Below are 131,008 nucleotides of genomic sequence, written 5' to 3'. Positions count from 1 at the left end.
GTTTGCAGTATGACCACTGGTGAGTATAGAGTATACCCAGCGATGAACAGACTGTAGTCACTTCTCATTTATATGCATGATATATGGTTGCATTAATGGGATCACACAAATTTCAACTTTCTGTTGTCCAAGAGTAAACTATGAGCTACTAATACATCAATCCATTGTATTGGTTATGAGTCTTACATTAACTGTAAGTTCACTCGTGAAAAAAATCCATTGAGATTGAAAGTTACAATTGAAATTATGTATTATTTATTTTTGAAAGTGGATGTTGTAATGTCATGTTGTGATGTTTGTCAAGAATAAACACACATTTTGATTCATGTGTCATTGTTTGTTTATTGTTAATACAGTCCGCTCTTCTGTTCCAGGAGCCTGGGTGCCAGTCTGTTTTAACCAATATGTTGTATTGTTTTACAGGACAATGATGAGTGCATTGTTGACTGCAGAAAAGGACACGCTAGCTGCACAGTGCATGTGGCAATAGTGAGTTTGGAAACTTCTAGCATCTTTCACTGGTCTTAGCATGCAAGTATTTGAATATGATGCCAACGAGGGATCATATGCAAGTCTTTCTCCACTAGAATCACAGGGTTTCAATGTGATATGTTTGGATCATAGTCAGTAAAAGTGTAACATTTCTTACAGACTATTCATATACACAGATACATTAGCTATTTAGAGGCGAGGCGGTGTGACACATCTTGATCTATTTTTGAATGGAAATCTTGCTGTTTGCCTGAGTAATCACTGGTTGCAAAGAATCCCAAGTGGACTTCAAGAAAAGATCCAAGATGATCCTGCATATATGTTTAAAAATGTTTACGTTTATCTCAACATAATAATGTTCACAACAGCTGACCTAATCCGTCTTTGAGAATTCCACAGAGAACAATCTATTATCTTAGCTACATGTGAAGACAAGGAGTGCCATCTGTGTCGCACGTCAAGTGTCAGGATTCCCTATCTATCTACCATATAAACCCTGTGTGTCATTTAATCCCTATGTGTGGGAGTAGAGCCTTAGATCTGTCATGTGGTCTCCAGAGTAGCCTATACAGTAAATAGCCTGTTTGGAACCAATGGTGTGGGACAGAGGATTCTAAAAGAGGAGAGGGGGAGACAAGGTGGAATCCAAAAACAGATTGTTTAGAACAATGAGCCACATCAAAGGCACTATGCAGTTAAATCAAGTCCATTTCTCCTGTGTTTTATATCCTTTTTGTACATTAGCTAATTAAACTAATACTAAAAGTGTGAAAGTGTGATCATTGTTGTAATTCCACAATAGTTGCTGGCTGGAAATACAATCTATACAGGACTTTATTTTCAGCAGGTTCTACATAGGTGGACTTTTTGTTTTATAACTGGTGATTATCTGATAACCAGCTGATACAGTGTGTAAAATCACGGAGAAACAACCATAATGACCAGAACATTTCAGAACCAGAAACAATCGCACCATTTCAGATTCATATTCAGATTGTTTAATAGTCACATGTACAGGGTTGCAGGGTTGCAGGCGTGATTGCAGGGTACAGTGAAAATGTTAGGCTTCGAGCTCCAACATGCAGGACTAGTGAAATAAAATAATGAAAATGGTAATAAAAACAATATAAATATAGCACTATATACATAATAACAACTTTGACAGTGAGGAATTAATAAATGCCAATTGGGGTGGAGGCAGACTGTTGAGGGGGTGGGGGGGGTCATAAGGGGAGAAGCAGCATGGTCATTTAGTGAAATAAAAACAAGAAAATAATACTAGACATATTAACAACTTCTACAGTGATGAATGTTGTTGTGGTGGGGGTGTGGGGGTGGGGGTGGAATACACATAGAGGCAGTAAAGGGGGGGCAGCAGGAGAAAGAATGTCCATAGGGGGAGTAGAAGGGAGCGGGGGGGGGGGGGGCAGCAGGAGAAAGAATGTCCACAGGGGGAGTAGAAGGGGGGAGCAGCAGGAGAAAGAATGTCCATAGGGGGAGTAGAAGGGGGGAGCAGCAGGAGAAAGAATGTCCATAGGCGGAGTAGAAGGGGGGAGCAGCAGGAGAAAGAATGTCCATAGGCGGAGTAGAAGGGGGGAGCAGCAGGAGAAAGAATGTCCATAGGGGGAGTAGAAGGGGGGAGCAGCAGGAGAAAGAATGTCCATAGGCGGAGTAGAAGGGGGGAGCAGCAGAAGAAAGAATGTCCATAGGCGGAGTAGAAGGGGGGAGCAGCAGGAGAAAGAATGTCCATAGGGGGAGTAGCAGGTAAGGTAAGTGAGTTGAGGTTGGGGGGGAGCAGGTAGCTGACTAGTGGTGGCTATTCAGCAGCCTGATGGTCTGAAGGTAGAAACTATTCTCGAGTCCTGTACTTCCTGCGTCTGAGTGAGCGTTCGGCTGCACACATCACCCTCTGATGAGCTGCGGTGAAGTTGCCGAAACCAGGCTGTGATGCAGCCCAGCAGTATGCTCTCGATGACGCTCCTGTAGAACACTGTGAGGGCCCTCGGGGACAGGCCAACTTTCTTCAGCATCCTGTGGTTGAAGAGTCACTGTCGTGCCTTCTTCACTACGGTGTCCGTGTGGTTAGACCATTTTGGCTTCTCTGAGATATGAAGTTATTAGCCATCTCCACAGTGGCCCCGTTGATGAGGATGGGGGCGTGTCCAGCCTGTTTGCTCCTGAAGTCCACAATCAGCTCCTTTGTTTTGCTAATGTTGAGGGAGAGGTTGTTGACCTGGCACCACACCGTCAGAGTGCCTATCTCCTCCCTGTAGGCTGTCTCGTCGTTGTTGGTGATCAGGCCTAGTACTGTCATGCAGTCAGCAAACTTGATGATGGAGTTAGAACTGTGTGAGGCCACGCAGTCGTGGGTATACAGAGAATACAGGAGGGGACTGAGGACGCACCCTTGTGGGGGGCCCCATATTGAGGATCAGTGTCAAGGAGGCAATGTTGCATACTATCACCACCTGGGGGCGGCCCGTCAGGAAGTCCAGGACCTAGTTGCATACGGAGGAGTTCAGACCCAGCGCTGTGAGCTTTATAATGAGCTTATAGGGCACTATGGTATTGAAGGCCGAGCTGTTGTCGATGAACAGCATCCTCACATATGCATTCCTCTTGTCCAGGTGGGTGAGGGCAGTGTGCAGTGGAATGGAGATTGTGTCGTCCATGGATCTGTCAGGGCGGTAGGCGAATTGGAGAGAATTGAATGTGTTGGGGAGGGAGGAGGTGATGTGGTCTTTGACTAGCCTCTTGAAGCACTTCATGATGACGGAAGTGAGTGCTACTGGTCAGTATTCATTCAGTTCAGTTACTTTCTTGAGCACAGGGATGATAGTGGACATCTTGAAGCAGGTGGGTATAGAGGCCTGAGCTAGGGAGCGATTGAAAATGTCAGAGAACACAACAGTCAGCTGGTCTGCACGTGCTCTAAGGGCACGGCGATAGACGCCATCTGGGCTGGCAGGCTTGCGAGGGTTAACACGTTTGACTGACTTCCATACGTCCTCAGTAGAGACTGTGAGTGTGTAGCCCACGCTGTCATCTGGGGCTCTCCTCGGCAGCTCAGCTCGTCTGGTGACCCTGATGTGGCTGGCTTTCTTTTTGTAATCCGTGATCGTTAGATTGTTAGATGCCACATACTGTCACGACTTCCGCCGAAGTTGGTCCCTCTCCTTGTTCGGGCGGCGTTCGGCGGTCGAAGTCACCGACCTTCTAGCCATCGCTGATCCTCTTTTCATTTTCCTTTGGTTTTGTCTTGTCTTCCATCACACCTGGTTCCAATCCCATCAATTACATGTTGTGTATTTAACCCTCTGTTCCCCCTCATGCCCTTGTCGGTGATTGTTTATTTGTAAGTGCTTGTGCACGTCTGTCCTGGTGTGCGTCGGGTTATGTACCCATTATTTGATTGTTCTGTTTTCCAGCACCCCTTACACATACGCCTTGTGTCAGACCCGCTGAATTGGTCCTCCACTTTGTCTCTATACTTGTGTTTTGCCATCTTGATCAATCTGCATAAGTCATATTTGAACTGTTTAACGAAACTATTTTCCCCGGTCACGTTGCCCTGTTCATAAGCAGCATCTCTCTATTTCAATTTCCTCCATTTCACATAGACAACAGTGCACGGCAGACAGGAATTGTCACCTAACATTACAATAGTGGTCATGTAAGGGGTTGGGAATTCCTATAACAAGAACAGTACAGGATAGATGCTTACAGTATGCCAGTGATGGATGAAGCTGACATTTTCTGGAATTTAGCACCTAGAAATACCTGTCATCAAACACACAAAGCAGCCGACATTGGCATCTTAGATTACAGTTCAGCTCTGCACTTGAGAATGATCTTCCTCTGAAAAGTTTCTCCACAAATAACTTATAAGAGCTTAAAGCTGGAATCCGTACTTGATGAAACTGCCACGTCCATTTGCTATATTACAAGAACAAAGAAGTTACTTCAAATAACGAATAACGGACATATAACAGCATAGTATGTACTGCAATGATTTTCTTACCACGATACTGGGTGCTACTCTCCTCCGTTTCATCAACAAAACAAAAACAATAACAATGCGCTGCGGCAACGAGTGGCGCTTTTTCACCTAATGCGAATTTCAGCTTTAAGATAAAATGAAACTATAAATGTTTTCATCCTTTACCTAGTTGTTCCTTGTGGAAATATCAGGTGCACACATAAACCTGGTCTGGGGTTCAAGAAAATCTATTTGAAATGCTAAATTGTTCTTTAAGAAATAAAATGAACTACTTGATGAAATACATGACCTGCTGGTGTGGAATTCAATATATTTTTCTTGAACGAGTTCCCATTTTTACGAATTTCTGAATGGCTGTAGTGTAACAGCGGAACAGTCTAGAGACTGAAGCTCAAGGAGGTAGGTGGATCTGGAGCACCATGCAGTGGTTGATTTGTGGACTTACAATACAATACATGCTGCATATTATCAAAACAAGTTTTCTGTGGACATACAAATCAATTTCAAACACCTTTCAAGGGGCGATCTGCAGTTCAAACAATAACAAAGCGGCCACCCCACCACCTTTTTGTGTAAACAGTTATGGCTGTGTTTACACAGGCAGCCCAATTCTGATCTTTTTTCAACCAGGTCAACACTTTTGGCCAATCAGGTTCAACCCATTTGCCAATGATTAACCATGTTTTGACGCTATGCAGTGTTTGTTTACAATTACATTGTTAGACAGTTGACCTAAGCTCATGAGGCATTAATAAGTTGAATTCTTCAAGAATCAATGAATCAATGAATTTAAAAGTAAAAAAATGTATGTAGCAAAGTGCAACATTAATAAGCAAGTATCTGGATGGAAAGCAACTATGTAAGGTAAATTAGCCATAAAATGCCACAACTTCAATCATCCACTAACAGGGAAACCATTCAAAATTAAGGGGATATCACCAGCTCTTCGAAATGTTCATGCGGACTGGCCTGTCGGCAAGACTCACCGTGCGCTCGAGACAGTCAGGGAATGGGATCGACTCCTTTTGCCATTTGAATTGGGGCACATCTCTTCATCTGCCTGACCTAATCAACATCAAATAGTTGTAAGGAAGCAGTTGCACAATAAAAGTATTGTTACAGTGGAGGAGACTAGACAGATATCTTGACCTGAAGGAGGTAGGTAGAGATGGAGCATTATGTACAGGTTGATTTGTTTGTAAGTATCTATAAATGAAGTCACCCCTGGACTCAGTCATATATACAGTTGAAGTCGGAAGTTTACATACACTTAGGTTGGAGTCATTAAAGCTCGTTTTTCAACCACTCCACAAATTTCTTGTTAACAAACTATAGTTTTGGCAAGTCTGTTAGGACATCTACTATGTGCATGACACAAGTAATTTTTCCAACAATCGTTTACAGACAGATTATTTCACTTATAATTCACTGTATCACAATTCCAGTGGGTCAGAAGTGTACATACACTAAGTTGACTGTGCCTTTAAACAGCTTGGAAAATTCCAGAAAATGATGCCATGGCTTTAGAAGCTTCTGATAGGCTAATTGACATCATTCGAGTCAATTGGAGGTGTACCTGTGGATGTATTTCAAGGCCTACCTTCAAACTCAGTGCCTCTTTGCTTGACATCGTGGGAAAATCTAAAGAAATCAGCCAAGACCTCAGAAAACAAATTGTAAACCTCCACAAGTCTAGTTCATCCTTGGGAGCAATTTCCAAACGCCTGAAGGCACCACATTCATCTGTACAAACAATAGTACGCAAGTATAAACACCATGGGACCACGCAGCCATCATACCGCTCAGGAAGGAGACGCGTTCTGTCTCTTAGAGATGAATGTACTTTTTTTAAACAACAGCAAAGGACCTTGTGAAGATGCTGGAGGAAACAGGTACAAAAGTATCTATATCCACGGTAAAACGAGTTCAATATCGACATAACCTGAAAGGCCGCTCAGCAAGGAAGAAGCCACTGCTCCAAAACCGCCATAAAAAAGCCAGACTACGGTTTGCAACTGCACATGGGGACAAAGATTGTACTTTTTGGAGAAATGTCCTCTGGTCTGATGAAACAAAATAGAACTGTTTGGCCATAATGACCAACGTTATGTTTGGAGGAAAAAGGTGGAGGCTTGCAAGCCGAAGGACACCATCCCACAGGGGTGGCAGCATCATATTGTGGGGGTGCTTTGCTGCAGGAGGGACTGGTGCACTTCACAAAATAGATGGCATCATCAGGAAGGAAAATTATGTGGATATACTGAAGCAACATCTCAAGACATCAGTCAGGAAGTTTAAGCTTGGTTGCAAATGGGTCTTCCAAATGGACAATGACCCCAAGCATACTTCCAAAGTTGTGGCAAAATGGCTTAAGGACAACAAAGTCAAGGTATCGGAGTGGCCATCACAAAGCCCCGACCTCAATCCTGTAGAAAATTTGTTGGCAGAACTGAAAACGGGTGTGCGAGCAAGAAGGCCTACAAACCTGACTCAGTTACACCAGCTCTGTCAGGATGAATGGGCCAAAATTCACCCAACTTATTGTGGGAAGCTTGTAGAAGGCTACCCGAAACATTTGACCCAAGTTAAACAATTTAAAGGTAATGCTACCAAATACTAATTGAGTGTATGTAAACTTCTGACCCACTGGAAATGTGATGAAAGAAATAAAAGCTGAAATATATCATTCCCTCTACTATTATTCTGACATTTCACATTCTTAAAATAAAGTGGTGATCCTAACTGACCTAAGACAGGGACATTTTTACGAGGATTAAATGTCAGGAATTGTGAAAAACTGAGTTTAAATGTATTTGGCTAAGGTGTATGTAAACTTCCGACTTCAACTGTATTTCAAACTTTCAAATTGTGCATTATAATAAGCAGGTATAATAAGCTCCTTCAAATCAATAACACATTCATTAACAAAACCCTAAATAACTTAACAAAATGCTATTGTTGTTACTTACTTGACACTGTTGTCTGCTGCCCTTAGCACAGTTGCTGCTGCTTGGCAAACAAGGAAGCTCAAGTGGTTGAATTTGACAGTAGCACGTCAAGGTCCCTGAAAACACAATAAGCCTTCTAAACATGTGAAACATTTGGCAGAACACAGCCATATGAAATATGTCCTAATAAAAAATTAGTGTTTCAAAGGAGATATCAAGTATCACATTTTTACTTGAATACAGGAGACCATTATATCCTGTGGGTAACCACTTGAGAATGTCTTAACCCTCCTATCCACTGTTCAGATCAGATCACCTTTCCAATGGAAAAAAAAGTATCCTTCTGGCAGCCTTCTCTTGGTTTTAAATCGTGCCGTATTAGATCCCTTGGCGACTGCATGGCACATTCTTGGCAAAACTGTGGGAGGAAGGTCACCCTGTTTCTTTCTTAAACAACTGTCATTCTCTACAGTGCATCTTCAGATTGAGATCTCATTTTAGCTTAATGTTCTGAGCTGTGTGTTAGCATAATAATGGTACTCCACGGTGTTTACAGCATGGGAAAAAAATAAAACCCATTCTAATAGTTTAACATTTATTGTAATGTCTATTGTCAAGACACAGGATACATTTTCAAGAGTACAATATTAGTGTCTACTACAACCCACTGGGTACAGACGTCAATTCCATGTTGGTTCAACGTAATTTCATTTAAATGACGTAGAAACAACGTTGATTCAACCAGTGTGTGCCCGTATGGAAAAACAACTGGCCCCGTCTTAAAGTAACACTCTTTGGTAGAAGATTTAGCACCTACAAAAATAAAACAAACACGTAATGCGCAATGTGACTTTACTTGCAAAGGGAAAACCTTTAAATCTCAAGGGAGAAGAAACGCAACGAGATTAAACACTCAATGACTTAAGATGGGTTCGTATTGGGAGGTTGTCTCATCTTCCTTCATGTGATGAGCTGGTATGACCACAGCTGTTGGCCCTGTTGTGTGGAACAATAATCTCTTGGAACCCTCCACCCTACTTTACTTCAAGCTCATTGGCATCACCCATTTTATTTCTTTATAACAATTTAGGACTTGCAAGGCTACTGCAACAGTATACCAATGACATTTCAAGATGTCACGGCTAAATGAGGATATTCTGTTGTGCCAGTGAACGTTAAAAAAGAAGAGTAAGAACCATAGATTGACCTAACCTTGAATCAAATATTTTCTGTGCACTACTTGAAACAAAGCTTGAGTGTTAAAAAATGCTTGACAAAAACCTCTCACACCTCATTTGAGATTTTGTAGAGATTTCATCATAGGTTGAGTCAATGTTTTCACTGCACACCACAAAACACATATTTACATATCTTGTAAAACACTTAAAATAAGATCTATATATATATATATATATATATATATATATACAACAAAATATTGAAATCATTCAAAACAATGACGCCACTGATGCCCATGATTATATGTGAGATAAATCATGGAATATTTCATGATGCAGTCACCCGTCAGCTAGCAGTCTAGAGGTTACTGCCAAACAAAGCCAAAAGACATGACCAATGAGATCAAGTAGTAATCTCCTGAGAGCACTCGTCCCTCTATATAAGAAGCGACACCACTCCTATCAGGACAGACAGGGACCCAGCTAAGGTAAGTCATGCTCCAGCACAGATGGTACATCAGTTTAGTCTTGCTTTGCTCATAGATAACAAGCACATTGAAATGATCAAACGTTCTGATTATTTCTTTGATTATAATCTTAATCGCTATATCTTAATTATTAGAGTCACTCTATATTGCATTATCTGATTTAACATTATACATTTAAAAATGTAGAGGAAGCTGTAAAATACTAAATTAATGTTTTGTCTTTTTAGGTATTCTGTTCAAAGGCTGCCAGAGACCTACCTGCACTGTTGGTGTCCAACAAGGTAAAACACTTTACTTTGCAAACATTACATGTAGTTATAAAATGTTACATTTTTGTGTTATCACATATACAGTACCAAGAATGTTAATTATTAGTTACTAATTTGGCTAAGGTCTTGTCATTACAATTTAATAATTGTTTTGTGTACCTTCAGTTACCTTCAGTTTGTGTATCTGCAGTTCAAATCAAATCAAATCTCAAATCAAATCACATTTTATTGGTCACATACACGTGTTTAGCAGATGTTATTGCGGGTGTTGCGAAATGCTTGTGCTTCTAGTTCCGGCAGCGCAGCAATATCTAACAAGTAATATCTAACAATTCCACAACATATACCCAATACACACAAATTTAAGTAAAGGAATGGAATTAAGAATATATAAATATTTGGACGAGCAATGTCAGAGCGGCATAGACTAAGATACTGTAGAATAGTTTAGAATACAGTAAATACATATGAGATGAGTAATGCAAGATATGTAAACATTATTAAAGTTACATTATTAAAGTGACTAGTGTTCCATTTATTAAAGTGGCAAATGATTTCAAGTCCGTGCATATAGGCAGCAGCCTCTCTGTGCTAGTGATTATGGCTATTTAACAGTCTGATGGCCTTGACCTTGAGATAGTTACCATAGTAGTCATGAAGTGACAACATACCATAAGGTTAACTTAGTGTATAGTGTTGTATGCTGTCAATGTGTCCAACCACCGCTCAAGTACCTTTCAATGATTCCCTTTAGTCCGAGTGAAGTCAATACATTACAGTGGGGTTATCTTCTCTTTTTAAGACGTTAATAATGAGAAGGATTCCAACTCTTAAAGGCATCATCTGTAACATCTTGTTCAATGATCATTTCAACTAATGTACCCACCACAGTAGGCTGCTGAAGGGAGGACAGCTCATAATAATGACCGGAACGGAGCGAATAGAATGGCATCAAACACATGGAAACCAGCTTTTTGATGTATTTGATACCATTCCACAATTCCTCTCCAGTCATTACCACAAGCCCATCCTCCCCAATTAAGGTGCCACCAACATTTGTTACCCAGTGATTCTCGGTGAATAGCCTATAACTTATGCCGCATGGGCTTAGTACAACTGACTTAACCTATCATAAGTCAAAATCTAAAGTCGCATTTCTCCATTGTTTATATTTTGTTGGTATCTGAGTCTTTGTTAACAACACTGCACTACATTCTAACAGTAAAGAGCCACCATGGGGGACTCAGAGATGCAGTGCTTTGGCGCGGCGGCCATCTACCTCCGCAAGCCGGAAAGGGAGAGGATTACGGCCCAGGCCGCTCCCTTTGATGCCAAATCAGCTTTCTTTGTGGTTGAGCCCAAAGAGATGTACCTCAAAGGGGTTCTCCAGAGTAGAGAGGGTGGCAAAGCCACTGTCAAAACGCTATGTGGGCAAGTAAGTGACATAATGTATCTCTATCTCAGCACTCTAATAAAAATGGATTAGTACATACAAGGTAAGTAACATTTTAGATTAATAATTCATCTCTTTTATGTGTATTTTTTTGCCACAGACCATCACTGTAAAAGAGGATGATATCCACCCCATGAACCCTCCAAAGTACGACAAAATTGAGGACATGGCCATGATGACCCACCTCAATGAGGCCACAGTGTTGTATAACCTCAAAGAGCGTTACGCAGCATGGATGATCTACGTGAGTTTAAATGAAAGATAATCTAGCGGTCAAGACATGAATCAATGGAGAGTTGAAATGTTAACCAACATTATTCCCCTCTATTACAGACCTACTCTGGGCTGTTCTGCGTCACTGTGAACCCCTACAAGTGGCTCCCAGTGTACGACCAGTCGGTTGTGAATGCTTACAGAGGCAAAAAGAGAATTGAGGCCCCACCCCACATCTTCTCCATCTCTGATAATGCCTATCAGCACATGCTCACTGGTATGCTCACTTATTGGTGCAATTTAAATTAACTGAAAAAGGGAAGGCCACTTTATTTTCTCCTCAACATAGGCTAATCTTTGATATTTTTCCCTCTTGCAGATCGTGAAAACCAGTCAATCCTCATTACGTAAGCAACTGTGTCTGTGTAGCCTAATGAATGTATCAACTTCATTAAGTCTTTAGTCTTCAATCATTTTGAACAGAAAACAACTGTGTAAAGTGTTTATTTTGAGTGTTTCCTCCCCGCAGCGGAGAATCCGGTGCAGGAAAGACTGTGAACACCAAACGTGTCATCCAGTACTTCGCGACAATCGCAGTGGCTGGAGGCAAGAAGGAACAAGCAGCAGCTGCTGCTTCTGGGAAAATAAAGGTGAGACACATTATTGTATATACCGTGCAAATACAGTATGTCGAGATTAAAGTATGTTGATTTTAGGCAGAGGCATCATGCTATTGTTATTTAAATTCATTATTCAGAAAATAAATAATATTGTTTAGGCCTATATCTTTTTTTCAGTACAAATGCATAAAACTGAAAGTAGTGCGCTTCCTTATTCATTTAAAAATATATTTTAAGGGTATTTTGACACTTTATTTAGACAGTTATGAAACGAAAGAGGGATACAGGCAGGTAGGAGATGTAGTGGGAAGGGTGGATGCAGGGATTAAACCCCTGGCTCCAGTGTGGAGCTTTGTACACTTGAGCTTTGTACACTTGATACGGCTCTCCACAATGCCCATCAGTTTCAATGGCCATGGCCCAATCCCAAATGGATCACGAAACCCTACGCATTTTGACAGGAGCAATCCATATGGTAATAGCGTCATTTTGCTCTCTAATAGGCCAGGTGAAAGTTTCACCATGTCGCTTATAGCATCTCAGATCTACACAATTGCATTGTAGGGTCTAGGGCACAGGAGGTTGGTGGCACCTTAATTGGGGAGGACGGGTTCGTGGTAGTGGCTGGAGCAGAATGAGTAGAATGATATCAAATACATCAAACACGTGGTTTCCATGTGTTTGATGCCATTCCATTTGCTCCGTTCCGGCCATTATTATGAGCTGTCCTTCAGCCTCCAGTGGTCTAAGGGTACATTTCAGATGGGGCCTATGACACCCCAGTTAAGGAAGTCCATGGAAGTAGATATGAAGAGTTTATTTCCAAAACTTCACAGAATCAGTCAGCTTACATTTGTGTTTTTTCATCAGAAATTTTAGATGTGTATGAAAATGTAATTTTTTTTACAAAATGCTATATATCCATTCTTTAGCTGGAATGGAATGTTTGTATCCTGTATATTTGATTGTGATATGTGGTTGGCTTACCAAGCTACAGTATCTTAAGATGAATGCACTTACTGTAAGCTGCTCTGGATAAGATAATCTGCTAAATGACTAAAATACCAAATGTACATGTTTTACATACAGATCGTATATTACTGTATTTTAAAAAGAAATGATGTCATGATTTTTTTTATAACATTTTTTAAAGTCTAGTTATTTGTTACATTTGACTGTGTAAAACCTAGCAGTACTACTTATTTCTCTAAGAGTGAGGCGGATTTAGAGCATTTAGCAAAAAAACGTATTTGTCTCTATGAAATGAAACCATCAAGTCATAGATTTTTATTTATTATTTTATTGTATTTTACCCCCCTTTTTCTCCCCAATTTCATGATATCCAATTGCGACCCAATTACGATCTTGTCTCATCGGCTTGGCTTGCCACAAATTGTTGCTAGAGCGCGATGAGCCAAGTAAAACCCCCCTGGCCAAACCCTCCCCTAACCCGGACGAAGCTGGACCAATTGTGGGCTGCCCTACAGTACTCCCGGTCATGGCCGGTTGTGACACAGCCTGGGATCGAACCCGGGTCTGTAGTGACGCGTTGGCGTGGGGTTTTTAAAATGACCGACATGACCGCTGCGCCACTCGGGAGGCCCAAGTGATAGATTTTAAACAAATACATGTCTGTCATTGAACAACCCCGTGCCATGATTAGATAGTGAAAAAACACACCAATCTCTTTAATAATTTCTTTAAACAATAAAAGCGAATTTACCAATGTTTCTGAAAATGTATATATTGTTTAGCATTTTGGAATTAAACTCTTAATTTATAAAGTTTGCTATATCATGTCATCTCTAGGGGTCGCTGGAGGATCAAATCATTGCAGCTAACCCTCTGCTGGAGGCTTATGGTAATGCCAAGACTGTGAGGAATGACAACTCCTCCCGTTTTGTAAGTAATGTTAAAATGCAACTTCACATTACTTGCTGCCTGTTAAAATCTTGAAGAGATACTTACAATGTCTCGACTGTTCAGGGTAAATTCATTAGAATCCATTTTGGAACTACCGGAAAGCTGGCTTCAGCCGATATTGAAACTTGTAAGTATCTTCTTTTTTTTCATACTTTTTATTTACATCGAAAAATGTTATGTTATACAACACACTCTTAACCATGCAATACTTGAACTACAGATCTGCTGGAGAAGTCTAGAGTGACATTCCAGCTGTCTGCTGAGAGAAGCTACCACATCTTCTATCAGCTCATGACTGGACACCAGCCACAATTGCTGGGTGAGAGACAAATACAGAAATATGACATGGAATGCGTAAGGCCAACAGGGCTACATAAAAGCCTGTTAAACTCTGAGAAGTTGTTCTGGGCCCTGTACTGGGTCTGGTGAGTTACATTTACATTACATTACATTTAAGTCATTTAGCAGACGCTCTTATCCAGAGCGACTTACAAAATGGTGCATTCACCTTATGATATCCAGTGGAACAACCACTTTACAATAGTGCATCTAAATCTTTTAAGGGGGGGGGGGGGAGTTTGGGGGTTATCCCCAAATAGGGTACACCCTGATGGTCATTGCAAAGCAATACATTTCCTTCTCCATCCACATTACCTTGTATGCATCCTCCACATGCACCATTGACAGTAGTGTAAAGTACTTAAGTAAAAATACTTTAAAGTACTACTTAAGTAGTTATTGGGGGTATCTGTACTTTACTTTACTGTTTATATTTTTGACAACTTTTACTCTTACTTCACTACATTCCTGAAGAAAATTATGTACATTTTACTCCATACATTTTTCATGACACCCAAAAATACTCGTTACATTTATTATGCTTAGCAGGACAGGAAAACTGTGCAATTCACGCACTAATCAAGAGAACATCCCTGGTAATCTCTATTGCCACTGATCTGGCGGACTAACGGACTCACAAAACACAAATTCTTTGCTTGTAAATTATGTCTGAGTGTTCGAGTGTGCCCCTGGCTATCCATAAAGTGAAAGTATTTGCTTAATATAAGGAATTTGAGATGATTTATAGTTTTACTTTTGATACGTAAGTATAATTAAAACCAAATACTTTTAGACTTTTACTCAAGTAGTATTTTACTGGGTGACTTTCACTTTTACTTGAGTCATTTTCTATTACTATACTCAAGTATGACAATTGGGTACTTGTTCCACCACTGATCGTTGATCTAGTTCACTCATTTATAATTGGAAAAGTAATTAGTTAAATAAGTTTGAAGTTTCTTCACCTGTCTGTGTCTTGTTTTTTTTAAAGTATCACTTGAAAGGCCTGATTTCTAGGGTCATTGTAAGATGTCAGGCTTGAAAATCTGTTCAGCCATTTTGGCACTGTGACTCACTACCGAAACCAGACAGTGGCCAAGATACGTCATGTGATTTCTTGCTGCCATCTAGTGGACGAACTGGGAATCAGACGGGGTATATTTACACACTGGATAGGTAGAGACTTCAGTTTTCTCCTCATAAATGACGTATGTCCTCCCTCTAAGACAAAAAAAGGATTCCTGTGAGACGAAAGATTACTTTGCCCTGCGTTTTTAAAATGTCTGTGTTCCGATGGAAATTGAGCATGTTTGAGTGACAACATTAGGTAAAAGATCTGACTTTTTAATAAAAATAAAATATAAAATATATATTTATCCTTTTGGAACAGTAATTGGTGACATATTTTATGTCAAACCTAGACTTTCAAATATTTTATTCCCCAACATTTGACAAGAAATATCTTGGGCTCTGTAATAGTCACATTGTTTCTGACACCTTTATCAGAATCTCACAGTTCTTAAGACTTATAGTTTTGTAACCAAAATGTATTGTATGAGGGTAGTATACAATATTATGTGTCATTTAGAAAATGCCACCAGAGAGTGTCAGAGTTGAACTGGTTAATAATGTCACTGCTAAACATGTGTCCATATTCCAGATGCTCTTCTGATCACCACCAACCCTTACGACTATCCCATGCTCAGTCAGGGTGAAATCACGGTCAAGAGTATCTGTGATGTGGACGAGTTCATTGCCACTGACGTAAGTCAAATTGATATGTTATTTCATGCCATAATTGTTTGTTCTTAGCATGATGAATCATATTTTGATAATATTTTTGATTGATGTTGCACGGAATCGTGTCTTTCTTTCTTACTTGAAAGAAGTGATGTGTAGTGTTCTTCCAGGATAGGAGGGAAATCAACTTGCTTTTCAAAGGAAGTCCATTTTGTGTAATCATAGCCCACCTCTACTTTAAATCACAGGAGGCCATTGACATTTTGGGCTTCACTGCTGATGAGAAGATTGGCATCTTCAAGCTGACTGGTTCTGTGATGCATCATGGGGCAATGAAGTTCAAGCAGAAGCAGCGTGAGGAGCAGGCTGAGCCTGATGGCACTGAAGGTAAATTGAAAAATGATGAAGACACTGCAACCAGGAATCTCTGGCGTTGTCAAACTGGTGTACATTACATGCATGAAATCAAATCAAGAAGTACATATTTACTCAACATGGTGATTGAAATATCTGATCTTTGTAAAAAGTATGATCTTTGTAAGAGTACCATTTTACCTTCCATCTTAGTGGCTGATAAAATCTCCTACCTCATGGGCTTGAACTCCGCTGACTTGCTCAAAGCTCTGTGCTACCCCAGAGTGAAGGTCGGGAATGAGATGGTGACCAAGGGCCAGACTGTACCACAGGTTGGCAACTCGGTTATGGCCCTCTGTAAATCAGTCTATGAGAAAATGTTCTTATGGATGGTCGTCCGTATTAACGAGATGTTAGACACAAAGCAGGCCAGACAATTCTTCATTGGTGTGCTGGACATCGCTGGATTTGAGATCTTTGATGTGAGTGGTAAACAAATTACTCTTCCTTCCAATTTACACTAACTACCTGACTTAATGCACTACCCTAAACATTTCATTTTCTTCAGTACAACAGCTTGGAGCAGCTTTGCATCAACTTCACCAATGAGAAACTGCAACAGTTTTTCAACCACCACATGTTTGTACTGGAACAAGAAGAGTACAAGAAAGAGGGAATTGAATGGGCGTTCATTGACTTTGGTATGGACTTGGCTGCCTGCATTGAGCTTATTGAGAAGGTACGCATAATAACAATTTCTTAAATCAATATTTTACTGTAAAAAAGCCTGGTCTCTATTAAAATCATTCTGTCCTCAACAGCCAATGGGCATCTTCTCCATCCTTGAAGAGGAGTGCATGTTCCCCAAAGCTTCTGACACTACCTTCAAGACAAAGCTGAATGAACAGCATCTTGGCAAAACTGCCGCCTTCCAAAAGCCAAAGCCTACCAAAGGAAAGGAGGCAGGGAAGGAGGCCCACTTTGCCCTTGTGCACTATGCTGGCATTGTAGAATACAGTATCACAGGCTGGCTGGACAAGAACAAGGACCCCCTGAACGACTCTGTTGTGCAACTCTACCAGAAGTCTACAGTCAAACTGCTGGCTTATCTCTATGTAACTCCTGCAGCTGATGGTAGTGTTCACTGTTTACACAGATTTTTCGAAAATATTTACATAAAGTCTAGTTATGGCATTAGCGCATTCTGTAAATACTAACACATTTTGCATCCCTGTAATGCTGGAATTTATCTTTTGAATATACAAATAGAGGCTGCAAGCAAGAAGGGTGGCGCCAAGAAGAAGGGTGGCTCCTTCCAGACAGTGTCTGCTCTATTCAGGGTATGTGTTCATCAAAAATGGAGAGAATGTTCCATTATGATGGGAGAGGGGAAATATTAGAATTTTATTCATATCATAATATGTTTAAGGTGTGCGTGGATCTGAAATAGCTTTTGTTCAAAATGTTTGAGATTCAACAATTGAGTTTGGAGTTTGCAAGGCAAATGTTTATTGTTGATTTAAGTATGCTTAAACTTTCAGGAAAACCTGGGCAAGCTGATGACCAACTTGAGGAGCACTCATCCGCACTTTGTGCGATGTTTGATTCCCAATGAATCAAAGACACCAGGTAAGTGCTAAAAAGCTGGAAATTGTTTTTAACCCTGTGAAGAAGAACTTGTTTTAAGTTTTATGAAAATGAATGAGTAAAACATTACGTTTGTTTACAAGGTCTGATGGAAAACTTCCTGGTCATCCACCAGCTGAGGTGTAATGGTGTGCTGGAAGGTATAAGAATCTGCAGAAAGGGATTCCCCAGCAGAATCCAATATGGTGACTTCAAGCAGAGGTAAATACACAGTACGCTTGAAAAGTCAGCCATCGTCAGTAGTTGCAGATGTTGTGACATCCAACACAGCTGTGTGGATACTGCGTGGTATTGATTGATGAAGTTGAACTATCTTTTCTTTCAGATACAAAGTATTGAATGCCAAAGTCATCCCTGAGGGACAGTTCATGGACAACAAGAAGGCTTCAGAGAAGCTCTTGGGGTCCATTGATGTGGACCACACTCAGTACAAGTTTGGGCACACCAAGGTAAAACATTATTCCTCTTACTAATCTCTTGTGGACAGACTACATAACATAAATGGTATTGTAATGTTAACGTCTGTCAAAAGACTGTGGGATCCAACGACTAACGAGCAACGGTAGTTCCGGTACTTTAGTTTTCCATCACTGGTTATTTGGATGTGTCAGGATTGGGTGAAGGTGGTGCTTAAAGTGGGGGCAGAGATTTGAAGCAATAATTTGAAGCAATGATTTCAAGTGGAACATTTTCTTAATGGGGGGAGGGGGGGCTTTGGCTGAGAGTTTCCATTTAGGGAGGTGGAGACTGTTACTCTCATTAGTATCTTTTCTCATATACATCTTCCCCCAGAACCTAATCGAGTATGTGACACAGTTACACAATATTTTAGTTCTGGGTTTCCGAGATTACTCCTTTAAAGGTGTTAAAATGCTCTTTGAACCTCTGAGTTTAGAATATTTTTCTAATAAACACTAAATTCCAGGTGTTCTTCAAAGCTGGTCTGTTGGGTACTCTGGAGGAGATGCGAGATGAGAAACTGGCTTCTCTGGTGACCATGACTCAGGCCCTGTGCAGAGGTTTTCTCATGAGGAGGGAGTATATGAAGATGATCGAGAGGAGGTAAAGGCTTTGCTGGAAAGAAATGTCTATCCATCCTCATTGGTTTACACAGTTGTTGCGTTTATAATTGACTTGATCCAACTATTGTTTTATTTGTTTGGATTTTGACAGAGAGTCTACTTTCGCCATCCAATACAACATCCGCTCCTTCATGAACGTCAAAACCTGGCCATGGATGAAGCTGTACTTCAAGATCAAGCCTCTTCTAAAGAGTGCTGAAACTGAGAAGGAGATGGCCCAAATGAAGGAGACCTTTGAAAAAACGAAGGAGGATCTGACAAAGGCATTGTCCAAGAAGAAAGAGCTTGAAGAGAAGATGGTTGCTATACTGAATGAAAGAAATGCCTTGGCGTTACAAGTAGCATCTGTAAGTAGCATCTGTAACTGAAGGAGTGGATTAGTAAAATGTGCATCAACCCTTGTTTATATTTGAGAGTATAATTGTGAAACAATTAATAAAATATCATATAATCATAACTCTAGGAAGGTGAGAGCCTCAATGATGCCGAGGAAAGGTGTGAGGGACTCATTAAGAGTAAGATCCAGCTTGAAGCCAAACTCAAAGAGACAACTGAAAGGCTGGAGGATGAGGAGGAGCTCAATGCTGAGGTGACTGCCAAGAAAAGGAAACTGGAGGATGAGTGCTCTGAGCTGAAGAAAGACATTGATGACTTGGAGCTCACCTTGGCCAAAGTAGAGAAGGAGAAACATGCCACCGAAAACAAGGTTATCTATTTTTCAATACAACCTTTGTGCATCTCTATAGATACAGGCAACCATGTTAATGAAACATTATATGATTCTACTTAGGTTAAAAACCTAGTGGAGGAAATGGCCTCCCAAGATGAAACCATTGCCAAGTTGACCAAGGAGAAGAAAGCCCTCCAAGAGGCTCATCAGCAAGTCCTTGATGATCTCCAGGCAGAGGAAGACAAAGTCAACACTCTGACCAAAGCCAAGACCAAGCTTGAACAGCAAGTGGATGATGTGAGCAAAAAACAAACTGAATTGAGGGAGTAAAAAGAGGTTATAACTAGTAGTACATTATCCATATACACATTTAGGTGGAACCACAGTACAATAATGCCTGCTCTCTGTTAAAACAGCTGGAAGGATCTCTGGAGCAAGAGAAGAAAGTCCGCATGGACCTTGAGAGAGCCAAAAGGAAGCTTGAAGGAGATCTGAAACTGTCCCAGGAATCCATAATGGATCTGGAAAATGACAGGCAGCAGTCAGAGGAGAAGATTAAGAAGTAAGTTGCTGGCCAATAATAAAGCAAGCTAGTATATTTTACCGAAAGTACTTCAACTTCATCTCCATTCCCTGTTCTTGTATTCAACTGTACATAGGAAGGACTTTGAGTTAAGCCAGTTTCTTAACAAGGTTGAGGATGAACAGACACTTGGTCTTCAGCTCCAGAAGAAGATCAAGGAGCTCCAGGTTGATTCAAGACGTAGCACTTAACTAAAGTGATTCAAATCTATACGAAAAAATATTTCCAAGTTGGCTTTGCAAGGGCTGAATATATACGACCATGTATTTCAGGCTCGGGTTGAGGAGCTGGATGAGGAGATTGAGGCTGAACGTGCTGCTCGGGCCAAGGTTGAGAAGCAGAGGTCTGATCTCTCCAGGGAACTTGAGGAGATCAGTGAGAGGCTTGAAGAGGCTGGAGGTGCAACATCTGTCCAGATTGAGATGAGCAAGAAGCGTGAGGCTGAGTTCCAGAAGCTGCGTCGTGATCTTGAAGAGTCCACCCTGCAGCATGAGGCCACCGCTGCTGCACTCCGTAGGAAACAGGCCGACACTGTGGCAGAACTGGGAGAACAAATAGACAACCTCCAGCGTGTCAAGCAGAAGCTGGAGAAGGAGAAGAGTGAATTCAAAATGGAGATTGATGACCTCTCCAGCAACCTGGAGTCTGTTTCCAAATCAAAGGTAAAAACAACAGATTTATATTGAAGTCAAAAAACAAGTCATGATCAAATAACTCTAAAACTGTACTTGTTTCAGGGAAACTATGAGAAAATGTGCCGCTCTCTTGAGGATCAAATGAGTGAGCTCAAATCCAAGAACGATGAACATGTGCGCCAATTGAATGACATCGGTGTGCTAAGGGCAAGACTGCTGACAGAGAATGGTTAGTGTGCAAAGAAACACTACTTACCCAAACAAACATCATCAATATATCTGCTAGAAACATATTACCTACATTGTATCTTCAATCAGGTGAATACGGGCGTCAGCTGGAGGAAAAAGAAGCTCTGGTTTCCCAGTTGACCAGGGGCAAGCAAGCTTTCACACAGCAGGTTGAGGAACTCAAGAGGCACATCGAGGAAGAAGTGAAAGTAGGATAAATCACATAATAGGTTTGCAAAGAAATACATAAAATGTGTACAAATCGTTTTGAACAAATTCTAAAGAAAGGTTTCTTTCTCTACAAATCAACCGAAAGTCCAAGAATGCCTTGGCCCATTCTGTTCAATCAGCCCGCCATGACTGTGACCTGCTCCGGGAGCAGTTTGAGGAGGAGCAGGAGGCCAAGGCTGAGCTGCAGCGTGGAATGTCCAAAGCCAACGGCGAGGTGGCTCAGTGGAGAACCAAATATGAGACTGATGCCATTCAGCGCACTGAGGAGCTTGAGGATGCCAAGTAATTAAAGACATTGAACATGTTCATAATGACCAAAATACCTACAATGGCAAACATCAGAGAAAAAACATGTTTCTATACCTTTTCAGGAAAAAGCTTGCACAGCGTCTGCAAGACGCACAAGAGACAATTGAGGCAACAAACTCCAAGTGTGCTTCTCTGGAGAAGACCAAGCAGAGACTGCTGGGTGAAGTGGAGGATCTCATGATTGATGTGGAGAGAGCTAATGCTTCAGCTGCCCAACTTGACAAGAAGCAGAGGAACTTTGACAAGGTACCATGAAAGACAAGATGGCAAGGAAAAATTTATGAAATCCACCTATTCAGTCACTAATTTATTCATGAACTTCTTAATGACACTTCCAGGTTCTGACAGAGTGGAAACAGAAGTACGAGGAGGGCCAGGCAGAGCTGGAGGGGTCTCTGAAAGAGGCTCGCTCTCTCAGCACTGAGCTGTTCAAGATGAAGAACTCCTATGAAGAATGTTTGGACCACCTGGAGACACTTAAGAGGGAGAACAAGAACCTGCAACGTATGTTCCAAACATTCTGAAACAAACTTAAAGTAACTGTCCAGTGAACATCTCATAAGCTGGCCAGTCAACTCACATTCATATTTTTAATGACCGGTATATGCCCACACCATTCTGTTATTGGGGTACGCCCACATCATTCTAACACAGAAAAGCTGTCATTAACATACTTAATTTTAAAAAATTGAAAGGAAAACTATTTCACTCATATTGTAATTAATTATAGGTCAAATTACATAGAGATCTGGAAACACTAGACAGTTACTTTAATGTCTACATGCAATAAAACAATACATGCAGTTTAACATTTTCTTTAAATATTCTTATTAGAGTAAATACTCTTTAAGCAATCTAATTGACCATCTTGTGTGATAACCACTATTTCCATGTTTCTCAAAGAGGAAATCGCTGACCTGACTGAACATATTGGTGAATCTGGAAAGACCATCCATGAGCTGGAGAAAGGAAAGAAGACAGTGGAGATTGAGAAGTCAGAATTTCAGACTGCCCTGGAGGAAGCAGAGGTAAAAGAGAATACAGATAAAATGCCCATTTTTAAAAGTGGAAGGAGAAGTAGGTACAATATATTCTGTTGTCTATTACTCATCTATAACTTAATTGCAATTGTGATACATTTTAAGGCTACGCTGGAGCATGAGGAATCCAAGATTCTCCATGTTCAGCTAGAGCTAACCCAGGTTAAAAGTGAAGTTGACAGGAAGCTGGCAGAGAAGGATGAGGAGATAGAGCAGATCAAGAGGAACAGCCAGAGAATGATGGACTCCATGCAGAGCACTCTGGACACTGAGATCAGGAGCAGGAATGATGCCCTGAGAATCAAAAAGAAGATGGAGGGAGACCTCAATGAGATGGAGATTCAGCTGAGCCATGCCAACCGCCAGGCTGCTGAAAGCCAGAAACAGCTGAGGAACGTCCAGGGAGCACTCAAGGTATGGATTTTATACATCGACTTGACTCGGGAAGGCTGTGAAACAAATATGATATCATTGAGTTTTCTTCCTTTGACCTCAGGATGCCCAATTGCACCTTGATGATGCTGTCCGCGCCTCAGATGATATGAAGGAGCAAGTAGCCATAGTGGAGCGTAGGAATAACTTGATGCTGGCTGAGATTGAAGAACTGAGGGTTGCCCTGGAGCAGACAGAGAGAGGGCGCAAAGTGGCCGAACAGGAGCTGGTTGATGCCAGTGAGCGTGTTGGACTGCTGCATTCTCAGAATACTAGCCTTATGAACACCAAGAAGAAGCTGGAGGTTGACCTTACTCAGATCCAATGTGAAATGGAAGACACTGTCCAGGAAGCAAGAAATGCTGAGGAGAAGGCCAAGAAGGCTATTACTGATGTGAGTCCTTATAGCATATAATATAAATCTAAACTCTTACAGCAAAATGTACTTGCCGATTAGTAACATCCCTATCCTTTTCTACATGAAATGCCATGGTGGCAGGCTGCCATGATGGCAGAGGAGTTGAAGAAGGAGCAGGACACCAGCTCTCACCTGGAGAGGATGAAGAAGAACCTGGAGGTCACAGTGAAGGACCTGCAGCACCGACTGGATGAGGCTGAGAACCTGGCCATGAAGGGCGGAAAGAAACAACTCCAGAAACTGGAGTCTAGGGTAAACTCTAACTACATCATCTTAATGAAAACTATCACACTGACTACTAATGACTCCACCAATGACAAAGGAAATACACTGTAATAACTTGGTTATAATCAAATTATTTCATTCAAGGTCCGTGAATTGGAGAGTGAAGTTGATACTGAACAGAGACGTTCAGCTGATGCTATTAAAGGTGTTCGCAAATATGAGAGGCGAGTCAAGGAGCTCAGCTACCAGGTACTTTCAACATCTGATGAGAAGAACTCTGTAAAGAGTAATCTTGACCCCTAAGCCATAATCGTCCTTTCATTTATACAGACTGAGGAGGATAAGAAGAATGTGAATAGGCTCCAGGATCTGGTGGACAAGCTGCAGCTGAAAGTGAAAGCCTACAAGAGACAGTCTGAGGAGGCTGTAAGTAAATTGAATTCTTATTATCGTAGAAATACCATAAAACTGCATAGTTTCAACTATGCATTCTAGATTTACTTTGGTAACATTTACTTCACTTTACCTATGGCCTGCAGATATAACACTCCATAACTTAACTTATAAGCAGGTTTGAGCCTTTATAATGTCTTATAATAAGGCTTACAGTATATATGTTACATTTGACCAGTTGGTTTGTCTTACAGGAGGAGCAGTCAAACACTCACCTGTCCAGGTACAGGAAGGTGCAGCATGAGCTGGAGGAAGCTCAAGAGCGTGCCGACATTGCTGAGTCCCAGGTCAGCAAGATGAGAGCCAAGAGCCGTGAAATTGGCAGCAAGGTATGATCAACCCTTTATTAATAGGTAATTTTGGTGCCATTCAACAAATATGGCTGAGATTAGAAATTAGATTAATGTGATTAATGAATAATTATTGTTCCCTAAATGTTTCTTTTAGTCCAAGGATACAATGGAGTGATCAGCTTTGGAGGAATGGAGGAAACGAGACATTCACAAGCAACCATACAATATGAATTTCTTGTGAAATGTTTACATACAGTAACTAGTAGGCCTACCCTATGTGTGAACAATGGCACATTGGGTGTGAACACTGCAGGCAGCAGTCAATAAAAATAGCTTGTTATCATCCCTCCTGTGTGTTTCGTTCTCAGTTACAAGTCATACAGTGCATTCGGAAAGTATTCAGATCCCTTGACTTTTTCCACATTTTGTTATGTTACAGTCTTATTCTAAAATTGATTAAATAAAACATTTTCCTCATCAATCTACACACAATACCCCATAATGACAAAGTGAAAACAGGTTTATAGACATTTTTGCAAATGTATTAAAAATAGAAAACAGAAATACCTTATTTACATAATATTCAGACCCTTTGCTATGAGACTCGAAATTGAGCTCAGGTGCATCTCGTTTCCATTGATCATCCTTGAGATGTTTCTACAACTTGATTGGAGTCCAGCTGTGATAAATTCAATTGATTGGACATGATTTGGAACGGCACAAACATGTCTATATAAGGTCCCTCAGTTGACAATGCATATCAAAACCAAGCCATGAGGTCGAAGGAATTGTCCGTAGAGCTCTGAGACAGGATTGTGTCGAGGTCTGGGGAAGGGTACCAAAAAATGTTTGCAGCATTGAAGGTTCCCAAAAACACAGTGGCCTCCATCTTTCTTAAATGGAAGAAGTTTGGAACCACCAAGACTCTTCCTAGAGCTGGCCGCCTGGCCAAACTGAGATATCGGGGGAGAAGGGCCTTGGTCAGGGAGATGACCAAGAACCCGATGGTCACTGACAGAGCTCCAGAGTTCCTCTGTGGAGATGGGAGAACCTTCTAGAAGGTGTAAGAGAAGAATTACGTATTTACCTGATTTATTTTATATTAATAGTTAACAATTAATATTTAACTAATAGTAAGACATTTCTGTCCTACTAGTGTCTGTGTTTTTATGGACTCCACTCAAGTTCCCTGCAGCTAATCTGGGCATATGGTCACTAGAGATGGCTTGAGCTGACAAATTAGTTAAAGATTGCATTACATAGACAAGAATATGTTTTACTAGAGATAGTTTAGGAGTAGAACAATCGGTCATTGTCTCAAAATCATCCTTGCAATTGGGAAACTAAGCCAGGGTGGGGTTAAGACAACAACCCCGTGCAGATAACGATAGGATGAACTCAGAGTGGCTTATTATGCTCCTTGGTCTGCATGGGAGGGGTTGAACCAACCATGACTAAGCATTGTTAGTGTCAGCTATATACAGTTGAAGTCGGAAGTTTACATACACTTCGGTTGGAGTCATTAAAACTTGCTTTTCAACCACTCCAAAAATGTACTGTTAACAAACTATAGTTTTGGCATGTCGGTTAGGACATCTACTTTGTGCATGACACAAGTAACTTTTCCAACAATTGTTTACAGACAGATTATTTCACTTATAATTCACTGTATCACAATTCCAGTGGGACAGAAGTTTACATACACTAAGTTGACTGTGCTTTTAAACAGCTTGGAACATTCAAGAAAAAGATGTCATGGCTTTAGAAGCTTCTGATAGGCTAATTGACATCATTTGAGTCAATTGGAGGTGTACCTGTGGATGTATTTAAAGGCCTACCTTCAAACCCAGTGCCTCTTTGCTTGACATCACAGGAAAATCAAAAGAAATCAGCCAAGACCTCAGAAAACAATGGTAGACCTCCACAAGTCTGGTTCATCCTTGGGAGCAATTTCCAAACACCTGAAGGTACCACGTTCATCTGCACAAACAATAGTACGCAAGTATAAACACCATGGGACCACGCAGCCATCATACCCCTCAAGAAGAAGACGCGTTTCGTCTCTTAGAGATGAACGTACTTTGGTGCGAAAAGTGCAACTCAGTCCCAGAACAACAGCAAAGGACCTTGTGAAGATGCTGGAGGAAACAGGTACAAAAGTATCAATATCCACAGTAAAACGAGTCCTATATCGACATAACCTGAAAGGCTGCTCAGCAAGGAAGAAGCCACTGCTCCAAAACCGCAATAAAAAAGCCAGACTACGGTTTGCAACTGTACATGGGGACAAATATCGTACTTTTTTGATAAATGTCCTCTGGTCTGATGAAACAAAAATAGAACTGTTGGGCCATAATGACCATCATTATGTTTGGAGGAAAAAGGGGGAGGCCTGCAAGCCGAGGAACACCATCCCAACCGTGAAGCACGGGAGTGGCAGCATCATGTTTTTGGGGTGCTTTGCTGCAGGAGGGACTGGTGCACTTCACAAAATAGATGGCATCATGAGGAAGGAAAATTATGTGGATATATTAAAGCAACATCTCAAGACATCAGTCAGAAAGTTAAAGCTTGGTTGCAAATGGGTCTTCCAAATGAACGATGACCCCAAGCATACTTCCAAAGTTGTGGCGAAATGGCTTAAGGACAACAAAGTCAATGTATTGGAGTGGCCATCACAAAGCCCTGACCTCAATCCTATAGAAAATGTGTTGGCAGAACCGAAAAAGTGTGTGCGAGCAAGGAGGCCTATAAACCAGACTCAGTTACACCAGCTCTGTCAGGAGTTATGGGCCAAAATTCACCCAACTTATTGTGGGAAGCTTGTGGAAGGCTACCCAAAACGTTTCAACCAAGATAAACAATTTAAAGGCAATGCTACCAAATACTAATTGAGTGTATGTAAACTTCTGACGCACTGGGAATGTGATGGAAAAAATAAAAGCTAAAATAAATCATTCTCTACTATTATTCTGACATTTCACAGTCTTAAAATAAAGTGGTGATCCTAACTGACTTAAGACAGGGAATTTTGACAAGGATTAAATGTCAGGAATTGTGAAAAACTGAGTTTAAATGTTTTTGGCTGAGGTGTATGTAAACTTCCGACTTCAACTGTATTGTACTCTGCATTTAAGTAAAGGTTAGGTTACTCGGCCCAACACTCAAGGGTGTGGGGTCGACCAGCCTCATTATTGCAATAATTAATCGACATTGAATAAAGGTGATTGTTTGAAGAAATGACAAAGTCTCTCTTACTTGATTAGATAATTCCACGACAAAGGACAACCATCTCTACAGCACTCCACCAATCAGGCCTTTATGGTAGAGTGGCCACTCCTAAGTAAAAGGCACATGACAGCCCGCTTGGTTTGCCAAAAGGCACCTAAAGGACCCTCAGACCATGTGAAACAAGATTCTCTGGTCTGAGGAAACCAAGATTGAACTCTTTGGCCTGAATGCCAAGCGTCACATCTGGAGGAAACCTGGCATCATCCCTACGCTGAAGCTTGGTGGTGGCAGCATCATGCTGTGGGGATGTTTTTCAGTGGCAGGGACTAGGAAAGTAGTCTGGATCGAGGCAAAGATGAACAGGGCAATGTACAGAGAGATCCTTGATGAAAACCTGCTCCAGAGCACTCAGGACCTCAGACTGAGGTGAAGTTTCACCTTCCAACAAGACAATGACGCCAAGCACACTGCCAAGACAACACAGAATTGTCCTTGAGTGGCCCAGCCAGAGCCCGGAATCAAATCAAAATCTATTTCAGATTTGAGATTCTTCAAAGTAGCCAGCCTTTGACTTCATGACAGCTTTGCACACTCTTGGCATTCTCTCAACCAGCTTCATGAGGTATTCACCTGGAATGTATTTCAATGAACAGGTGTGTCTTGTTAAAAGTACATTTGTGTAATTTCTTTCCATTTTATTGCCTTAGAGCCAATCAGTTGTGTTGTGACAAGGTAGGGGTGGTATACAGAAGATAGCCCTATTTGGTAAAATACCAAGTCCATATTATGGCAAGAACATCTCAAATAAGCAAAGAGAAACAACAGTACATCATTACTCTCTGCATGTGTGGTTCCCACCATGAAGCGTAGAGGAGGAGGTGTGATGGTGTGGGGATGCTTTGCTGGTGACACTGTCAGTGATTTATTTAGAATTCAAGGCACACTTAACCAGGATGGCTACCACAGCATTCTGCAGCGATACAGTACGGCATCCCATCTGGTTTGTGCTTAGCGGGACTATCATTTGTTTTTCAACAGGACAATGAACCAACACACCTCCAGGCTGTGTAAGGGCTATTTGACCAAGAAGGAGAGTGATGGAGTGCTGCTTCAGATGACCTGGCCTCCACAATCACCCAACTTCAACCCAATTGAGATGGTTAGGGAAGAGTTGGACCGCAGAATGAAGGAAAAGCAGTCAACTGTCTGTAAAGCATTCCAGGTGAAGCTGGTTGAGAGAATGCCAAGAGTGATCAAAGCTGTCATCAAGGCAAAGGGTGGCTACTTTTAAGAATCTACAACAAAAAATATATTTTGATTTGTTTAAGACTTTTTTGGTTACTACATGATTCCATATGTGTTATTTCATAGTTGTAATTTCTTCACTATTATTCTACAATGTAAAAAATAGTAAAACATAAAGAAAAACCCTGCAATGAGTAGGTGTGTCCAAACTTTTCACTGGTACTGTATATGTATGTGTATTTAAATAAATTATGTTAAATATGAAAACATTTGAATGAACACGTTTATAGTGTCAAATGTGTTAAATTATAGCCATGGTATAAAAGTCATATTCAACTCGAGGCTCGATGCATTCTCTGGAAAATAATGCAACTCCTCCGAAGGTCAGTACCACTCCGCTAGCGCGTTGTGGAACACAACGCTCATTATTTTCCATTCATTAATTATCCGTTACATACTGTATATTTTGAATGAGTTAACCACCTTGCAATGTTTTGAAATGCGGGCTTTTATTTTTAAGGTTTTGTATTACCATAGAGAGGTGACATTATCGTTAGTGCTGCTAGCAACATAGTAGTGTACAGTAGTTGTCAGGGGAATGGCGTGTTGTCCGTCTCAAAACAAACGCCACGAAGATATTTGTGGCAGAAATGAGAGGTCGGACGCATATTATTATTTTTTTCAATGTTAATAGATGATCACTGCACCAAAAACCTTCGAATGTATAAATCGCACACCTTTTGATATGGCTCTTTTCCCTCTATTTTTGGAGGTACGCAGCACGGACTGCTGAAACCGCAACATAAACAAGAACCGTTGGATGCAGTCCTCCTGTAAGTGTGATGTCTGTAGCTACCTAACGTTACTGTGAATTCAACCAAAGTACCACCAAGCTTCACGTTTCGTCGCTTATTGATTTATTTTACAGAAAATAATAACATTAACTAGCTAGTTGACAGGTACTGTAACGGAGAATGTGGGTTGTATGACTATGCAATGATGATGATTGAGTCTGGACAGTATGGATTGTGCACTCATGCGGTAACTTTTATGACTTAACGTAGCCTGCCAGAGAGAACTGACTGCATTATTTAACACGTCAATTGACGTCTTTCTCGGTACCAGGGTCAAAAAGGTACTCAGAACAACAAACCAGTGATAAGCTTATGGTCCATCATCATATCAGGTCAAAAATGATTGAACCACAGGACTGCGACGACAGTGATGAACATGATGAAGCCGTTCCATTACCAACCCTACCCCCTATGCCACGAGAGCGGGTCCCGTTGCAGAAGAGCAACGTGTGCTCCCGCTCTTACTTCATGGTGGTGATGGTCTTTTTCCATGTATACATCATCAATGTCATTGCGCTACTCCTCTACGTGCACTACAACAACAGCCCTGGAGACGTACTGGCCAGCCCGAACAGGGACGAGGCAAGCGGTGGAAGCAATCATCACAAGCCCCCCGAGTTCAATCAGCAACAGACAGATTCTGGCTTTCAGCAGGACATGTACCTTCCACGCCTAGAGGGCATAAGGGTGAGTTAATGCCTTGATCACACCGACAAGGTTTTACATTTTGGTACACCAGAAGTACATTCAAGTACAGTTGAAGTCCGAAGTTTATATACATGTAGGTTGGAGTCATTAAAACTCGTTTTTTAACCACTCCACAAATTTCTTGTTAGCAAACTATCCTTTTGGCAAGTCGGTTAGGACATCTACTTTGTCCATGACACAAGTAACTGTTCCAACAATTGTTTACAGACAGATTATTTCACTTATAATTCACTGTATCACAATTCCAGTGGGTCAGAAGTTTACATACACTAAGTTGACTGTGCTTTTAAACAGCTTGGAACATTCAAGAAAAAGATGTCATGGCTTTAGAAGCTTCTGATAGGCTAATTGACATAATTTGAGTCAATTGGAGGTGTACCTGTGGATGTATTTCAAGGCCTACCTTCAAACTCAGCGCCTCTTTGCTTGACATCATGGGAAAATAAAAGAAATCAGCCAAGACCTCAGAAAAAAAATGGTAGACCTCCACAAGTCTGGTTCATCCTTGGGAGCAATTTCCAAACGCCTGAAAGTACCACGTTCATTTGTACGAACAATAGTACGCAAGAAAAACATCATGGGACCACGCAGCCATCATACCGCTCAGGAAGGAGACGCCTTTCGTCTCCTAGAGATGAACGTACATTGGTGCGAAAAGTGCATCTCAGTCCCAGAACAACAGCAAAGGACCTTGTGAAGTTGCTGGAGGAAACAGGTACAAAAGTATCTATATCCACAGTAAAACGAATTCTATATCGACATAACCTGAAAGGCTGCTCAGCAAGGCGGAAAAAAGACAGACTACGGTTTGCAACTGCACATGGGGACAAATATCATACTTTTTGGAGAAATGTCCTCTGGTCTGATGAAGCAAAATAGAACTGTTTGGCCAAAATGACCATCGTTATGTTTGTAGGAAAAAGGGGGAGGCTTGTAAGCCGAAGAACACCATCCCACCCGTGAAGCACGGGGGTGGCAGCATCATGTTGTTGGGGTGCTTTGCTGCAGGAGGGACTGGTGCACTTCACAAAATAGATGGCATCATGTGGCAGGAAAATTATGTGGATATATTGAAGCAACATCTCAAGACATCAGTCAGGAAGTTAAAGCTTGGTCGCAAATGGGTCTTCCAAGTGGACAATGACCCCGAAGCATACTTCCAAAGTTGTGGCAAAATGGCTTAAGGACAACAAAGTCAAGGTATTGGAGTGGCCATCACAAAGCCCTGACCTCAATCCCATAGAAAATTGGTGGGCAGAACTGATTAAGCGTGTGTGTGCAAGGAGGCCTACAAACCTGACCCAGTTACACCAGCTCTGTCAGGAGGAATGGGCCAAGATTCACCCAACTTATTGTGGGAAGCTTGTGGAAGTTTACCCGAAATGTTTAATCCAAGTTAAACAATTTAAAGGCAATGCTACCAAATACTAATTGAGTGTATGTAAACTTCTGACCCACTGGAAATGAGATGAACGAAATAAAAGCTGAAATAAATCATTCTCTTTACTATTATTCTGACATTTCACATTCTTAAAATAAAGTGGTGATCCTAACTGACTTAAGACAGGGAATTTTGACAAGGATTAAATGTCAGGAATTGTGAAATACATTTTAAACTCGTGTTTTTGGCTAAGGTGTATGAAAACTTCCGACTTCAACAGAATTGCATTGCAGAGGCAGCTGAGGTGCGTTCTGTGTGGTGCAGACGTTGGATTTATTGAACGTATGCGTCAAACTGTAGAAGAATACGGCTTGACAGAAATGGTAGCAGAAGGTGAATGTTGAACTTTTCTTGCACACAGATCCAGATGATGGTGTGTAATATTTTGCGAAATGACGCTATCGGTGTGATCAAGGCATAAGGATGCCTGTGAAGTTCTGTCTCTGTTTAGCCCAGAGCTTAACCTTACAGACAGTAGTAGTCTATACGGTTCAGCGGTGGGCTAGTGTCTGTTGTGCTTTGCTTCTATATGAATGGTGTGTTCCGTGCCATCTTGATGGTGTGAAGTTATAGTCAGTGTTATTTTTTCACAGGTGGGCCATGTCCAGAAGTTGTCACTGGTGCCAGGCAATGTGCATGAGATGCGGACCCTGAGTCTGAAGCCCCTGCTCTTTGGTGAGAGCACTCTCTACTAAACTTCTGCTCTGCATTGCACCCCTCTGCACCATGTTAGTGGCTGATGCTGTCATTGCTCTCCAAGGTTCTGTGTTTACATTGTGTATGAAGTCTAATGTGTGTGTGTGTGTGTGTGTGTGTGAGCGCGCGAGTGTGCATTCATACGTGTGTCTGTGTTTGTGTAAGTGTGTGCGTGCGTGCACTCATACGTGTGTTTGGGTGCGTGCATGCGTTCAAACGGGTGTTTATGGTGTGTCTCTCTCTCCAGAGATCCCAGGGTTCCTGTCTGAAGAGGAGTGTCGTGTGGTGGTGCAGCTGGCCGAGCTGAAGGGCCTGATGGAGAGCCAGGTGATGGTGCCTGAGGGACAGGAGGAGCTGACGGAGCAGCTCAACCTCAGCCCTGAGGAGATCTTCAACCTGCTAGACCTCAACCAGGACGGACAGCTACAACTCCAGGAGGTGTGTGGGTGGGCAAACGAGGATGTGTGTCTGTGAGCAGCATGAAGTAAGTAAGTAGTCAGTCTTGCATACGTGCGAGCCTGAACGGCTCATAGGAGCAGGAGCCTATATCCTGTTTCTGTAGCGTGAGGTTGTTTGATGTAGTACACCCCCTGGACAGGACGCTAGTCTATCGTAGGGCCTCAACCCCAATTTATCTCTTTAACACTAGAACCACTAAAGCAGTCATTTTGACTGCTCATGAATAAAAATATATATTACTCTGTCATTTTTAAAGTCATTCCCCCCTTCGTCTTTGACTTTTCCTAAATAAGTCTATATAACACACTGCCATTGTTAAAATCTTAAAATCACAAATGGAACTGGAGTTATAACCAGTTTTAGGAGTGCATGTCATTTAAAAAAATAATATTTTCCCCCGTTGCCTCCTTCTCCTGACAGTATATCCTGCTCTGCTCCATCTCCCGACAGTGGAAGGTGCCGTGCCCAGTTGATAATCACCTCGATAATTGCCTCGGAACAGCAAAGCAGTTCGACAACATACAAAAACACAGAGTTACACATGGAGTAAAACAACATACAATCAATGATGCAGTAGAATAATTTTTTTTTTTAAATAAGACTATATACAATGTGAGCAAATGATGTGAGATAAGGGAGGTAAAGGCAAAAAAATGCCATGGTGGCAAAGTAAATAAAGTATAGCAAGAAAAACACTGGAATGGTAGATTTGTAGTTTGAAGAAAGTTCAGAGATAAAATATAAATAATATGGTGCAAAGGAGCAAAATAAATAAAATAAATAAATACAGTAGGGGAAGAGGTAGTAGTTTGGGCTAAATTATAGATGGGCTATGTACAGGTGCAGTGATCTGTGAGCTGCTCTGACAGCTGGTGCTTAAAGCTAGTGAGGGAGATAAGTGTTTCCAGTTTCAGAGATTTTTGTAGTTCGTTCCAGTCATTGGCAGCAGAGAACTGGAAGGAGAGACGACCAAAGGAGGAGTTGGCTTTAGGGGTGACCAGAGAGATATACCTGCTGGAGCGCGTGCTACAGGTGGGTGCTGCTATGGTGACCAGTGAGCGGAGATAAGGGGGGACTTTACCTAGCAGGGTCTTGTAGATGACCTGGAGCCAATGTGTTTGGCGACGATTATGAAGCGAAGGCCAGCCAACGAGAGCGTACAGGTCGCAGTGGTGGGTAGTATATGGGGCTTTGGTGACAAAACGGATGGCACTGTGATAGACTGCATCCAGCTTGTTGAGTAGGGTATTGGAAGCTATTTTGTAAATGACATCGCCGAAGTCGAGGATTGGTAGGATGGTCAGTTTTACGAGGGTATGTTTGGCAGCATGAGTGAAGGATGCTTTGTTGCGAAATAGGAAGCCAATTCGAGATTTCACTTTGGATTGGAGATGATTGATGTGAGTCTGGAAGGAGAGTTTACAGTCTAACCAGACACCTAGGTATTTGTAGTTGTCCACAAATTCTAAGTTAGAACCGTCCAGAGAAGTGATGCTAGACAGGCGGGCAGGTGCAGGCAGCGATCGGTTGAAGAGCATGCATTTAGTTTTACTTGTGTTTAGGAGCAGTTGGAGACCACGGAAGGAGAGTTGAATGGCATTGAAGCTCGTCTGGAGGGTTGTTAACACAGTGTCCAAAGAAGGGCCAGAAGTGTACAGAATGGTGTCGTCTACGTAGAGGTGGATCAGAGATTCACCAGCAGCAAGAGCGACATCATTTATGTATACAGAGAAAAGAGTTGGCCCAAGAATTGAACCCTGTGGTACCCCCATAGAGACTGCCAGAGGTCCAGACAGTAGGCCCTCCGATTTGACACACTGAACTCTGTTAGAGAAGTAGTTGGTGAACCAGGCGACGCAATCGTTTGAGAAACCAAGGCTACTGAGTCTGCCGATGAGGATGTGGTGATTAACAGAGTCAAAAGCTTTGGCCAGGTCAATGAATACGGCAGCACAGTATTGTTTCTTATCGATGGCGGTAACGATGTCGTTTAGGACCTTGAGCGTGGCTGAGGTGCACCCATGACCAGCTCTGAAACCAGATTGCATAGCGGAGAGGGTGCGGTGGGATTCGAAATGGTCGGTAATCTGTTTGTTGACTTGGCTTTCGAAGACCTTAGAAAGGCAGGGTAGGATGGATATAGGTCCGTAGCAATTTGGGTCAAGAGTGTCACCTCCTTTGAAGAGGGGGATGACAGCAGCTGCTTTCCAATCTATGGGAATCTCAGACGACACGAAAGAGAGGTTGAACAGGCTAGTAATAGGGGTTGCAATAATTTCGGCAGATAATTTTAGAAAGAAAGGGTCCAGATTGTCAAGCCCAGCTGATTTGTAGGGGTCCAGATTTTGCAGCTCTTTCAGAACATCAGCTGAATGGATTTGGGAGAAGGAGAAATGGGGGAGGCTTGGGCGAGTAGCTGTGGGGGGGTGCAGTGCTGTTGAATGCAGTAGGGGTAGTTAGGTGGAAAGCATGGCCAGCCGTAGAAAAATGCTTATTGAAATTCTCAATTATAGTGGGCTTATCGGTGGTGACAGAGTTTCCTATCCTCAGTGCAGTGGGCAGTTGGGAGGAGGTGTTCTTATTCTCCATGGACTTTACAATGTCCCAGAACTTTTTAGAGTTGGAGTTGCACGAAGCGAATTTCTGTTTGAAAAAGTTAGCCTTGGCGTTTCTAACTGCCTGTGTGTATTGGTTTCTAACTTCCCTAAAAAGTTGCATATCGCGGGGGCAGTTCGATGCTAATGCAGAACGCCACAGGATATTTTTGTGTTGGTTAAGGGCAGTCAGGTCTGGGGAGAACCAAGGGCTATATCTGTTCCTGGTTCTAAATTTCTTGAAAGGGGCATGCTTATTTAAGATGGAGAGGAAGGCATTTAAAAAAAATAACCAGGCATCCTCTACTGACGGGATGAGGTCAATATCCTTCCAGGATACCAGGGCCAGGTCGATTAGAAAGGCTTGCTCGTTGAAATGTTTCAGGGAGCGTTTGACAGTGATGAGTGGAGGTCGTTTGACCGCTGACCCATTACGGGTGCAGGCAATGAGGCAGTGATCGCTGAGATCTTGGTTGAAAACAGCAGAGGTGTATTTAGAGGGCACGTTGGTTAGGATGATATCTATGAGGGTGCCAGTGTTTGCGGCTTTGGGGTTGTACCTGGTGGTCTTTTGGTCTTTGTTAGGAAGAAACACAGTTCGCAACAAGCCAGGTGGCCCAAAATGTTGCATATACCCTGACTCTGCTTGCACTGAACGCAAGAGAAGTGACATAATTTCCCTAATTAATATTGCCTGCTAACATGCATTTATTTTAACTAAATATGCAGGTTTAAAAAAATATACTTACATTTACATTTACATTTAAGTAATTTAGCAGACGCTCTTATCCAGAGCGACGTACAAAATGGTGCATTCACCTTATGATATCCAGTGGAACAACCACTTTACAATAGTGCATCTAAATCTTTTAAGGGGGGGGGGGGGGTTAGAAGGATTACTTTATCCTATCCTAGGTATTCCTTAAAGAGGTGGGGTTTCAGGTGTCTCCGGAAGGTGGTGATTGACTCCGCTGTCCTGGCGTCGTGAGGGAGCTTGTTCCACCATTGGGGTGCCAGAGCAGCGAACAGTTTTGACTGGGCTGAGCGGGAACAGTGCTTCCTCAGAGGTAGGGGGGCCAGCAGGCCAGTGGTGGATGAACGCAGTGCCCTTGTTTGGGTGTAGGGCCTGATCAGAGCCTGAAGGTATGGAGGTGCCGTTCCCTTCACAGCTCCGTAGGCAATCACCATGGTCTTGTAGCGGATGCGAGCTTCAACTGGAAGCCAGTGGAGAGAGCGGAGGAGCGGGGTGACGTGAGAGAACTTGGGAAGGTTGAACACCAGACGGGCTGCAGCGTTCTGGATGAGTTGTAGGGGTTTAATGGCACAGGCAGGGAGCCCAGCCAACAGCGAGTTGCAGTAATCCAGACGGGAGATGACAAGTGCCTGGATTAGGACCTGCGCCGCTTCCTGTGTGAGGCAGGGTCGTACTCTGCGAATGTTGTAGAGCATGGACCTACAGGATCGGGTCACCGCCTTGATGTTAGTGGAGAACGACAGGGTGTTGTCCAGGATCACGCCAAGGTTCTTAGCACTCTGGGAGGAGGACACAAGGGAGTTGTCAACCGTGATGGCGAGATCATGGAACGGGCAGTCCTTCCCCGGGAGGAAGAGCAGCTCCGTCTTGCCGAGGTTCAGCTTGAGCTGGTGATCCGTCATCCACACTGATATGTCTGACAGACATGCAGAGATGCGATTCGCCGCCTGGTTATCAGAAGGGGGAAAGGAGAAGATTAATTGTGTGTCGTCTGCATAGCAATGATAGGAGAGACCATGTGAGGATATGACAGAGCCAAGTGACTTGGTGTATAGCGAGAATAGGAGAGGGCCTAGAACAGAGCCCTGGGGGACACCAGTGGTGAGAGCGCATGGTGCGGAGACAGATTCTCGCCACGCCACCTGGTAGGAGCGACCTGTCAGGTAGGACGCAATCCAAGCGTGGGCCGCGCCGGAGATGCCCAACTCGGAGAGGGTGGAGAGGAGGATCTGATGGTTCACAGTATCAAAGGCAGCAGATAGGTCTAGAAGGATGAGAGCAGAGGAGAGAGAGTTAGCTTTAGCAGTGCGGAGAGCCTCCGTGACACAGAGAAGAGCAGTCTCAGTTGAATGCCCAGTCTTGAAACCTGACTGATTAGGATCAAGAAGGTCATTCTGAGAGAGATAGCAGGAGAGCTGGCCAAGGACGGCACGTTCAAGAGTTTTGGAGAGAAAAGAAAGAAGGGATACTGGTCTGTAGTTGTTGACATCGGAGGGATCGAGTGTAGGTTTTTTCAGAAGGGGTGCAATTCTCGCTCTCTTGAAGACGGAAGGGACGTAGCCAGCGGTCAAGGATGAGTTGATGAGCGAGGTGAGGAAGGGGAGAAGGTCTCCGGAAATGGTCTGGAGAAGAGAGGAGGGGATAGGGTCAAGTGGGCAGGTTGTTGGGCGGCCGGCCGTCACAAGATGCGAGATTTCATCTGGAGAGAGAGGGGAGAAAGAGGTCAAAGCACAGGGTAGGGCAGTGTGAGCAGGACCAGCGGTGTCGTTTGACTTAGCAAACGAGGATCGGATATCGTCAACCTTCTTTTCAAAATGGTTGACGAAGTCATCCGCAGAGAGGGAGGAGGGGGGGGGGAGGGGGAGGAGGATTCAGGAGGGAGGAGAAGGTAGCAAAGAGCTTCCTAGGGTTAGAGGCAGATGCTTGGAATTTAGAGTGGTAGAAAGTGGCTTTAGCAGCAGAGACAGAAGAGGAGAATGTAGAGAGGAGTGAGTGAAAGGATGCCAGGTCCGCAGGGAGGCGAGTTTTCCTCCATTTCCGCTCGGCTGCCCGGAGCCTTGTTCTGTGAGCTCGTAGTGAGTCGTCGAGCCACGGAGCAGGAGGGGAGGACCGAGCCGGCCTGGAGGATAGGGGACAGAGAAAATCAAAGGATGCAGAAAGGGAGGAGAGGAGGGTTGAGGAGGCAGAATCAGGAGATAGGTTGGAGAAGGTTTGAGCAGAGGGAAGAGATGATAGGATGGAAGAGGAGAGAGTAGCGGGAGAGAGAGAGCGAAGATTGGGACTTCTGTGTATTGATTTTAAGAAAGGCATTGATGTTTATGGTTAGGTACATTTGTGCAACGGATGTGCTTTTTTTCACGAATGCGCTTTTGTTAATCATCACCCGTTTGGGTAGGCTGAAGTAGGCTGTGATTCGATGATAAATTAACAGGCACCGCATTGATTATATGCAACGCAGGACAAGCTAGTTAACCTAGTAATATCATCAGCCATGTGTAGTTAACTACTGATTATGTGAAGATTGATTGTTTTTTATAAGATAAGTTTAATGCTAGCTAGCAACTTACCTTGGCTCATTGCAGCCACAAGGTCCTTCTGACGCTGCACTCGCGTAACAGGTGGTCAGCCTGCCACACAGTTTCCTCGTGGATTGCAATGTAATCGGCCATAATTGGCATCCAAAAAGGCAGATTACCGATTGTTATGAAAACTTGAAATCGGCCTTAATTAATTGTCCATGCCGATTAATCGGTCGACCAGTACTTTCTTTGGAGAAACCATGTCACGGGATCGGTTTAGCGTTACCTCCGTTTTTTTTATGACAAAAAAACAAGAACGCAACACCTGGAAAACAGACATTCGCCATGGTATCCAACGTTTCGGAACTAGTTTGTACAGAACCGCATTACATGTTACAAACCAGGAGACGACATCGCTGTTGATTAACAATTGTCTGCACAACTCCCGGGGAGGAGACAGTGCCAGGTGGCCAGATGCACTAAGACCAGAATCCAAGACACCTGTGTTGCCTGCAAGCGACGTGTTTGTGCTAAGTGTGTCAAGCAAGTGAAAGTGGCGAAGATTTGTGTTGACTGTTAGGAAAAGCGATAACAACTGATGCCATTGCGAGAAGATGCACACCATGTGAGCAAGAGCTGACAATCATTTATTCTTTTTTTACTGCTGTCATATCCACACTTCTATTCATTATAATGCCATTTTTGCTGTTGTGCTGATTTTCACTATTTATCACGCACACTTGGCACTTATAATGCTGTTTAGGCTACTGATGTTTTCATCATTTGACCGCGCCTCTTGCTGATCGCGCTTCTTGGTGGTTGAGGTATTTTGATTTTGTCTTTATTGAAAGAAGCTGTTACTGTGTTCCAACACATGCTTTCCCTTTCATTGTTGTAACAAAGGCACTCCACAAATAAAATTGAGCACTGAAATGTTTTTGTTTTTACATTAAAAGTAACACCTTACAGTAACATAAACTAATGAAAATGCTATTGTGTTAGAAAAAAAAGTATTATAATGTTACCTTATTTTTGCAATAGCGTATATGACATTTATTAATTATACTGTTAGTGTTGGAGTCAGAATGACTCCTCATTAGCTTGAAGGGGGGGTCCCTCGAGGCCCAGTTGTTCTCGTGTTAATGCTGAGTGCTAAGCAGAGACTCATCGGGTCCCATTTTTTAACAGTCTTTGGTGTGACTCAGCCAGGGAACGAAAACCAGAACCTTCCGCTCTCAGGGCGGACACTCTAACCACAAGGCCACTGAGTGGAGTGAACACACATCATTAATCATAGTGTGGTGGTACTGGGGCAGCAAATGTATCAGTTTATTTTGTTCCTTTATAATGGATCAATAAACATGTATTGTATTATCTTCTTTATGTGTGATTTATGCATGTTCCTGGGCCTTCTACAGATATTGACACATTCACGAGTGAGGGATGGGATCTGGCTGACACCAGAGAATCTGAAAGAGATCTATGCTGGACTGAAGGCTGACCCTGACGGTAACGGTAAGAGACTGTCATTCTCGGCACGGGCCTCTTTGATAGTTAGGCCCCTCTGTCTCTATGCATACAGAGCTAATCTTTTCAGGCTGCTCCTATTGGATATCTGTGTTTGTATGTGACCCACGTTGTGCCTGTAAGTGACATCTTTGTGTCTGTGTTAGGCTTGCTGAGCCTGGAGGAGTTCAGGCGTCTGGGCAGTGATGCGTTCCAGCGTTTCTTGCAGCAGCGCGGGGTGAAGAGCAGCCAGCTGGTCAGGAACAGCAGACACACCTGGCTGTACCAGGGACAGGGGGCACACCAGGTTCTCCGAGACCTCAAGAAGAGGTGAGGAGAACATCATTGTCAACTGTTGCCCTGGCCTCTTCACTGGCCCCTCTCTCTCTCTCTCTCTCCTGGCCCCCCTCTCTCTCTCTCCTGGCCCCCCTCTCTCTGTCTCTCTCTCCTGGCCCCTCTCTCTCTCTCTCTCTCTCTCTCTCTCTCTCTCTCTCTCTCTCTCTCTCCTGGCCCCTCTCTCTCTCTCTCTCTCTCTCTCTCTCCTGGCCCCTCTCTCTCTCTCCTGGCCCCTCTCTCTCTCTCCTGGCCCCTCTCTCTCCTGGCCCCCCTCTCTCTCCTGGCCCCCCTCCCTCTCTCTCTCTCCACTGGCCTCTCTCTCTCTCCACTGGTCTCTCTCTCTCCACTGGCCCCTCTCTCTCGCTCTCCACTGGCCTCTCTCTCTCCACTGGCCCCACTCTCAATACATACACACAAAATATCTAGCTCAAATAGGGGAGAAGCGTTGTGCCATGAGGTGTTGCTTTATCTGATAAAAACAGTGGCATAGAGGAATCCTTTCTCCAAATGTGGACAAAGCCAAGTATGTTCAAACACATTAATAAACGGTTGGAGTCAAACACCATGGCCAAGGTTATCAGAATCTGATGTTAAGGATTTTTGTCCCTCTTTCTCCCCCTCCCTTTGTCCTCCGTAGGGTGGCCCGTCTGACCCGGCTGCCCTCTGCGTTGGTGGACCTGAGTGAGCCCCTCCAGGTGGTACGTTATGAGCAGGGGGGCCACTACCACGCCCACCACGACAGCGGCCCTGTCTACCCTGAGACCGCCTGCACACACACGCGCCTCGCTGCCAACACCTCCACACCCTTCGAGACCTCCTGCAGGTGAGAGAGAGCTGTGTTGAGTCAGCCAGCGCCTTGTCCTTGGCCTTGTTTTGACAATGCTGTATCGGGGAGAGTCTGTATAGACACCCTTCAGATTAAAACGGTTAGATTGAGTGATAATGTAGTGTAACGTCTGTGTACTTTAGGTGGATGTGATAGACTGTGGTGGATGGCTTTGTAACTTAGCACATATCAATATATCAGGTAGTTTGTGACTAAGACTTACATTTCCATGGTGCGGATGTGTGTTCCAGTATGTGTCCGTATTAAATGTGTGTGTTGCACACCCAGGTACATCACTGTTCTCTTCTACCTGAACTCTGTTGAGGGGGGCGGGGAGACCGCGTTCCCTGTGGCAGACAACAGGACCTATGAGGAAGTGGTGCGTTATGGTCTCTGTGTGTGTGTGTGTTCTTATGTGTTTATATTAGGGCTGGGAATTGCCAGGGTCCTCACAATACGATATTATCACGATACTTACGTGCCGATACGATATGTATTGCAATTCTATTTGGATTGCGATCCGATACTTTGATTTTATTGCGATTCAACGTTCCAAACATATTGTTAACCATATGTCTGCTGCAGAGGGATGAGAGAGCATGAGAAAACACGTTTTGATCAGTCATGGAAATAAAAGTGCTGAAAATAAATTGGCTCCCTATTTAAAAAAGAAGATGGAGGACAAGCTATGAAGGAAAAATCCTGGAGTTTTAGTTCAGGTATAGCCAACTAGCGCAAAGATAATATTGCGATATTGTCAAAACAATACGATATATCGTTAACAAAATCTATATGTAATTGTAGAGATGTATCTATATTAAACATTTGTTTGTTTGTCGGTGTATAGGTATGTGTACCGATATGTTTTTCTCAACGGTATTAATGAGTGATTGTGTTTTCAGTCTCTGATCCAGAACAATGTGGATCTAATGGACACGAGGAAGAACTGTGATAGGAGCAACCTGAGGGTAAAGCCTACTAAAGGGACAGCCGTGTTCTGGTACAACTACCTTTCTGACGGACAAGGTACAGACTGTACACAGTACTCCCTCACACATACCACGCCCCTTCTATACTGAACAAAAAATATAAACGCAACATGTAAAGTGTTGGTCCTATGTTTCATGAGCTGAACTAAAAGATCCTAAAAATGTTCCATACGCACAAAAAGCTTCTTTCTCTCAGATTTTGTTCACAAATTTGTGTCCATCTCTGTTAGTGAACATTTCTCATTTGCCAAGATAATCCATACACCTGACAGGTGTGGCATATCAGGAAGCTGATTAAACAGCATGATCATTACACAGGTGCACCTTGTGCTGGGGACAATAAAAGGCATCTCTAAAATCTGCAGTTTTGTCACAGCACAAAGCCACAGATGTCTCAAGTTTTGAGGGGGCGCGCAATTGGCATGCTGACTGCAGGAATGTCCACCAGAGCTGTTGCCAAATAATATATAATGTTCATTTCTCTACCAAAAGCCACCTCCAACGTCGTTTTAGAGATTTTGGCAGTACATCCAACCGGCCTCACAACCGCAGACCACGTGTAACCATGCCAGGCCAGGACCTCCACATCCGGCTTCTTTACCTGCGGGATTGTCTGACACCAGGCACCCGGATAGCTTATAAAACTGAGGAGTATTTCTGTTTGTAATAAAGCTATTTTGTGGGGAAAAACTCACTCTGAATTCGCCCCTGCCCAGTCATGTGAAATCCATAGATTAAGGCTTAATGAATTTATTTAAATTGACTGATTTCCTTTTGACTGTAACTCAGTAAAATCATTGAAATTGTTGCATTCATATTTTAGTTCAGTATATAAACACACTAATACAGCTTAATTACTGCCCCTCAGACAGGCTACTCAACTTATTGTGCACACATAGCAATTGACCCCATTTCATTCATTCACTGATGTTCAAGTCCTTATTTAAAAACTGAAGTCTATTTAGTTTTGATGAAGGTTAGGCCCACTGTTGTAGAAACACATTCAAAGAGATTCCACCTACTAGTCCACATGGTAGTTATCAGTTCTGCTGTTATCAGAGCTGCTGTTGAATACACATACTGTACTTACTGCTCTCTGTTACACACAGGCTGGGTGGGGGAGCAGGATGAGTACTCTCTGCACGGCGGCTGTGTGGTCACCCGTGGCACTAAGTGGGTGGCCAATAACTGGATCAACATCGACCCAGACTACCAGCGCCAGGCTCGCTACCAGCAGCTGGTGTCACAGCAGGGGGAAGAGGACGAGGAAGAGGACGAGGAAGAGGGGGAGCAGCCTCAGTCTCAGCCCAGCCCTGAACAACTGCAAACTGCTGACTCCCATCAGGAACTGTAGCTGTACTGCTGTAGCCTAGAAACCGAAAAACAATGACCTCACCTTAGGTCCACTAATTACACTAGTTCCAATCTCAGAAGAGTTATGGGTGGTCCAGACAATGTAGTTAGTGGGCCTAGACCTCCCCTACCCCTCTTCTTCAGCCTAAAGCTACCACAAAGATACCCCACTACCCACCTCCCCAACCTAACCTAACTTGACTCTGCCATGCTGTGCACAACCTCCCATGACGACACCTCTGCGGCCAGTACATAGAGAGATATTTGATATTCAGGGACTGTGGTCACTTTGGATTTATGCAACTGAGAAGGGGTCTAATGTTGTTGTTCAGATGTCCTTGTTTGTTCACTATTAGTTGTGTTTCCTCAGCTGAATTTATGCATACTTCCAAACTTTGTTTACATTATATACTTATGCACAATTTTACCTTCTGTGTGTCACAAAATATTCGTGTTACATTTTTTTGTGAGACTGACGCTCTGATACACACATTGCGGAGGGGTGGGGGTCGACCATGCTACTACTTGCATGTACATACCTTCGTATGAGCTGTTAGGTTAGACTTTGTACAGGTTTTTAGTGTGTCATGATAAAGATGGCCATCGACGACTTTATAGACTGTCAGCTGTGATCCACGTTTTTCTTTAGCTTGGCGATGTCTGTCATCACCCAAAGACCCCCCCATCCATGTGATGAAGCATGTTAAATGTTATTTAAGTGTTGCGTAAATTTACTTCATTTATTTATTTGTTAGTTTGTTTATTTATTCTACATTCTTTATGTATATACAGTACCAGTCAAAAGTTTGGACACAGATACTCATTCAAGGGTTTTTCTTTATTTTGACTATTTTCTACATTGTAGAATAATAGTGAATACATCAAAACTATGAAATAACACATGGAATCATGTAGTAACCAAAAAAGTGTTAAACAAATCAAAATATATTTTAAATTCTTCAAAGTAGCCACCCTTTGCCTTGATGACAGCTTTGCACACTCTTGGCATTCTCTCAACCAGCTTCATGAGGTAGTCACCTGGAATGCATTTCAATTAGTTGTGTTCCGACAAGGTAGGGGTGGTATATAGAAGATAGCCCTATTTGGTAAAAGACCAAGTCCATATTATGGCAAGAACAGCTCAAAGAAGCAAAGAGAAACAACAATCTATCATTACTTTAAGACATGAAGGACATTATTTATTACTTATTTATTCCATATTTTTCACTTTCCACGTTGTGTTGTTCACCTTGTTTGGTATTTGTTTCAAAATGCACTGAATCCCTTTCCTCTGCTCTAAATAAAGTTTACTTTAGATTTTGAATTATAGAGAGTTATTTCTCTCATTTCATTGGAGTCACAGAGGAGCGAGTGAGGCCAATTGCCAAAGCTGTTCGTGACAACACTGTCACACCCATAAAAACTTTCAGGATTTTATTGAAATTTCATTAAATGTAAAGTATATAAATTAAGACTTTCCAACTGTTTAAAAATCCTAAATATATTAAATGATTAAGCTGTAAAACATTATCCTAAATATAACCCATAAACTAAGTGAATACCGTTGGTGTATAATATGAGGGTTTCAGCATATAATATCCTTACATTTTTTCCCACTTTTACTTATTTTACTCTGTCAATATGTGTTTTGGAGCCAAACTTGGTAGTTGTGAAAAAAGTCAAAAGTTGGAAGAGTTGCAGAGTTAATTGGAAATGAGGTCATTGTTGATTAGATGCTTTTTTTCATTAATTGGGCTGTTTTCTCTTGAATCATATGGTCTATCCACTAGAAACCTGTAGACAATATGAACACACAAAGATATTTAAAAAAAATACATTACATATATATGCATTTTAGAAAAGTTATGTAAATGTGAATTACCAGAGATTACCTGTTAAATACCAAAATTACCGAACATTTCGGAAACTTTGATAAATTATCAGTAGTTTTATAACCCTATGTTGGGGTTTAGTGTACCTTTCATTTTTTGTAGGGATTTATTTAATCATTAAGCATTTTATTGAAATGTTGATACATTGTAAGATTTCATACTGAACTTGCTGTAGGGAAAAATACATGATTTCATTATAATTACCATATATATATATATATATATATATATATATTATATATATATATATATATATATATACACACAGTATATACCTGTATACTATATTCCCAATTGAAAGTCACTTTTCAAAAGGATAGGGGCCCGCCCCATAAAATAAAATATACAGAGACGTCAGACTTCAGTAAGGGTCCTCAGAGTTTGGTGCTGCACTGCATCTCCTGCAATGACATATTTACAGACATGGTTCATTTGTTCAAAGCAATATACAGTCTTCCATATTGTATCTTCTATTGAACTGTAGATGTGCACATCTCTCACCAGAGAATACTCATAGCTGGGCGTTGATGTTCCCTGGTGGCCAAGGCAGTGCAGCACAGCATCATGGACAGTAGCAAACAGACGTCCTTTAGTGATCGACTCCGAGAAGAACCCTCCCAGCTCTAACTGCTCTACCACAGACACTGGATTGAACAAGTAAGAGTTATTTACACGTCCTATTCAAACTAATGAGCTGTTCGTGTATTAGCTAAAGATAGTGGGGTTACTTACTCTGGCACCCAGCCATGTAGACAGTAACATCAATCTCACCAAAGTCGTGGAATATCTGTCAAAACGGGACAGGAGGATAAGCACTTCTGTACTTTTCCGCTTTTAACATCCTAAACTTTTTATCTCGACCTACCAAACCGTTGTCATCCTAATATTTTTATTTCATTGAGGGCGCCTACATTCCTGATTTTCTTCTCGCAATACAAGGCCATCTCTCGTATGTCATCATTTCCATGCCGTCATCATCACCCACTCACATTTCTCATGGTCTTGATGGCCACGGTGTCGATGAAGTTAGCCGTGGAGAGGTCTAGGATGATGGAGTGGATGTCCCAGGTCCACTTGCCCAGCGATCCCATGGAGACCTTATCCAGTTCCCGGCTCAGGGTATCCTCACTACTGGACCCCAGAGTGGTGGTGTCCCCGTCTTGCAGTTCCGACACTGCCCCCAGGGTGGCACAGTCTGGGTCTTTACTGCCCTTCAGGTACTCCCAGCTGCATTGGTCATCGGGCGTGCGGGGCGTTGTTGGCATGACGAACACGGTGCCGTTCTCGCGGCCGCACCAACCTCGTTGGCCGTCTCCCAGTGACTCCTCCCTGTCTCCATCTCCGCCCCCCGGTTCCTTCCATTGCCCCGCCGCCTCCTCTACGGAGAAAACCCCTGTCTTCTGCTCTGCGGCTCTCAGAGCATGCTTCTGCACAGTCCACACACAGACAACACGTTAGTTTACAACACATTTGTAAAACCCACCTTATGAAGACATAGAGAAAGAGCAGCACCAAGGCTGTCTGTCAACTAAATAATGCATAGATTAGTTGAGATATGACGTAGATTTCTACTGTAGAAGTTCGTGCATGTCCAGAAGGATTCCTGAGTAGTTTGGAATTTGTCATTCAAATGTATATGAATGGTGGTTCGACAGTGTCTCACCTGTCTCTTGGCCTCCCTCCTAGCTCTCCTCTCAGCTCTCTTGTCTCTGCGTCTTTGCTTGGCCTCCTGTCTTCTCTTGTAAATGATCATCTTGCTGATATCAAGCCCACTCTAAGACACAGACACTCCATCTGTTATCGTCACGTCCAACACATGCTCCAAATATAGGCCTGCAGTCACGAAACACAAGGCCTGCGTCTCAAATGGCACCCTATTCCCTATACACTGAGTATACAAAACATGAAGAACACCTGCTCTTTCCATGTCATAGACTGACCAGGTGAATCCAGGTAAAAGCTATGATCCGTTATTGATGGCACTTGTTAAATCCACTTCAGTAAGTGCAGATGAAGGGGAGGAGACAGGTTAAAGAAGGATTTGTAAGCCTTGAGACATGCAGGGAAGCAACTTTCACTGGGGACATGTCCCCCCATATTCTGAAATTGCATTTTTGTCCCCCTCAGTTTTATCATTGGAATGTGTTACGAAACGTGGCAACAGTGTGCTTTAGGCGCATGCGGACTCCTCTGAGAGGTCGGGTAGGCTGTTTGGAGTGTTTATCCGACTGGATTAAAAAATATATATATTCTAAAATATATATCCACTTCTAAAACCAAAGTTGTGCCCCTGGAAACTGGATTGTGTATGTGTGCCTTTGAATGGGGAACGCTTTCGACATCCTGTAGAGCATGAGGTGCAAATGAGTATCACATGAAGTGCAAATGAGTGTCACTGTCAGAGTTGTATGGAAAAGGGCACCTTTCCTTTTAGAGCCTCCAGGTAGAGGTCAGCATTGGCGAAGTACACGGTGGCAGAGGAGTGGAAGATAGTGATGCCAGGGACCTCTCTCACCTGCCACACACACAAACAAACAAACAAATGACAAGGTTATGGTTACCCACTGACTGGGCCACCCCTACCTCTCTTCCTGCTGCCTCCCAAGGTCTACTGTCTCACCCATAGAAATAGAATGATTCTATTCTCTGGTCTCTCACCTCTCTGTGGGTCTCCATGTCCAAGTAGAGCTCTGTCCCTGGAACGTGTCCCAGAACTGAGTACTTCGGGCTGGAAGAGAGGACAGCAGGGTTGGCTCACCACCAGAGCACTCCAGTTCTCAGTCAGAGCTACTGTATAACTATTAAATGGATGCCGTTTTTGTTGTTCTGAATTCTTTATCAAATGTTGGTTTTTGGCTTCCACTTTTTTAATCAATCACTGACTTTGGCCTGAAAGATCTGTTTAAAAGTGCCAAGAATGAATTGCCACCTGGCACCTGTTGATGCTGAGCTTTTTGATTTGTTTGTAAAACACAGCCACATGAAAACTATGCAGTGTTGAAGAAGTGGAAGAGCAGTCTTACAGCTGGGTCCTGAAGATAACAGTGAGCACAGCGAAGGTGATGGAGGCACCAAGGCCCATGTCCAGGTTGAACAGCAGTGTGGATACCCAGGTCACCAGCCACACCACCTGGGAACAGGGCCATTCTTATGTACTACTTATGAATGGGTTATGTATGGGTTATGAACGTGTGATGACGCCCTTATGTAGATATCCTGCAAACAAAGCGTCACTGTGTTTTTCAATTATATTCAACTATATCGAATATTCGCAACAAGAGAAGACGCGTGTAATGTGTATCAGGAAGTTCATTTCTCCTCTCACCAGGTCAACTTTGCTGCTCCTCCACAGAGTGATGATGTCATAGTACTGCTTGAACATGCCCTTCAGGTTCACAAAGACGATGGCTGCAAGCACTGCCTGAAACGCCAACAAACGTAAGAGTGGCTACAACCAGTATAGAACGCACATGCACTTTCAAAACCTCATACTTCACCCGCAAAAACACTTGAATAGACTAACTCATATAAACGATGTAGAAAGAATACATACAAACAGCATTCTGTCTCCTATCACACTCTCCCACATACACATACAGTACATAGCTGAAGTAGAGCCGTACCTTTGGCAGCTCCTGGAACAGAGGCCCGAGCTTCAGCACAGTCACCAACACAATCACAGCAGAGGCCATTCCAGCCATCTGGAGTAAAGACATTGGATATCACGCAATCAATGCATCTTTCATCGGTCACAAAACATACATTCATGCTGCTTTTACATGACCTTCGCACATTTGTTGTGTGTATGCATTTACATGCACGACTATAGCATTAATATAGCAAACACTATTCAGAATGGTGCACAGTAGGAGTCCCGCAGTGTTCCTCTCACCTGTGTCTTGCCTCCGGTACTCTCCTGGATCAGACTACGGGACATGGAGGAGCAGACAGCGTAGCACTGGAAGAATCCCCCCACAGCATTACTGAGGCCCAGCGCCACCAGCTCCTACAGCGGGGAAAGGGATGGAGAGGAGAAAGACAGGTGAAAAGGGGATAGGAGAGGATGGACGAGGTGAGTGTGTGTATAGTGAGTGTAACAGACAGAGGTTTGTTTGGACTGTATTGCAGAGCCGGTTCAGTTACGATGGCCTATGAGGCGCGACAAGATCAAATGAATTCATGGGAAGATGGTACAGCTTGTGTAGATTGTGAGGGATTCAGTTGCTTTGATGGTGTTGGAACAATGTACGATAAGGGGGACTGTCTCACCTGGTTGCTGTCCACCTTGTAGCCATGTTTTAGTGCAAACGTCTTCCCAAGAGAGATGGAGATGGCATAGCCCACAATAGCCAAGGCAAACGCATCCCCCATCACCTCTTCAAACAGGCTAGCATCAGGTAACCTGGGGGCAGCCAGGCTGAATAAAGCAGAGGATATTTAGGTCAGGGTAGTACCAGAGGTGTCAACCATGAACCAGCAGGGGTCGGTAATAAGAATTAACAACATATCAGCAAGAGAAGCGGTCAACAAGAAGAGGTCAAGATAAAGTCACGAGGATTACAACTTGACAGACAAACAAGGTATTAATAATTATTACATGTTTCTCTGTCTCTCACACCCGCACAAACACATATCCATCCCCCCCCCCCCCCACACACACACACACACACACACACAGTTGAGTAAAAATAAAACACTTTAAATACTCACCCGCTGGGAATTTCCCCCACTACTGAGATTGTGTAGTTGTCGTTTAGGTGGGTGTAGGACGATATCACCGTTGCTGCCACAATCTTTATCAAAATAGAAACACATTCTTTTCAATTCAACTTAGTCACAATCTTTCTCCAAATAGAAACACATTCTTTCCAATTCAACTTAGTCACAATCTTTATCCAAATAGAAACACATTCTTTCCAATTAAACTTAGTCAGAATCTTCCCAATACAACTGGACAAATAATGGGAATGTTGCCAGGAAAACATCACGTCAATGATTTAGTGAACATACTGTAGGCTAGGTGAATCAGAAGCCAGAAGTGTGCCTAATCATTAGTTATGAATCCCCTGTTTCTGCTGTGTATGACACTAATACAGTACATTGGAATGGTCCCATATAGTTGACTCAGCTCTTGTGTTTCAGACTAGGGCCATTGTTCTACATTTCTGATTTTCTATGCAGGAGCCAAAACTTGTCAACACAAACTAGACTCGACAGAAGAAAGAAATCTCTGACATACCCAAAACGAATATAACCAATGTCAAATATTTGAAGTTCAAATGTATCTTTGACCAACCAAATAGAAAAAGAAAAAATACATTTTTGTAGAGAAACATAAGGAAGAGACTGACAGCGACAGGGGATGTAGATCAACAAGACGGTGAGACAGTGGACAGAGTATCTTAGTAACTGACCATGATGAGCTCCACTGGGATGGGCACGGGCAGTTTGGCGCTGATGAAAGAGTTGATTTCCTTGGCTGCGATGAGAAACACCATGGATACACCACTGACCACCAGTGTGGGGAGATGGGTCTGAGGTAGCTTGGAGCACACCTCCACCAGCGTCTGTGGACAAGAGTTACACCAATAGTATATGAGTTCAGGGTTTTGTGCTGGGGTTGAGTTAAAGTGTCAGTTGAGTTAAAGTGTCAGCTGAGTTATAGTGTCAGCTGAGTTATAGTGTCAGCTGAGTTATAGTGTCAGTTGTGTTAAAGTGTCAGTTGAGTTAGTTATAGTGTCAGTTGAGTTAAAGTGTCAGTTGAGTTAGTTATAGTGTCAGTTGAGTTAGTTATAGTGTCAGTTGAGTTAGTTAAAGTGTCAGTTGAGTTAAAGTGTCAGCTGAGTTATAGTGTCAGTTGTGTTAAAGTGTCAGTTGAGTTAGTTAAAGTGTCAGTTGAGTTAGTTATAGTGTCAGTTGAGTTAGTTATGGTGTCAGTTGAGTTAGTTATAGTGTCAGTTGAGTTAGTTAAAGTGTCAGTTGAGTTAGTTAAAGTGTCAGTTGAGTTATAGTGTCAGTTGAGTTATAGTGTCAGTTGAGTTATAGTGTAAGTTGAGTTACAGTGTCAGTTGAGTTACAGTGTCAGTTGAGTTATAGTGTCAGTTGAGTTATAGTGTCACACACACACACATGGTACTCACATACACTAGTGATAGGGGCCCACTAAAGCGTGTGGTGGACAGCCCAAAGAGCTGTGCGATCACAGCAACCACAGCGTGAGCAGAAGCTGCTGTTGTGTAGGCTCGCACCAGTGGCTCCGACAGGTAGGTACCCACAAACCCAAACTTCACAAGTCCCAGCACCACCTACAAGTGGAAGCATGACCATTCGAACACAACATATTCCTACTGTCAGTCAAAGCAAGGATAAATTAGCTACGAATGCCTGATTTGTGCTATGTGTCATAGGTCTTGAATTGTATTGACTGGACTGAAGTGTAGTGTAGCATATTGTATTATCTTGTGTTATGTTGTATTGGATTGCATTGGATTAAAGCGTGGTCTAGCATATTGTGTTGTCTTGTGTTATGTTGTATTGTATTGTATCATTTTTTTCCAGTAGCAGCTAACTGTTCTATTCTTTTAATGACCTGGATGAGTCCTCCTAGGACGGTGGTAGCAGCAGCGACCTGCACCCTGTAGGAGTCCCTGGCAGTGATGTTCACCTCAGTCAGGTTAGTCCCATTCAGCATGACCAGGAAGTTCCTGTCTGGAGCCAACCTCTCTGTCACACTTCCAACCATGATACTGAGCACTGCAAACGTACCTGCACACAAACACAACATAACGACATCTGTGTATGTACATTTGTATGCACAAAAACAATTGGACTGACTGGGAGTGTTGTTAACCCTATTCCTTATCAACCACTGGTAATACGGTCACCGTAACAGCCCTAGTGTTAACCCTATTCCTTATCAACCAATCACATATTACATATTTCTGTCCACTTACCTATGGAAATATGTCTGGACGTCCCAAAGAAGAAGTAGACCAATGCAGGGTAGAGGGATGTGTATAGCCCAAACACTGGGGGCAAGGAGGCCAGCAATGCATATGCCATACCTGCAGAGAGTATCGAGAATTCTAGTTAAAACAGCCTCACTAGCCAATAAATCATTCAACTATTATTTTCCACTGGGTCTGTACATGTTCTGTACATGAAGTGTAGGTTGTTCACATTACGATCATTGAAATGCATGTTGTTTTTGAGGATAATAGTGTTTTTGTGATAAACCCATGGGTTTGTGGTCTTACTGTACCTTGTGGCAAGTGCATGATGCCCACACTGATACCAGAGATGAGGTCTGGCATGCCATAGTCCCAGATAGAGTAGCGGGGCAGCCAGTAGAGTACAGGCAGACAGCCCACCACACTACGCTTCAGCCTGGGTACAGTACATCTGGGAAAGGGGGGCAGGGGGTGACAGACAAAAGAGGGATAGGGTCAGGGTTGAGGCTAGGGTTAAACCGGGATGTGGACGTTAAATTAGGGTTGGGGTTAAGGTTAGGGTTGGGGTTAAGGTTAGGGTTGGGGTTAGGGTTGGGGTTAGGGTTGGGGTTAAGGTTAGGGTTGGGGTTAAGGTTAGGGTTGGGGTTAGGGTTGGGGTTAAGGTTAGGGTTGGGGTTAAGGTTAGGGTTGGGGTTGGGGTTAAGGTTAGGGTTAAGGTTAGGGTTGGGGTTAAGGTTAGGGTTGGGGTTAGGGTTAAGGTTGAACCGGGGGGGTAGTGGAGCGGGTTGAGCGCTTCAAGTTCCTCGGTGGCCATATGACTAAGGACCTATCATGGTCCAAACACACCAACACAGTCGTGAAGAGGGCACGACAATGCCTCTTCCCCCTCATGAGGCTGAAATGATTTGGCATGAGCCCTCAGATCCTCAAAAAGTTATATAGCTGCACCATTGAGAGCATTTTGATCGGCTGCGTCACCGCTTGGAATGGCAACTGCTTGGCATCTGACCATAAAGCGCTACAGAGGGTAGTGCGTACGGCCCTGTACATCACTGGGGCTGAGCACCCTGCCTCTATACCAGGCGATGTCAGAGGAAGGCCCTAAAAATTGTCAAAGGCTCCAGCCACCCAAGTCATAGACTGTTCTCTCTGCTACCGTATGGCAAGCGGTGCCGGAGCGCCAAGACTGGGACCAAAAGCCTCCTGAACAGCTTCTACCCCCAAGCAATAAGACTGCTGAACAGTTAATCAAATGACCACCCTGACTATTTGCATTGACCCATTTTTTATTTGCACCAACTCTCTTGCACCGGCTCTATGTACACTCACTACCCACACATACTACACTGACACTCCAACACACACATACACACACTACATACGCTCACACACATGTATATTGACACACACACTCACACATACACACTTTCACACACGCTGATGCTACTCTGTTTATTATCTATCCTGATTGCCTAGTCACTTTTACCCATACCTACATGTACATATTACCTCATCTGCCTCATAGCGTTGCACATTGACTCTGTACAGGCACTACTTGTATATAGTCTCGTTATTGTTATTTTATTCTGTTACTATTTCCTTTATTTTTTGCAAATGCATTTTTAACTGCATTGTTGGGAAAGGGCTCGTAAGTAAACATTTCACAGTAAAGTCTACACCTGTTGTGTTCGGCGCATGTGACAAATATTAGATTTTATTTTAATACGAACCTGGAGTTAGGTTCACGTGGGTCTAAGCCTACTGCTTAAATCCTTCCATAAAATATTTACCACATCTATTTGCAATAAATCAGAAACTCTCACACACACACACACCATCTGTGCCTTACCTGAAGGACTCTTTTAGCTGCTTGGTCAGGGAAGGGTGAATGTCAGAGTAGTCCATTCTCTGAGCCAGCTCCTCCAGTCTCTGCTCATCCAGTACATCCCTCTCCACTCTGTACCCCCTAGCCTTCCGGCCCATACCCATACCACCTCGTCCAATATGTCCTTAACTGTATATAAGAAGCAGGTTGGGCTATTTCGTCCTCCCTGTGTAAGCTGCATGAAGTGCCTGTCAGTCCCCCTTTTGTACAATATGACAGGTGAAAGGGAAGTTTTTTCCAAACACCGAATAAAACAGGTTAACTAAAAAGTTAACTTTTTCACCCAAAGCACGTTGGGCGTTACCATTGACTGAGGTTCTATCACTATCAGAGATAAGGGTACATTCAATAAATCATCCTTTATATGTGTGTGTCTGTGTGGAGGGGGGTCAGGGGTTGATTGTGTGTAGGGCATAGCCTATAATGGCTAACTAGGAGACATTTTTCCACCTCATATTTGGTCATTCAAGGTCATCAAGAGCCCCATTTCAGAATGTCCGGATTGCACTCTGGTCATAGGAAGGAGGTGTTTCCACCAGATTCCTTACACTGCAAAAGTGATGCTAATGAACCATGACAACACCAGGCAGCCTGTAGCTGATGGCATACTAGTCCTGTCATCTATTACAGCCAGATTTGGTACAGTGGGAAGATAGACAAACACAGGATATGGAAAAAGCAACATCAGGGAAATTATTATTGACTTAAGGTGGAAGACAACATACTGTACATACTGTGCCTTCAGAAGGTATTCACAACCCTTGACTTTCTCCACATTTTGTTGTTACAGACTGAATTTAAAATTGATTAAATTTAGATTTTGTGTCACTGAGATACACACAATACCCCATAATGTCAAATGGGAATTGTCTTTTTAGAAATGTTTACAAATTAATTAAAAAAAATGAAAAGCTAAAATGTCTCAAGTCAATAAGTATTCAAACATTTTGTACTGGCAAAACTAAATAAGCTCAGGAGTAAAAATATGCTTAACAAGTCAAAAAAGTTGTGTGGACATACTGTGTGCAATGATAGTGTTTAATATGATTTTTAAATGACTACCCCATCTCTGTACCCCACACATACAATTATCTGTAAGGTTCCTTAGTCTAGCAGTGAATTTCAAGTACAGATTCAACCACAAAGACCAGGGAAGTTTTCCAATGGTTCGCAAAGAAGGGCGCCTATTGGTAGACAAACATTTAAAAAGCAGACGTTGAATATCCCTTTGAGCATGGTGCAGTTATTAATTACACATTAATTACACATTAATTACCCAAACAAAAGAGCGAGGGTAAACCTCGTAGAACAACACAAAACACGCAGCACAGGCTGAGACACCGCATAGGTACTCACACAACCAACGGATATGGGAACAATAATCGACAGCCCAATGGGGAAACAAAGGGCACATTTATACAAACACAATAAGTGAGGAATTGGAACCAGGTGTGTGTAATAACACAGTTCAGTCAGTCGAGAAGGCTGGTGACGTCGACCTCCGGAACTGGTGAAAAGAATGAGCAGCAGTACCGGGGGGATCTGTGACACAACCTTCCTAACTCAGTTGCTGGAGAGGAAGGAAACCGCTCAGGGATTTCACCATGAGGCCAATGGTGATTTTAAAACAGTTAGTTCAATGGCTGTGATAAGAGATAACTGAGGTTGGATCAACAACATTTTAGTTACTCCACAATACTAACCAAAATGACAGAGTGAAAAGAAGGAAGCCTGTACAGAATAAAATATATTCAAAAAAATTCATCCTATTTGCAATAAGGCACTAAAGTAAAACTGCAAAAATTGAAAAAATGTGGTAAAGAAATGTACTTTATGTCCTGAATACCAAATGTTATGTTTGGGACAAATCCAACACAGCACATCACTGAGTGCCACTCTTCATATTTTCAAGCATGGTGGTGGCTGCATCATGTTATAGAGCTATGCAACTACAAAATCCTAGAGCAAAACTTGGTTCAGTCTGCTTTCCACCAGACACTGGGAGACAAATTCACCTTTCAGCAGGACAATTACCTAAAGCACAAGGCCAAATATACACTGAGTTGCTTACCAAGACGACATTTAATGTTCGTGAGTGCCCGAGTCACAGTTTTTACTTAAATTGGCTTGAAAATCTATGGTAAGACTGGAAAATGGTCATCTAGCAATGATCAACAACCAACTTGACAGAGCTTGAAGAATTATTTAAAGAATAATGAGCAAATATTTTACAATCCAGGTGTGCAAAGCTCTTAGAGACTTACCCAGCAAGATTCACAGCTGTAATTGCTGCCAAAGGTGATTCTAATGTGTTGAATTATAGAGTTGAATGTTAGAATTTTTCATTCACTTTGACATTACAGAGTATTTTGTGTAGATTGTTGACAAAACAATTACAAAAAAAAACATTTTAATCCCACTTTGTAACACAACAAAATGTGGATAAAGTTAAGGCGTGTGAATACTTTCTGAAGGCACCCCAAAAGTATTTGGACAGTGACCAATGTTTTGTTGTTTGGTACTCCAGCACTTTTGAAATGACACACTGACTATAAGGTTACAGTGCAGACTGTCAGCTTTAATTGGAGGGATTTTTGGACTTTTTTTTGTACCTGTTTCCTCCAGCATCTTCACAGCATCTTCCTTTGCTGTTGTTCTGGGATTCATTTGCACTTTTCTCACCAAAGTACGTTCATCTCTAGGAGACAGAACGTGTCTCCTTCCTGAGCGGTATGACGGCTGCGTGGTCCCATGGTGTTTATACTTGCGTGCTATGGACAGTGACAAATGTTTTGTTGTTCTGTACTCCAGCACTTTTGAAATGACACACTGACTATAAGGTTACAGTGCAGATTGTCAGCTTTAATTTGAGGGTATTTTCATCCACATCAGGTGAACCATTTAGAAATTACAGCACTTTTTGTACATAGTCCTCACATTTTAGGGGACCAAAAGTATTGGGACAAATTCACTTACATGTGTAATAAAATTGTCCAAAGTTTTGTATATGGTCCCATATTCCTAACGGGCAAAGACTACATCTCTACAAACTTGTTGGATGCATATTTGTTTGTTTTGCTTGTGTTTGACTTATTCCACATTTTGTTATGTTACATCCTGAATTCAAAATGGATTAAATATATTTTTTAAATCTCACCCATCTACACACAATACAAGATAATGACAAAGTTAAAACATGTTTTTAGACATTTTGGCAAATGTATTGAAAATTAAATATCAGAAATATCTCATTTACATAAGTATTCACACCCCTGAGTCAAAACTTTATAGAAGCACCTTTGCCAGCAATTACAGCTCTAAGTCTTTATGGGTAAGTCTCTCTCTATGTTTTCAGAATTTTCCGTCAATTCGCAAGTGGTTGAATCTCATCGGAGAAATCATCAGAGCGAGGGAAACAGCGCCCCTCTGTCTCAGTATGTGTAGCCCATGTATCTGATGCTTTCTGGAGTATGAAATATTGCGGCCGTAGCATTTGATTGATTGATACCAGTAGGCATTTGGACTCCCTTGATAAAAAATATATGTATTTAGCTAATCAACGTTGAGCTGAGCTCAACTGTGGGTTGTCCTGGTGCAGCAAAACTTCCCTCAAGGGAGGACAGTTTGGATTTGTCTTTTTGTTGTCATGGACTTATTGTATAGCAGGATGCAATATAAACAAATGGGTTGCAGAGCAAACAACACAATTATCACAACAGGTTGTAATATGGATTTTTTACTGGCTTGGCTTCCTCAGTGATTTTACCCATGCACCGCTACTGATCTTTGTAATGACTGGGTGTTTTGATACACCATCCAAAGTGTAATTAATAACTTGCTCAAAGGGATATTCAATGCCTGTTTTTTGTTTTTTTAACCATCTACCAATATTTGTGAGGCATTGGAAAAGCACCCTGGTCTTTGTGGTTGAATCTGTTTGAAATTCACTGCTTGACTGAGGGACCTTACAGATAATTGTATGTGTGGTGTACAAAGATGAGGTAGTCATGAAAAAATTATGTTAAACACTGTTATTGCACACGGAGTGAGTCCATGCAACTTATTATGTGACTTATTAAGCAAGTTTTTACTCCTGAACTTATTTAAGCTTGCCATGCAAAGGGGTTGAATACTTATTGACTCAAGACATTTCAGCTTTTCATTTTTAATTAATTTGTAAAAATATAAAAAAACGTAATTCAGCTTTGACATTATGGGGTATTGTGTGTAGGCCAGTGACCAAAAAAACTACATTTGATCAATTTTTTATTCAAGTTATGATACAACAAAATGTGTAAAAACTCAAGGACTGTGAATACTTTTTGAAGGCACTGTACATACAGTACATATAGCATTTTCTGATTTAAAGGCTAAACAGGATATCACAGAGAAATGCCCTCACTAAAACGGTTTTAGTTTTGAAATAGCTGTTGTGGTCATAAGGGATGTTTACACTATAGAGGTCCTATTCAATTACTTATTCTATGGTTTACACCACCTCAGGTTAATATTTTAACATCAATCTTTTTGATTGGTATGAACAAAGTATCAGCTGCATCATTGTTTATTATTGTGATTATTATGAATAGTGTGATTATTATCATTTAAAATGTCTGTAGAGAGTGATGGCATGAAATTCGAATCCAAGCCACATGCTGGTCCCATGTGCCATTCCACAGATACATAAGCCTACACGTGATCGAGACACCCCCAAAATATAGCAATAGAAAATAATAGCAATTATAATTGTGAAATTCGACATGAGCATTGCTCAACATTACACAACATTATCATGTGTGAGTCTCCTGACATTATTCCTGGTAAAACCAAAATGTTCCTCTCGCCCTTACATGCATGCCGTTCCATTGGCCATATCACAGTCTATTTTAAGGTTTGTGCTCAGCTCAGAGGGCCAGGGCATTCAGGCAGGCAGGGAGGGAAGGGGAGGGTAAACAGCACTGTGTTTCAGAGGGGATAGCTAGGCCGCCTGTCTATCTCTGACCCTAATTCCAGATGCATTCAGCCACATTAACAAGAACTCCTGCAGCCTGACTGGCTGAGGAACATGACGGTCTACTGGAATTGGAGGATTCCCACTGAATGGTAGGACAGGAAGACATAGGCGTGGCTACTGTGTGATCAAAGCGCAAAACAGTAATGGGGGCAAAAGAGTTTAGTAACGATGCATGGTGGGAGATGATTTTGATGACATATCCCTGTTTAACATGGATTCCTGGTTTCACTGCGGCAGGCGAGGATTGGCCATGCTTTTGTTGCTGTACTGTTATATTGTCGTCTAAGTGTCAATGTGGGTAATGGGAATTCCAGTAAGAATGACTCTTCATACTTACAGATTTATGTTAACAATGTCAGAACTGCAAAGTTGAAGATAGTGACTGTGACTTAGATTACAACAAAACTCTACTCGGCATGAACGTAAACAATCTACTGGGCTTGATCAGATCAACATTGAACTTGTGTTTCTTTCTTTCTCTCCTTTTCAGATAAAGATCTTCCTTGTTTACACTGCCACTTAGGGATATTTATTTATATTTTATGTATTTCTATTCTATTTTTATTCATTTTTTTCTGAGTTGTTACTACTCCTGAATAGACATTCGATCCAAATGGATCTGAGAGCTAAACACAGTCTGGGTCTTCTGGACCAGCTGAGGAAGATGAGGGAGACAGAGAAGCTGACAGATGTGGTGCTAGTGGCTGAGGGCATCAGCTTCCCCTGCCACCGGGTGGTCCTCTCAGCTTTTAGCCCTTACTTCCGGGTTATGTTCACCTGCGGCCTGAGGGAGTGTAGTACTAGGGAAGTGTTTTTGCGTGACACCCCAGCCGATAGCCTGGGTCTATTGTTAAACTACATGTATTGTTCTGAGCTCCCGCTCAACAACGCCAATGTACAGGGGGTCTCGGTCGCTGCCTTCCTCCTGCAGATGGACGAGGTGTTCAACCACTGCCAGAGCCACATGAGGGAGAACATGGACGCCTCTAACTGCCTCGGGGTGTACTACTTTTCCCGCGACCTGGGAGCCGAGGAGCTGGCCGACCATGCCCAGAGATACCTGCGGACGCACTTCGTTCAGGTGTGTATGAGCGAGGAGATTCTGGAACTAGAGGCCCACCAACTGGGGGCGCTGCTGAGCTCCGACGACCTCAACGTGTCGCGGGAGGAGACCATCCTGGACGTGGTGCTGCGCTGGGTCAAACAGGACACTCCGGGGGATGGGGTGGAGGACAGGCGGAGTAGACACCTGGTTGAGCTCCTGAGGAAGGTGCGTCTAGCCTTGGTGGTCCCTGGCTACCTAAGGGAGGCTATGAAGAGGAATATGTCTCTGTTGGCGGATGCAGAGTGTCTGGAGATGATGGAGGAGGCACTGGAGGCCACAGGGATGCACCCGGCCTCCTCACCCCGTAAACTGAAGCTTCGCTATGGGATGGAGACCACGGATCTGCTGCTCTGCATCGGAAACGAGGGTGGAGGGATCCGATCACGGTATGGAAATTATTCGGAACGCAGCTTCTGCTACGCCCCCTCGACGGGCCACACCCACTACATCACATCCCCACGCTATGGAGACGTTCTGGGATTCGTGTGTGCAGGGGTCGTCACCGAAGGCAACGAGATTGTGGTGGCCGGGGAGGCAGGGGTGAGGAAAATGGCCAGGCAGACGAACAGGAATGTGGAGTTATTCAGGTAGGAATCTGGAAGAATGGTATCATGAGCTCTGTGTGTGAATGAGATCATCAACAATGGTCACTGATGAGAGTGACAGTCAATGGCATACTGTTTATGTGCTGTGGCCAGGTTGAGTGTGTGGCCAGGTAGAGTGTGTGGCCAGGTAGAGTGTGTGGCCAGGTGGAGTGTGTGGCCAGGTGGAGTGCGTGGCCAGGTGGAGTGCATGGCCAGGTAGAGTGCGTAGCGAGGAGGAGTGTGCGTAGCGAGGTGGAGTTCGTGGCCAGGTGAGGTGCGTGACCAGGTGGAGTGCGTAGCGAGGTGGAGTTCGTGGCCAGGTGGAGTGCGTGACCAGGTGGAGTGCGTAGCGAGGTGGAGTTCGTGGCCAGGTGGAGTGCGTGACCAGGTTCGGTGTGTAGCGAGGTGGAGTTCGTGGCCAGGTGGAGTGCGTGACCAGGTGGAGTGCGTAGCGAGGTGGAGTTCGTGGCCAGGTGGAGTTCGTGGCCAGGTGGAGTGCGTAGCCAGGTGGAGTGCGTAGCGAGGTGGAGTTCGTGGCCAGGAGGGGTTCGTGGCCAGGTGGGGTGCGTGGCCAGGTGGAGTGCGTGGTCAGGTGGAGTGTGTGGCCAGGTGGCGTTTGTGGCCAGGTAGGGTGTGTGGCCAGGTGGGGTGTGTGGCCAGGTGGAGTATGTGGCCAGGTGGACTGCGTGGCCAGGTGGGGTGTGTGGCCAGGTGGCGTTTGTGGCCAGGTGGGGTGTGTGGCCAGGTGGGGTGTGTGGCCAGGTGGAGTGTGTGGCCAGGTGGGGTGTGTGGCCAGGTGGGGTGTGTGGCCAGGTGGACAGTGTGGCCAGGTGGAGTGCGTGGCCAGGTGGCGTTTGTGGCCAGGTGGAGTGTGTGGCCAGGTAGAGTATGTGGCCGGGTGGCCTGCGTGGCCAGGTGGAGTGCATGGCCAGGTGGACTGCGTGGCCAGGTGGAGTGCATAGCCAGGTGGAGTGCGTGGCCAGGTGGAGTGACAGTATGAGAATGATTGTCAGTAACTCCAGACCAGAGGCCTGCCTAATGGGCTTTTATAGCATTCCTGTCTTTATTTTAGCATGGTGGAGTCTCACTACAATAGGATGAATCTCCTAACCCCTGCCCCTGACTTTGGTTTTGTTGTCCTCCTCAGGTACAGGGTGGAGGCCCAGGGAACCTGGGAGCACCTGAGCTCAGCAGAGTACCGTGACTCGTACGCTCTGGGGGCGCTGGGTGATACTATTTACCTGCTGGGAGGCCAGATGAAGCTGAAGAACCAGTACCTCATCACCAACTCTGTGGAGCGCTGGTCCCTGCAGGGTGGGCCCTGGCATAGCGCCGCCCCGCTACCCATACCGCTGGCCTATCACAGCGTGGTCCGACTGAAGGACCGCCTCTACGTGCTCGGGGGTCGAACTCCACAGGTAATGGACTAAAGAGAAGGGGTTTGATATACAGTGCCAGTCAAAAGTTTGGACACAACTTCTCATTCAAGGGTTTTTCATTATTTTTTACTATTTTCTACATTGTAGAATAATAGTGAGGACGTCTATGAAATAACACATATGGAATCATATAGTAACCAAAAAAGTGATCAAAATATATTTGAGATTTTAGATTCTTCAAAGTAGCCACCCTTTGCCTTGATGACAGCTTCATGAGGTAGTCATCTGAAATGCTTTTCCAAAAGTCTTGTAGGAGTTCCCACATATGCTGAGCACTTGTTGTCTGCTTTTCCTTCACTCTGCGTTCCAAGTCATCCCAAACCATCTCAACTGGGTTGAGGTCAGGTGATTATGGAGGCCAGGTCATCTGATGCAGCACTCCATCACTCTCCTTCTTGGTCAAATAGCCCTTACACAGCCTGGAGGTGTGTTTTAGGTCATTGTCCTGTTGAAAAACGAATTATATTCCCATTAAGCGCAAACCAGATGGGATGGCGTATTGCTGCAGAATACTGTGGTAGCCATGCTGGTTAAGTGTGCCTTGAATTCTAAATAAATCACCTACAGTGTCACCAGCAAAGCACCCCCACACCATCAAACTTCCTCCTCCATGCGGGAACCACACATGCGGAGATCGTCCGTTCACCTACTCTGCGTCTCACAAATACACAGCGGTTGGAACCAGAAATCTCAAATTTGGACTCATCAGACAAAAGGACAGATTTCCACCAGTCTAAAGTCCATTGCTCGTGTTTCTTGGCCCAAGAAAGTCTCTTCTTCTTATTGGTGTCCTTCTTAGTAGTGGTTTCTTTGCAGCAATTCAACCATGAAGGCCTGATTCACGCAGTCTCTTCTGAACAGTTGATGTTGAGATGTGTCTGTTACTTGAACTCTGTGAGGGGCAATCTGAGGTGCAGTTGCTTTCCGATTTCTGAGGCTGGGAAACTCTAATGAACTTATCCTCTGCAGCAGTTAACTCTAGGTCTTCCTTTCCTGTGGCGGTCCTCATGAGAGCCAGTCTCATCATAGCGCTTGATGATTTTTGTGACTGCACTTGAAGAAACGTTCAAAGTTCTTGAAATGTTCCGTGTAGACTGACCTGCATGTCTTAAAGAAATGATGCTGTTGTTTCTCTTTGCTTATATGAGCTGTTATTGCCATAATATAGACTTGGTCTTTTACCAAATAGGGCTATATTCTGTATACCACCCCTACCTTGTGACAACACAACTGATTGGCTCAAACGCATTAAGAAGGAAAGAAATTCCACAAATGTACTTTTAACAAGGCACACCTGTTAATTGAAATATATTCCAGGTGACTACCTCATGAAGCTGGTTGAGATAATGCCAAGAGTGTGCAAAGCTGTCATCAAGGCAAAGGTTGGCTACTTACAATGAGGGAAAAAAGTATTTGATCCCCTGCTGATTTTGTACATTTGCCCACTGACAAAGAAATTATCAGTCTATAATTTTAATGGTAGGTTTATTTGAACAGTGAGAGACAGAATAACAACAAAAAAATCCAGAAAAACGCATGTCAAAAATGTTATAAATTGATTTGCATTTTAATGAGGGAAATAAGTATTTGACCCCCTCTCAATCAGAAAGATTTCTGGTTCCCAGGTGTCTTTTATACAGGTAACGAGCTGAGATTAGGAGCACACTCTTAAAGGGAGTGTTCCTAATCTCAGTTTGTTACCTGTATAAAAGACACCTGTCCACAGAAGCCATCAATCAATCAGATTCCAAACTCTCCACCATGGCCAAGACCAAAGAGCTCTCCAAGGATGTCAGGGATAAGATTGTAGACCTACACAAGGCTGGAATGGGCTACAAGACCATCGCCAAGCAGCTTGTTGAGAAGGTGACAACAGTTGGTGCGATTATTCGCAAATGGAAGAAAAACAAAAGAACTGTCAATCTCCCTCGGCCTGGGGCTCCATGCAAGATCTCACCTCGTGGAGTTGCAATGATCATGAGAACGGTGAGGAATCAGCCCAGAACTACACGGGAGGACCTTGTCAATGATCTCAAGGCAGCTGGGACCATAGTCACCAAGAAAACAAATGGTAACACAATACGCCGTGAAGAACTGAAATCCTGCAGCGCCCGCAAGGTCCCCCTGCTCAAGAAAGCACATATACATGCCCGTCTGAAGTTTGCCAATGAACATCTGAATGATTCAGAGGACAACTGGGTGAAAGTGTTGTGGTCAGATGAGACCAAAATGGAGCTCTTTGGCATCAACTGAACTCGCCGTGTTTGGAGGAGGAGGAATGCTGCCTATGACCCCAAGAACACCATCCCCACCGTCAAACATGGAGATGGAAACATTATGCTTTGGGGGTGTTTTTCTGCTAAGGGGACAGGACAACTTCACCACATCAAAGGGACGATGGACGGGGCCATGTACCATCAAATCTTGGGTGAGAACCTCCTTCCCTCAGCCAGGGCATTGAAAATGGGTCGTGGATGGGTATTCCAGTATGACAATGACCCAAAACACACGGCCAAGGCAACAAAGGAGTGGCTCAAGAAGAAGCACATTAAGGTCCTGGAGTGGCCTAGCCAGTCTCCAGACCTTAATCCCATAGAAAATCTGTGGAGGGAGCTGAAGGTTCGAGTTGCCAAACGTCAGCTTCGAAACCTTAATGACTTGGAGAAGATCTGCAAAGAGGAGTGGGACAAAATCCCTCCTGAGATGTGTGCAAACCTGATGGCCAACTTCAAGAAACGTCTGACCTCAGTGATTGCCAAAAAGGGTTTTGCCACCAAGTACTAAGTCATGTTTTGCAGAGGGGTCAAATACATATTTCACTCATTAAAATGCAAATCATTTTATAACATTTTTGACATGCATTTTGGTGTTATTCTGTCTCTCACTGTTCAAATAAACCTACCATTAAAATTATAAACTGATCATTTCATTGTCAATGGGCAAACGTACAAAATCAGCAGGGGATCAAATACTTTTTTCCCTCACTGTAGAAGAATATAAAATATATTTTATATACACATTCTTTGGTTACTACATGATTCAATATGTGTTATTTAATAGTTTTGATGTCTTCACTATTATTCTACAATGTAGAAAATATTAAAAATAAAGAAAAACCCTGGAATGAGTAGGTGCATCCAAGCTTTTGACTGGTACTGTAGATGAATAGCCTGTGAATGTTAGACTCTATTTGGTGTGTGTGTGTGTGTGTGTGTGTGCGTGCGTGCGTGCGTGTACACACACAATGTGCGGGCAGGAAGGCCAAGGGGGGATTTCACATTTGTTTAATTCAATCTAACAACACCTATGTATTTTTGGAGTCCCTCACTCTCACTTATGTACACACTGTGCTTGAGGCTGCAAAGCTTTGACAGCAGAGAGAAACACTATCTGTGTCAGTGTGCTACTCTTAGCCCGTTCTCTATCCCCTCTTCCTTCTCTAAACTCTGCACCTGTCCTGTCACTTCCCCTGGCAGTCCTGGCGGATGGACGACGAGCCAGACCGCTTGAGCAACCGTCTGCTGGAGTACGACCCTGAGACAAACAAGTGGACAGAGCTTGGTCCCATGAAGTACTCCAAGTATCGCTGTGGTGCTGTGGCGCTCAATGGAGAAATCTATGTGATGGGTGAGATTTAAGTAAATAAATATCACAATTGGCCATTTGTTCTCATTAGTTTCCTGATGGTCATGACGATGATGGTCACTTTGTATCAGCAACCAGTGATTATTCCTCATAATTTGATCTTTAGTATCTGTTTTTTCCTAGACCAGTGTTTCTAATCCTGGTCCTGAGGACCCAAAGGGTTGCACAATTTAGTTTTTGCTTTAGCACTACTGTACACACATGATTTAAATCATCAAAGCTTGATGATGAGTTGAGCCACTGTGTAGTGTTAGGGACAAAACCAAAATGTCCACACTTTTGGGTCCCCGGGACCAGGATTAAGTAACACTGTCCTAGTGAAACCCCCAACCTTCAACATAAACAGTATGTTTGGACAAAACCCGATTTTAAGAGTTATTTTTAAAGTGGCACTTTACAACACAAAGTAATGAATGTTCCAGTACCAACCCAGTTGTGTTCTAACAGGAGGTATCGGCTGTGAGGGGGTTGATCATGGACAGTCCCGTCGTTGCCTTGATGCTGTGGAAATCTACAACCCTGATGGAAACTTCTGGAGGGATGGGCCTACTATGCCCTCTCCACAGCTATCCCTACGCAGCAATGCCTCCAACGCCGCGGTGGTGGGGGGCAAGCTTTATGTCTGTGGATTCTACAAGGGGGCGGGTAACTAAACCACAGATGATCCATTATATTGACCAGATACTCAAGTGGCCGCTCTAACGATGAAAATAAATGTTTTCAAAAACGGAAGGCAGTTGGGAGGAGGCAAGATCAGGTGGGACCATTCTAGCCAATGAGAGGGCAGACGCGTGTGAACAGGCACAACTCCGATATAAAACGTTTTTTTTTTTCTCAAATGTCACGTCTTACTTATATCAGTACTCGTAACACCCTATGCATTATGAAACTTCTATTCGATCAAATAAGCCACATGTAGCAAATAAGGAATACATTTTTGCAATCCTAATTGGACACTCTCATTGACCTCCAAACAAAAAGTCCTCGCTTGGTGAGCAGAAAAAAATAAGGATAAAAACCGCCACCTACTGGAGAAGACAGATTTTGGGCCCAGTTATCCCTCTCGCTTGCCTCTTCCTCTCTGACTAAACCTACTTTCCTTTCCACTGTTTACAAAACTGTGACATCACGTGGCACAGGTTTGAGTAAAAGATGACCTGTCCCTTTAAGGAGTAGACAAATTGACTGTGTAGATGAATGCTGTTTCATTTGATTGCCACACCACTTTAAAATGCCACTATTCTACGCCATGTGGTAGCAAACTTGCCACAAGTTATTCTGAAAAAAAATGATATTGTCAGTAAAGTGATTCCAATAGTGACAACAATTATATTCCTGGCCTATCCTAATCCCTGTCTCCCTCAGATCGTCATGAAGACATAATCAAGGACATCCTGGAACTAGACCCGTGGGAGAACCGCTGGACCGTTGTGGCCCGCCGCGTTCTGATGCATGATGCCTACGACGTCTGCTTGGTGGCAAGCCTCAATCCACGGGAGCTCATGTCTCCCCCGGCAGACCTAGTAACTCAGTGACCTTAACCTGCCCTGAGGTCTAATGACCCCTTCTTAGCTAAGAGTACCTTGGGCTATAATTATGTGTTCTGAAAGCTGCTAATATTGAGCAACAAGACCTTTCTTTCTGCTGCTGTGAGCCAGGAGTCAAAATGCAGCAATGCAGTAGTGCTGGCTGATCCTGGTGGTGCTTGTTGACAGACATTGCACAGTTGCTGTTTAAAAGCCATGACCTGAGTGGGGCACTGCACAAAATAACACTCTGCCCTGGTCTTGAACTGTATATGACCTACCGAGTTGCACATTTATAAGTAAACATTGTATCTGAATATCATACCTTAGTGGGTTTTGTGACACTGAAATATAGCTTGTAAATATAATTATTTTGCGATTTTGTTTTGTATGTTGCTGTAAAATGCCTCTGCCTCATCTTTAGAATACTGGAAAGAAAACCAGACAGGTCCTTCACAATCAAGTTATTTTATATCAATTTTCCATTTTGCTTTTGCTCTTTACACCTTTGTTCAAGATTATATTTTTGTCATGCAAATAAGGCTTACATTAAATTGAGTCTTTGCTCAGGCGTAAGCATGTGTTTGTGGAGCTTGTGTACGATACTAGAATTGCAAAAAGAGGTGATGAGAGAGGATTCTACACGTGGCACTGGCACGTGTTGGCCTAGTTATGAGTTTCCCTTCTCCTGTATGCCAACAGAAGAGATGTCCCTTAATTAAACGCTATAAAAACCTCCAAAACCCCCAATTATACCGTCATGTAGAAAGTTGTATTGGTAATATAGCAGAAAGTGTAATAATGCCTGGCACCCTCGTGGTTGACTTTTAACACCATCAGACTTTTACTTATAAATCTGGTCTGACAATTACTTTCCTCTTTTCATCCCGTATTCTTTTGTGGGCATGATTTCTGTATATGTTATCTCACAATTTGCCCCAAAATTTACTCAGAAACAGTAGCTCATTCATTTGTAGTTTAATCTTAATGGGAAAGTCTGATGTAACATTAACAGTGTAAAGGGTTTTGAAAACACTAAAACACAAACATAGGGAATCGATGAAAAAGTACATTTTTTCATGGTGAATTTTGTTGTCAAAACCAATTACATTGAGGTCAAGCAAACACAACAACAGCTTGTCAAACAACTCCCTCCTCAATACCTCCCTACACTGACATCCTGATTCCCCTTCAGACATCAGTCAGAATCATCGTTCATGTCAAACAGCTGCCATAAGCCTCTGTTTCTCTCTGAGACAGCCTGGGGCTCAGGTGGCGATGGTGTCTTTTCCCAGGCGGGCCTGGCATTGTTCCCTGTGGACCCGTACACAGAGCTGTTACTTTCCTGGGACCACAAGCTGAAAGGGTTGCGGGAGCCTCCAGTGGCTTTGTTAGACTTCTTCTCTTTGTCCTGATGTCGTTTCTGAGCTTCTGGTATGAGTGTGTCCATTTCCATCCTGTTGGGATCATGCTGCTCCTTGCCAGTCGATCCAGCTCCCTGCTTCCTTTGGTTTTGGAGGGGCTGTCGGTTCTCATCTCCACCCCTGCCCACTAATCGACCGTTACTCCTGGTCTGTGGTGGCATTAGTGCCCTCCTCCTGCTTCTGAAGGGCTGTTTCCTCTGTCCCTGGCCTCTCTGGGTGAACCTACGTCCAGCCATGGTGCTCCTGCCCCTGGGGCTCTCTGATGGGACCGCTGCAGGCTCACTGTGGTCAGGCTGGCTGCTCTGCTCCGGGTCGCAGTGGGGGTTCATGATTGTGCGGGTGCTCCTAATGGTCAAATCTTGTAGAAGCGCGTAGGCCCTGCTGGAGTCCTGAAAACCCTGCATGGGGAACTGTAGAGCTGGAGCGCCCCCCGATGTGCTGGGGTCTTGTAGGCCCTGCATAGGATAGTGTAGGGCTGCGGCACCTCTTCCTGGTCCATGAGTCACAGCGGTAGAGCGTGTGGGGTGTGGGTACACCCCCTGCCAGGAAGTCTTAGCCGGCTCATCCAGTACCATCTGGCTACACCGCTCCAACTGATCCTCCTCCACCTCCCCCATCATCGCAGGAGGGTACAGAGCTCTGGGGGCTGCGGCCTGGCCCTGGTCACATGTCTCTGAGGGTCCTCCTCTGGTTCCTCTATCTGCAGGGTGCAGCCGCCCTGCTGCCTCTCCTCCAGTCTCCCCTACACCACATGATGCCACTGCTTTACGAGGCGCAGTGACCGCTGTCGCAGCGCAGAGACGTACACCTTCAAAGTACCTCTTCTCCTCACTCACCAGGCAGAACCTCTCTACCAGTCCTGGGGATGTCTGGACCGTGCTTTCTGTCACCCTGACAGGTGTGTGGAGGGGTTCGGACCCGTGCTGAGAAATCAAGGTGCTTAGAAGGGACAGGGCTTCTCCTAACATGCTTTGATCTCGGCTCTGCTCATGTCTCAGGACCTCCAGATTCTCCTGCAGGCCCTGCATGTGGGAGCTGAGTGCTGTAGTCGCCACACCCGTCTAGGACAGAATAGAAGACAACAATATATGACTAATAGCAAAGACATCAAAATCAAATATAGATATGTAACAATAAATTATCAACATTAAGTATGTCAAATAGTATTCTCAGCACCCAGAATCAAATATTTTGTGTGCCGGCCAACTAATGTTTTGTTTGTCACGAGAGGCTAGTCATATGTTGGTATCACACTCTCACCCCACACACCCCATTAAGTATAAATTCAACATCAGGACGGAGGCTTGACAATACAGAGTTATAAATGCCACCTGTCCTCACCTTGGCTACTCTGTCCTCCATCTCTTTCAGCATCTGATTCTGTGAGCTCACTTTATTCAGCAAGGCCTCAAACTGCTGTGCAAAGCCATCCTGCAGACTGGCTATGTTTTGCTGCACTGTAAAATATGTTAAAAGGTAACCCCAATGAATACACAATCCATTCCATAGCAATCAAGACCTATCTAAAAAGATAGCCACGATCTACACACTGCCCATTATAGCCAAAGAGACCGGCTCGTTCATCATAATTTCAAAATCGAGGTATTAGATCAAATATTTCTATAATAAAATATATGCGTGAGATCATAATTTCACTACTGAACTATAGCACCATCTACTGTTCCCAGAGATTATAAACAGAGATTCCCAGAGATTTCCTTCACAAACATGTTAATAATGAACAATGCACAATAGATTCTAATAGAAGTTGAGAGAAATTGTTCAAAGCAACCCACATGTCTTTGCAAAATCTGCAAAATCTTTGTTGCCTGTTGTAGTGCTCTCATCAATGTGATTTACAGAGAGCTTAATCTGAAACACACATAGCATAAGGGTTTATCATTATTATGAAAATGAGTACCAGACCAGCAGTACCATTTTGCAAAAATGTATTATTATGGATTGTTCACTTACATGTTCAAGTTTTTCACGAAATTGTAGAAATCCAGAGGTGAGAATGTCACTGATAAAACAGACAGGACAATAATTAAACCACAAAATACCATATTGTTTGTATCTTTCAGAATAAAATCCCTGCAGAAACAGGTAACACTCATGAGACATAGCTACCTCTCACACTTTTCTTTTGCCTTTTTCTTGTCCTCTTCAAACCTGTCCAGTATGCCAATTGCTTTGCCACTTGTAAAGCTTGGCACCTTCATTTTGTCCTTTCCGTCTCCGAACAGGAATGGTTTGGAATGGTAATTGCTTAAAATCTTTGGCTCACTTGCCTGAAACACAATGGCTGGTTCATCATAAAACAAAGAAAAGCTCTGACAGTTTTGAGTTTGTTCTGGGGTTCATCTGATAAAGTGAATTGCTAAATGTTGTATTATAAATGAATGGGATACTACATATTGTGAGCAAAAAAAAATGCATTCACTGAGCTCAGGACTGTGGCACAAAGGTGGACATGATGAGAAAATGAGATGGTTTAACAAGTTGAAGAAAATATGGGCTAATAGACCTACCTCCTGTGACTGTGAGCTACCGGATATTCTGTTTGAAAAGCCCATGTCCTGTGACATGCCCTGAGAGTTTTCAGGCCAAAACTGGGATCCAAACAGGAATTGTGAGTCTGTCAAACTGGAGTAGTCACTGGTAGCCCCATTCCTGCTGGTGATCTTGGGCACACTACATGTTATAAACACACACACACTTAATTCATTTTAAGGGCTACGCAAACATTTAGGCTAACTCGCTAAATTTCAATAATACATTTTTGAAAGCTGCATTAATTGTCTGCTGCAGTGCACTTTAGCTAAATTATGTATTTAATTGTGTGGGGAGGATTATCTTCTTGGCTATTGGGGGGATTATTTTCTTGGCTATGGGGGGGATTATATTCTTGGCTAAAATGAGTTATGCTTACATGGATCCAGTTGGGATGCTTAAAATCTCTTTGATATTCCACACGTTGGGATTCATTGCTATTTCTGTTTGAGTAAAGATAAAAATAATTATTTTAACGCTATAAACCAATTACAAATGATAAAAAAAACAAAATACAAACCAGCCAGCAAATGTATTAGCTAGCCAGCTAGTTGGCTGGTAATGTTAGCTAGATAACATGTTATTTATGGACTTCATGACCTGGCTACTAGCTAATGTTACCTTGCTTGTTCTGCTTTTTCCAACAACGTTAGCTACTCACCACTGTGGTCATGTAGTAGCCAACTACGAAGTTGGCTGACAACTCAATTATATGCTAGTTCCCAAAACAATATGGTTAATGGGAAACGTGTTCTAGTTAGCTAGCTAGCTCCTTTTCTGTGATCAACAACACACGAAAATAGCTGGTTGTTTGATATGAATAACGGTGTTATTGCTGAGCTTGGCCACAGTGGACACACGTTTCATCACGTGCAGGTGGGTTAAAATGAGATGCTCGTGGCGATTACCTCCCGCCTTCCCAAATGTTCCCTCTCAATCGTGCCTCATAAGGGTTCAGCAAAGAATAAGACCTTTCCTCAACTGTAAGGTAGACTCTTCAGTGATGTTAGGGAACGTGGCCTGGTTTTAATGTCTGTGGCCGTGACCGGCTCGTGGGTAATGTATTTTCACAGACCTTTGAAGGGGCAGGTGCAACAAACAAACCCCCCCCCCCCCCCCCCCCCCACACACACACACACACACACAAAGGCAGACCCCCTCCCCATACCAACTGCATCTGTAGCCCACAGTTCAACCTTTTATAGGCTTATTTATTTTATATTGCCGTGTGACTCTTTTAGGCCAAAAGACAACGAGAGATGATTGACATCGGGAAAAGTGGCTGGCTATGAGCCCGTGACTTAAAGTAAGAACGCTACGAGCTGATCAAAGCGAATTTTGTCGTAAATATGTTTGCTATGCTGCTGAAACAAACTCTTTTTTAATTGGCAACCGCATGCAATTCAGATTAGTGTTCTCTGTGGACGGATTCAGGGGAAACGCATGTGCCAGCCAGGTATTGGAGGTGGCAGAGGCAGTGGCGATTTTAGCATTGAAATGCTGGTGGGGCAAACTCCCCCAAAAAATGTAGATGCATGCCAGCAAAGCCAATACCCAACACAACACTAAACAATACATTCATTGCACTGTAACGGTGACAAACGGTGCCCACAAACTGTTAGGGCCTACATAAAGCTGCCTTTAAAAAAAAACATAGCTGATATGGCTGACTAACAAATGTGTTTTTGTTAATGAGCGAGCTAGGACGGACGTAGTCGGTATAACTATTCGTTAAGCACTTTTTAAATGCGTTTTAGGGCATGCAAAAGAATTAGCTTTTAGAAGACTCGATGAGATGGAAAGTTCCGCCGACAAGGGCAACTACAAGGAACTTGCAGAGGTAATCGCACGTTACGATGCTTTACTTGCTGAACATATCGAACTTTCGACAGTCTTTTCTGGAATGTCGAAAACAATTGCCAATGACTTGATAGCTTCCATGGCATCATCCATTAAAAGAGTAAAGACAGTTTGACGCAGCGCATTTTTTCGCGAGCGCCCAAGTAGGCTTTCCACTTTCCTCCAGAATTTATTTAGCAAAGACGATAACACATAATCTCTCCGGACAGACACAAGAAAAAAACGAATGATATAAATGTTGCACCATAACGTTACTAATTAGTTTACCCTGACCAGATGAACAGGGCACATAGGCTGTATGCAGCTGCTCTTATTAGTAGCCTACAGTTGATCAGACTGAAAATTTGTCTCGTTTTCATCCCATACAGCATGTCAGATTTATAATGTTTAGGTGTATTGAACAATGATTAACTGGAATGAATGAATCAACATAATGGTGATGATGGATGTGAGTAAATGTTTTGTAAGGCCTACAGTTGCATAGGCCTGCATGATGCAAACATGCATAATGCAAGCTCGGCCCTGAGTTCTATTGTTTATCAGTTGTTGTCTGTGTCTGGGTAGAGGAAATCCCCCTCCTAATCTAGTCTAAATATAATGTATATGAACAAATATAAGGTAACTGCAGTTTGACAGTGTTTTCATCCCCCCAGGACCAGGAGTTTGTTTCAGGAGGAAAAACCGGTCCCATCATAGCCCATATAAAACCTTTTTACAACTGATTAATCACTGTCATACCTTATAGGTTCCAGAGTTTTCCTAAAACTCCAGGTCCCAGGGGGTAAAAATTGCCCCACTGCTTTTGGCACCAGTCTCCTTGCAGTTGTCAGTTATCGACAGGTATGTGGATGATCAGGGCTTTATTCAGAAACGTTTCTTGGATTACTTTGATGTTTCAAGTGGATGAGATGAACAGTCTGTGTTTGACTTTATGAATTTTGAGATGTCTGAGTTTAAGTTCATAGAGAAACTATCTTATTCCTGTATGTAGAGTCAATCACTTACAGTTGAAGTTGGAAGTTTACATACACTTGGGTTAGAGTCAATAAAACTTGTTTTTCAACCATTCCACAAATTTCTTGTTAACAAACTATAGTTTTGGCAAGTCGGTTTGGACATCTACTTTGTGCATGACACAAGTCATTTTTCCAACAATTGTTTACAGACAGATTATTTCACTTATAATTCACTGTATCACAATTCCAGTGGGTCAGAAGTTTACATACACTAAATTGACTGTGCTTTTAAACAGCTTGGAAAATTCCAGAAAATAATGTCATGGCTTTAGAAGCTTCTGATAGGCTAGTTGACATCACTTGGATGTATTTCAAGGCATACCTTCAAACTCAGTGTGTCTTTGCTTGACATCATGGGAAAATCAGCCAAGATCTCAGATAAAAAATGTAGACCTCCACAAGTCTGGTTCGTCCTTGGGAGCAATTTCCAAACTCCTGAAGGTACCACGCTCATCTGTACAAACAATAGTATGCAAGTATAAACACCATGGGACCACGCAGCCTTCATACCGCTCAGGAAGGAGACACGTTCTGTCTCCTAGAGATGAACATACTTTGGTGCGAAAAGTGCAAATCAATCTTAGAACAACAGCAAAGGACCTTGTGAAGATGCTGGAGGAAACAGGTACAAAAGTATCTATATCCAAAGCAAAACGAGTCCTATATCGACAAAACCTGAAAGGCCGCTCAGCAAGGAAGAAGCCACTGCTCCAAACCTGCCATAAAAAAGCCAGACTACGGTTTGCAACTGCACATTGGGACAAAGATCGGACTTTTGGAGAAATGTCCTCTGGTTTGATGAAACAAAAATAGAACTGTTTGGCCATAATGACCATCGTTATGTTTGGAGGAAAAAGGGGGAGGCTTGCAAGCTGAAGAACATCATCCCAACTGTGAAGCACAGGTGTGGCAGCATCATGTTGTGGGGGTGCTTTGCTGCAGGAGGGACTGGTGCACTTCACAAAATAGAAGGCATCATGAGGCAGGAAAATTATATTGAATTATATTGCAGTTAGCAACATCTCAAGACATCAGTCAGGAAGTTAAAGCTTGGTCGCAAATGGGTCTTCCAAATGGACAATGACCCCAAGCATACTTCCAAAGTTGTGGCAAAATGGCTTAAGGACAACAAAGTCAATGTATTGGAGTGGCCATCACAAAGCCCTGACCTCAATCCCATAGAAAATTTGTTTTCAGAACTGAAAAAGCGAGTGTGAGCAAGGAGGCCTACAAACCTGACTCAGTTACACCAGCTCTGTCAGGAGGAATGGGCTAAAATTCACTCAACTTATTGTGGGAAGCTTGTGGAAGGCTACCCGAAACGTTTGACCCAAGTTAAACAATTTAAAGGCAATGCTACCAAATACTAATTGAGTGTATGTAAACGTCTGACCCACTGGGAATGTGAGGAAAGAAATAACATCTTAAATAAATAATTCTCTCTACTATTATTCTGACATTTCACATTCTTAAAATAAAGTGGTGATCCTAACTGACCTAACACTGGGAATTTTTACAAGGATTAAATGTCAGTAATTGTGAAAAACTGAGTATAAATGTATTTGGCTAAGGTGTATGTAAACTTCTGACTTCAACTGTACATAATCACATTATTACACATCAATGATGTTACTCCTTGTTTGGACTAACTCATTCTTATCTCTTTTGTCTAACTGTGTAGTGTGTTGTGTTATTGTTATTTGTCTTCCCAGTCAAATCCTTTCCTGCACTGGTCAAGCCTCTGAACACCTCAACTAATGCCTCATACCCTCATTCAGTCACTGCTATGATCCCTTTCCAACATGGTGTAAGTAGCACTCTCATTCCCATTCCCCATAATATGGTACTATAAATGTCTTTATTAAATGCTTAAAATAATTAGTTTTGACGATTTTTGAAACAGACTGTCGTCTGTTACGCACCTATACCGTGGGTCTCCCATCCTCCTAAATGTTTCAAGTCACCAGCCTCCACTGGACCACACACCAACTCCACTGAATAGCAGTCTAGTGATTGCTTTGCAATGCTTGCAGTTAGCAACTCATTCCTTCCAAATCACTCATTGTTGAATTTGCGATTTCCAAGTTGTGTAATGTTTTATGTCCAATGGTCGATGAGCACTGATACGTTTTATCTATAATTTCTCTTCATATGACAAAGATTAAAAAGGATTTGCCAGTAGATTGTCGACTTGATTCATGATAATGATGACTGCTTGTCTAGCTTGCTAGCTAAGATTTTGAAAGTATGATGTTGACATGATCAGTCCAATCAAAACTACGGTAGATATAACGTGATTTGACGTCTTTTTATCTGTGGCCAATGACCTTGAGCCTTCTTGGATGGGCACTTCTAATGTAACTCTATGGCAGCACCCAAGGGGCTAGAATTTGTTAGCTCTCCCCGTAGATTTGGCGGGGATGTAGTGTCCCCATGAGTGACAGAACACTGAGCCAATCACGGCGCAACTAGAGAACATTACCAAACCCTACACTTCGTATTTTCTGCTGGTTGCCCCACCACCACAGAAGCTGCCTTATTCAAGAAAGCAAAAAAGAGACCATGTTTGTATGCTGCTTTCTTAACTGAATTATAATTTTTTGTACATTGTTAGCAAACTGATATGTGACACGTATTAATGCCAAAATAACATGTAAAACATAAAAATATATATCTTCCTGTCTGGGTTTGCGCCCCACTTGGGTTGTGCCGTGGCGGAGATCTTTGTGGGATATACTTGGCCTTGTCTCAGTGTGGTAAGTTGGTGGTTGAAGTTATCCCTCTAGTGGTGTGGGGGCTGTGCTTTGACAAACTGGGTGGGGTTATATCCTTCCTGTTTGGCCCTGTCCGGGGGTATCGTCGGACGGGTCCACAGTGTCTCCCGACCCCTCCTGTCTCAGCCTCCAGTATTTATGCTGCAGTAGTGTATGTGTCGGGGGGCTAGGGTCAGTCTGTTATATCTGGCGTATTTCTCCTGTCTTATCCGGTGTCCTGTGTGAATTTAAGTATGCTCTCTCTAATTCTTTCTTTCTCTCTCTCGGAGGACCTGAGCCCTAGGACCATGCCTCAGGACTACCTAGCCTGATGACTCCTTGCTGTCCCTAGTCCACCTGCTGCTCCAGTTTCAACTTTTCTGCCTGCTGCTATGGAACCCTGACCTGTTCACCGGACGTGCTACCTGTCCCAGACCTGCTGTTTTCAACTATCTAGAGACAGCAGGAGCGGTAGAGATACTCTGAATGATCGGCTATGAAAAGCCAACTGTCATTTACTCCTGAGGTGCTGACCTGTTGCACCCTCGACAACCACTGTGATTATTATTATTTGACCCTGCTGGTCATCTATGAACATTTGAACATCTTGGCCATGTTCTGTTATAATCTCCACCCGGCACAGCCAGAAGAGGACTGGTCACCCCTCATAGCCTGGTTCCTCTCTAGGTTTCTTCCTAGGTTCTGGCCTTTCTAGGGAGTTTTTCCTAGCCACCGTGCTTCTACACCTGCATTGCTTGCTGTTTGGGGTTTTGGACTGGGTTTCTGTACAGCACTTTGAGATATCAGCTGATGTAAAAAGGGCTTTATAAATACATTTCATTTGATTTGCCTTGATGACAGCTTTTTACACTCTTGGCATTCTCTCAACCAGTATCACCTGAAATGCTTTTCCAACAGTTTCCACATATGCTGAGCACTTGTTGGCTGCTTTTTCTTCACTCTGCGGTCCAACTCATCCCAAACCATCTTAATTTGGTTGAGGTCGGGGGATTGTAGAGGCCAGGTCATCGGATGCAACACTCCATCACTCTCCTTCTTTGTAAAATAGCCCATACACAGCCTGGAGGTGTGTTGGGTCATTGTCCTGTTGAAAACAAATAATAGTCCCACTAAGCCCAAACCAGATTGGATGGCGTATCGCTGCAGATTGATGTGGTAGCCATGCTGGTTAAGTGTGCCTTGAATTCTAAATAAATCACAGACAGTGTCACCAGCAAGGTACCCCCACACCATAACACCTCCTTCACGCTTTACGGTGGGAAATACACATGCCTGGATCGTCCGTTCACCCACACCGCGTCTCACAAAGACACAGCGGCTGGAACCAAAAATCTCAAATTTGGACTCATCAGACCAAAGGACAAATTTACACCGGTCTAATGTCCATTGCTCAGGTTTATTGGCTCAAGCAAGTGTCTTCTTATTATTGGTGTCCTTTAGTAGTGGTTTCTTTGCAGCAATTTGACCATGAAGGCCTGATTCACACAGTCTCCTCTGAACAGTTGATGTTGAGATGTGTCTGTTACTTGAACTCTGTGAAGCATTTATTTGGGCAGCAATTTCGGAGGCTGGTAAACTCTAATGAACTTTTCCTCTCCAGCAGAGGTAACTCTGGGTCTTCTATTCCTGTGGTGGTCCTCATGGGAGCCAGTTTCTTCATAGCGCGTGATGGTTTTTGCAAGTTCTTGAAATTTTCCGGATTGACCGACCTTCATGTCTTAAAGTAATAATGGACTGTCGTTTCTCTTTGCTTCTTTGAGCTGTTCTTGCCATAATATGGATTTGGTCTTTTACCAAATAGGGCCATCTTCTGTATACCACCTCTACCTTGTCACAACACAACTGATTGGCTCAAACGCATTAAGGAAAGAAATTCCACAAATTCACTTTTAACAAGGTACACCTGTTAATTGAAATGCATTCCAGTTGACTACCTCATGAAGCTGGTTGAGATAATGCCAAGAGTGTGCAAAGCTGTAATCAAGGCAAAGGGTGGCTACTTTGAAGAATCTAAAATCAAAAATGTATTTTGATTTGTTTAACACTTTTGGGGTTACTTCATGATTCCATATGTGTTATTTCATAGTTTTGATGTCTTCACTATTATTCTACAATGTATAAAATAGTAAAAAATAAAGAAAAACCCTTAAATGAGTAGGTGTTCTAAAACTTTTGACCGGTAGTGTGTATATATATTATTATAATTTTCTTAGCTAAACAGGTGGGTCTCTGCCCCTCCGCCACAGGGCAGAGGTATGGTTTCTCTACCAATATTCTGTATTCTGACCTTGACTTAATTCTCTCATAATTCCACCACCTTTTTCATTTCCGATAGAAATAACACCATTCTCTATGCACTGTAATTTATAAATTGATAAGAGCTATTGATAAGAGCTAGTTAAAATGAGTAATCATTTTGGATAAGGGGATTGTAAATACAAATAGCAATTGTTGTAGATAATTTTTCCTTCTGATTTATGGAGACAAATTTAAAATCAGTCATAATATAAGCTGAAACGCATATCCATGGGTGAATTAGATTTAATTTCTTCCCGGGACTGGGACTTCCTATGTGTTCACTCGCATAAAAAAATGTATGGGCTTAATCATATAAACTCAGTAAAAGAAGAAACGTCCCTTTTTCAGGATCCTGTCTTTCAAAGATAATTAGTAAAAATCCAAACAACTTCACAGATCTTCATTGTAAAGGGTTTCAACACTGTTTCCCATGCTTGTTCAATGAATCATAAACAATTTATTAACATGCACCTGTGGAATGGACGTTAAGACTCTAACAGCTTACAGACGGTATGCAATTAAGGTCATAGTTATGAAAACTTAGGACAGTAAAGAGGCCTTTCTACTGACTCTGAAAAACACCAAAAGAAAGTGTCACGCCCTGACCATAGAGAGCCCTTGTTTCTCTGTGGTGTAGAAGGTCAGGGCGTGACTAGAGGGTAGTCTAGTTTAATATTTCTATGTTGTGTTCTAGTTTATATTTTCTAGTTTATATTTTCTATGTTGGTGTTTTGTATGATTCCCAATTAGAGGCAGCTGGTAATCATTGTCTCTAATTGGGGATCATATTTAAGTAGCTATTTTTCCCACCTGTGTTTGTGGGATATTGTTTTGTGTTTGTGCCTGTGCACCACGTCGTCACGTTTAGTTGTTCGTTTATTTGATTTATTTGTTTTTGCTTGAAGTTTCACTTTGGAATAAAGATGTTGAACTCTACACACGCTGCGCCTTGGTCCCGTTCTTACGACAGCCGTGACAGAATATACCACCAAACCAGGAACAAGCAGCATGTTCACCAGGTGAAGGAGTTTTGGACATGGGAAGAAGTGATGGGTGGATGCGAGATCCTTCCTTGGTGGCAGACAGTAGGTAATGATGGAGGAAGGCGACGACGCCGAGGTTCGCAGCCACAGAAAGCCCAAGGACAACCCCAATAATTTTTTTGGGGGGGGCACAAGGGGTGGCCGGTCGAGCCGAGGAGAGTGCCAGAGCCCGAATGGCAAACTCTGGAGGAGTGTGTCGTCAGACCACGGCCACAGAAACCCCAAGATTTCTTTTGGGGGGGGGCACATGGATCTGGCGGCTGAGAAGAGGGAAGAGCCAGAGACCACATGGGAGGAGATAGAGAGGTGGTCGGTCGACCCAAGGAGAGTACCAGAGCCCGCCTGGGATTCGATGGAACAGTGTGAGGAGGGATACCGGAGAATGGAGTTGGCTAGGAGTATGTGGCAACGCAGGCGGTCTGAAGATCGGGTCATCAGTCCGGTGCCATCTGTGCCGGCTCAACGCACCAGATCTCCATTGCGCCTCCCCAGCCCGGTACGTCATGTGCCTGCTCCCTGCACTCGCCCTGAAGAGCCAGAGACCGTCAGGGAGGCAATGGGGAAGTTGGGAGAGAGATGTTGTGCAAGTGTGTTCTGCTCAACATCCGACCAGAGGATCCGGTTAGCAGTCTTGTGCAACCTGTGCCGGCCCCACGCATCAGGCCTCCAGTGCACCTCCCCAGTCCGGTACGTCCTGTGCCTGCTCCTCGCACTCGCCCTGAAGTGCGTGTCCCCATTTCTCTCTGCCTCCTTCTTTCCACGCCTCTCCTCTTTTGACCTCACCCTCTCACCGTCCCCCCCTACTCACAAGGCAGGCAATACGCTTGACCTCATCTTTACTAGATGCGGTTCTTCTACTAATCTCACTGCAACTCCCCTCCAAGTCTCCGACCACTACCTTGTATCCTTTTCCCTCTCGCTCTCCTCCAACACTACTCACTCTGACCCTACTCTGATGGTATTGCGCCGTCGCAACCTTCGCTCTCTCTCTCCTGCTACTCTCTCCTCTTCCATCCTATCATCTCTTCCCTCTGCTCAATCCTTCTCAAACCAATCTCCTGATTCTGCCTCCTCAACCCTCCTCTCCTCCCTTTCTGCATCCTTTGACTCTCTATGTCCCCTATCCTCCCGGCCGGCTCGGTCCTCCCCTCCTGCTCCGTGGCTTGACGACTCATTGCGAGCTCACAGAACAGGGCTCCGGGCAGCCGAGCGGAAATGGAGGAAAACTAGCCTCCCTGCGGACCTGGCATCTTTTCACTCCCTCCTCCACATTTTCTTCCTCTGTTTCTGCTGCTAAAGCCACTTTCTACCACTCTAAATTCCAAGCATCTGCCTCTAACCCTAGGAAGCTCTTTGCCACCTTCTCCTCCCTCCTGAATCCTCCTCTCCCTACCCCCCCTCCTCCCTCTGACTTTGTCAACCATTTTGAAAAGAAGGTTGACGACATCCGATCCTCGTTTGTTAAGTCAAACGACACCGCTGGTCCTGCTCACATTGCCCTACCCTATGCTTTGACCTCTTTCTCCCCTCTCTCTCCAGATGAAATCTTGCGACTTGTGACGGCCGGCCGCCCAACAACCTGCCCGCTTGACCCTATCCCCTCCTCTCTTCTCCAGACCATTTCCGGAGACCTTCTCCCTTACCTCACCTCGCTCATCAACTCATCCTTGACCGCTGGCTACGTCCCTTCCGTCTTCAAGAGAGCGAGAGTTGCACCCCTTCTCAAAAAACCTACACTCGATCCCTCTGATGTCAACAACTACAGACCAGTATCCCTTCTTTCTTTTCTCTCCAAAACTCTTGAGCGTGCCGTCCTTGGCCAGCTTTCTTGCTATCTCTCTCAGAATGACCTTCTTGATCCAAATCAGTCAGGTTTCAAGACTGGTCATTCAACTGAGACTGCTCTTCTCTGTGTCACGGAGGCTCTCCGCACTGCTAAAGCTAACTCTCTCTCCTCTGCTCTCATCCTTTTAGACCTATCTGCTGCCTTTGATACTGTGAACCATCAGATCCTCTTCTCCACCCTCTCCGAGTTGGGCATCTCCGGCGCGGCTCACTCTTGGATTGCGTCCTACTTGACAGGTCGCTCCTACCAGGTGGCGTGGCGAGAATCCGTCTCCGCACCACGTGCTCTCACCACTGGTGTCCCCCAGGGCTCAGTTCTAGGCCCTCTCCTATTCTCGCTATACACCAAGTCACTTGGCTCTGTCATATCCTCACATGGTCTCTCCTATCATTGCTACGCAGACGACACACAATTAATCTTCTCCTTTCCCCCTTCTGATAACCAGGTGGCGAATCGCATCTCTTCATGTCTGGCAGACATATCAGTGTGGATGACGGATCACCACCTCAAGCTGAACCTCGGCAAGATGGAGCTGCTCTTCCTCCCGGAGAAGGACTGCCTGTTACATGATCTCGCCATCACGGTTGACAACTCCATTGTGTCCTCCTCCCAGAGTGCTAAGAGCCTTGGCGTGACCCTGGACAACACCCTGTCGTTCTCCGCTAACATCAAGGCGGTGACCCGATCCTGTAGGTTCATGCTCTACAACATTCGCAGAGTACGACCCTGCCTCACACAGGAAGCGGCGCAGGTCCTAATCCAGGCACTTGTCATCTCCCGTCTGGATTACTGCAACTCTCTGTTGGCGGGGCTCCCTGCCTGTGCCATTAAACCCCTACAACTCATCCAGAATGCCGCAGCCCGTCTGGTGTTCAACCTTCCCAAGTTCTCTCACATCACCCCGCTCCTCCGCACACTCCACTGGCTTCCAGTTGAAGCTCACATCTGCTACAAGACCATGGTGCTTGCCTACGGATCTGTGAGGGGAACGGCACCTCCGTACCTTCAGGCTCTGATCAGTCCCTACACCCAAAGAAGGGCACTGCGTTCATCCACCTCTGGCCTGCTCGCCTCCCTACCTCTGCGGAAGCACAGTTCCCGCTCAGCCCAGTCAAAACTGTTCGCTGCTCTGGCACCCCAATGGTGGAACAAGCTCCCTCACGACGCCAGGACAGTGGAGTCAATCACCACCTTCCGGAGACACCTGAAACCCGACCTCTTTAAGGAATACCTGGGATAGGATTAAGTAATCCTTCTAATCCTCACCCCCCACCCTCCCCCCCAAAAAAGATATAGATGTACTATTGTAAAGTGGTTGTTCCACTGGATATCATAAGGTGAATGCACCAATTTGTAAGTCGCTGTATAAGAGCGTCTGCTAAATGACGTAAATGTAAATGTAAACAGGTGCGCCTGGCACCTACTACCACGCCCCGTTCAATGGCACTTCAATCTTTTGTCTTGCCTATTCACCCTCTGAATGGTACACATACACAATCTAAGTCTCAATTGTCTCAAGGCTTAAAAATCCTTCTTTAACCTGTCTCCTCCCCTTCATCTGCACTTACTGAAGTGGATTTAACAAGTGACATCAATAACGGATCATAGCCTTCACGTGTTCTTCATGTTTTGTATACACAGTGTATATAACAAATCTCTGTCAAGGTGTTACTATTAATTCTGCTAGATTATACTGGAATGCATCACTGAACTGGAACTCATTTTTTGTTGTTGTCTAGCAAATATTGTATATCTAACAAGGTGAAAGAAGTATCATATAAACTCATTTACAGTCTACCCTGTAAAGACCTTTATTGTATACAAAATCAAAATTTCTATAGATGACAAATGTGTGTTTTGTGGTTGTGACGCAGGGACTCTTGATAAAAAAAAATTGGACTGCTCTCATGTCAGAAGGTTTTTAATTGAGCTAGAATACTTTATTTTAAGGGGAACTACTGTTAATGTTTATTTATTTTTATTTTGATCCCACTGATATAGACCCATGATTCAATTTTAATTGTTAATTTGATTATTTTTCTTGGAAGATTCTTTATTCATAACCTCTTCAGCGTCTCATCCCGTCAGCGGGATCAAAGACCAGCGAAAAATCATATCGCCAATTAGCATTAAAAAAAATCATAATTTAAAAATATATATATATATATTTTTTTTTACAAACTTTTTTTTACAAACTTCATCAGATGACACACCTAGGACATCATGTTATACAATGCATGCATTATTTTGTTCAATAAAGGTCATATTTATATATAAAAACAGCATTTTACATCGGCGTCTGACGTTGACTAAATAATTTCCCCTCAAATGCGTCCCGGTAAACAATGCTACAATACCCTAAATTACTATCCGATAACGATTTTTTAAATTTATATTGTCAATCTAACATTTATAGATGAATATCTCTTGAGAACACCTGTCATACCAGATTTTAAATTAACTTTACTGGGTAATCACACTTTGCGATAAAAGGAGATGCGATACTCAGAAAATGAGCTAATATACAGAGCTCGGCGCCATCTTGGAACAATCGCATGTCACATCTCATCTTGTATAATATTGTCAATAATCGCCTACCTTTAGTTGTCTTCATCAGAAAGCATCCCAGGTCCACAACAGATGTATTTTCGGTCGAAAAAGTCCATACTTCACGTTCCATTAGCCTGCTGTTGGTAGCGCGTCCTAGGGCTCTCTCCAAGCGCAGGGCTGAAGTTCCGATAAAATGAGATTCTCCCGCCTGTAGGTTCGTTCAAAAATGTCAAACGTTGTAAAACATTAATCTTCAGGGCCTGTAACACCAAGAGAGCCAATAAGATTCGAGGGGGATGATTTCATTGCCTTTAAAACCGTTTCCAAAGGTGGGGGTAGACATGGCCGCCGGCGTCATAATGGTGATGGCCCATCCCCTGTGACCAATTTCCAATGACTCTCATTCACTGAGTTTCGACTGTATAAGGCTCAAACCACTGTGAAAAGACTGGCGACATCTAGTGGAAGCAATAGGAAGTGCTCACTGAACCATGGTTAACGGTGTGATTTATAGGGAAAGATGAGAAGTCGAGTCCACAATTCTGAATTCCACTTCCTGTTTCAATCGGTCTCGGGGTTTTGACTGCCATTTGAGTTCTGTTATACTCACAGACACCATTCAAACAGTTTTAGAAACTTTAGGGTGTTTTCTATCCATATATAATAAGTATATGCATGCCCTAGCTTCTGAGTTTGATTAGTAGGCCGTTGAAAATGGGAACGATTTTTTTTCAAAATGCGCTGTGGCGCCCCCTATCCTTAAGGGGAACTACTGTTAATGTTTATTTATTTTGATTTTGACCCCACTGATATAGACCCATGATTCAATTTTAATTGTTAATTTGATTATTTTTCTTGGAAGATTCTTTATTCATAAGATGAACTGGGCGGAGCACAAACCTCTCTTTAAATTATTTAAGATAGAACTGAAACATTATTTTTCAATTATCAGTAAATGTAGAAACAAAAAAAGGAGTATGTACCATACAAATAAAAATTTACCTAAAAACTGAAATACCCCTGTCTACATTAACTTTATGTACTCCTGTCTGTATATTTCAGTTTTTACATTTTGTGTTATTGTTCAATTCAATTAAGTATTTCAAAAAAGCATTGGAGTTTAACCCCCCCAAAATATCAAAATAATAATAATACAACTTGTTTTTATCTACAGGACAGGCATTTCCACCTCTTTATGAAAAGCTGTGACCTTATGCATTTTTATTGTGTGGCCTTTTAACTTGCAGTGATGAGACTCAAGCCAAATGGATAGGCTACTGCAGCCTGGAGCATGTGATGATGATGATGATGCAAAGCATTGCGCAATGACACTCGCACCAAATTTAACCATTGTGCACTCTCAAATGTTTACATTTTATGCCCTGACTTTCTCTGTTTCTTTTTTTAATTTGTTTAAAAAAAAAATATATATATATATATATATATATATATATATATATATATATATATATATGACTATTTCGGTCATGTTAAATATTAGCCACTATCAGTATCGACTGTCAGTAATAATCACACATATTTAACTGGCAATTTATCATTGTTTTGTTTACCTTCATTTGCTTCCTCTGTAAACGCTGTCATGTCCGTGTGGTTGTTGCTGACGATCCATAGCAATAGAAGATTGTAAAAATTAAAAAAAATTAACATGTAGAATAATTAAATCATTATGCAGCACAGACCAAGCCGTAACAGTTTGAACCTGAGGCATGGCGCAATACTTGGCTGTGTCATCACACAGTTTCATGGACAGTGCGTGCAATAGGCCAGGGTATACTATTCTCCCTATTATAATTCTATGTACACTTATCTTCCAACATTATCATGGGTTGAAGAACTGAATGTGGCAATTTTCTGAATTCATCAAACCACCGTTTGTGTGTGTGTGCTTAAAGGCTCTCCAAACCCTATTTTTCCATGAAATGTTTCATGGAAAAGTCCCTAAACATACAGTGTATTCGGAAAATATTCAGACCCCTTGACTTTTTCTACATTTTGTTACATTACAGCCTTATTCTAAAATTGATTTTTTTTAAAAGTATAATCAATCTACACACAATACCCCATAATGACAAAACTTGCATAGTTAAATAAAGGTTAAATAAATAAAATAAATACATTTGCTATGAGACTCGAAATTGAGCTCAGGTGCTTCCTGTTTCTATTGATCATCCTTGAGATGTTTCTACAACTTGATTGGACCTGTGGTAAATTCAATGATTGCACATGTTTTTGAAAGGAATTGTCCGTAGAGATCCGAGACAGGATTGTGTCGAGGCACAGCTCTGTGGAAGGGTACCAAAAACGTTCTGCAGCATTGAAGGTACCCAAGAATACAGTGGCCTCCATCATTCTTAAATGGAAGAAGTTTGGAACCACCAAGACTCTTCCTAGAGCTGGCCACAAGGCCAAACTGAGAAATTGAGGGAGAAGGGCCTTGGTCAGGGAGGTGACCAGGAACCGCTGGTCACTCTGATAGAGCTCCAGAGTTCCTCTGTGGAGATGGGAGAACCTTCCAGAAGGACAACAATCTCTGCAGCACTCCACCAATCAGGCCTTTATGGTAGAATGGCCAAACAGAAGCCACTCTTCAGTAAAAGGCAAATGACAGCCCGCTTGGAGTTTGCCAAAAGGCACCTAAAGGACTCAGACCATGAGAAACAAGATTCTTTGGTCTGATGAAACCAAGATTGAACTCTTTGGCCTGAATGCCAAGCGTCTTGTCTGAAGGAAACCTGGCACCATCCCTACAGTGAAGCATGGTGGTGGCAGCATCATGCTGTGGGGATGCTCTTCAGCAGAAGGGAAGGGGAGACTAGTCAGAATTGAGGGAAAGATGAACAGAGCAAAGTACAGAGAGATACTTGATGAAAACCTACTCCAGAGTGCTCTGGAGCTCAGACTGGGGCAAAGGTTCACCCTCCAACTGGACAACAACCTTAAGCACACAGCCAAGAAAATGCAGGAGTGGCGTCGGGACAAGTCTCTGAATGTCCTTAAGTGGCCCAGCCAGAGCCCAGATCGAAGATCTCTGGAGAGACCTGAAAATAGCTGTGCAGTGACACTCCCCATCCAACCTGACAGAGCTTGAGAGGATCTGCAGAGAAGAATGGGAGAAACTCCCCAAATACAGTTGTGCCGCACTTGTAGTGTCATACCCAAGAAGACTCAAGGCTGTAATCGCTGCCAAATGTGCTCCAACAAAGTATTGAGTAAATGGTCTGAATAATTCAGTTTTGTATTTTTTATACATTTGAAAACATTTCTAAAAAACTGTTTTTGCTTTTTCATTATGGGGTATTGTGTGTAGATTGATGAGAATAAGAAAAAACTTTCAAAAAGCACTGTACATGTTGTGAAATATCACATGCAGTGAAATGTTGTTTTACAGGGTCAGACATAGTCATACAGCACCTCTGGAGAAAATTAGGATTAAGTGCCTTGCTTAATGGCACGTCAACAGATGTTTCACCTTGTTGGTCAGGTATTTGAACCAGCTACCTTTTAGTTACTGGCCCAACACTCTAACCGCTAGGCTACCTGCCCTACGAAATGAAATACGCATAGGTTCTGAAACTCAGAAAAATATGTACATGTTTTCCATAGGCTACATTCTAATGTTGTGCCGATCAAATTGAAATTGAAGGTACACAGTATTTAAAAGGATTGCTTTGGATAAAGTAACAAAAAAACTAATTGAAGAAAATGAAAAAGACAATTATGACTCAGATTTGTTACTTTAAAATGTATGTCAAGCAAAAGTCTATGATTGCGAAGTTAAACAAATCATACGACTCTATGCACAAGGACTACTTTTAACCATTTCCATTTTAAAATGAAAAATGTTAGTCTCATCATCACTCTGTTATCGTGGAATTGCCCTGATCAAATTGGTAGGCAACCCAGTGGATGTGTTTTCTGGGATTTTATTCAATGTATTCAGAGCGCACAAGGGAGCCACAACCGCAAACCTCGTTACGCACGTGCATACAGTGCCTTCGGAAAGTATTCACACCCCTTGAATTTTTCCAAATTTTGTTGTGTTACAAAGTAGAATTAAATTGATTTCATTGTTATTTTTTTGTGAATGATCTGCACAAAATATCAAATCAAATCAAATGTATTTATAAAGCCCTTCCTGCATCAGCTGATATCTCAAAGTGCTGTACAGAAACCCAGCCTAAAACCCCAAAACAGCAAGCAATGCAGGTGTAGAAGTACGGTGGCTAGGAAAAACTCCATAGAAAGGCCAGAACCTAGGAAGAAACCTAGAGAGGAACCAGGCTATGAGGGGTAGCCAGTCCTCTTCTGGCTGTGCCGGGTGGAGATTATAACAGAACATGGCCAAGATGTTCAAATGTTCATAGATGACCAGCAGGGCCAAATAATAATAATCACAGTGGTTATCGAGGGTGCAACAGGTCAGCACCTCAGGAGTAAATGTCAGTTGGCTTTTCATAGCCGATCAAAACAAAATACCGAACAAAATACTCTGTAATGTCAAAGTGGAAGAAAAATTCTAACATTTGTAAAACATTTATGAAATATAAAACACTAATATATCTTGATTAGATAAGTATTCAACACCCTGAGTCAATACAGGTTAGAATCAATCACATTTGTCAGCGATTACCGCTGAGAGTCTTTCTGGGTAAATCTCCAAGAGATTTCCACACCTGGATTGTGCAACATTTGCTCGTTATTCTTTTCAAAATTCTTCAAACTCTGTCAAATTGGTTGAAGATCATTGCTAGTGTCACGCCTGCTCCCGCTCTCCCTCTCGAGCGCCAGACTGCCTATCATTACGCACACCTGTCACCATCGTTACGCGCACCTGCGCCTCATTGGACCCACCTGAACTCCATCATTATTTGATTGCCTCCCCATTATTTGTCTGTTTCCTCTGTTTCATCCCTGTGTCAGCATTGATGTCGTTACTTTGTCCCCTGTCCAGACGCTGTTCCTGTCCTGTTTCATGGCCGTAGTTTATCAAATGTTTTTCCTGTCTCCAGCGTCGATCCTCACAGAATGTTGACACCACAATTGGAAGCATCAGGGAGGCCTGGGGTTTTGTTGGTAATGTCAGGTCCAGGTGCCGTTGTCAATGGAACCAAGGGTGCCTCAGCTAGCTCGTCCGGCTTCCATGCCCTAGCTGGCTCGAGAGGTTTTGCTTGCCCCAGCCGGCTTGTCCAGTGCCCATGCCTCGGCCGACCCGTCAGGCTCGCCCAGTTGGGACGCCGGGTGGCGACCCTATAGGGGGGGTACTGTCATGCCTGCTCCCTCTCTGGCGCGCTAGGGCGCCAGACTGCCTATCGTTATGCACACCTATCACATTCGTTACACGCACCTGCGCCTCCTTGGACCCACCTGAACTCCATCATTATTTGATTGCCTCCCCTTTGTCTATTTATTTCCTCTGTTTCGTCCCTGTGTCAGCATTGATGTCGTTACTTTGTCCCCTGTTCAGACACTGTTCCTGGCCTGTTTCATGTCCGTAGTTTCTTAAATGTTCTCCCTGTACCTGCTTCCTGTCTCCAGCGTCAATCCTCACAGCTAGACAAACATTTTCCCGGTCTTGTCATATATTTTCAAGTAGATTTAAGTCAAACTGTACAGTAACTTGGCCACTCCGGAACATTCTCTGGTAAGCAACTCCTGTGTAGATTTGGCCTTGTGTTTTAAGTTATTGTCCTGCTGAAAGGTGAATTAATCTCCCAGTGTCTGGTGGAAAGCATACTGAACCAGGTTTTCCTCTAGGATTTTGCCTGTGCTTAGCTCCATTACGTTTCTTTTTTATCCTGAAAAACTCCCCAGTCCATAATGATTACAAGCATACCCATAACATGATGCAGCCACCATTATGCTTGAAAATATGGAGAGTGGTACTCAGTAATGTGTTGTAATGGATTTGCCCCAAATATAACAATTTGTATTGAAGACAAAAAGTGAATTGCTATGCCACATTTTTTGCAGTATTACTTTAGTGCCTTGTTCAAATCAAAGTTTATTTGTCATGTGCGCCGAATACAACAGTAGACCTTACAGTGAAATGCTTACTTACCAATAGTGCAAAAAAGGTATTAGGATTCATCTTTTGGAATATTTGTATTCTGTAAAGGCTTCCTTCTTTTCACTCTGTCATTTAGGTTAGTATTGTGGAGTAACTACAATGTTGCTGATCCGTCCTCAGTTTTCTCCTATCAGAGCCATTCAACTCTGTAACTGTTTTAAAGTCACCATTGGCCTCATTGCGGTTTACTTCCTCTCCGGCAACTGAGTTAGGAAGGACGCCTGTATCTTTGTAGTGACTGTGTGTATTGATACACCATCCAAAGTGTAATTAATAACTTCACCATTCTCAAAGGAATGAGTGCTTTTTTTCTCTCCCATCTACCAATAGGTGCCCTTCTTTACGAGGCATTGGAAAACCTCCCTGGTCTTTGTGGTTGAATCTGTGTTTGAAGTCCATGCAACTTATTATGAGACTTTTTAAGCACATTTTTACTCCTGAATGTATTTACGCTTGCGATAACATATGGGTTGAATATTAATTACTCAAGACATTTCAGCTTTTTGTTTTTTATTCATTTGTAAACATTTCTAAAAACAACATTTCACTCTGACATTATGGGGTATTGTATGTAGGCCAGTGACATCAAATCAAATGTTTATACATTTTAAATTCAGGCTGTAACACAGCAAAAAGTGGAAAAAGTCAAGGGGTGTAAATCTTTTCTGAAGGCACTGTATGGTAAGTCTGAATTCCAAATGCTGAGAAGTGCTTAAATGAAAAGTGTAAAAAAGGCATACATTTCCGAAGTCTAAATTGGCCCCTTGGGTTGGCGAATTTTAGGAGATTCAAGTGCTTATGAAATTAGCACATTGGATGTGCAATTTGTTACATTTAAATTTACAATTAAAAATGAAAAGAAGATCAAAATACAATTAAAAAGTAATTTATAAAATTAAATCCACCAAGCTGTGGGGGCACTTTTTATAGGAGGGCAAAAGGGCAGTGGCTTGGTAGCTGGTTGAGCCCTATCTGTGCACGTGCCTGCCCAGATAATTAAAATTACCAATTACATTTTTTTCCTTTTGAATGTGACACTTTCCCAGTGGCTTCCATCTGCATTTCCACACCAAATTCAGAAATGATTTTCTGCAGGAGTTCAGAATTGCAGCCAGACTTCCACCACCTGAAAATCTGTTGAATAGAGTCAAGGTTGACATAACCACATAATTGACAATAGCCGAATGTAAACCTTGTAGACCTGAGGAAAACGTGTCTGTCTCTGTCTGTCTGTCTGTCTGTCTGTCTGTCTGTCTGTCTGTCTGTCTGTCTGTCTGTCTGTCTTTTTTCTTTGTCCAATAAACCCGTAAGAAACATAGTTTCTCAAAACATGACAACAGGGAGTTGTTTCAGGGCAGTGCAGTGTACTTTGAATGTGAAAGTGATTTTATTTGTTTTTGAATAGGCCTATTTAACATGCATAACAATTTATTTTGTATTTTTTTCAGAAAATGAAATATCCTTGGATTGTTTTCCTAACATCCACTACAAGTTGTGCACAACATGTGTAACAACCACCACAGAAAATTCCCAAAACGTTCTCATTAGGTTTCCAGGTAAGGTAATAACTAACACAATGTACCAGTAATGTTTATAGAATATACTGCCACAACAAAATGTGAGAGCAATGTCCTGGGAACGTTCTTGCAACATCAAGCCAATGTTTTATACAAACATTGTATAATCATCAGCACAACTGGACAGTTTTTGTGTTATGAGAATATTTGCCGCTGGAAGTTGAAACCAGTCCCCTTTTTGCACCCCTTACCCTCTGATTGTTTGAAGAGGCCCCGCTTACAAGAGAACCGTGGCTCAAACATTTGGGTTAAATGATTTGGAAGTATCAGTGACTGCCCTCATACAGTTTTTCTCAGTCGCTTTGGTGCATTTCTTAGATCAAAAGTGCCATTCTTGATACTACTTGTACAAATTCCAAATCATCTAGTCACTTGTGCACATCATTAAAGGAATTTCTTATTCCTTTAAACAAATTACAATTGCTTTTGTACATATTGCAATTGATAATGTACAAGTGTCAGCTTTTTTCCACATTTTCAATTGCTCATGTCATGTTGATCAAAATATAGTAGATGGTTCTCTGTTGAATAGTCTTACCCCTCAAAACATCTAGGCATTAGTTCCTTGCATAAGCCATTACATGCAAAATTGTTGAACTATTTGTCATATACTGTCAAGCATAGTTTTACACATTTCAATTGTTTTACACATTTCAATTATTAGACCTTTTGTACAAAAACGTGAATTGATGAATGGTGCAGGTGAAATTGACCCTCACTCATGAAGGAATGTAAAGCGTTAGTTCAACCAACAATCAACCAGTTGTCTAAATTGCTCAAAGGTGCATCTCATGAAGAATTCATTGGCAAGCATATATAGACAGACCACAACACAGAGTTGCAATTTTCCAATAATGGATGGACCAGGAAACGAACAGGGTCAACAGCCAAGAGGAGGAAGAAGAGGAGCAAGGATGCGTGGTGGAAGGCAAAACAGAGGAAGAGGCAGAAGAGGACATAGGCGCATATCTGATGACATAAGGGCCACTATTGTAGACCATGTTGTCAATCATGGCCTTACAATGGCTGAGGCGGGTCGAAGGGTGCAGCCGAATATTGGGAGATCAACCGTGTCCTCAATAGTTCAAACGTTTCGAAGAGAGAACAGGTATGTCCACCAATGTACAGTGCACAGTTACTGTATATAAGCAGTATACTGTATACTTCCTACAATGCTTCATATTACAGTAGTCCACTTGTATTTCACAGCATACAGAAATATACTCTATACAGATACATACTGCACCTTACATGCACCCACCTGTATGTTTTACAGTAATATGTGTGTTCGCATAGACAAACTATGTGAAAGTGTGCGATGCATCACTGCATTTTTCCCCACATAGGACTGCAAGATTACCTCAAACCGGTGGCAGAGGACGCCTTTTCACACCTCAACAGGAGGAGGCTATTTGCACCATGGTCCGAGCAAAAAATGCCATGAGACTCAGGGAAATACAAAGGACCATTATAGAAGACAACGATGTCTTTGAAAACATCCATACGGTTAGCATCTCAACCATCGACAGGGTGCTGCATAGAAACCAGATGAGTATGAAACAGCTGTACCGTGTACCATTCCAAAGGAATGAGGACAGAGTTAAGGAGCTACGGTACCAGTATGTACAGGTAAAACATATATCTATGTAACTACTTTACAGCAACATTTTATAGTGATACATAGTACAGTAAGCATAAACTGCACACATTTCCATTGCTGTGGAAGGAACATGCAATATATGTACATTTTATGTCACTCTTCCTTACCAAAACAAATTCAACTGTGTGTTCTGGGATATAGCGTATAATGGAGTTGGAATCAAGTGAACCCTCTCACAACTTTGTATACGTGGATGAGGCTGGCTTCAACCTGACCAAATGCAGAAGGCGGGGTCGGAATATCATCGGTCACAGAGCTACTGTGGATTTGCCAGGCCAACGGGGAGGAAATATCACCATGTGTGCTGCTATTTCGGAGCATGGTGTCCTAACCCATATCCCCCTTATAGGGCCATACAACACCCAGCATCTACTCAACTTTTTAGAGACTCTCTACAGGGCTCTCATCCCTGATGATGAGAGGGGTCTGTTTAGAGAGGATTTGCCAAAGTATGTGGTCATTTGTGATAATGTGAGTTTCCATCGATCAAACATCATAAGGCAATGGTTTGTGACCCACCCGAGGATGCTCATAGAATTCCTCCCACCTTATTCACCATTCCTTAACCCAATTGAGGGGTTATTTTCAGCATGGAGGTGGAAGGTGTACGATCGTCAGCCACACACACAGATGACCCTGCTGGCTGCAATGGATGCAGCATGTGAGGACATCACAGTAGACGCCTGCAGAGGATGGATAAGGCATTCCAAAAGATTCTTTCCACGTTGCATTGGAAGGGAAAATATGTGATGTGGATGAGAATATGTGGGCCGACAGACAGGAACGTCTGGATGTGTAGAGACAGCACTAGAACAGTGCTGCGGGCAAAGTTGTGCCTTAGGGGTGGTTTCCTGTGTTTCTTTCTAATTTAGTTTTTTTCCCTTTGTGTCCCTTGGGTTGTCCAGTCTCTTTCAATCAATAACCCACATACAGTAATATGTAAATAGTACTGTTGAAATTGATATATGCCATAAAATTGCAGCCTTGTGCATTTTCAATACAGTAACTGTCATCCAAACTGTAGCCTAAGTTTACATCAGGTAATACTGTCAAAGTACACACTTCCATTGACAACATGCCTAAACATTTTGACGACCTTGTTCGTGAACAATGACTCAATGACTTATCATTCTGATGACACTGACATGATCATTGGCATGAATATTTACTTTTGAGAGATGTACTAAGGATTTTTAGTGACTGACTAGCTTTAGAAACACATCTATTGTATATTGCAGTTTGTACAAATTGTTCTGAGAAATGCACTTATTATTTTGCACATGTTAGGGATGATGTGAAAAATGCACCAAAGCGACTGAGAAAAACTGTAATAAAGTCATGACTCATTAGACAGCCTGACAATTTTTCTGTTGTGATAATGTTTACTGATTCAGATACACTTGAACAATCTGTCATAAGGGTTAATAACAAGCACTTTCATATCTATATCAGTGTTATGTAACCATTGAAGAAGGTTCAAATAAAGTGTTGTGGTATTTCAAAATAAGTGAACAATTATAATAGTCATGTTTTTATTTGTGAAGATTTCTAAAAGACTGCATTTGGATATCTTAGGGGTTATTGATTATGCATACAAAAAAAATATTTGTTGAAGACACAACGACGACATGGCCATCCATATTGTATCCTAGCAACTGATTGGACCAGCTGATGTTTGAAGATGAAAATCAGTTCAGTTAAAAAAAATATTTGGTTCAGTTCTCTTAGCAACAGTTATCCCTCTACAAAACCACAAAACAGGAAATTCAAACACTGAAATAAAAGTCCTCAATAGATAGCTCTTCGAGGCCAAGCGTGACATAATTGGTTAATAAGTCAAAAGTGTGTTGATTTAATAATCATGCCTTGTATGCTTTTTATTATGAATCCTTTAGGTACTCTCTGTTCAAGAATGTATATGAAATTCTTAATGTGAAGCAATGAAACGTAGTTTCTCATTTTATTAGCTGTCGAAATGTTCATTCTTCAAGACTCATTCACCTAAGTCTATTTTGCAATACTTTTTTGCAAGTCTAATTTGTAATGTATTTGTGACATACAAGTGATGTATAATGTATTTTTGCATTTATAGAACAAATAGCTAAGTTTGTTAGTTTGTGGCCAATGATCAGCTACTTTTATTTTGAAAGATGAAAAGCCAGAAGTTAATATTATTTGTAGCTAAATGCTGCTATTTGTACAGCAGCTGTCATCTGTCGAGCGAAAACTTGTGTGATTTGCAACGGTAGGTTGGTTTTGCTTTATTGATGATGTTCAATATAACAAATAACAGTTTTTCTATGTGATAGCTAACATGCTGATTATAGATAAGCTAGCTACGTTAGTGTTGTTCTTATTTGAATGGAAATCGAGTAAAAACTAGCTAACTTCTGTCGTCGAGCTAGAAGTGCGCATAACGACGTGATTGCTGACAGTCAGCCTAGCTTGCTATGATGTTAATGTTAGCTAGCTAGATTTGAAAAACTGCTTCAAAACGGCTTTATTGGCTCTGATTCAGTCTGTTAATCTTAGCATGGCTGGCTAGCTAGCTAGCTAACGTTAGCTAGTTATACAGCATGTGTCATGACTAATGACTGTAGGGCACGACATAGCTAACGTTATTATTTTTTTTAAATTTCTTTATTTAACCTTTATTTAACTAAGCAAATCAGTTAAGAAACAATTCTCATTTACAATGACGGCCTACCAAAAGGCAAACGTTTGCACCTGCACAGTCAGTATATCTCACCAGACTGGATGTTCCAGCCCGACTCTACCTGCTGTAGTTACTGTAGTAAGATACGGTATTTAAAAAAATAAATTAAAAAAAACAGTTGGAAGATGCTGTTTACGTCCAGAGCAATCAATCGTTGCATTTGTTGCCAGATTACTAGCTAATGTCGTTAGCCACCTCAGTCATTATCTGAGCTGTCATTTTTCAGATCTCTCAGGGTACGCAGCTAACGTTATAGCTACAGATTTTGTTACTATAGTCTGGGAGTCAGTCTACCATTCTGTTTTTTCTAGGACTGTTCTGAATATGGCTGTGTCATACCTCATGGTCCTTTCAGCAGCTTTGATCCTGATCAGTCGTGAAACTCCAGTAACTAAGGTAGAGTAACATACAGTAACGTTACAGGTCATTCCTAAAGTGTTCAGACCCCTTCACTTTTTCCACATTTTATGTTACAGCCTTTATTAAAACGGATTTTTTTTAAATCTAAAAATTCCCTCATCAATTTATACACAATACCCCATAATGACATAGCAAAAACAGGTTTGTATACATTTTTGCAAATGTAAAAAAAAAAAATACTAAACTGAAATATCACATTTACCTAAGTATTCAGACCCTTTACTCAGTACTTCGTTGAAGCACCTTTGGCAGAGATTGCAGCCTCAAGTCTTCTTGGGAATGACGCTATAAATCAAATTGTATTTTATTTGTCACATGCGCCGCATACACCTTACTGTGAAATGCTTACTTATAAGCCCTTAACCAACAATGCAGTTCAAGAAATAGAGTTAAGAAAATATTTACAAAATAAATAAAAAAAATCGAATCAAAAAGTAACACGAGAGAATTGCATAACAATAACAAGGCTATGTACAGGGCTACCGGTACCAGCCACTCCTGGATTGTCTTGGTTGTGTGCTTAGGGTGGTTAAGGTTTACAGTGTGTGTTTATTTTTTTTTGTAGGCCCTACATCAGAATCCCTTTGACTGCTGTGGAGAGCGACAGAGGCTGAACAGCTCGTGCTCAAATAGCACTCAATGCGAGCCAGGTACTGACCACCATGTCATCCTATAGTGCAGTTCTGTTAAATGTTATTCATTAACTTTAGAATTGCAACAGTGAATTCCTCGTACATTAGTAGTAGCCCCTTTTGGATTAGACGCATGTACTAGGATTAGAAAATAGACATGGGCCTTTGTTCTTCCAACATTTGAGCAATCATCAAATCTATTTACTCAGGATGCTACCTGCGTGTCCTTGAGAACAACACAGCTGTGTGTATGCACTGTGACTCGACTATTGCAGATCTTGAGAACTTCACCGCTTGCAACTACAGTAAGTGGACAAGTACTGGACATGAAAGCTAGGTACTATTGAATAAGAACGCAGGCCACTGAAGAGAGTTGGGGGGAGGGTTCAACAGGTGTCCTGACCCTGTTCATTTCCCCCCTTTATCTCTTTGCCTTTAACAGCATACATCACAGACAGGACCAATCGTACAACTATAACTACAGTCCTTCCCACAATTGGTAAGAAATGGTGCCAGTTATTCTTTACATACATTTTGGTTAATTCACAGGTAACTGCCAAAATAAAGGAAACGCCAACATAGTGTCTTAATAGGGCATTCTATAGGGTAGAAATCACTGTCTCAAGCGCCACTCCAGAATCTCCCATAAGTGTTTAATTGGGTTGAGATCTGGTGACTGAGACACGCACCCTTTAAAACCCCTATGCTCCTTTGAGACCCCTCTTTCAAAGTCACTGAGGTCTCTTCTAGTCATGCCAAAATAATGGGCAACTGGGCATTTTTATACATGACCCTAAGCATGATGGGATGTTAATTCCTTAATTAACTCAGGAACAACACCTGTGCGGAAGCACCTACTTTCTATATACTTTGTATCCTTCATTTACTCAAGTGTTTCCTTTATTTTGACAGTTGCCTGTGTGTTGAACTGTCAAAAACTGTATGGGCTGTATCCAAACTCTTCTATTGTTGTCATGCCATATGATTTGGGTATAGCACATATAGCAGGCATTGACATTAAGGGTTGTCCTGATGCCTGGGGAAAGTGACCTGAGCTGTTGCGCAAGTTGAGCCTGCTCTGAGTTTGCCCCTTTGGGCAGGTGATTCTTTTTTTAAAGTGAAGACGGCCTAACTGCAAAGAATTCCTGTCGCCTAAAATTGATATTTCTCGTTCCTCCCCATTGAAAAGTGAAAGACAGACAATTAATGGCAGTCGGTCAAGTGGAGCCTGTTCTGAAAAGTTATTTATTTTATTGATAACAACCAGAATACAAAGAATTCCAGAACTGATCATTCGGACCCCTCCCCTATGTGTATGTGAAAGGCAGGCAATATATGGCACTTCTGTATGTAAATAGCTAATTAAATATTTCAGGCAAGTGATCATAATCTTCAGGCAGCCAAAAAATACTCCTGACTTGACCGATGGGCAAGTTGATCCCTAATACAGCATGGGGCTAGACTAGATGAGCTGTATGTTTAGTGAGAACACTAGGAGTGATAAGGTTTATTTAACAATTGTCTGTCTGTGTGAACAGGTGGTCCGGGTGTGGCAGCCTCTCTTCTGTTCGGAACTCTGTTGATCAGCCTGTTCCTGATTCTCTCTGTTGCCTCCTTTTTCTACCTTAAACGCTCCAACCGTCTCCCAGGTATCTTCTACCGGCGGAATAAGGGTAAGTCGGTTCGATAATGGGTTGAATTTGAATAACTGTAAACAGGACAATAATTCTATGGTGTGCTCGAAATATGGAAAAGGTAACTAATACGTCTGGTGTACTTTCACAGCCTACATATTCCAACCAAATGAGACGGTAAGTCATTTTCAAACATTTCAACCGATTTATTGTGAAAAATGTACATTTGTAACAATGGAGTAAATGTATCACCACATCGAATAAACAATACATTAGAATGATTTTATATGCAGTACCGAAAATGAATATCAAGAAATATGACTTGTGAATTTTCATCTTTCTTCAAGGCTGTCATGATACCATCGGCGACCTCTTCAGGTAAGAACATTTCACTAAAACACTTCACAACCTTCGATAGGGTTTTTGGTTGTTGTTTCACTGAGAAAAATGTGTCTGTCTGGCAATTGCGTAATATCATTGTTTTCAATCGTTTTACATGATCTCACTCCTTTATCCTGGCACGATCTTAGTCAAGAGTTTGAACTACCTGCTGTGTGTGGGAAATGTCAACATTGGGGTCAAACCGTATCCTATTGGGTTTATCATCCTCCTCTCTCTCCATTGTGTTGTGTAATCTGTAGTTAGGAAACCCAGATATGTGAGGAGGGAGCGGCCCTCAGCAAACTCAGCGTCCAGCGCTGCCACCATCCCCACCACTACCACAGTCTACAATGTGTAGGGAAGGATGAGGTCCAATGGAGGAGGCCTGAGCCAGCTTGCTAGCAGGTGCCAAATGACAGGCTCAGGCCAGAGCACTTACAGTAAATTGGTGAGCATGTGTAGGCCTGTCCCTCCTCTGTAGTGTTGCCTAAGAAGACCGTTTACTTAATTCAAAAGCAGGTGGTGTCAGCTTTTTGACTCTGCAACACCTGCAGTATAGCCTTGTTACCGGAATTATGTTTTGTAATGTAAATAGACCTTAGATTATTTATTTTGAATCCATGTTTTTTCTATTTAGATTTTATTCTATTGCTGTCTAGAATTGGGCCAATTGTTTGTTTTACTTGAACTCTGTAGAGAATGGGATGAGGTGGACAGTGATAGCTTCAGTGATAGCCCTTAATTTGAGGTTTATAATTTCCAAGCTGATTTCAATATTCTTATTGTTCTCATTTAGCGAATCTTCTCATAGGAGTTTTAAATTGCATACTTATTTTTTTTGGTTTTTTGTTTCTCTGTGCTTTATGCACTGAACCAAACTGAATGTATTTTAATTTATTTAATACATGCACAAATACAAACACTACAAAATGAGAACATAATATAAAAACGCTTAAAGCTCTTTAAGAGCTCTCCTCGCATTCCATGAAAGGTGTGGATCTTCCAGAGCAACACACACCAAGTACGCTAACATGTGATCCACTGGCTGTGAAATATCTTAATGTCTTATTTAATTCATCCCAAAAAGATGGATCCTCAGAAAATGTTATTTCTCTATCAAGTAGGAAAATGGTCATCTAAATGTTGGATGGAAAATGCTTCTCAGTAAAAATCTTTATAATATTCACCCCAACACAGGTAATAGGACCTGAAAAAGGGTGCTAGCTAATATGACGTATGCTTTATCTGGCCATAATGTGGGAAATTCATGCTGCCATTTTGCCTGATCTTTTCAGAACCACTGCACATAAGCTATTACTTGAATTCCTTTATTTCAAGCATAAATTGTGACATTTGTTGGCTAAGAGTAGCAACTGTTGTCACTGTTGCCAAATATGTTGTGATGCTTGTCTTACCAAAAGAATGTGCACTAAACTGAAGTCGTTAGTGTGCCATTGATGTGAATTGTGCTCAAAGATTTCTCCAGGAAACGGGTGGTGATCGTTTTAAAGACAGGTGCATATGTTGTCTTTTGATTTATTATTGGGTATTGAGGGATCTCCTGTGGCTTTTTAGCAACACCTTGTATTAAATCAAGGGTGAGTATTTGTTTTGTTTTTTTCTTGCTGGAGGAACGGTACAACGGGTTTTACTTGCTAAACTTCAAGTGTGATTGAGTGATGATATGGTGAATTTAGGGACAAGTTATTTTTAAGTTACATTTTTAGTTATTTATGCTGGAAGAACTGTGGTATGAAGACATTTTGAGAACTAGTGTGACTGGTAATTCCAGTTTGTGTGTTCAGTAGGCATGAGTCTGAAGTGATGGTATTTCCAACAACAGGAACAACTGATTGTAAAATAATTTTAATCCCAAATAGAATTTATCCTTCTTACATTAGCTGTTGTACAGCCATTTGTAAAATTGTACATAGTTTTTATACAAATGATGTATTGTTTTTGTAATGTGGTATTTTGTACTTATTGATTCTAGTTTTACATTTATGAAGTATTTTCTGATTCTGAAGAGTATGTATGATTTACAAAAATAAAGCACCTTTCTCATAATCCTTTGGTTAGTTCATTTATTATAATTTAATATTTACATTACTGTTGGTAAATAGTAGGATTTTACAATAGGATGTGTTGTAAAATTGGAATAAACAGATTGCCATAGCATACTCTTTTCCCTATAACCTCTGTGAAGGCTGAGTACCTGGAAAGAGAAGAGTATTATGTGCTAAATACAGCTGCTAGAATCCTGACTAGAACCAAAACATTTGATCATATTACTCCAGTGTTAGCCTCCCTACACTGGCTTCCTGTTAAGGCAAGGGCTGATTTCAAGGTTTTACTGCTAACCTACAAAGCATTACATGGGCTTGGTCCTGCCGTACATACCTACACGTACGCTACGGTCACAAGACGCAGGCCTCCTAATTGTCCCTCGAATTTCTAAGCAAACAGCTGGAGGCAGGGCTTTCTCCTATAGAGCTCCATTTTTATGGAATAGTCTGCCTACCCATGTGAGAGATGCAGACTCAGTCTCAACCTTTAAGTCTTTACTGAAGACTCATCTCTTCAGTGGGTCCTATGATTGAGTGTAGTCTGGCCCAGGAGTGTGAAGGTGAACGGAAAGGCTCTGGAGCAACGAACCGCCCTTGCTGTCTCTGCCTGGCCGGTTCCCCTCTCTCCACTGGGATTCTCTGCCTCTAACCCTATTACAGGGACTGAGTCACTGGCTTATTGGTGTTCTTCCATGCCGTCCCTAGGCGGGGTGCGTCACTTGAGTGGGTTGAGTCACTGACGTGGTCTTCCTGTCTGGGTTGGCGCCCCCCTTGGGTTGTGCCGTGGCGGAGATCTTTGTGGGCTATACTCGGCCTTGTCTCAGGATGGTAAGTTGGTGGATGAAGATATCCCTCAAGTGGTGTGGGGGCTGTGCTTTGGCAAACGGTGGGGTTATATCCTTCCTGTTTGGCCCTGTCCGGGGGTATCGTCGGATGGGGCCACAGTGTCTCCTGACCCCTCCTGTCTCAGCCTCCAGTATTTATGCTGCAGTAGTTTATGTGTCGGGGGGCTAGGGTCAGTCTGTTATATCTGGAGTATTTCTCTTGTCTTATCCGGTGTCCTGTGTGAATTTAAGTACGCTCTCTCTAATTCTCTCTTTCTCTCTCTCGGAGGACCTGAGCCCTAGGACCATGCCTCAGGACTACCTGACATGATGACTCCTTGCTGTCCCCAGTCCACCTGGCCGTGCTACTGCTCCAGTTTCAACTGTTTTGCCTGCAGCTATGGAAACCTGACCAGTTCACCGGACATGCTACCTGTCCCAGACCTGCTGTTTTCAACTCTCTAGAGACAGCAGGAGCGGTAGAGATACTCTGAATGATCGGCTATGAAAGCCAACTGACATTTACTCTTGAGGTGCTGACTTGTTGCACCCTCGACAACTGTGATTATTATTATTTGACCATGCTGGTCATTTATGAACATTTGAACATCTTGGCCATGTTCTGTTATAATCTCCACCCGGCACAGCCAGAAGAGGACTGGTCACCCCTCATAGCCTGGTTCCTCTCTAGGTTTCTTCCTAAGTTTTGGCCTTTCTAGGGCAGTTTTTCCTAGCGACTGTGCTTCTACACCTGCATTGCTTGCTGTTTGGGGTTTTAGGCTGGGTTTCTGTACAGCACTTTGAGATATCAGCTGATGTAAGAAGGGCTATATAAATTTGATTTGATATTATATTATATTTGCAGCTGCAGTGTGTTTTAATAGGGAAGCAGGACTGGTGCTAGTATCCAAATGCAAGCTGCAGTAGGGGGTGCTGCATGACCTTCCCAAATCCACTGTCACATTGATTGGTAGTGACCAGTTTATGAGTTCTGGATTACTACAGTATAACTATGTTAACACGATCATTGGAGCACCTTCCCTGAGGATGAATTTTAATTCTTATCACTCAACGATATCTTATCTGTAAATCCTGAATAATTAATTCAGAGTGAAGTTAGACTAATCTTTTTGGGACATAAATAATGAGATGCAGCTGTGTGAAGTGTACTACTTTCAGGATGAGGAAATTGTATTTGAATATAGTTCTCTGGCTGCTTGGAAAAGAATCACCATGGAAGTTCAGATAAGCTTTATTGTGGCAGTAAGTCAGTTTCTGAATGTAGCTCTGCCTTGGTTGTATTGAACTGTGTCACTACCCGAGTCACAACACCTTTTATGATGCAGTGACTTTTATATAAATTTCATTTACGTATTTCTCAGTGTTTATGGATAGACATTTGATATAAAGAGCAATAAAACCAGTTTAAACACATGGTTGTATAAATAGTGTTTTGATCTTCTGACTTTGATGACTGGTGAAGTAGTAAGACATTGTCTGTTTTGGTTCACATCCTTGGGTATACTGATGTATTAATAAAATACAGTATCAGTCAAAAGTTTGGACACACCTACTCATTCACATAATAGTGAAGACATCAAAACTATGAAATAACACAGGGAATCATGTAGTAACCAAAAAGTGTTGAACAAATCAAAATACATTTTATATTTTAGATTCTTCAAAGTAGCCACCCTTTGCCTTGATGACAGCTTTGCACACTCTTGGCTTTCTCTCAACCAGCTTCATGAGGTAGTCACCTGGAATACATTTCAATTAACCGGTGTGCCGTGTTAATTTGTGGATTTCTTTCCTTCTTAATGAGTTTGAGCCAATGAATTGTGTTGTGACAAGGTAGGGGTGGTATACAGAAGATAGCCCAATTTAGTAAAAGACTAAGTCCATATTATGGCAAGCACAGCTGAAATAAGCAAAGAGAAACGACAGTCCATTACTTTAAGACATGAAGGACAGTCAATGCGGAAAATGTCAAGAACTTTGAAAACTTTGAAATTATGAAACTTTCTCTCATGAGGACCGCACAGGAAAGGAATGCCCAGAGTTACCTCTGCTGCAGAGGATAAGTTCATTAGAGTTACCAGCCTCTGAAATTGCAGCCCAAATAAATGCTTCACAGAGTTCAAGTAACAGACACATCTCAACATCAACTGTTCAGAGACTGTGTGAATCAGGCCTTAATGGTTGAATTGCTGCAAAGAAACCACTACTAAAGGACACCAATAATAAGAAGAGACTTGCTTGGGCCAAGAAACACAAGCAATGGACATTAGACCGGTGGAAATCTGTCCTTTGGTCTGATGAGTCCAAATTTGAGATTTTTGTTACAATCGCCGTGTCTTTGTGAGACAGAGTAGGTGAACGGATAATCTCTGCATGTGTGGTTCCCACCGTGAAGCATGGAGAAGGAGGTGTGATGGTGTGGGGGTGCTTTGCTGGTGACACTGTCAGTGATTTATTTAGAATTCAAGGCACACTTCATCAGCATGGCTACCACAGCCTTCTGCAGCGATATGCCATCCCATCTGGTTTGCGCTTAGTGGGACTATAATTTGTTTTTCAACAGGACAATGACCCAACACAGGCTGTGTAATGGCTATTTTACCAAGAAGGAGAGTGATGGAGTACTGCATCAGATGACCTGGCCTCCAAAATCAACTGACCTCAACCCAATTGAGATGGTTTGGGATGAGTTGGACCGCAGAGTGAAGGAAAAACAGCCAACAAGTGCTCAGCATATGTGGGAACTCCTTTAAGATTGTTGGAAAAACATTCTAGAGAATGCCAAGCGTGTGCAAAGCTGTCAAGGCAAAGGGTAGCTACTTTGAAGAAACTCAAATATAAAATCTGTTTTGATTTGTTTAACACTTGTTTGGTTACTACATGATTCCATATGTGTTATTGGATAGTTTTGATGTCTTCACTATTATTCTACAATTTTATTTATTTTTATTTCACCTTTATTTAACCAGGTAGGCAAGTTGAGAACAAGTTCTCATTTACAATTGCGACCTGGCCAAGATAAAGCAAAGCAGTTCGACAACATACAAAAACACAGAGTTACACATGGAGTAAAACAACATGCAATCAATGATACAGTAGACAAAAATAAGACTATGTACAATGTGAGCAAATGATGTGAGATAAGGGAGGTAAAGGCAAAAAAGGCCATGGTGGCAAAGTAAATAAAGTATAGCAAGTAAAACACTGGAATGGTAGATTTATAATTTGAAGAAAGTTCAAAGTTAAAATATAAATAATATGGTGCAAAGGAGCAAAATAATAAATAAAATAAATAAATACAGTAGGGGAAGAGGTAGTAGTTTGGGCTAAATTATAGATGGGCTATGTACAGGTGCAGTGATCTGGGAGCTGCTGGTGCTTAAAGCTAGTGAGGGAGATAAGTGTTTCCAGTTTCAGAGATTTTTGTAGTTCGTACAATGTAGAAAATAATAAAGATAAAAACCCTGCAATGAGTAGGTGTGTCCAAACTTTTGACTGGTACTGTATGTCCCTCAAACATACAGCCCAGTGGTCAAATTCAAGCCGATTTATGTGTTTTTATCATGAATGGGTAATACTATATGAGCTCCATTAGGCCCTATGTTTCCATTCACACCCATACTACAGTATGTCATACCAGGAAGAGCTCTTTATTTTTACAGTAAGACTCACTCCCTACTAAAGGTTTATCAAACAAACTTTATCAAATCTTTTGTCACTGTTATATGGCAAGATGTTTGTGTGTGTGTGTTTGTGTGTGTGAGGAGTGAGTAAGTGTTTTCCATTCCCTCCCACCTCCTTCCTGTTCTCCAGACAAGCCTGTGAGCACTGCAGGTGTAGGTGAGACTCCACTGTTAGTTCGTAGACAGCAGAGCAAGGAAAGCAGAGAGAGGGAGTGACTGAGTTATTACCTGAAGGATCACAAAGACAAGAGAAAGGTCATAGCTGTTGATGCTCCATCAGTTGGCCAAATACTGCCCCCTAATACCACTCCCTGCAGGTAAGGACTATACTACTGTTTTGAAATGAATGGTAATGATAACACATTTTGGTCCTCCTTATCTCTCTGTTTGTTGTTGTGAGATGTCATTGGCAGCAAGTCATAAAGGAAGCATTCTCCTAATAGGATATTTTAATGCATGTTAACATTTTAAACTAAAGCTGCTACCAAGCTAAAACATTTCTATACTGTAAATTGATACCTGACAGTCACTGGTAAAACTGATGGAAATAATCTTAAAAATGTTATAAGGATGTTCGAGCTTCCTATGCTGCTCCATGTATAGAAGGAAGGGAGAGTCAGGAAGTAGAATGTAAAGTTAATGATTAATCTGCTGGACATAAAATGACGCCTGTCACCTTCCCTCTGGGCCGTTAACAAAGACCACACTCACCTGTTGGCTACACTCACGGACCTAGCCAGATCAATAAGGAAATGGGGATTTGGGATTTCTGTAACAGTTTCCTTTGTTTCCATTTCCCCTGATGTTTCCTTTACATTGTCAATGTAACACATAATGTCTACCCAAAAAGGTTATGACAGACTATAGCAAGGACAGACAGAATACACAAGACAATGTAAATGTGTAATGTAGTATAACGTAAATGTTTAAAATATACCCAAACAGACAGTAATGTTTAAGGGTTGGTTGGCATAGTTGCATCAATGAAAAGCCTCCATTGAAAACATGTTCAGTAAAAGATAAGAGAAGCAAGACATGAAGAAAGTGAACAGTCTAATCTATAATGTGTACTTCAATGCACTGTCTAATATTTGAAGAGAGACGTTTTCTTTGGTATTGTACTGCCCTCAAGGAATCATTGTGCCAAAACCTTTAGTCAAATTGACACAGGCTAATCAGACCTAAGACTATCCCTTCTTAATCTTCATGGTGTGCAAACAAAACATGACACCAACTTAAACGTTTTCAAACAGTCACTGTCATCGTGGGCATCTATTTCTTTAGGTGCGTATCAGAAAACCAGAGGGAGAGTAAACCATGGAGGTCACCAAGGTCTGGCACACCCAGGTCCTGGACCCAGTGCCCGAGGAGGATGAGCAAGAGTCGGACCCTTCCTCCGGCGGGGACAAGCCAGAGTGCTCCATCTGTTTCAACACCTATGACAATGTCTTCAAGACGCCCAAGCTGCTGGACTGCACCCACACCTTCTGTCTGGAGTGTGTCACCCGGGTCATGGCCGTGTCTGTGGAACAGGACGGGGGCCAGATCCCCTGCCCCCTCTGCAGGCACCCCACCTCCATCCCCGCCAGCGGTCCCCCTGCCCTCCTCACAAGCCTGGAGGTTCTGGGCAGGCTCCCCACCCACCTGCAGCAGGAAGAGAGGGTGTGGATGGAGGGGAAGAAGCTGTGTTACTCCAGCCTCAGCAGCCCTGACCCCCTCCACCCTGTCGGCTCCTCCACCTGTATCTGTATCGACATTGGGAGGATCCAGGAGGATGCTGTGTCCAGACAGACTGAGGCTGAACAAGGGAGACGCGTCTGGGCCAGACGATGCCTCTGTAGCTTCTTCTCAGACTGGAAGCGGCTGGTGTTGTTCGTGGTGCTGCTGGTCATGCTGGTGTGTGTCATCATGTGGCCGCTGCAGTGTGTCTTTAGTACTGGATCGGTTCGTTGTTTGAAAAGCAAGGCTCCAGCCACTGTGGGGCAGACCCCTACTCCCTCTACAGCTTCCACCATCACTCAGCTGCTAGGGTGAGATAACGAGGGGAGACCCAATGTGCAGCAAAGGGCCTGGGGGCACCTTATTATCGCAGGTGATTCTGACTGGCACAGCAGGACTGTGAAGGATGAGACTGAAAGACAAGCTAGCTCTTCTGGTGAAAGGACTTCAAATGAGCCATAGAGATCCTGTTCAATTACTAAATGGGCTACATTGAGCTCCAAAAGTATTGGGACAGTGACACATTTTTTGTTGTTTTGGCTCTGTACTCCAGCACTTTGGATTTGAAATGACAACAATGACTGAGGTTAAAGTACAGTCAGTCTGTCAGCTTTAATTTGAGCGTATTTTCATTCATATCGGGTGAACCGTTTAGAAATCACAGCACTTTTTGTACATACAGTGCCTTCGGAAAGTATTCAGACCTCTTGACATTTTGTTACGTTACAGCTATATTCTAAAAATGTATTAAATGTTTTTTTTGCTCATCAATCTACAAACAATACCCCGTAATGACATCCAGGCTGTATCACAACCGGCCGTGATCGGGAGTCCCATAGGGTAGCACAATTGACCCAGCGGCGTCCGGGTTTGGCCGTGTAGGCCGTCATTGTAAATAAGAATTTGCTCTTATCTGACTTGCCTAGTTAAATAAAGGTTCAATTAAATAAAAACAAATGACAAAGCAAAAAACGTTTTTTATTTATAAACCTTTTAAAACTGAAATATAACATTTACATAAGTATTCCGACCCTTTAATCAGTACCTTGTTGAAGCACCTTTGGCAGTGATTACAGCATCGAGTCTTCTTGGGTATGACGCTACAAGATTGGCACACCTGTATTTGGGGAGTTTCTCTCATTCTTCTCTGAAGATGCTCTCAAGCTCTGTCAGGTGGGATGGGAAGCGTTGCTGCACAGTTATTTTTAGGTCTCTCCAGAGATGTTCGATCGGGTTCAAGTCCAGGCTCTGGCTGGGCCACTTAAGGACATTCAGAGACTTGTCCCGAAGCCACTCCTGCGTTGTCTTGGCTGTGTGCTTTGGGTCGTTGTCCTTTTGGAAGGTGAAACTTTGCCCCAGTCTGAGGTCCTGAGCGCTCTGGAGCAGGTTTTCATCAACAACAAAAAAGGAGTCACTGTCCCATTACTTTTGGAGCTCACTGTATGTCATCAACCCTGAAAGTCCCAGAATGGGATGAAAATGGCAGCCGTATTGGTCAGGGAGAAATCCAAACAAGTCCAATTGGAATGAATGCCAGTAGAGGCATAATCCTGATTTTACTTATCCAGGATATTAAAAGTAAGGCATGTGATATATCAGAAATTGTGTCATATAATTTTTGTCAACCTAAGATATTGTCATATAATTATAAATACAGTTTATATGGTTTTTATACAGATTTTCTGAAAAAAATGTTGGCACATTGTCATTTAATTTAAAACATTTATGGAATCATTATTCTAAAACTGTCTGGCTAGCTAGCTAACAAATATACTGTGCAGATACATTTTTCAAATTCATAGGTTCTTTGAGGGTACATTGTTTTATATGATAGTTTGTTTTATATGTGAGATATTTTTTGATTAAATCATGTACTAAATTTAACAATTTTGTTTTTAGCAAATCATACTGTCTTTTTTAGGATACCTAGGGCTCTATTAAATCTGTAACGCTAAATAAATTGTTATCTAAAAAAATTTTAATGCTACAGATTCCGCAATATAAACGTAAAGGTAATTTCCAATTGATCCGACATATGCAGTGTTTTTCATGAATGCAGTCTCTGCTAAAGCGAGAACATTGCCTTTAAATTTCAATCACGCTGTAACGCTGAACTTCCGTGATGCCTTTTGAACAGAGCCCCTAGTGTTTGGTTTGTGGGTTCTTTGGAAAAGACAGTGGCATCTTGGCATTTTCATGGCCTTGAGTGGTGATCATCACATGAGCACACCTAATCCGCATGCACGTGTTACTCTTGTCTCACATTCACACTTACACATTTTATTACTTTCAATCTGCTGACACACAGCTATTTTATTGTACTGTACCTCCTTATATAAAGACCAGTACACCTCTATTTCTGCTCTCTTGTCTGTGCAATCAGCTTGTTGTGTCTGTCTGTACACACGTTCATCTATTTAAGCAACTTTCTTAAGAGCGCTATGTTATCAAATGGTCTGTTTGGTCAGTGTATCACCTCATGCTACCAGATACTTATGTAATAATGGTACGTTCATGAAGACAAAACTCTCAATACAGATGTACCATATCCACTTGTCTACACACACACTAATACTCTCTTTATCACTGCCTCTGTTTAGATATAATATGCTCACCGTTGTTATTGTGTAAGGTAATAGGTAATTATACAATTGATCCTATCCTACCTCTTCCACTTCAGAGGGCTTCTATTTAAGGCACTGAAATGTTACACCTCTGGGAGGGAGATAAAGAATGGGGGGGGGGGGGTCCGGACCCGAGCAGAGCCCTACATGTGACCAGGAGACAGACACACCGCTACAGGTCTATTTATAATGTGGTGAATGGCTAGGCCCCACTCTGACTCTGCTACACCACAGGCAAGGACAGGGGGACGCAGGAGGACAAACACACAGCATGTCACTGCTGCAGGACAAGCTGAACCTGGAGACTTTATACTCATCCCACAGGTAGGAGGCCATTCTTGCTGAACAGACACTAAAAATATCAGCATGGAATACCTACACCACACATACTGTAGCCTACAATACAGTTCCCATCCTTCTTACTGAATGCTAGAATGCTACTTATGGACCCGTGTTTTGCTTATGACAAAAGTTACCACTAGCCTACAAGGCCTCACAGTGCACTTTGCACATTTTTTGCACATTTCTGACTTAATTTCATTATAAAAAGCTGTCTGTCAAACCAGAACAAAGCCTCAACAGCATACGTTGAATGGTATCTGAACTTGTTTACTTTGAAGAGTTGGACGGGTTAAAGCTCTTTCCATGAAGTGGATTTTAATGCACATGAATCTTATATCTTTATGTATGTGAAAACAAAAGATACGCTAACTTGAATGTATTTATTTTGGACCACATTAGGATTTATATGGGTATGGACTGTATGTCAAAGTTTATGCAGAGTGAAGAGGTGAGTTACAGTACGTCTAACATAGATTGTACACGCTAATAGAATTTTAACCTTGAGATGTTTCCAGTATGCATAGTATGTTGTGATATTGTAGGTGGAAGGTTACAGTAGTGTGGTTGCCCAACTCTGATCACATGACCATTTTTTCCAGGAGTAGGGCCATGAAGTATTTTTGGGGGTCTGTTATAGAACTGCAACTGCCATGTTTCTGTGACGCATATAGCCCATAACATTTTTACATTAACTGATCTACAGTGTGTAGATTTTGACAAGGTACTGCTTGAACTAGAGTCAGCTTTCAAATAGCAAGAGAGGAGGGCAGTGAGGTCATCACAACAACACCCCAAGACAAATCAAACATTAGTTCTAAGTCTGAAATGGCATGAGGGCACCGTTTACAATCATCATTTTCAAATATATTCTGTACGGCATTGTGCTTGATTTACGGAACAACATAAAACAATAACACTTTTTGCAGATACTGCAGAAAAAAACTATTAAAAAAGTAATATTTTATCTATCGTTTATTAATTATAATTAGCAAAAGATGCATAAACAATGTGTCATACTGTAACAACATGTGCCTTACTTGCAATTTGTTTGCACACTTCTCCCCCCAAGTAAGAATACACTGCATTCGGGAAGTATTCAGACACCTTCACTTTTTCCACATTTTGTTACGTTACAGCATTATTCAAAAATTTATTAAATAGTTTTTTTCCACTTATCAATCTACATACAATACCCCATAATCACAAAGCAAAAACAGGTTACATACGTATTCAGATCCTTTACTCAGTACTTTGTTGAAGCACATTTGGCAGCAATTACAGCCTTGAGTCTTCTTGGGTATGACACTACAAGCTTGGCACACCTGTATTTGGGGAGTTTCTCCCATTCTTCTCAGCAGATCTACTCAAGCTCTGTCAAGTTGGGGAGCGTCGCTGCAGACATTTTCAGGTCTCTCCAGAGATGTTCGATCGGGTTCTGTCTGGGCCACTCAAAAACATTCAGAGACTTGTCCCGAAGCCACTCCTGCGTTGTCTTGGCTGTGTGCTTAGGGTTGTTGTCCTGTTGGAAGTTGAACCTTCGCCCCAGTCTGAGGTCCTGAGCGCTCTGGAGCAGGTTTTCATCAAGGATCTCAATGTACTTTGCTCCGTTCATCTTTCCCTCGATCTTGACTAGTCTCCCAGTCCCTGCCGCTGAAAAACATCCCCACAGCATGATGCTGCCACCACCATGCTTCACTGTAGGGATGGTGCCAGGTTTCCTCCAGACGAGACGCTTGGCATTCAGGCCAAAGAGTTCAATATTGGTTTCATCAGACCAGAGAATCTTGTTTCTCATGGTCTGAGTTTCCTTTAGGTGCCTTTTGTCAAATTCCAAGCAGGCTGTCATGTGCCTTTTACTGAGGAGTAGCTTCCGTCTGATTAGTGGAGTGCTGCAGAGATGGTTATGCTTCTGGAAGGTTCTCCTATCTCCACAGAGGAACTGGAGCTCTGCAAGAGCGACTATCGGGTTCTTGGTCACCTCCCTGACCAAGGCCCTTCTCTCCCAATTTATCAATTGGCCAGGCAGCCAGCTCTAGGAAGAGTCTTGGTGGTTCCAAACTTCTTACATTTAATAATAATGGAGGCCACTGTGTTCTTTGGGACCTTCAATGCTGCAGACATTTTTTGGTACACTTCCCTAGATCTGTGCCTCGACACAATGCTGTCTTGGAGCTCTACGGACAATTTCATGGCTTGGTTTTTGCTCTGACATCACATGCACTGTCAACTGTGGGACCTTATATAGACAGGTGTGTGCCTTTCCAAATCATGTCCAATCAATTAAATTTACCACAGTTGGACTCCAATCAAGTTGTAGAAACATCTCAAGGATGATCAATGGAAACAGGATACACATGAGCTCAATTTCAAGTCTCATAGCAAAGGGTCTGAATACTTATGTAAATAAGGTATTTGTTTTTTATAAGTTTGCAAACATTTCTAAAAACCTGTTTCCACTTTGCCATTATGGGGTATTGTGTGTAGACTGTAACGTAACAAAATGTGGAAAAGGTCAAAGGGTCTGAATGAACTGTATGTAAAGGATTCTATAACCTTTCAACTTTGACATTTTAACACTGACGTCCTTAAATGTTGTGTTGTTTACAGATGCAGGAGCCTGTGAAGGTTGCCATGGATGACTTAGACCACAGTGTGCACATAGCGGAGCATGACTGGGACAGCTTCTATAAGGACAGTGAGGAATGCTCCCTGCCACAGCCCGAGCTCGCAGGCTCAGACGACTTGGGCCTCAGTGATGAGGAACCAGAGGATTCTGTGTGTCCAGTGTTTCCGGCCTTAGGCAATGTCCAAGATGACCCCCGGCAGCAGAATGCAGCTCAAAACACTGCCATCCCATCTGAGCCCAGTGTTAAGGAAGAGGCTACCCTCAGAGAGGTTTTCATCTGTACAGACCTGGCTGTAAAGATTTGTGAGAGTGGCTCTGAAGAAACACAACTAAATGATCCATTGAGCTTAACTGAGGAAGAGGGTGGTGGTCTCTTGGACAGGGTCTTTGACAACTCCCCCCATGCACAGAAAGAATCAGATTCTGGCTACTATAGAGAAAACAGAGAATCTGGCTACTTTGAAGAAAACTGCCTCACCACAGAGTTGGTAAAAGAAACCCCAGGAGAGACTGCTGAGCAGAACACAGAAGAGACCTCTAGGAACCAGGACGTAACTAAAAATCTGGGTTCAGTTCCAGAATCTTCTAGCAACACGTGCATAACTAACAGTGACCCCTCTGGAGCCTGTGATGTCTCAGATATCAAAGGATTTGACGGAGAGCTACCAAGCGAAGGTGGCACTGGTACATTCCGTGGCATCTTAACACCCCTCTCCCTACAGCCTGTTCCACTACCACCCCAAGACGTGTATCCAGGCCAAAATATCAGCCAGGAGCAGCTGTTCTGCCACACAGAAACAGCTATATTATGCGAGAGACACGCCAGAGTGGCACCAAGGGAAGAAAAAGAGCGCTGGTTTGTGACCGTGAACGAAAGTCCAGCGCCTCACAGAGTGCATGCTGCCACCGCGGTGAGAAAAAGAAGAAGAAAAAAAAAAACTTGTAGGAATTCAGTCCCACGGGGCCACCACACCTCAGAGGGGCCAGACCCTCCCCCTGAGAGTGAGTCAGAGATAGATATAGACGGAATGGAGGAATCTAACAAACAGGAGACCATGAATGAGTTTAGTACCCAGTCATGCAATAAGTCAAAACCACTGCCAGACACACACACGTTGCTAAATCATTTTCATCGAGAAGTCTATATAGAGTTTCCCAAAATAAATGTAAGCTATTCAGAGTTACCCCCTCTATTTTCAGAGTTAAGCTCTTCATCATCATTCAGTGAAGAAGTGAATGTTTCTACAGAGTCGCCCCTTCAGAGGGAGGACTCTACCGAGGCGCTCGACACAGAGTCATCTACAGAAGAAAACAAACAGGAAAATTACAGCTCAGCCGTTGGCTTAAAAAGGTCAGTAGACCATCCATTATCCAAACTACAACACCTATTATTTGCACTTCACCGCTCTGAGTCTGTGTACTCGAATGAGGAAGGGGAATTATTTTACACCACCAGCACCAGCTATAATTCTGAAGAGGAGTATGTCTCAGCCACAGAAATGGAGGATACTAACACACCTTCCAGTGAGATAGGTGGAGAGAGTGGAATCTCTCTTCCCCTACAAATCGATACTACTAATTCACAGCCACTAATTCAGGAAGACTGTCTAAATTGCCCCTTGCTGTCACAACGTGAAGGTTATGAAAGCACAGCTGACCAGGCTTACATCGAGTCTGTCAGAACATGTCCCTCCACTGGTCACAGTAACAGTAACCCTATAATGTCAGAGAAAAGCTCAGTGCCAGCTGATTCAAACCACAGCCTTGACTTCCACATGACTAATGAGACACCAGCACACAGAGTTGGTGAGCAACTTACAGTCTGGGAACATTTACCACAGACGAACACTTCAGAAGATCAACCTTCTCTTCCTCTTCCCGAAGTAACAGTGACACCAACAGAAAACCCTGAAACATCATATAATGCATCAGACCCCACTCGCCCAGTGTATGCCATCTCTGCTTTTTGGGATGAAATGGAAAAATTGACGATTAAAGACATCTTGCACCTCAGGGTATGCAGAAGCCCATCTCCCCCGAAGGAGACCCTCCATCCTCAGGAATCTGACATTGCACATGTTGCTGTCACAGACGTAGACATGCTGAACAGTTCCCTGACTGATATTGCGGAATACTATTCACAAGACAGCTCTCTAATGGACACTTCCGATACTGCAGACTCTGACTATTTCACACACAACGATGACTCCCCCAAGCCAGACTGCTCGAGTTGCGAGTTCTCTACCTTCTCCGATTTTGACGAAGACTACATGCCATTTTTCGGCACTAGCTCAATCCCCAGCCCTGAGCTTGGGAACTTCGAACGGAGAAAATCAGAGTCTCCCTGCTCAGGGGCCATCTCACAGGAGGAAGAAACAGACTCCAGTACTGGCCTGGCCACTCCTGTTGACTGTGAAGAGCTTGCAGCACTATCCTCTTCCTCTGAAGACAGCATCCCCAACGAAGACAGCATCTCCAACACCAGCCTCCTCCCAGAAGCTACATGCCTGAAAAGGATCAGGAAGAGCAGAAGCATGCTCAACATTGTGCAAGCTCTGGAGGTAGCTCAAGTAGAGATGCAGCTGAAAGACATGCACAATGCCCAAGCTCTGGATGTCGAGAAGCAACTGAAAGACATGTGCAATGTACAAGCAGCTCTGGAGGTCCACATGCAGCTGAAAGACGTGCACAATGCACAAGCTCTGGAGGCAGAGATGCAGCTAAAGGACGTGCCCATTGTACAAGGTCTGGATATAGAGATGAGGCCAAAAGACATGCGCAATGTCCAAGCTCTGGAGGTCGAGATGGAGCTAAAGGACTTGCTCGAGGAAGCCGAAAATAGCTTATTTCCCAACAGCTGTGAGGACTTAGACTTTGCGGAGAATCCTGTTTTTGCAGTGATTGATAGAATCAGCCGAACACCCTCCCCAATTCTACCCAGTACAGACATACTGGACGAGCGCTACAGAATCACCTTTCCAGAACTATATGAGTACCTGTTCACAGAGGATGTCCTCTCTGTCTACGAGTCCCTTATGTCTACGTCAGTGGCTGAGAGCTGTTATGACTACTCTCTCTCTAAGTACGGAGCTGGAGTGTTATTCCCTCCCCTGGTCCAGCAGTCTCTGCATGCTGAAGGAGAACCAGTCCCCATCTTCTCCTGCTCCCGCTTGGCTGCACAAGACCTCAGGTCCCCCAAACTGGAAGATTTTCTCTTCCCACAACAAGACACATATCTCGAATCCGAGGAGGATGACTGCTCTCCTATCCGAGTGGTGACTCGCTCCGACATCCAGGCCAAAGAGGCTGTGTCCTTCTCCTCGTCCTCTTCTGCAGCCCCAGATGGTTACCCACCAAACACCCACTTCTACAGCCAGAGAGGCTGGACAGGGAACTGGAAGAGCCTGCTCTCCCTGAGGAGGATCCGCTTCCCAGGAATGGGCAGCACTAGCAGTAGCTGGTGCTGGAGGTCTGGTGCCTGGATGTCTCCAGCTGTGGGTCAGGCTCAGAGGGCTCTGCCCCCTCCCATTACACCGAGCAGCCAAGCTGATACAATTGTCAATGAGGCAACCAGGGTCTCCCCTCCTCCACCTGAGGTCATTCAACTCGGACACGAGATCTTCAGACAGCTTTCAGAGAAGCAGAGACGATTCAAAAGCTTACAGACAACCGTCTCAGTGTCAAGTAAGTATTATCCAGTGATGTGAGATGGTTGATCCTTTACCTATACAATCACACATTGTGTACATACATACTCGTATACTTATACACATACAGGTAACTGCCAAAATAATGGAAACACTTGAGTAATTGAGGGATTCAAAATATATTGAAAGCAGGGGCTTCCACACAGGTGCAGTTATGAGTTAATTAAGCAATTAACATCCCATCATGCTTAGGGTCATGTATAAAAATCCTGGACAGGCCATTATTTTGCCTACCATGGCTATGCCCCCATAGGATAACAATGCCCCCATTTATTAGGCACGAGTGGTCACTGAATGGTTTGATGAGCATGAAAATGATGTAAACCACATCCCATGGCCTTCTCAGTCACCAGATTTCAACCAAATTGAACACTTATGGGAGATTCTGGAGCGGTGCCCGAGAGCTCGTTTTCTACCACCATCAACCAAACAACACATTTCCCGTGGAAAAATGGTGTCACATACCTCCAATAGAGTCCCAGACACTTGTAGGATCTATGCCATCTATGCTGTTCTGATTCATGGTGGCCCAACGTCCTATTAAGACACTATGTTGGTGTTTCTTTTATTTTGGCAGTTACATGTACATTATACATAATACTTAATACATTTTATGTATTAAGGTAATGTATTTTCATTGACCCATCCCAGTTACATGTGTTTTCCCTCCTGTAGAGAAAGATGGCATCCTCTTCTCACTGAAGCAGTCTGACATGTGTCTGGTCTGTATTGCCTTTGCCTCCTGGGTACTGAGATCAGCAGATCCAATGGCTGCCGATACATGGAAAGCAGGTAAATCCATAGAACTGCGTACTATTGCCAAAAAGCACTGTCATCAACTATCATTGGTTTTTATATCAATGTTTTATTGTATTTATTCTATAAATTTCTTAGGTATTAAAACAGAATATTAATAAGTCAATTACTCATGTCTAATTGTAGCCAGGATGCCAGTCTGTTTCTGCACTTGCCAACTCCTTGTGGAATTGCCATGCCAAACATTGGCCGGACAATGAGTTACCAAGGTAGCACAAACAGAGCTTGGACCAGACTGGTATAATTGCGAGACATGTTTCAAATTATGTAAACAACTCTCTCTGAACAATTGTTCAGCTCTGCTGGCAAATGTGAGTGCCATATCTGCCATCCAGTACCTTCGGCGCTACGTGGTGAAGAGAAGGGAAGCTGGAGATCTGAATGATTCAACTGAAGATAAGGCATGATATATAGCTATTGCTTCTAGAGAACCCTTTCCAGACATTTTAACTTGGGTCCATAGGAGTGTCATAAGAGTTTCATACAACGTAGAAACACGAACAACCATTTACCGTTGAAGTCGGAAGTTTACATACACCTTAGCCAAATACAGTTAAACTCAGTTTTTCACAATTTCTGACATTTAATCCTTGTAAAAATTCCCTGTCTTAGGTCAGTTAGGATCACCACTTTATTTTAAGAATGTGAAATGTCAGAATAATAGTTGAGAATTATTTAATTCAGCTTTTATTTCTTTCATCACATTCCCAGTGGGTCAGAAGTTTACATACAATCTATTAGTATTTGGTAGCATTGCCTTTAAATTGCTTAACTTGGGTCAAACCTTTCAGGTAGCCTTTCACAAGTTTCCCCACAATAAGTTGGGTGAATTTTGGCCCATTCCTCCTTACAGAGCTGGTGTAACTGAGTCAGGTTTGTAGGCCTCCTTGCCAACACATTTTCTATAGGTTTGAGGTCAGGGCTTTGTGATGGCCACTCCAATATCTTGACTTTGTTGTCCGTAAGCCATTTTGCCACAACTTTGGAAGTATGCTTGGGGTCATTGTCCATTTGAAAGAACCATTTGCGACCAAGCTTTATTAACTTCCTGACTGATGTCTTGAGATGTTGCTTCAATATATCCACATAATATTCCTTCCTCATGATGCCATCTATTTGGTGAAGTGCACCAGTCCCTCCTGCAGCAAAGCACACCACAACATGATGCTGCCACCCCCGTGCTTCACGGTTGGGATGGTATTCTTCGGCTTGCAAGCCTCCCCCTTTTTCCTCCAAACATAACGATGGTCATTGTGACCAAACAGTTCTATTTTTGTTTCATCAGACCAGAGGACATTTCTCCAAAAAGTACAATCTTTGTCCCCATGTGCAATTGCAAACCGTAGTCTGGATTTTTTATGGCGGTTTGGAGCAGTGGCATCTTCCTTGCTGAGCGGCCTTTCGATATACGACTAGTTTTACTGTGGATATAGATACGTTGTCCTGTTTCCTCCAGCATCTTCACAAGGTCCTTTGCTGTTGTTCTGGGATTGATTTGCACTTTTCGCACCAAAGTACGTTCATCTCTAAGAGACAGAACACATCTCCTTCCTGAGCCTTATGACAGCTGCGTGGTCCCATGGAGTTTATACTTGTGTACTATTGTACAGATGAACGTGGTACCTTTAGGCGTTTGGAAATTGCTCCCAAGGATGAACCAGACTTGTGGAGGTCAACAATTTGTTTTCTTAGGTCTTGGCTGAATTCTTTAGATTTTCCTGTGATGTCAAGCAAAGAGGCACTGAGTTTGAAGGTAGGCCTTGAAATACATCCACAGGTACACCTCCAATTGACTCAAATTATGTCAATTAGCCTATCAGAAGCTTCTAAAGCTATGACATCATTTTCTGGAATTTTCCAAGCTGTTTAAAGGCACAGTCAATTTAGTGTATGTAAACTTCTGACCCACTGGAATTGTGATACCGTGAATTATAAGTGAAATAATCTGTGTGTAAACAATTGTTGGAAAAATAACTTGTGTCATGCACAAAGTAGATGTCCTAACCGACTTGCCAAAACTATAGTTTGTTAACAAGAAATTTGTAGAGTGGTTGAAAAACGAGTTTTAATGACTCCAACCCAAGTGTATGTTAACTTCCGATTTCAACTGTATATCTCAATCACAGTAGTAATTGCAATAGTATTACATCGTTTTTACTGGCAGGACAGTAGAAGTAAAGTTAATAAGCATTCTAATCCACATAGGGGCAGTTTTCCAGATACAGACTAAATCTAGTCCGGGACAACAAAAAAAAGCAAGCTCAATGGAGAATCTCCATCGAAAGTGTTTTTTTAGTCTGGTACTGGGCTTAATCTGTGTCTGGGACACTGGCCACTAATGTTTTACTCAACAGGAAGCTTGAGCTGGTAAATTATATTAGATTTTGACAGTGAGACATTACCTAAATTACGATGTTCAGTATGCAAATATTTCTCAGACAGTATTAAACACACCTAAATAGCAGTGATAAAAATGTTCTGGGTGAACGGAGGTTGATGTGGACCATAGAGACTAATAGAGACTGTGCAGTATGTCAATGTAACTTTACAGTAACATGGTAAGCATGACTTTGTGGTGCCTTCATGTAATAAAGCAGAGTATTTGGGTCTTGTAAAAAGCATTTGTTGTGATTAAGTCAGTCAGTATTGTCAGTTCCTACATTTTATCAAGAGAATTTTAAAGCTAACCATAGTGCCTATTTTTGACAAATGTGCAAAGCAAAATTAACGCAATTTGTATGTAGAAAGTCTATGTGGAGAAAATGGATTTGTCAGAGTTACGTGTAAATCAAAGATGTCAGTCAGCCTGGCAGGTTTGTGTTAATGTTTCGGAGAGAGGCTACAGCCTACAGTATATGTCTTTGCTTTGTCATGCATGCAAACGGGAGAAACGTGCTAAATATTCTGTGCCTGCAAAAAGGGAGATGTGCAACATTTCATGTGAATGTACATGGTCAACGTACGTATAGTGTATTGTACATGGTCAGCGTACGTATAGTATAGTACATTGTACATGGTCAGCGTACGTATAGTATAGTACATTGTACATGGTCAGCGTACGTATAGTGTATTATACATGTCATGACAGAATGTCCTTCCAAAGCGTTACGTTGAGGGAAGAAAAAGAATTGGAGGAAGAGTTTTAAGTATGTCTAAATGAAAGAATTGATACAATTTCATAACGCGTGGTTGGTTGCTGTGTAATAAATGATCTAAATGATTGTCAGTCCAAGCAAATCATTCAGCTGTTGCAAATTACCATCTCAGATATCAATTACATTTCCACCAAGGGCTCTGTTGTGTACACAACATATTATATCACATTGTGCACCTATTAAAGTAACTGAATGTACTTCAGCATGATTCTGCATGATTATAAAATGCCAATATTAACACGGTCTATGCAAGGCTCCGATTTGTTTTCTCGGCAGTGGAAAGAAAGGCCAAATGGTATCTGCAATATTTGAGAAATTTGAAATGAATATCAAAACACTAGCACTTTTCACCTTAGAAAAGTTTCATGAACCTCTATAATAATATGGTGCTGTGTGTGTAAGTTGATGGAATAACTTCAAGAAGCTATTTGTCATTGTTTAGCAATTAAATGTACCACTGTGCATCTCTTCCTCTCAGTCTCCACTTCATTTACATATAATTGCACAAGTCTGGATGTAGGGTCTACATTACCATACACTCAGTGTGTTGGGATTTGAAATGGCCACAGAGTGTACAGTGATCCTACTGAAACAGCACAGCTTCAACGAGGAAGGGTGAGGATTGCCCCCTATTGGCCAAATGCTGTTACCAGAACAATTTCCCCAAAAGTTCTATCCTAAGCAACCATACATACAGAAGACATACATTGAACAAATGTTATCATGTTATTGCAGAATTATTTATTCAAATAAATATGCAATGCATACATTTTGTTTTTCCATATTATTATTATTTCACATAAATATTAAAACAGGATTTGTCCATGGTAGGGATGCCAAGGTTATAATGCTTTTTCTGTTTCGTCTAACCAACACAATATTACTATCCGGATCCACTGTTCTAAACACCGTTTTCTGTCAGGGGTGACAATAGTGATACTCCAATTTATAATTTCCTGTGCTAACCCACTTTACTTTATAACGCTATATATACTGTGTGTATTTCTAAATAATTTAACTTTATTGTGCCAGCTTGCAAGTCAAGAATTCACACCTCATATTAATAATAATCATAGTTATTAATATAGAATATTGAACATATATTATTTACAATCTCAAAAATGTACTGTGTGTGTCAGAGCTTAGGTTAAATTGTGAAAACTTATCTTGAAATATATAAAACTTTAGGGTTTAGACAAATATTTAGCAGATATAGAATAAAATTAATCTACTATGCTTTTTAGTTGTCTAAACACAAATGAACAACGCTACTCTAAGTTCTGATGAAAATCGAAAGGGAAACAGTCATGCAAGGTTATTACAGTCAATCATCCAAACATCTAATATTAAATGTCATTCTGTACAAGGAGATCATTCAGATTGTTTAGAAATTAAAATGATAGTTCACCCCCCCAAATCAAAGTTTGTCAGATGTTTTCATAACTCCAAAAAAGGTGAGCCATATTCCGCACTCGCTATATATTGCATTAGAACTCTAGAATCGACAAAATCCATATTAAGTGGTAGACAACAAATGGCATGGAATAGAGACTACGCTAATCTTCTACTTTTATAACCAGACCATTATTGAAATATGAAAAAGTCTCACAAACTTGGATGATTTGGGGGTAAACTATCCCTTTAAGTGCTGAGCAAGAAACAAGCATACAGATCCAAAGATTGTTAATTCTCAATTACATTTAGACTTATAGAAAAGGATACACTAAGATTAGTTGTCGCATAATGTATGTCAAAAGTACACAGCATTGCTATCTCTATGTATTTTCATGGTGACTCACACCGCCAGGTGTCTCACGATGGCTTGTCACCTTCTTTCTTCAGGCGGCTGCGGAGGAAAACAACAACAATACAATATTAAATGTCAGTGCAATAGCTCATCAATAAACCAAGATCCTACTTTGGTCTAGTGATTTAAGACTTCTCAATAAATGCATAAATGAAAGCGCTGTGGTTCAGGTAAACTATTGTTGTTGGTTGTTTTTTGAGGTGGTAATCACCTCACCTGTAGTAATCCTCCTGCCCAGGCAGAGGCCCCCCATGTTGTAGGTGATGGTGTCCATGCAGCCACTGCTGCTCCATGGCCAGCCTCTGCAGCTCTGCCGACTGGGCGTGCATGGCCTGGAGCTGGTGGGCTGCAGACATCTGTGGGATGGGGCCCTGAAGCTCACGGGGGTACCCTGCTCCTGCAACAGCGGCATAGGCTGTTGATCAAGGGACACAAAACCTCAGAGTGAGTCTCAGTCAACTCACAATAACACAGAAATATAGACTAAATACAGTGAACTGAATGTGTGCGTTCACATATAAAACAGTGAAGGTTGAGGTTTCTCACCAAACAGTGGGTGTCGCAGCATGTCATGGTCGTGGGGCAGGTCGTTGAGCAGAGGGTTGGGGATGGGGCCTCCGGGGAAGGGGAAGCGGGCCAGGCGGGGCCCTGGAGCCAGGGGATCCAGAGGGTGGGGGCCATTACCTGGGTGACAGTAACACACATCATCTAATGAAGCAGGAGAACAAACAGTATATCAATTAACACATGTCACACACATCAGTTAACATAGGTCGGGGTGAGCAATACACGCATACCAACTGACAACTACACTGGTAGGCAGACACAGTAATATTGAGAAGCATCCTCTCTCAACAATAAATAAGACTACCAAACAACACTAAATAACAATGAATATTTTTTTTAAATGAAGATGGCTACCTTGTAGCAGAGCGTGGTGGTTAAGCTTCACTCCCCATAGATTATTACCACTTAATTCTGTGCTTTTTAAAAACTTTATTGGATTTTATTGTTTTAGAAGACAAAACTAAAACAATAATCGATTTGTGAATATGCAGCACACATATGTACACACATATCCTGAAGATGAAACAAAAACATACACGTGTCCTTACCCTCACCTTGGTTGAGTGGGTCCTGCTGGTGCAGGTGCAGGTGTGAGTGGATGTGGGAGTGCTGGTGGTGATGCGGCGTCACATTCAGCATCTGCAGCCTGGCGGCCGGGTCGTTCGCCACAGACGCCATCCTCTCTGCGTGGAGCCTCTCGGCAGTCAGCCGCTCAGCGTAGCTCAGCTCCGGACGCATCTGGGGCCCGGCCAGGGCCAGCGCCTGTCTCTCCCTCTCCAGGTGGTTCTGCATGGCCGGATGGAAGTGGCCAAAGGGGTGGTGGGGCGGCCCAGCGATGTGAGGCAGGGCCAGGGCTCCATGTCGGGCAAAGTGCTCCATGGGGTTGGCTGATGGATGCATGGTCTCCATCTCCGGGGGTTTGACCTCAAAGCCGGGCTTCATCCTCTCGCGGAGCTCCCTCTCCCGGAGGTTGCGGAGCTCCCTCTCTCGCATGCTGGGGTCGGCGGCGTACAGGCCGGGCATGTGGTAGGCCAGCAGGGGGTCCCCGGGGGACAGGGACACGAAGAAGGGGTGGTTGCGGTTGGTGGGGGACATGACGTGGGGTCGGGCGTACTCACTAAGGGTGCGCAGGGCCGGGGTGTCGGGGCCGATGTAAGGGGGGACGGCCGCCACGCTGGTGGGGGGCTGCTCGAAGGAGGAACGCATGTGGACCTGGCCGATCATCTGGACATCACTCATACGGCTGTCGTGGGACGAGCTGGACGCTCTCTGGAAGAGGGAACATTTAGGTGGTTAAAATTTTCGAGAAAACAATGTATAGAGCCCTACAGGCATCATTAACTGATTACGTTGTTGTACTATGTAATAATATCATTGCTGAGATAGGAGATAGTAAGACATGTCAGTTTCAGAAAGGAAACGATAGGCTCTGCTCCTTCATGTAGCTCAGTGCCAGAGCAGTGAGCACAATATGCTCTATCAAATCCCTTGGAAGAAGAAACACAGAAATCAGACAGGCGGAGGCTTGGGGGAGGATCAGAAAACAGCAAGCATAGCGAGTAATAGCAGCACGGCAGCAAGAGACACCAGCGCATGCGTGCGCCTGACATCAAGGAAGCATGCGTAGAACTGGTCGACTTAAATAGACCGCAAGTAAATAAGAGTGCGAATCCAACTTGTGCAATATCCGCTGATGCCACCACACTCGGGTTTCCCTTCTGAATGGGCCACGATTTATTTATGTCAAAGAAAACGAACAAGGAAAAGAGGGAAGACCACAGCATATTACTCACAGCATTTTTCTCTTCCTGCCTCTCTCGTTCCCTCTCCCGCTCTCTCTCCCTGTCCTTCTCCCTCTCCCTCTCTCGGGCGTTGTGTTCAGCCTCTCTCTTGGATCTCTCCACAGCCTCCTCTCTCTTCTTGGCCAGCTTGGATGAGGCCAGAGGGGTGAAGAACAGGTCTGTTCTGGAACACGAGTTGTAGCCACGGTCCAGGTGTTTGATAAACCTGAAAAGAAAAACAATGGACGTGTATCAAAACAGCATATTTTGAAATCACACAACACTATGTTTGAGAATGTAGCAAACTCAGATGAACAACATCTGGCCACAATTAATATGGCAACAATATGGCCACAATTAAATCTGTAAAGGAAACCTATTCTATAGGACCGTCATGAGTGTTGTCATGCAGTAAGTACCGTGCTGATTGGCTGGCGTGGCTGGCGATGTCGACAACCGAAGGTTCTGGCGAGGGACTTCTGGGTGGAGGGGGCGGGCTCTCAGGCTCACACTCATCCAATGGCTCTTCTTTAATCTGGACATGTGACCCTCCCATGCCAATGGGGTTTCCGGGCGAGGGGCGCAGGGGCATGGAGGAGAAGGAGGGCTGGAGACCAGGGACTGGACCCATGTTAGAGGGAGCAGAGGCAGACGGGACAGGGTGCAAGGCCGAGGGGCCAGAGGAGGGCAGGGTGGAGTGGGAGTGACTGCCTCTGCCAGAGAGGTTCTGCAGCTGAGTGAGCACAGGAGGCTGGGGTGGGAGTCCCTGCTGCATGGGCAGGGACTGGGGCATGAGCTGGAGGGGGGGTGGAGGGGCACCGGGAGGGTGCTGGTTGGGCAGGGAGTTGAGGGGCTTCAGTGCTGGTGGTGGGGGCAGGTTGGACGGCATCTGGGGGAAAGGGGGAGCAGAGGAGAGGTGCGGTGGCTGCTGCTTGTGCGATGGTGGGATGGGTGTGGTTGGGGGTGGTTTGATTTGTGGCCCAGATGTAAGGGGGATCGCCTGGGATAAAGGAGGTTCCCTGGGTATGTGAGGAGGGGGTCGCTGGGGGCGGGGGCCCTGGGTGGGAGCACCATGCAGGGGCAGGGTGGGAGGAAGAGATCCAGGTGGAGGAAGAGGACCCTGGAACACAGGAGATGGAGGATGAAGGGCCTGTCCCAGTGGTGGAGGGAGGGGCGATGGGCCAGAGATGGGGTGAGAGGAGTGGGGTGGGGGTTGGCTGTGTGGTGGGCCTGACTCATAGCCAGCTGACTGACCAGCCTGGGGGGGCTCTGGGGAGGGGGGTGCCTGGGCCTGTACCTGGCCAGGCTCTGCAGAGGGAGAGGTGCCCTGGGGGGGCAGGAATGTGGTCGAGACTGCAGCCTGCGATGGAGGAACCGTCGGTGCGGTCTGTGTTACAGCAGCAGGGGCACTGATGGTCTCTGCTGCCGCCTGGTGGGCACCCTGGGGCTGCTGGGCAGAGGAGTCGGAGTCGCTCTCATTGCCTTCGTTGCCCTGGTGAGGGCTGGGGATGCTGGGGGAGGAGGAGCGGTTGTCCTGGTCGATGTCTTTGGTGTCGCTGCTGCCGTCGTCCTGGGCACTGCGGCTGTCTGAGCAGCATTCCTCCTCCACCTCCCCCCCCTCTGCCTCAGCCTCTCCATCGCCCTCTGACCGGCACTCCACCTGTTCACCCTGAGAGGAATGACACACGGTTAGAATTGTCGATGAGGGGAGTTCTCATCATGTTAATGTTACACGAAAAGAGGCACTGGATAGTTCCAGGCACACCCAACAATGTAGCTCAGGAAGATAAGGAAGATAAGACATTAACTGAAGAATAATGAGGAAACAAAAGCGTTTCTGAGAACTGGTTTTGTACATTTTGCTTCTCACTGATCTTGATCCTGTTCGCTGTCATCGCCTCGCTACCGTTTTAGTCTCTGTCTCACCTGCTGTGTTTTCGTCCTTTTAGTTGCTGTTCTCTCAGGCTCCTCTGGGTCCTGGGCTGCACTCTCCCTAGAACGTTTAGTACTCTTTGGTAGAGGCACCTCTTCCTTGATCTTCTGTTGGATGGAAGGAATAGAATTCGGTTATTCAATTCAGTTCTACAATGTACGTACAACACAGTCAAAAGTCTTCGGACGAAGAGGAAGCTCTGGTCTGAATAGCAGATATACAAGTAGACATTTGTTAAGATATGAAGTGTACTTTCAATTCACAAATGCGCCATTACAGTGAATACAAATCTATATCCCTGACTTAAAACAAAAGAACATGTACCTTGCCAGGCTTCTTTGTGGAGTCAGTCTTGTCTGAGCAGGAGCTTCTGGATGTGTTGGAGGTGGAGCTAGCTCCACTGGGTGCAGGAGACGGATGGCTACTGGACTGCTGGTCTTCACTGGTAGGAGAGCCGGTCCGCCTCTTGTGGCCACTTCTTAGTGAAGACAACTGGAGAGAGATACAACTTGGAGTAAGTATTGAAAGAGAGAATGATTATAACAACAATAGACAAAGATCTGGACGGTACTGACTGAGACAAATGAGTGAGGGTGGCAGGGGAGGTATCCACTAGATGGGGCTAAGATGGGAGGTTCTCAGCCTTACCGGTGCTCTGCTGCGTCGCGTCCTCATGCCGTGCTTCCCGTTGCCCTCCTCTTCCTCTTTGACAGGTTTGAACATGAAGGGAGGGTCAGCAGGCTTGGGGCCGGGCGGCAGGCGGCCATGTTTGTTGTAGAAGGTCCGACAGGTGGTACACAAGAGGATGTTATCTCTGCCGCCGTGCTGCCAGTCCTTAGAGGCTGAAATTAAGGCCCAGTGTAGTCAAAAAAGGGAATTTCCTGTGTGTGTGTATGTATGTATGTATGTATGTATGTGTGTGTGTGTATACATACATTTCCACACTATGAGGTTGGAATAATACTGTGAAATTGTGGAAATTATGATAATGCCCTTTTAGTATACATTTTTGCCTGTTTTTGTGGGATGGAGTTTAATTTAATCAACGGTATTGATCCCGAAAGGAGAAATTGGATTTGGCAGCTACATAGTACACAGACACACAATGCATCAGAACCCATTGACCTGAGCGCTGGTGGAGTAAGTACGATACATGACATCAATGCAAGCTAATAGAATCAATGGGGGAATAACATTGTTGTGTTCTCTGGAGAGAAATGGAGAGAGTTCAGCTGTACTCACTGGTAGTAGCACAGTGTCCACAGGTGCCCTGCTCGCTGTCTTCACTGTCCAGATCGTCCTCACTGGCCGAACTCACGTCCACTGCAGGAGAGAGAAGAGATCAGATTAAAGACTATATCAGATTAAAGTTACTGAACTAGAAGATAGCTGATTTTATGGCAGGCCGTTAGTCTAAATCTTAGGGGAATTGATCATCCCCGGCACTCACATGATTGGGCCCGGGAGGGGGTATTCACAGTGGCAAGGGCGGCGCGAGTCTTGGCCTTGCGTGAGGATGGCTGTCTACGGTGCTGACGGTAGGGCCGGGTGCCTGCAGCCTCGGGTGTCTTTTTCCAGTGGTAGTAGAATGTGATCAACTCACCCTGCCAACAACACAACACGCATGATTTTGAGGAGGGGCACAGATTGCAGTTAGGTCTGTTGATTGTGTGTATAGTTATGTCCAGTTATATCTGTCCGTTATGTCCAGACAGACATGAGAGACAGTATGATAGTAAAATATACTACACCAGGTGTTTTCATTTACCGTTTTCTTGTTGGGCAGCAGCTCTTTGCGAATCCTGAAGAAATGTTTACCGTACTGTCTCAAACCTTTGATAAACCGCTTCTGTTGATTGTAAAAAGATTGATGTGGAAGCAAAACAAAGTCAACATAGTTCCAAAACATTTACGTCATTTAGCAGACGCTCTTATCCAGAGCGACTTACAAATTGGTGCATTCACCTTATGATATCATTTGTCTTGTGCAATATACCATGCAGTGTAAACGTGTTTCGTAATGTTGCACTGTTGTCTATGTTACACAATGGCCATAATTCATATTGAACATGCATAGCAATGTTGCTTGGAGTAACCCGATGCAACCACAGAGCAGCCCTAACAGCACATAGGGCCATATTCTGTCTTGAAATTTGAGCGCTTAACTCAAATATCTGCGCTGACATCAAGGAATGATTTATGCAAAAGCCTGAGTTGCAACGCTCATCTTAACTCTAAATCGAGTCCATAGTGTCTAAAGTTAAACATTGTCTTTGCACCCGAAGTAAGCATGGTGCACGCTGCCTTACCACATCATCTTCTGACCAACATTTCTCAATAAGTTTGGGCACAGGTTTCTTCACTAGGCGCTGCAGAGCTTTAGCCGCGTCGTAGCGGCTGGCGTGTAACTGTAGAGGGAGACAAAGGAACACAGAGCTTCTGAGAAGGGTTACAGATCTTATTCGTAACAATATATTGTTCACACAATTGTACACTGGACATTTTTTCTATAAAAATGTTCTCTACCATTTTTTTCAGAAAAAAAAAACAAATTACATTTAAAAAGGAAAAGGAGAAAAAATGAATTAAAACAGGTGAAAATTAAATTATGTTATTGTTCCATTTCATATTCCCATTTAGATGCAGCAAAGTTATCCTGCTGACCATGTTTAAAGCGTTGAGTGTGGTATCGTCACGAGAGGCCGCCAAACAACCATCCTCTGTGGATCCTCCATCACACATCCCTGCAAATGCTGCCATGCTCCTTCAATCAGGAAGAGGCAGGGAATATAAATAAATTAGGAGGGCTGTGCAGTCAGTCAGGATGACAAGCATAAAAGCATTGTACACTACAGACCCCTATAGAAGTGTTTTTAAATGACATTATCTTTAACAATAATGACCTGACAGGCTAGCTCGAAGAACTCTGATAGGACAAGTCTTTAGACTAAATGACAACTAAAAACCAGCAGCAGTCACACTTGCTTGATATGCTCACCAATCTGAAACAATTATGTTCTTTCTGCACACAACTTAATGACCATAGTAATG

At 42.9% G+C, this 131,008-nt stretch overlaps 9 protein-coding genes across 15 annotated transcripts in view; 6 read left to right on the top strand and 3 right to left on the bottom strand.

The window, feature by feature from the left end:
- Window positions 1-9,331: 9,331 nt before the first annotated feature.
- Window positions 9,332-24,608, top strand: LOC106565367 (myosin heavy chain, fast skeletal muscle). Its single transcript, XM_014132387.3, has 38 exons — window positions 9,332-9,387; window positions 10,598-10,810; window positions 10,929-11,072; window positions 11,162-11,318; window positions 11,421-11,448; window positions 11,571-11,691; window positions 13,471-13,563; window positions 13,648-13,711; window positions 13,805-13,903; window positions 15,584-15,687; window positions 15,912-16,050; window positions 16,231-16,499; window positions 16,586-16,756; window positions 16,839-17,151; window positions 17,287-17,357; window positions 17,559-17,646; window positions 17,748-17,865; window positions 17,990-18,113; window positions 18,590-18,726; window positions 18,838-19,093; window positions 19,210-19,452; window positions 19,537-19,713; window positions 19,833-19,978; window positions 20,076-20,166; window positions 20,272-20,661; window positions 20,737-20,863; window positions 20,953-21,071; window positions 21,179-21,375; window positions 21,465-21,648; window positions 21,741-21,906; window positions 22,306-22,430; window positions 22,548-22,856; window positions 22,939-23,268; window positions 23,374-23,544; window positions 23,662-23,766; window positions 23,848-23,943; window positions 24,165-24,299; window positions 24,418-24,608. The coding sequence occupies exons 2-38, from the start codon at window positions 10,610-10,612 to the stop codon at window positions 24,436-24,438; spliced, it is 5,829 nt and encodes a 1,942-aa protein (XP_013987862.3). The 5' UTR covers window positions 9,332-9,387; window positions 10,598-10,609; the 3' UTR covers window positions 24,439-24,608.
- A 4,468-nt stretch (window positions 24,609-29,076) lies between these two features.
- p4htmb (prolyl 4-hydroxylase, transmembrane b) lies at window positions 29,077-45,098 on the top strand. 2 transcript variants are annotated; one of them, XM_045691557.2, is made up of 11 exons: window positions 29,077-29,122; window positions 29,512-29,572; window positions 29,865-30,280; window positions 32,336-32,417; window positions 32,686-32,876; window positions 40,183-40,279; window positions 40,438-40,600; window positions 41,244-41,429; window positions 41,721-41,811; window positions 42,335-42,458; window positions 43,531-45,098. In XM_045691557.2, the coding sequence occupies exons 2-11, from the start codon at window positions 29,560-29,562 to the stop codon at window positions 43,773-43,775; spliced, it is 1,608 nt and encodes a 535-aa protein (XP_045547513.1). In that variant the 5' UTR covers window positions 29,077-29,122; window positions 29,512-29,559; the 3' UTR covers window positions 43,776-45,098. The 2 variants fall into 2 exon arrangements, with proteins under 2 accessions (XP_045547513.1, XP_045547514.1); XM_045691558.2 differs by lacking the exon at window positions 29,077-29,122 and having other exon boundaries at window positions 29,133-29,572.
- slc26a6l1 (solute carrier family 26 member 6, like 1) lies at window positions 44,594-54,851 on the bottom strand. Its single transcript, XM_014132723.3, has 19 exons — window positions 54,466-54,851; window positions 52,928-53,067; window positions 52,620-52,730; window positions 52,256-52,431; window positions 51,807-51,971; window positions 51,081-51,233; window positions 50,377-50,459; window positions 49,936-50,083; window positions 49,559-49,672; window positions 49,290-49,367; window positions 48,992-49,087; window positions 48,690-48,796; window positions 48,325-48,394; window positions 48,089-48,181; window positions 47,330-47,440; window positions 46,656-47,093; window positions 46,399-46,453; window positions 46,168-46,310; window positions 44,594-46,067 (listed from the first exon to the last, which is right to left on the bottom strand). Exons 1-19 carry the CDS (start codon window positions 54,603-54,605, stop codon window positions 46,041-46,043), a joined length of 2,448 nt encoding a protein of 815 aa, XP_013988198.1. The 5' UTR covers window positions 54,606-54,851; the 3' UTR covers window positions 44,594-46,040.
- Window positions 54,852-59,448: 4,597 nt separating this feature from the next.
- kbtbd12 (kelch repeat and BTB (POZ) domain containing 12) lies at window positions 59,449-68,390 on the top strand. The gene is made up of 6 exons (XM_014132385.3): window positions 59,449-59,604; window positions 60,006-61,207; window positions 62,352-62,622; window positions 66,120-66,270; window positions 66,736-66,933; window positions 67,654-68,390. The coding sequence occupies exons 2-6, from the start codon at window positions 60,129-60,131 to the stop codon at window positions 67,821-67,823; spliced, it is 1,869 nt and encodes a 622-aa protein (XP_013987860.3). The 5' UTR covers window positions 59,449-59,604; window positions 60,006-60,128; the 3' UTR covers window positions 67,824-68,390.
- Window positions 68,391-68,775: 385 nt separating this feature from the next.
- iho1 (interactor of HORMAD1 1) lies at window positions 68,776-72,833 on the bottom strand. The gene is made up of 8 exons (XM_014132383.3): window positions 72,453-72,833; window positions 72,171-72,234; window positions 71,770-71,932; window positions 71,369-71,529; window positions 71,213-71,261; window positions 71,035-71,110; window positions 70,580-70,695; window positions 68,776-70,299 (listed from the first exon to the last, which is right to left on the bottom strand). The coding sequence occupies exons 2-8, from the start codon at window positions 72,224-72,226 to the stop codon at window positions 69,013-69,015; spliced, it is 1,908 nt and encodes a 635-aa protein (XP_013987858.3). The 5' UTR covers window positions 72,227-72,234; window positions 72,453-72,833; the 3' UTR covers window positions 68,776-69,012.
- Window positions 72,834-96,658: 23,825 nt separating this feature from the next.
- On the top strand, window positions 96,659-100,938 carry c12h1orf159 (chromosome 12 C1orf159 homolog). Its single transcript, XM_014132382.3, has 9 exons — window positions 96,659-96,748; window positions 97,531-97,615; window positions 98,205-98,289; window positions 98,481-98,576; window positions 98,714-98,770; window positions 99,810-99,944; window positions 100,057-100,082; window positions 100,253-100,283; window positions 100,547-100,938. Exons 2-9 carry the CDS (start codon window positions 97,544-97,546, stop codon window positions 100,642-100,644), a joined length of 600 nt encoding a protein of 199 aa, XP_013987857.1. The 5' UTR covers window positions 96,659-96,748; window positions 97,531-97,543; the 3' UTR covers window positions 100,645-100,938.
- Window positions 100,939-107,035: 6,097 nt separating this feature from the next.
- LOC106565502 (RING finger protein 223) lies at window positions 107,036-110,955 on the top strand. Its single transcript, XM_014132720.3, has 2 exons — window positions 107,036-107,197; window positions 108,165-110,955. The coding sequence occupies exon 2, from the start codon at window positions 108,198-108,200 to the stop codon at window positions 108,912-108,914; it is 717 nt and encodes a 238-aa protein (XP_013988195.3). The 5' UTR covers window positions 107,036-107,197; window positions 108,165-108,197; the 3' UTR covers window positions 108,915-110,955.
- A 433-nt stretch (window positions 110,956-111,388) lies between these two features.
- perm1b (PPARGC1 and ESRR induced regulator, muscle 1b) lies at window positions 111,389-122,333 on the top strand. Its single transcript, XM_014132381.3, has 4 exons — window positions 111,389-111,547; window positions 114,173-117,875; window positions 118,574-118,690; window positions 119,012-122,333. The coding sequence occupies exons 1-4, from the start codon at window positions 111,422-111,424 to the stop codon at window positions 119,119-119,121; spliced, it is 4,056 nt and encodes a 1,351-aa protein (XP_013987856.3). The 5' UTR covers window positions 111,389-111,421; the 3' UTR covers window positions 119,122-122,333.
- Window positions 122,334-122,587: 254 nt separating this feature from the next.
- rereb (arginine-glutamic acid dipeptide (RE) repeats b) overlaps window positions 122,588-131,008 on the bottom strand; it is a 10,723-nt gene continuing 2,302 nt past the window's right edge. For 2 of the 6 annotated variants that reach the window (XM_014132373.3, XM_014132378.3), the window contains exons 4-17: window positions 130,622-130,721; window positions 130,267-130,365; window positions 129,726-129,806; window positions 129,408-129,561; window positions 129,200-129,280; window positions 128,606-128,799; window positions 128,282-128,449; window positions 127,951-128,064; window positions 126,444-127,693; window positions 126,037-126,250; window positions 124,792-125,512; window positions 124,223-124,384; window positions 123,893-124,091; window positions 122,588-123,715 (exon numbers count right to left, since the gene is read on the bottom strand). In XM_014132373.3, coding sequence (XP_013987848.2) covers window positions 123,682-123,715; window positions 123,893-124,091; window positions 124,223-124,384; window positions 124,792-125,512; window positions 126,037-126,250; window positions 126,444-127,693; window positions 127,951-128,064; window positions 128,282-128,449; window positions 128,606-128,799; window positions 129,200-129,280; window positions 129,408-129,561; window positions 129,726-129,806; window positions 130,267-130,365; window positions 130,622-130,721 — 3,571 coding nt within the window. In that variant the 3' untranslated portion in view covers window positions 122,588-123,681. Of the gene's footprint in view, window positions 123,716-123,887; window positions 124,092-124,222; window positions 124,385-124,791; window positions 125,513-126,036; window positions 126,251-126,443; window positions 127,694-127,950; window positions 128,065-128,281; window positions 128,450-128,605; window positions 128,800-129,199; window positions 129,281-129,407; window positions 129,562-129,725; window positions 129,807-130,266; window positions 130,366-130,621; window positions 130,722-131,008 lie in introns of all 6 variants that reach the window. The other 4 variants (XM_014132377.3, XM_014132375.3, XM_014132374.3 and 1 more) reach the window with 4 other exon arrangements.

The sequence above is a fragment of the Salmo salar genome, chromosome 12 (genome assembly GCF_965601325.2).
Source record: "Salmo salar chromosome 12, fSalSal1, whole genome shotgun sequence".
Lineage (NCBI taxonomy): Eukaryota > Metazoa > Chordata > Actinopteri > Salmoniformes > Salmonidae > Salmo > Salmo salar.
This window is presented reverse-complemented; position numbering and strand designations above follow the sequence as displayed.

What these genes read in the sequence shown, in the direction of transcription:
- LOC106565367 (XM_014132387.3), top strand. Translation starts at nt 10,610, where the DNA reads ATGGGGGACTCAGAGATGCAGTGCTTTGGCGCGGCGGCCATCTACCTC. An exon ending in ATGAAGATGATCGAGAGGAG is followed by an intron (nt 18,727 to 18,837) that starts GTAAAGGCTTTG and finishes GGATTTTGACAG; the next exon opens with AGAGTCTACTTTCGCCATCC. An exon ending in ACGTCCAGGGAGCACTCAAG is followed by an intron (nt 22,857 to 22,938) that starts GTATGGATTTTA and finishes CTTTGACCTCAG; the next exon opens with GATGCCCAATTGCACCTTGA.
- p4htmb (XM_045691557.2), top strand. An exon ending in CACGCCTAGAGGGCATAAGG is followed by an intron (nt 30,281 to 32,335) that starts GTGAGTTAATGC and finishes ATTTTTTCACAG; the next exon opens with GTGGGCCATGTCCAGAAGTT. An exon ending in ACAGGACCTATGAGGAAGTG is followed by an intron (nt 41,812 to 42,334) that starts GTGCGTTATGGT and finishes TTGTGTTTTCAG; the next exon opens with TCTCTGATCCAGAACAATGT.
- slc26a6l1 (XM_014132723.3), bottom strand. Translation starts at nt 54,605, where the DNA reads ATGGGTATGGGCCGGAAGGCTAGGGGGTACAGAGTGGAGAGGGATGTA. An exon ending in TCCTAGGAGGACTCATCCAG is followed by an intron (nt 51,972 to 52,255) that starts GTCATTAAAAGA and finishes TTCCACTTGTAG; the next exon opens with GTGGTGCTGGGACTTGTGAA. An exon ending in GTACCGGAGGCAAGACACAG is followed by an intron (nt 49,368 to 49,558) that starts GTGAGAGGAACA and finishes TCTTTACTCCAG; the next exon opens with ATGGCTGGAATGGCCTCTGC.
- kbtbd12 (XM_014132385.3), top strand. Translation starts at nt 60,129, where the DNA reads ATGGATCTGAGAGCTAAACACAGTCTGGGTCTTCTGGACCAGCTGAGG. An exon ending in TCGGGGGTCGAACTCCACAG is followed by an intron (nt 62,623 to 66,119) that starts GTAATGGACTAA and finishes TTCCCCTGGCAG; the next exon opens with TCCTGGCGGATGGACGACGA. An exon ending in TGGAGAAATCTATGTGATGG is followed by an intron (nt 66,271 to 66,735) that starts GTGAGATTTAAG and finishes GTGTTCTAACAG; the next exon opens with GAGGTATCGGCTGTGAGGGG.
- iho1 (XM_014132383.3), bottom strand. Translation starts at nt 72,226, where the DNA reads ATGAATCCCAACGTGTGGAATATCAAAGAGATTTTAAGCATCCCAACT. An exon ending in GTAGCTCACAGTCACAGGAG is followed by an intron (nt 71,530 to 71,769) that starts GTAGGTCTATTA and finishes ATTGTGTTTCAG; the next exon opens with GCAAGTGAGCCAAAGATTTT. An exon ending in TGCAGATTTTGCAAAGACAT is followed by an intron (nt 70,696 to 71,034) that starts GTGGGTTGCTTT and finishes CATATTTTACAG; the next exon opens with TGCAGCAAAACATAGCCAGT.
- c12h1orf159 (XM_014132382.3), top strand. Translation starts at nt 97,544, where the DNA reads ATGGCTGTGTCATACCTCATGGTCCTTTCAGCAGCTTTGATCCTGATC. An exon ending in GTGAAACTCCAGTAACTAAG is followed by an intron (nt 97,616 to 98,204) that starts GTAGAGTAACAT and finishes TTTTTTTTGTAG; the next exon opens with GCCCTACATCAGAATCCCTT. An exon ending in CTTCTACCGGCGGAATAAGG is followed by an intron (nt 99,945 to 100,056) that starts GTAAGTCGGTTC and finishes GTACTTTCACAG; the next exon opens with CCTACATATTCCAACCAAAT.
- LOC106565502 (XM_014132720.3), top strand. Translation starts at nt 108,198, where the DNA reads ATGGAGGTCACCAAGGTCTGGCACACCCAGGTCCTGGACCCAGTGCCC.
- perm1b (XM_014132381.3), top strand. Translation starts at nt 111,422, where the DNA reads ATGGCTAGGCCCCACTCTGACTCTGCTACACCACAGGCAAGGACAGGG. An exon ending in GACAACCGTCTCAGTGTCAA is followed by an intron (nt 117,876 to 118,573) that starts GTAAGTATTATC and finishes TCCCTCCTGTAG; the next exon opens with AGAAAGATGGCATCCTCTTC. An exon ending in TGCCGATACATGGAAAGCAG is followed by an intron (nt 118,691 to 119,011) that starts GTAAATCCATAG and finishes ACAATTGTTCAG; the next exon opens with CTCTGCTGGCAAATGTGAGT.